Source organism: Pinus tabuliformis, chromosome X (assembly GCF_031772625.1).
Source record: "Pinus tabuliformis cultivar Carrire ecotype Pingquan chromosome X, CPIR1, whole genome shotgun sequence".
Taxonomy (NCBI): domain Eukaryota; kingdom Viridiplantae; phylum Streptophyta; class Pinopsida; order Pinales; family Pinaceae; genus Pinus; species Pinus tabuliformis.
In genome coordinates this window covers 1,598,044,046-1,598,188,224 of record NC_142308.1, presented here as the reverse complement: position 1 = coordinate 1,598,188,224, position 144,179 = coordinate 1,598,044,046, and the positions used below count along the sequence as shown (strand labels likewise).

General features: G+C 38.5%; 1 protein-coding gene across 1 annotated transcript; it reads left to right on the top strand.

Annotated features, from left to right (window-relative positions):
• The first annotated feature begins 50,515 nt into the window (after positions 1–50,515).
• Positions 50,516–139,340, top strand: LOC149146140 (GDSL esterase/lipase At5g45910-like). Its single transcript, XM_089452678.1, has 7 exons — positions 50,516–50,620; positions 135,098–135,287; positions 137,642–137,857; positions 137,960–138,178; positions 138,319–138,467; positions 138,656–138,932; positions 139,120–139,340. The coding sequence occupies exons 1-7, from the start codon at positions 50,516–50,518 to the stop codon at positions 139,338–139,340; spliced, it is 1,377 nt and encodes a 458-aa protein (XP_089308804.1).
• Positions 139,341–144,179: the final 4,839 nt, after the last annotated feature.

Below are 144,179 nucleotides of genomic sequence, written 5' to 3'. Positions count from 1 at the left end.
TGTGGAAGTTACATGTTGTATATGAGTCTAGACCTTGCTCTGTGATTATTACTTTGGCTAATAAGTTGTATAGGATACTGAAGGTAGCCTCGCCTACTGCCATCTCTTTGATCACTACAAGAAATGCAGTAAGATCATTACCCAGACCAAGAAATTTGCTTTCCTTATGATTCACCCCTAGGGAAAGAAGAAGGTTGTGGCCACGGCTTCCAGGCAGAGCTCCTCTACACAACAACAATAGATGGAGAAGGTCGTGGAGGAGTACCGGGATATTTTCACCTCACTCACAGGGGTACCTATGCAATATCAAGTCAAGCACTCCATCAATTCGACCTCGGGCATTCCACTGCCCAATGGACCGATTTATTGACGCTTTGTTCTGGAGAAAGATGAGATCAAGAAGCAGATTTAGGAACTATTGAATAAATGGCACATCATGCCAAGCTCATCACCGTGTGGAGGCTTTGTATTGACTATCAGTGCTAAACAAGATCATTGTCCGGAATAGGTAAGTAATCTCATGGATTGATGACATTTTGGACCAACTAAAAGGGGCCAAATATTTCAGCAAGATTGACTTGAAGTCAGGTTGTCACCAGGTGCCTATCAAACTCTTTGATGTGTGGAAGACTACCTTCAAATATAAGGAGGGCCTTTTCGAATGGTTGGTCATGCCGTTCTGGTTCACGAACACACATGCAACCTTCATGAGAGTGATGGATGACATCTTGGAACCCTTCACCAATGCATTTGTGGTGGTGTATTTAGATGACATATTGATCTTTAGCTAGATTTGGGAAGATCACCTCCACCATATTCGACAGGTCCTTCAAACCCCGTGATAATGCAAGTTGTGTGAAAACTTGGAGAAATGCACCTTTGGCCTAACTGAGGTTCAATATCTAGGATACATCATTGATCAGTAGGGTATACATGTGGATCCATCCAAGATATAAGTCATTCAGGATTTCCCAGCCCCAACCACTCTAATAGAGCTCCGCAGTTTTTTGGATCTTTCCAACTTCTACCATAGGTTCGTGTTGGGGTTCTCTAATATCACTTGGCCTTTAAGTCAAGTCACCAAGGGCAAAACGAAAGATAAGTTTTTTTGGTCGAAAACACACAAAAAAACATTCTCTGAGTTGAAGAATCTCCTCTGTTCTTCACTAGCGCTCACACTACTAGACCTGCAACAACCATTTGAGACTGAGATAGATGCCTCTGACTATGCTATTGGTGCGGTTCTTACACAGCATGGGAATCCGGTGGCTTACCACAGTGAGACACTTTCAGACACAATCCGAAAGTACCCCACTTATGAAAAAGAAATGTATTCATTGTGTAGGCATGTCCTCAATGGAAGCATTACATTATGGGGAAGGAAACGGTCATCTACACAGACCACCGACCTCTATAGCTCATACAGACACAAGGGAAGTTGTAGAATGATCACCATTAGAAATTGTCCACCTATCTGCAATAGTTGCATTTGAACATTAAGTATAAGAAGGGAAGCACCAATAGCATTGTTGATTTCCTCAGCCGACCACCAGTCATGGCACTGATCATTGTGCTCAACTCCTATGGGCACGAGACATTGAGGTGGCTGCATCTTTATAAGAGAGATCCAGAATTTGAGAGAATATACCAGACACTCCTGGAAGGGAAGCAAGTTCCAAGTTTTCACCTTCAGGATGCACAGTTATGCCACTTGGGACATATCTGTGTTCCTTCAAGTGAGTGTGCCAAGATGATTTTGGAGGTACACTACAGTCGGGTCGCTGGAAATTTTGGAGTAGAGAAAACAATGGCGGTATTGCAGAAGTATTTTTATTGGCCGAAACTTCGTCAAGGTGTTGGGAAGTACATTACATCCTGCACCATTTCTAAACCACTCATCAAGAAGAAAGGCCTCTATACTTCTTTACCTACTCCTAGCCGGATTTGGGAATCTATCTCCATGGATTACATGTCAGGCATTCCTTCTACTAAGTAAGGCAATGATTGCATCTTTGTGGTCATCAACAAATTCTCTAAGATGGCCATCATGGCTACTTGTAAGAAGAGTATCACAATAGAGGCCATTTCTAAGCTCTTCTTTGAGCGAGTGTGGGTAGAATTTGGGATCCCACGGTCCATTATCTCAGATCAGGACAACGGATTCCTGAGTGTAATTTTGTCAACTCTCTAGTCGATGTTGGATACAAAAATTACTAAGTCCATGAATTTCCATCCCCAAACTGATGGCCAAATAAAGGTTTTCAAAAAGATGATCGTACACATTCTACGCATGTACAACTCGAATCATCCATGAATGTGGGATGAAATTCTCCCATATGTCCAACACAGCTACAATAGAGCTCTCCATAGCTCAACAGGCCACAACCCCTTTCAGGTAGGGATGGGATTTCAGCCATTATGCCCCATTGATGTGGCCATACCATTTGCAGCCACTTAGATAGATTTGGCTCAAGTTCAGTCCAAAGATGAAAGGGCTAACGACTTCATTGAGTGCATTTAACACATCTGCCAATAGGTCCACGATATATTGGATAGAACCAATGCTAAGTACAAGCAGCGCCATGATCAACATCGCTTGCCACACAAGTTCTAGGTGGGCGACAAATTTTGGCTACATTTCCAGAAGGAGGGCCTTGTTAGACCCCACCGCAAGCTTCACCCACTCTGATATGGGCCATACATCATCACCAAGGTCATCAGTGAGAATGCCTTCGAGCTCAACATCCCACCATTCCTTGGTCTGCACCTAGTGTTTAATGTAGATCACCTTCGGCCATCCTTTCCACCATTGTTGGACACATCTGACGTTACATAACAACTCATACCAACAGATCTCAACCCGAACTGCATGGAACATGCCACAACTGATCAGACCATGGACACTTAGATCAAGAACACTTGTCAACGAAGGATACAGTTATATCGAGTTGTCAAAGCAGGCCAAATCCTTCACCAGGGAAATTGCTTCACCAGGGACTAGGTTCAACATAAATTTTCTCTCGTCATGGAGGCTCTCCATGCAATGGGGACCATTGCTTCCAAGTGGATATTGGTGGCCACTCGCCTATTCCACCTAGACCCACTAGTCAGTTTCATCTATTTCCTTGTTCATTTAAAAATTTACTATTTGATCCAGGTGGATATTGGTGTCTACCTGCCTATTCCACTTGGACTGCCACCATTGCTTCTTTTAGTTTTTCAGTTTCCTTATTTGTAGCAAAATTTACTATTTTTGGCAGTTTTTCGGGTCCTGAACTTTCAGAGCCATTTTGAGGCCCTAAACAGAGGTTTTTGGGAAAATTAAAGTCATCATGGGAGAATTCTTAATCTTTTGCATTCAAAGTTTGTAGTCCTTAGATAGATATTTCTAACAAGGTATTGTGCACATCAAACGGAGATTGTATGCCAAAGTTACGACCTCGAGAAGTTGATGTACCAATTTACGCAAACAAGGCCCATACTTTTGCACTTCATCTCCCAGGGTTAGGTTTTTGGATGTTTAGGGTTTTCCATTGTTTCTCAATAATAAATAGGCCTTTGAGCCTCATTGTAACATAGTTTAGAGGCATGTAGCTGCCACATCTCTTCTAAGAGATAACCTACCATCGCCTGAGCTAGTCTTATTTCCATTCTGATTGAAAGCATATCTCAATATTTGATATTAATGAAATGAAGTGTTATTTCTGTGCATCTCTATATTTATGGTTATATTTGTAATCTGTTGCATTCCTATTTAAATCTATTGAAAAGTGGTAACAAGAAATTGCTAAAAGTAGAAGTGCTAAAAATATCAGTTTGGGTACCAGTGCTGGATTGGGCAATAGGAAATGAAAAATGGAAGTGCTAAAAATAGAAATTCTATTTTTAGCAGTTCAGTGTGGATTCCTATTTTAGTCAGTCCCTTGACTAGACATAGGAAGTAAAATTTGAATTTGATATTAACAAGCAGTTTGTGAATTAATTAATTAATTCAGTTTGAGTTAATTAGTTAAGGAATTATGAACTTGAAGTTTATGTGAGGACATGCAACATTTTCTCCTTTGATTGAAGGATTTATCCATTAGTTAAAGGATGAGGATGAGTTGTAATTATGAGTTGTAATTAGTTGGCTCAGTTAACTGAGTCAAGTCCAGTTAGATTAATTTAACAAGTTGTTAAATTAATGAGTTTCAGTTTGTTAATGCTTGCATGCATGTAGCAACTAGTATTTTTAGATAATTGGATATTATAGCTTAAATAACTCATGCATGTCAGTTCAGACAAAGACCCAATTGAGATCAGAGAAGGGACAATGTACTATCAGTTGGATGAATATTTTTCCTATAAAGGAATCTCATTCATGATGAGGATTTATCTCCTTCAGGTTTGTGCAGTTAGATTAGAGGTTAGTGAGTGTGCGGAGAGGCCAATTCACAAAAGTGGCAGCACTAGACCCCAAGGTAACTGCACAAGGAAATAAGAGGCTTGGAGGGTAGAGGAGAAGGTTTGTGAGAAGCCTTTGGTTGTCTATGAGCAGTAGAGGGATTGTACTGAGAGCTGGATAGCTTCTGAGCTAATGCTTTGTGTAATCCAGACTATATTTCCACTTGTATGATAATACAGAGATGGGGTTTTAGGCAGGTTCTTTCCTCGGGTAAATTCTTCTGTGTTATGTGTGATTGTTTCCTTCTTATCAGTTATATGTGTTCTTATTGATGTTTCTCATGGTTGATTAAGCTTCCACTAAATTGGTTGTGGAAGTAGATCAAATGTTTTGCTTTAGTACATTGCATTACCAGGTGATCTACAGTTGGAAATTTCTACATGGAATCAGAGCTAGCTGATTTGTAGAAAAAGTTTGACATGGCATCAAAGCTAGCTGATTTGTAGAAAAAATCTACAAAATTCTACATGGTATTAGAGCTAGCTGATTTGTAGAAAAAATTTCTACAAGGTATCAGAGCTAGCTAATTTGTAGAAAAATTATACAAAATTCTACATGGTATCAGAGCGTAGGTGATCAAGGAGAGAACAATATACTGAGAGGAGATTTCAAATTTTTGAGTTTTGGGCCGAGAGTTTACAGAGCAGATCTGAAAATTTCTATACAAAATTTTTAGAAATAAATAGAAGATTTGGATTTCTTGTGGAAAAATACCCAAAATTTAAAAAAAAATCGGCTGAATCAGAGTTCTGATGAGGGAGATATCGTTGATTTAAAATCAGCTCTTTTCTAGAAAATTTCGTGACGGCGGGAAAGTGGAAATAGATTGGTGTGCTAGCCAAGAACCTGTATGCACTTGAGGTACAAGATGCATGCAAAGCCTTGAGGAGCAAGGCAAATGTTAGATACTTTGTGGTTGAAAGGGAGAGTAAATTACCTCTCAACATGAAGAGCTAGAAGAAGTCTCAGACAATTGTGGAGGAGCCACGATTGGTGTAGCAGCTTCAGGAGGTTATGGAGCAGTCACAATAGGGGAAGTTGAGAGGAGATCAGGTAGAGACATCTACTCATTTGGAGACCTCTAGTAGCGGGAAATTTCGAGCCAGGTGGGTAGAGGGATCACATGCATCCATACCTCTAGGTAGGAGGTGGGGTGATGTGGAGTGATCGTCCCAAGGAGGAGGGGCAGGATCCTTGAGGTACCCAAACTCTTTGATTTGACTTTGCTATGGGAGCCTCGATGAGGAGTAGTAGAACTGACTAATTGGGTAGAGATAGATGCAGATGGAACGACAGAGATAGCTACAATGCAAGGAATCCCAGGACAGCGCAGAGCATGTAGGCTGCAGCAATGCGAGAGGTACAAGTGTGTTGCACAGTGCATGATAGCATAGAGAGGTGTCAAACAATGCAAGATGCATGGAGATTTTGTAGTAGCGCAGAGGTCAGAGAGGGAGCACTTGTTAGCAGTAGGTAGAACTTCAGCATCAGAGTATGTTTCTAGCCGAACAGAGAGGTCAGCTGGGAGTTTTTTTTGTTCCAAGAGTTGTTGGAGCAACCACACTTGGTAGATGTGTTGCATGCAGAACATTCTGGAGGTATAGGATCGAGTTTGAAATGAAGCCTTTCTTGTTGAGAGGGAGTGTTGAAAAGTGGCAACAAGAAATTTCTAAAAATAGAAGTGCTAAAAATAACAATTTGGGACCAGTGCTGGATTGGGCGGATAGGGAATGAAAAATGGAAGTGCTAAAAATTTAAGTTCTATTTTTAGCAGTTTAGTGTGGATTCCTATTTTAGTCAGTCCCTCGACTAGAAATAGGAAGTAAAATTCGAATTTGATATTAACAACAGTTTGTAAATTAATTAATTAGTTCAGTTTGAGTTAATTAGTTAAGGAATTATGAACTTGAAGTCTATGTGAGTGTTGAAGCCCCAAAAATCGGGGCGACAACAAGGGGGGTACCCACCCGGTCCGGACATTGGTTGGCAACTCCTTATCCATTTGGTATAGCGGGTCTGACTGGGATAATGGGATCAGTTTCCCAATCTATGAGTGTGTGTGTGTAGAATTTGATGTTGTTGATCTAACAATTCCTATCTAAGATATTCTAATTCAAACTTGAATCTAATTTTATGCTATTGTAATCTAATAAACAACACATTTAAATCTATACTAACCCGGAATGTAATTCTTCTATTATGCGATCTAAAGAGATTTCAAATAACAACTGGTAATAAAGATCATTCAGCGATTATAAGAAAGGAAATCAATCAAGATGAACCACTTCGCATAAAAAGTTAGACGAAACAGTTGTGAAAAGCATATCACATAATGAGCTATTCATACATTAGGCATAAATAAATAGCTATCACCGTACAAAAGTGCCAAATGATAACTCAAGCATTCATGCAATAATACACAAACAACTAAAAATTGTATATCACTTTAACATATAAGCAGAAATGGTCAAGAGATAAAAGTACCATTTATGACTAGTCCTACTCATAAGCTTCCAACAACAATGATTTATCTCTCCTTGCTTTAACATCCACTAAGTACAGAAGTGAAACATCAGTAGCAGATATCAAATGCAAACATCAAGAAATCTTGATCCATTCATTCACCAAAACCTCCTCTGAGGGTGCAAAAGTGCATGTTCTGAGGAGAAGTTTTTGATAAATTTTTGGACCCTTCTCTAAATGCATGAGAAGGGTTTAAATACTACTAACTAAATAACTTAATTACACAGATTCAGTATACGGTTTAAATGACCACCCCTTTTCTAAGCAAAACTATTTCTAAAAATTAAATCTAATATCTAACTATTTCTGCATTTGCTCCTTAATGTTGCGAGCATTCAATATTAACCTGGGTAGAGTCGGCTGACTGTCTTCTGCCTTTGGTTGAGCTAAGCAAACAGAAATGGTAAGAGTTGGCACCATCTTTTCAGAAAAAACGATGATATACTCGAGAGTCATCCTCTGGCTATGTGGAATTACTGTATATGCCCAGTAATAATCCAAGTTCCACTTGGTTAATCCTAGAATTGCTTATGCCTTTTCTTTCAGCTTTATGTTTCCAGTTTGTTCTTTACCATTGCTTTCTTATGTTTTCCGGGCTTACAAGTGACTGAGCAGTTAGAGGCTTTGATTTTTGAGCAATTTTCTCAGCGATGCGCGATTAGCTAGGCCTCTGTTCTTTGATCCGGGCCTCTCTGATGCGTTTTTTTGCCTTTAGCACCTTTCCCTTCACCGGGTATAAGCTTCAAAATTTGTAAAAATACTGCTTTCGTGAGCTTCTGACCTTGAGCGTTAAACCGCCTGTTGATATTAGCATTGTTCAACTACTCATTCAACCATGGCTGTGAATGAAAGATCTGTAACGAATAGCTCAGCAGCGTTCTGTGAATCTGCGGCTCTGTTGCATGCGGTATCGATTTATGAGGGCATCTTTTCTCTGTCCCCGATCATTGGAGCTTTAGCCTTTTCCTTCATGGCTTCCTGCACATTGCTTTGTGTTACTTCTGTTTTTCGTTCCTGCAGTTCACACATGAGGAGATAGTAATGATAATAAAAATCGACAAGAAAGCTTTAAGCTCTACGGATGTACAAAAACATGCCACCTGACGTAACCTGACTCGTTGAAAAACAAAAAAACCATCTTTCATTAACAACTGACGTATAATTCATTAATTATCATTAAAGCGCGTATCCAGTTCTTGGTTTATGGAAATCTTTTCTTGAATGTTGAGCCGGGGAAAATTTGCGATGGAATGTTTTTGCGATTCGCATCGCAACATCGCAGTATCGCATTACCGCAAATTTCATTAAGATGTGTTATCGCAAGGTTGCTCGATCGCGTTATCGCAAGATCGTGGATCGTAGTATTGCATTATCGCAAAATCGCAGATCGTTACAATCGTTAAATGGTTATGTGTTTTTCATGCGAGATTGCGATATGCGATATGTGATATCGCATATCGGATATCGGCGATTTTTTTAAAGGTTTTCCAATGTGAGCGTTTCTTAATGCATGTGATGCAATGGAATTCGTGTCGCATTCTCGCAGTTTATCATTTTTACTCATAAGGAAATGTCCTATCATTCTTCGCGCGATGCGATGTTTCTTAAGGAGTAAAATATATGAGCCTTAATTGAATTTTTTGAATTTTTTACGAAGGGTCCCCACTTATTTAGTGTTATTTCTAATACTAAATAAGGAGGGGGGTTTTTTGTGTCCACAACAATTGGCGATTCACTTGGTAGAACCAGTTATCTCTGTTTTTCTATTGAATTTTTCATACTTCCAAAACAGAAAATTTTTCAGAAAATTAAACTTTAATAGGGAAAGATAAAGTAAATTATGCTCTAAACCGTCAATGATATTTTGTTTCAACCATTTTCTACTTTGATTATTTTCTTCCTCCAGCTAGTCCTTGTATTTACATCAGCCATTACTTGGTCTTGTAAAGATAAAACAAAGTCTCTTCTGTAAACCAGTTTTAAATATGCTCATTTGTCGTAGGTAGAGCCTCTACTGCAAGTAGGTGTTTATAGCCTCGACAGGGTTACCTGTTACCCAGCAATGATCCTGTATCCTACTTAAGCTGGCCTACAACTTTCAAAGAAAAATCCATATCCACACTTATTGCTTTAATTTTCTTTTTTATTCTTAAAGAAAAATGTCTTGGTTTGGTAGCCAAATTATGACACAGTCATTCACTTGATTTATAACTTTGCTGAACAAGCTGGCTCGTGATGAGACCCCTTGTCTTTTGATTGCAACAATCTTGAGTCATTGCCCTGTTGTGGTGTACATTACTGGCAAAGTCAGCAAGTTATAATATCTGTGATAATGATAAGCCGACTCGTCATGAGACCTCTCATTCTTCAAGATAAAGTGTATCCTTGGATCATTCCTCTGAAAGTTGTGATTTCCTTAGTAGGGAGGAAGTCATTGTTTCCTTAAGATAGCTCTGGACAACAATAATAGAGTTTTTGGAAACAGTTGTTCTACAGAGAATCTTTATTTTGTTATTGATACCTTTCATTGTACTGAGATAAAACAATTTCTTCACTAAAGGTTGCTTTCATCAAATTTTTTTGAAGTTGAAACTAGTATCATATCTAAGCTAAAGTTTTTAACTGTATCTGTCAATAATAAAGATCAGTTTTCCAAAAGATTTGCTATTTATACAAGCGAAAAGTTCAAAATCTGAAAGAGAATTGGTGTCTTTTTCGTAAATGCCTAATGTAACCACTCACAACTGGTCTTATTATGAAAAAAGAAAAAACAACTATTCTACAAAAATAGAAGAATAATCTTCTATGGAAAATATTTCTTGAGAATTTGTCCATTAACAGGCAAAGGATCCCTCTTACCTGCTAAATCATGTAACACAAACGTTGATGGACCTATGACTTCTACAATCTGAAAAGTACCAAGCCACATCCTTTGAAATTTTTTATGTTTTCCCTTTTCTTCATGAGCCTTGTCCCACTTTAAAACTAAATCTCCCATCTGAAAATCTTTTATGGTCATTATGTTTGAATCAAAAGGGGATTTTACTAGTGCTTGATGATGAGCATGTGTTTTCCTAGCTATTCTCGTTGTTCTTCTAATTTAATTATTTCCATTTGTATTAGCTGTAAGGAGGAAGTGGGTACTTCATCAATGTATTGTATTAAAGACAACGAGAGAATTTCTAAGTGAGTCGGAAGAACCACTTCTTTCCCATAAACTAAATTAAAGGGAGAAGTGCTGATAGAAGCTTTTTGCGTTATCCGATCTGCCCATAAAGCATATATCAAAGCCTTGTGCAAATTTTTATGATTTTGATCAATTGTTATTTTAGTAATCCTGATTAGGTTTTTATTTGTTGACTTAGCTAGCCCATTACCTTGTGGGTAGTAATTGGCTGAATATTTAAGTTTGAATCCTCTTTTAAGTGCAAATTCAGTCATTGCATTTCCAGAAAAGTATGATGCATTATCAAACATTAAAGCGGATGGCAATCCAAACCTGGTGATTATAAATTGATCTATGAACTCAATGATATTTTCAGAATTAACCGTCTTGAGTGGAACTGCTCCTACCCACTTAGTAAAATAATCTGTTGTTGTGAGGATGTATCTATGCTACTTAGAAGAGTGAGGAACGATCTCACCTATTATGTCCAAGCCCCACTGACTGAAAGGTTGCTCGATGTTTACCGGCTGTAATGGCAGGGACGGCTTCTTTTGTTTTCCAGTAGTGGTTTGGCAGACTTGACATCTTCTCACGTAACTGTGCGAGTCTTTAAACAACGTGGGTCAGTAATATCCTACGCGTAAGATTTTATGTGCAGTAGCATCTCCAGCATAGTGTCCGCCTGCTAGCCCATCGTGGAGTTCCTGCAAAACTTTTTCAACTTCAGCTTTCTCAAGACACCTAAGAAGAATAGAATCATAATTTTTTCTAAAAAGAATATCATTTATGAGTTGATATTGTTTAGCTTTCAACCTTAGAGCTCTTTTCTTCATATGATCAAGGTGTGAAGGAGCATACCCGTTCTTAAGATAATAACTGATATCAGCATATAATGATTTTGCATCGTTTAGGCTTACCTCACACATTTGTACCTCTTCAGATGGAATTTTAGAAATTTGCGATGCTCCCGCCAGCATTTTGCAGAAGCCTTGACCTCTTACAACGTTTGTTGGTTTGATCTCAATATCATATTCCTGTAAGGCAGTAACCCAATTGGCCCTTTTCTCACCCACATCCTTCTGTACTAGAAGATTCCTTACCACTGGAAATGGTACTATGATCTTAGTATGGGTTTTAAGTAAGAAAGGTCTGAAGTATTTGACCGCTTTGAAAACAGTGTAAGCCTGTTTCTCCACGTCTGAATAATTTAGTTCAGCACCCTGTAAATTTGAGCTAAAAAATGAAATTGGAGCTTCCGCTTTTTCTTGATTTGCTTGAGTTAGAATCGCAGCATATGACTTATCTGAGGAAAATGTGTATAAAATAAAAGACTCAAAATTCGAAGTTGCTAAGATGGAGCGTTAATAATAGCTTGTTTGATCAGGTTGAATGCTTCATGTTCATCTTGACCCGATTTAAAATTTGAATTCTTTTTAATCATGGTTTGCAAAGGAGACACGATTCGCGAAAAATCTGGAATGAATCTCTTTACAAAGTTGATTTGACCAAGGAAATATTGCATGGCTTTTTTGTTATGAGGTAGGGATATTTCCGAAATTTCTTTGATTCTGTCGGGATCAATGTGAATATCGGATTTTGACACTATGAATCCTAGAAGTTTCCCTTCACTTAGCGCGAAAAAATATTTCTTTGGGTTAAGTGAAATTCCATACCTTAAACACCGTTGAAAGATTTGTTTCAGGTCTTTGAGATGGTCGCTTCCCTTCTTCGAGTACATTGTTATATCATCCAAATAAATTACTATAGATTTATTGACTAAACCTTTGAATGAGATGTCCATGGCTCTCTGAAATGTGGCGCTAGCATTAATCAAACCAAATGGCATCTTTCGATATGTGTATGTGCCCCATTTAGTTCTGAATGTGGTTTTCAATTGATCATCGGGATGTACCAACACTTGATTGTATCCTGAAAATCCATCCAAGAAAGACATTAATTCTGAGCCCGCCACTGCCTGCAGTATCTGTTCCATAGGTGGTAGAGGAAAATTGTTTTTTGACAGGCTTTGTTAAGGTTTTGAAAGTCAATGCAAATCCTAATATCTTCGTTTTTCTTTCTAACAGGTCCCATATTGGAGACCCATTTGGAATGTCTGACGGGAAAGATTATTCTGGCTTTCAATAACTTATTGAGCTCAGTTTTTATCTGATTTTCTAAATTGGGGTGGATCTTTCTCATCTTTTGTTGGACAGGTGTTTCATTATCGATCATGGGAATAGTATGCTGGATGATGGAAGTGTCGTATTTTTTCAGCTCATCATAATTCCAGGCAAAAACATTTTTTTATTGTCTCAAAAGACGAATATATGCTAGTTTCTCTTCAGGGGCTAGGCCGAGGTCTAGATTAATGGTTTGTGGTTTAGCATCGGACCTAGGTTTACTAATTTGTAGTTCAAGGTTGAACTTTGGAGTTTTGAATTGGTAGACCTCTTAAACCGATCTTTCAAATCGTACAAGTCTTCCAACTTGACCACCGACTTAGGTATAACATTATTAGTGCTATTTTGTTGCAATTGTTGATCGTGCTGGTCTTCGTCAATTATATGATTGGAGTAGTATCCTTCATATGTGAGGAAATTTACGATATTAGGATTGTCATTGAATACTCTCCAATTTGTGATGTTGTCAGGAATGGATGGTCTAAATATTAATTCTATTGAGAATCTATCGAACTAAAATCTTCGGATGGAATAAGCTTAGAAGCTACATTAGCCAAAAGGTCTGCACTTGTGTTTTGGAGTCTGGGGATTGAAGAAATATTAAACGCTATGAAATGCTCAGTCAGATCTTGGACTAAGGATTGATAATGTTTTAAATGACCTGATAAGCAATGTATAGTGTTACGTACCTGTTTAACCACAATCTTAGAGTCTCCAAAAACTTGAAGATACTTGATGTCTAACCCGATTGCTTTGTATAGGCCTTGGACCAAAGCCTCATATTCTGTTGTATTGTTTGTGCAATCGAATTTGAGTCTGCATGTGAGAATGATTTTATCTCCTTCTAGACTAATCAGAACGCACCTTGCTCCTGCTCCTTCGTTAGATATAGAACCATCAAAAAATAATTTCCAAAACAAAGATTTATTTACAGGTTTATCTAAAAAATTGATACATTTCGAACTATCAGTTCGAGAAAAATTTTCGACTTGGGACAAAACGGAGTGTTCTAAATAGGGTGACGCATGAGCATTGAAATTGTTGAGGAAAGAATCTACCGAGTAACTGCCAATAATGCTACTGTTATACGCTACTGGTTCATTTTCTCCCTCTAACTCCGTTACTATGTACTTCTGGTGTAGCTCTCGTTCGACTTTTATTTGATTCGGTTTACCGTTGTAGGGCAGCCACATGTGCGACCAGTCAGTTGCGAAGTATCCATGGAGTTTTTTTGACCAATCCCTGCTAAGAATTAAGCCATAGAATTCTGGGATATCGACAACTAGAATGTCAATAACTTGACATACCTTCGGGTTGGATGACAATCTTATGGTTACTTGATTCAGTTCGCCAATCACTTTGACTTGAGATCGATCTAGCTGAACTATGCGCACTGCGGATTTCTATGGTTGAACATTTAACTTGGCACATATAGATTTGGGTAAAATATTGGATGAAGCACCAGAATCTACCAAACAATTGTGCACATTTTTATTGAAGATTTCATAAGTAAGGAGAAACGGGGGAGTGTGAGATCTTGATCTTCCTCCAATTAGAGCGATGTCATTTGGATCAATCTTATTGATCACATTAGTTGGAGGCCTTCCCATGTTATGGGAAGCTTGAGAAAGTACAACGGCAGGAAAAGGTGCAACTGGCACGGCATGTAATTCTTTCATCATTATCTTCTGTTGATGATTCAACTTGCTCAGTTCGTAAAGGGTGATGTTAGCCCTAGTCTTCTTCATGTCATCAATAATATTGTACTCCATTTCATCTGACACTATCAGTGTTTTAGATGGAGTCGTTTCATCTGTTTGGACTGGGCTGGTTTGAGTCACTTTAGATATCGTTTTCTTGTCGCGACTTTATCCTTTATTGCAGAGCTTGCGCTCTTCGGCTTAGGGGTATTTTGGGGAGGATCAAGCTGATTTTTGCTTCGTGTGCTAACGGGAAATACTTCTTGATCTTCTTCTTGTGGAAGGATGAAATCCCACATTCCTTGTAATTCCACAACTTCTTCGTCATCAGTCTGCCCTTCAGTGGAAATTTCCTCTTCCTCTTCCTCGGATTCAACATTTGAAATGGCATTGGGTGGCTTTGAATCTGTTGAAGGGCCTCTTTTAAAAGCTCTGTAGGGATTTTTTGAAGAAGTTTCTGCTACTTGCTTTTTTATGTCGACCATTTCATTGGACATGGTCTTTAGAACTTTCTACAATCCTTCCAAATCAAATGGATCTTTTGCTTGTTTCTTCTTGGATTCTTCCTTGAAGGTGACTTTTTTGGATTTACGTTCCTCTATCGCGGATTTCTTTTCCAGGGCTATTATTCGTTTATCTACTGCTATTGCTTCTTTCATGTTATCATCTAAGGTTGTTTTATTGGCCCTGTCCATGAAGATTGTTATGTTCGATGGTAAAGCGGTGATATACCATTCACATCGTACTTCTTCGCTGGGCTGGGAAGCAGTAGGAATTTTGTTGAAACGTAAATTGAAATCCTTGATAGGCTCTCTAGTTTCGGCTTTAAGATTGGATAGGCCATTGATTAACGTTGTCGTAGACCTGTCATAACCAAACTTGGTTAGGAATTGCTCCCGGAAGATGTCCCAACTTGTGATGGATCCGGAGGGTAATGAAAAGTACCATGACCCGGTTGTTCCTTGCAGTGTATAGGGAGAAAGCCAAACAATAGCATCTTCATTAGTAACCCCATTGAGATTAATGGAAAGCATGAAGTTGTTTATGTGATCTTCTGCTAGCATGCCTGCCTCGGGATTAAATTTAGGCAGCCATTTCTTAGGATGGGCCGGTATTTGACTCAAGGGTGCAGGCATTAAGACTGCCCCAGGGTTATTCCATGGAGACTGGGCCATTGTTGAACTGCTAACAGAGGAAAGTGCAGAAGATGATCCCTGCGGCTGGGAGGATGAGGATACTACGATTGTAGATGATTGAAGAGGGGTTGTGGGGGTTCTAGTGGACGGATGGACGATGATCTGGAGTGGAGGAGTGGATGGTTGACTTCGCGGTGAAGTAGTTGAGATGGACGATGTTGACGAAAGAGTCTCACTGTCAGACTCTTTAGGTGATTTCCTCGCTCTTTTCCTGGTGGGAAGAGGTAATTTGGTTGGCTGGACGCCAAACCTTTCACTCTTTAGCCTGGTTAGGGGATGAGCAGGGTTGTACTGCGAAGTCACGCTACCTTGAGATTTATCAGACCTCTGAGGAGAAATGGAAAATCGCTGAAGTTTGTGAATCAGGGATTCGACTTTAGGAAGTTCAATGGTAGATTTTGCTGAAATGTCAGGGTGTGTAGCAGCGGTTGATACTTGAGCGACTTCTGACTCTGGATTTAAATGTAATGGAGAAGTCGGGGGAGATGATGAGGGAAATTTACTCTCAAAACGGTATTCAGATTTGGATTTACTTGCCATTCAAATACCGACCCTCCTTCTAGCGCCAAATATGTTGAAGCCCCGAAAATCGGGTCGACAATAAGGGGGATACCCGCCCGGTCCGGACCTTGGTTGGCAGCTCCTTATATGTTTGGTATAGCGGGTCCGACTAGGGATAATGGGACCAGTTTTCCAATCTATGAGTGTGTGTGTGTGTAGAATTTGATGTTGCTGATCTAACAGTTCCTATCTAAGATATTCTAATTCAAACTTGAATCTAATTTTATGCTATTGTAATCTAATAAACAACACATCTAAATCTATACTAACCCGGGATGTAATTCTTCTATTATGAGATCTAAAGAGATTTCAAATAACAACTGGTAATAAAGATCATTCAACGATTATAAGAAAGGAAATCAATCAAAATGAACCACTTTGCATAAAAAGTTAGACGAAACAGTTGTGAAAAGCATATCGCATAATGAGCTATTCATACATTAGGCATAAATAAATAGCTATCATTGTACAAAAGTGCCAAATGATAACTCAAGCATTCATGCAATAATACACAAACAACTAAAAATTGTATATCACTTTAACATATAAGCAGAAATGGTCAAGAGATAAAAGTACCATTTATGACTAGTCCTACTCATATGCTTCAAGCAACAATGATTTATCTCTCCTTGCTTTAACATCCACTAAGAGTACAGAAGTGAAACATCACTAGCAGATATCAAATGCAAACATCAAGAAATCTTGATCCATTCATTCACCAAAACCTCCTCTGAGGGTGCAAAAGTGCATGTTCTGAGGATAAGTTTTTGATAAATTTCTGGACATTTCTCTAAATGCATGAGAAGGGTTTAAATACTACTAACTAAATAACTTAATTACACAGATTCAGGATACGGTTTAAATGACCACCCTTTTTCTAAGCAAAACTATTTCTAAAAATTAAATCTAATATCTAACTATTTCTACGTTTTCTCCTTAATGTTGCGAGCATTCAATATTAGCCTGGGTAGAGTCGGCTGACTGTCTTCCGCTTTTGGTTGAGCTAAGAAAACAGAAATGGTAAGAGCTGGCACCATCTTTTCAGCAAAATCAATGATATACTCGAGAGTCATCCTCTGGCTATGTGGATTAACTGTGTATGCCTAGTAATAATCCAAGTTCCACTTGGTTAATCCTCGAATTGCTTCTGCCTTTTCTTTCAGCTTTATGTTTCCAGTTTGTTCTTTACCATTGCTTTCTTGCGTTTTCCGGGCTTACAAGTGACTGAGCAGTTAGAGGCTTTACTTTTTGAGCAATTTTCTCAGCGATGCGCGATTAGCGCTAGGCCTCCGTTCTTTGATCCGGGCCTCTCTGATGCATTTTTTTGCCTTTAGTGCCTTTTCCTTCACCGAGTATAAGCTTCAAAATTTGTAAAAATACTACTTTCGTGAGCTTCTGACCTTGAGCGTTAAACCGCCTGTTGATATCAGCATTGTTCAACTACTCATTCAACCATGGATGTGAATGAAATATTTGTAACGGATAGCTCAGCAGTGTTCTGTGAATCTGTGGCTCTGTTGCATGCGGTATCCGTTTATGAGGGCATCTTTTCTCTCTCTCTGAGCATTGGAGCTTTACCCTTTTCCTTCATGGCTTCGAGCACATTGCTTTGTGTTACTTCTATTTTTCGTTCCTGCAGTTCACACATGAGGAGATAGTAATGATAATAAAAATCGACAAGAAAGCTTTAAGCTCTACGGATGTACAAAAACATGCCACCTGACATAACCTGACTCTTCGAAAAACACAAAAACCATCTTTCATTAACAACTGACGTATAATTCATTAATTATCATTAAAGCGCGTATCCAGTTCTTGGTTTATGGAAATCTTTTCTTGAATGTTGAGCCAGGGAAAATCTGCGATGGAATGTTTCTGCGATTCGCATCGCAGCATCGCAATATTGCATTACCGCAAATTTCATTAAGATGTGTTATCGCAAGGTTGCTCGATCGTGCTATCACAAGATCGCGGATCACAGTATCACACTATTGCAAAATCGCAGATCGTTACAATCGTTAAATGGTTATGTGTTTTTCATGCGACATTGCGATATGCGATATCGTATATCGGATATTGGCGATATTTTTTAAGGTTTTCCAATGTGAGTGTTTCTTAATGCATGCGATGCGATAGAATTTGCATCGCATTCTCACAATTCATCATTTTTACTCATAAGGAAATGTCCTATCATTCTTCGCGCGATGCGATGTTTCTTAAAGAGTAAAATATATGAGCCTTAATTGAATTTTTTGAATTTTTTACTAAGGGTCCCCACTTATCTAGTGTTATTGCTAATACTAAATAAGGAGGGAGGTTTTTGGTATCCACAATAGTGAGTAAATGCAACATTTTCTACTTTGATTGAGGTATTTATCCATTAGTTAAAGGATGAGGATGAGTTGTAATTAGTTGGCTTAGTTAACTGATTCAAGTCCAGTTAGATTAATTTAACAAGTTGTTAAGTTAATGAGATTCAGTTTGTTGATGCTTGCATGCATGTAACAATTGGTATTTTCAGATAACTGGATATTATAGCTTAAATAACTCATGCATGTCAGTTCAGATAGAGACCTAGTCGAGATCAAAGAAGGGACAATGTACTATCAGTTGGATGAATATTGTTCCTATAAAGGAAGTTCATCCATGATGAGGATTTATCTCCTTCAGGTTTGTGCAATTAGATCAGAGGTTAATGAGTGTGTGAAGAGGCCAATTCACACAGTGACCCTAAGGTAACTGCACAAGGAAATAAGAGGCATGGAGGGCAGAGGAGAAGGTTTGTGAGAAGCCTTTGACTGTCTATGAGCAGTAGAGGGATTGTACTGAGAACTAGATAGCTTCTGAGCTAAGGCTTTGTGTAATCCAGACTATATTTCCACTTGTATGATAATATAGAGACGAGGTTTTAGGCAGGTTCTTTCCCTGGGTAAATTCTTTTGTGTTATGTGTGATTGATTCCTTCTTATTAGTTATATGTGTTCTTATTGATGTTTCTCATGGTTGATTAAGCTTCCACTAAATTTGTTGTGGAAGTAGATCAAGTGTTTTGCTTTAGCACATTGTATTACCAGGTGATCTACAGGTGGGAATTTCTACATGGTATCGGAGCTAGCTGCTTTGTAGAAAAAGTTCTACATGGTATCAAAGCTAGTTGATTTGTAGAAAAATTCTACAAAGTTCTACAAAATCTAGGTCAGTGGTATTAGAGTGGTCTACTCTTTCTCTATTTTTCTTTGCATTTCCCCAACGAGGTTGGGATATAAGGAGTTAAGGCTCGATCTTGTTGAACCTTTGCAAGATCAACCTCACAAACCCCAACAGCTGCCCATGGGGGAAGAAAATAAAGATGATAGAGTAGGAGATCCTATTGAAATATTGCTTGAAGAGGCCCTCAAGAAACAAAGGAACGCGATGATGGATAAATTTTCCCAAATTCTTCAACAATTACCCACTAGTGGCACATCCATATCCAATAGCCACTCTGGAGGCTTCACTCCTTTTAAGGTACAAGTAAACTTTGACATTACCATATTTGAGGGTCAAATAGATGCAGACACTGTAGATAATATTTAAATATGCTAGAAGTATATTTTTCTGTTCATGATTTTTCTAGCCGGTAAAATATTACTTTTGCTCTTCTCAAATCTTCCCCCCACGTCAAGCACTGGTTGGAAACCAATTGTAAGCAAAAGGATGAAAGTATGACCTCACTATTTTTATCTTCCCCCACTTGGAATTTGTTCTGGGACTACCCTTTTGAAAGCTCTGAGGATAAATACATAAAGTGGACCACGCTGCCATAGGAAAGGGACCAAGATTTGCCACAGTTTACTAATGTTTTTCATACCCATCGTACGAATTTGGGTATCAAGTATTCAGAGAAAAAATTGGTACTCAAGTACCGTGGATGCTTACATAGGTACATCCAAGATGAGATGGGGTTCCTAGACATCTCCTTGCTCGACACGATGTATTGATACGCCATCAAGATCGAGCATAAGTATAAACAGAAGAAGAAAGACCTTGGATCTGTGAATCCGAGGCAAGGGAAAGGTGCCCCTAAACTGTAGAACAAATGAAAAAGCCAAGGAGGGGTGGCCCAGGACAACCCACCAAAGCTGCAAGAAAATAACAACGTCGCGAAGCCGAAGAAGGACACGTGAAAGTGGTGTGAGTTCCATAAGAGCTCGACTCACAAGACAAGTGAGTTTCGGGCCAAGTAGTCACTGGTGGCCAAGCTGAAGGCTTTGGAATCAGATGCATGTTCTGACTTTGAGTTAGAACCTAACAAGGGGAATGAAAAAGGGAAGTAAATTATCGATGCAAAGCCCAATTCCACCATTGCCACCACAAAGATCCAAAATGAGGAACCCAAATATCTAGAGGAGGAGGAGCACCTCTTCCACTCCCATATGTGGGTAAAGGGGTCACCGCTACAGTTCATTTTTGACAAAACCTCATTTTAGCAGAGGCCATAAAGCAGCTGGGATTACTGACCATAGCACACCCACAACTGTACACCCATCGAGTGGCTTCACCAAGGACCGGATCTTCGCGTGAGCCAGCAGTGCCACCTTCCATACAACATCAAGCCCTTCATGGATGAAGTATTATGCGGCATTTCTCCCCTTGATGTTTGTGATGTATTATTAGGCCAACCATACTTGTGGAAGCGACATGCTGTGTGAGTCAAGACCTCGCACTGTTAGTGTTACCTTGGGAAATAATTTGTACAACCTACCGGAGGTAGCACTACCTACTACCATCTCTTTGGATACTACAAAACAATGCAGTAAGCTCATTTCCAAAACCGGGAAATTTGTTTTCCTGATGATACAACCTTAGGGAAAGAAGAAGACGGTGGCCACGACCTCTAGATAGGGCTCCTCCGCATGAAAACAACATATGGATAAGGTCATGGAGGAGTATTATGACATCTTCACCTACCCTGCAAGGGTGCCTCTACACTGTGAAGTCAAGCACTCCATCGATCTGACCCCAGGTGCATCGTTTCCCAATGGACCAATCTATCGGCGCTCTGTTCTAAAGAATGATGATATCAAGAGGTAGATTTAGGAGCTGTGTAGAAATGTCACATCCAATCGAGTTCATCGCCTTGTGGGAGCCTAATCGTGTTGGTATAGAAGAAGGAGAGGACTTGGAGACTCTGTATTGATTATCGGGTGCTGAAAAAGATCAATGTCTAGAATAGGTACCTGATCCCAAGGATTGATGAATTTCTGGACCAACTCAAGGGGGAAAAATATTTCAGCAAGATCGACTTGAAGTCTAGATATCATCAGTTACCAATTGAACCCTCCGATGTGTGGAAGACTGCCTTCAAAGCCAAGGAGGGTCTTTTCAAATAGTTGGTTATGCCTTTTGGATTGACGAAGGTTCATACAACCTTCATGAGGCTGATGGATGACATCTTACGGCCATTCACGAACACATTTGTAGTGGTATACTTGGATGACATCCTAATCTTCAGCCAAAGTTGGGAAGAGCACCTCCACAACATCTAACAGGTTCTCCAAACTCTGCGACAACACAAGATGTGTGCCAATTTGGAGAAATGCACTTTTTGCATGACCCAGATTCAATATCTAGGATACATTATTGATGAAATGAGGGATCATGTGGATCTAGCAAGATCCAAGTCATTCGGGATTGGCCAGCCCCAACCACTCTAATAGAACTCTGCAACTTTCTAGGTCTTGCCAATTTCTACCACAGGTTCATGTTGGGGTTATCTCATATCACTTGGTCCTTGAGTCAAGTCACCAAGGGAGGAGCGAAAGAAAAACTATTTTGGTTTGAATCTCAATAGAAGGCATTCACAGAGTTGAAACATTGCCTCTGCTCTGCACCAGTGCTCACATTACCACACTTGTAACAACCATTTCAGATCAACATAGATGCCTCTAACTATGCTATTGGGGCAATCCTTACTCAATAGGGGCATCCAGTGGCATATCACAGTGAGACACTTTCAAACAAATTCTGGAAGTATCCCACTTATGACAAAGAGATGTATTCCGTTGTGCAGGATTGTCGACAACGGAAGCATTACATTTTGGGGAAGGAAATGATCATCCACACATACCACCGATCCTTGTAGTTCATACAGACGCAAGGGAAGTTGCAGAGTGATCGCCATTAGAAGTGGTCCACATACCTCCAAAAATTCCATTTTCATATCAAGTACCAGAAGAGAAGCACCAATAATTTTGCAGACTGGCTCCTTCGACCACCGATCATGGTGTTAACCACCATGATTAAATCTTGTAGAGTCTAAGAAATTCTTTACCTTGACACCTTTTTTGTCCATATTTCCTCCTTTTTCCTATTGCTATCATCCAAATAAATACAATAAATATAAGGTTTTGTTAAGGTAAGAACTCATATGACCTCTTTTTCATATTTTTTCAATATGCCTTATTGTTTTATTAAAGTTTACATGCATCTATAGAATTGACCTGATTCTGCAGCTAATCCACAAATCTGTAGCTACTTCCATTGTTGACATGGTACGAGTGCGGCAGCTTAGCAAAGGAGTATATGGGTAGATAGGGAATGATCCTCTCATGGATTTATTCCTGTTTACTTGAACTAATCCATCAAGATGATCGCACTACAACACGATTAACCATGATAGTCAACCGAAAGATAATGTGCTGGAACAGAGTCTAAGTTTCAAGAGATATTATCAATTTTCTTTTTCAATAGAAAATCGATGAATAAGCAATATGATTTGGTTTGATAAGGATTATAGCGAAGATCCGTAGGCTTGAATTTCTCGTGTTGTTAATTAAAAACTCTATAAAAACGATGGCCTTTCCATGTTAAGGGCACGCCACCGTATGTAATTTTGAAGCATCTTGTAGAAAGTGTTTTCCCATTAATGCAAAGATCTTGGTTCATACATTTTATGTGTCATTTCTTAAAGCTGTTGACTACCTCGTGGAGGTCCCCTCCATGTAGATTAGGTCTTTGATTTATTGCAATTATATTTTCTTTTATTTCGTAGATTTAATTTGTGGATGCTCTGTTTTTATATTTTTAGGATGGAGTTGGCGACTAGATTGATCTCTTCATTAGTAATATCATTTGCTTTCTACTTAGAATAATTCAATCATACCTAGCATAACTCAATCATCCTAGCATAACTCAGTGATTTCATTTGTTTTCTTTCTACCTAGCATAACTCAATCATCTCGTTTGTTTTCTACCTAGCATAACTTAGTGATTTCATTTCACTCATAGTTTAGTTATTTCATAGATTGATAATCTTATTTTCACTTTACTTTTGCATTGAATGAAGTTGTAGTAGTTAAAGAGTGCCACTATTTCTTTGCATCTAAATTCAAGCACCTTTCATTTTTCAAATTGATAAAATAGGATCCCCTTCATATTATTCCATGCTTTTGTAATTGGCTTTGTTTAGCTACAACGTAAAAATCCAAAAAAAACTGAAAAGTAGATTAACTTAGTAGATTCATTGAAAAGAGTTAATACCATTATTCAACCATCCTGCAAGATCAATTCAATTAGATTTAACTCTAGAGATATTGTTTAGAATGATTAATTAACAAATCTAAAATATAACACTCTAATATATATAGTAACATCATCTCCATACTAATTCCAGAACTTAACATTAAATTAGATAACAATAACATAATCACCTTAACGATATAAGTAACTTCTGGCACATACAGTGCACTTGTACTTCGTGAGTTTACTTGACTTGGAAGATAATTTATGCTTACAATTTAAGAACATTAAATTGACTAAATAAATCTTGTGTGCACGAGACTTCTGATTGGCCACTTCTCTACAAAAGTGACCCAGAATGTGGCAACACATACAATTCGTTTTTGGAGGGTCAGCAAGTTCCAAATTTTCACCTTCAGGATGCTTGTTATGACACTTGGGAAACTTTTGTTTTCTTTCAAGCAAACGTGCCAAGACGATTTGGGAAGTGCACTATAATTAGGAGGCTAGGAATTTTTGGGTTGATAAAACGGTGGTAGTACTGCAGAAGTATTTCTATTGGTCGAATCTTCGACAGGATGTCAGGAAGTACATCAGATCCTGCACTACCTGTGCCATTTCTAAACTGACCATCAAGAAGAAAAGCCTCTATACTTGGCTACCTACCCCTAGATGACCTTGGGAATCCATCTCCATGGATTACATGTCGGACCTTCCTTCTACTAAGCATGGCAATGGTTGTGTTTTTGTTGTCTTCAACATATTCTCAAAGATGGCCATTATGGTGGTCTGCAAGAAGAATATCACAACAGAAGCCACTACTTAACTCTTATTTGAACGAGTGTGGGTACACTTTGGGATCCCACAGTCTATCATCTTAGATCGGGACAACAGGTTCCTCAGTACATTTTGGTCCAGTCTCTGGTCGATGCTAGACACCAAGCTCACTAAGTCCACAACTTTCCATCCCCAAACTGATGGCCAGACAAAGGTCGTCAATATGATGATTGTACATATTCTGTGCATGTACAACTCAAAGCCTCCATGCACATGGGATGAGAGCCTCCCCTATGTCCAGTACAACTATAACTGGGCTCTCCATAGCTTGACTAACCACAACCCTTTTTAGGTGGGGTTGGGATTCCACCCACTATGTCCCATTGATGTGGCCATACCATTTGTAGCTACTCAGATAGATTCAGCTTATGTCCAGTCCGAAGACGATAAGGCAAACAAATTCATTGAGAAATCAAATGCCAAGTACAAGAAACGACATGATCAACATCGGGTGCCACACAAGTTTCAGGTGGGCGACAAAGTCTGGTTGAATTTGTAGAACGAATGCCTTACGGGAGCCTATTGGAAACTCAAAACACTCTGATATGGTCCTTACACCATTACCAAGGCTATGGGAGACAATGTATTTGAGCTCAACATTCCCCCATTGCTTGGCCTACACCCAGTGTTCAATGTGGACCGCCTTCGACCATACTTCCCATCATTGTTAGACACATTAGACATTGCAGAACAAATCACACCTACAAAGTGAGATCTAGAATACATGGAACAAGCCGCAACTAATCGGATCATGGACACACAAATCAAGAACACCGAACAACAAAGGATCCAACTATATCAAGTTGTCAAAGTAGGCCAACACCTTCACCAGGGCAACTGGCTCACCAAGGACCAAGTTAAGCAAAAGTTTCCTCATCTCATGGAGGAACTCAACGCAATGGGGACCTGTTGTGGCCAGCAACAACTCCCCTTCTTATTTACTGTTATTCCTAATACTAAATAAGTGGGGACCCTTAGCAAAAAATTTAAAAATCAAAGTAGTGTTTAAATTTTCTTTTTCAAATAAAATTACCATCATAAACTTAGGAAGCCCCCCTTGAAAATCCAAAAAATCTAAGTTTTATGATAAGGTAAGATGCAAATCTTTCCTTAGGAATATCGCATCGCAAAAAGATAGCGGGATGCCTCCTTACAAGCCGAAGTTCCAATATTGCGATATCGCGATACGCGATAATATCGCATCGCATCCAACAAATACAACTTACATGAAACACTTTAAAATTTTCCGATATGTGATATCACCGATCGCAAATCACATTTTGCAAAAAACAGGTTAACAAGGATTGTCATTCATAACATTCCTACGATCTACGATATTGCAATATTGCGATCTCACGATACAACAATAATGCGATAATGCGATATCATGAGCGACCAACTTTGTGATGTTACGATTTTGCGATATTATCATTTCGCAATGCTGCAGTCTGCAATATTGCGAAGCAAATCGCAAAATCGCTCCATCACAGATCTTTCGGGCACACTATTCAAGAAAAGTATTTTACATAAGCTAACACCTGGTTATGCGCTTTAATGCTAATAAATGAATTAGTTGCCAGTTATTAATGGAATGTGGGTGCATGCTTATCGAAAAAATCATCTCACGTAAGGTGGTATACTTGATGTGTCTGCGGCATTTAAAACTTTCCCATCACCCTTCCTTGTCATTCATTTTCACTTCACTTGTGAATTGCAGGAACGAAGAATAGAAGCCAATACAAAGCAATACGTAGGATAAAATGGGAAAGAAAAGCAAAGCCCTGAGCTCAGAAGAAAAAGAAATGGCGCCCTTGTATACAGACACGGCCTGTAACAGAGACGTGGGAATTGCTACGTGGGAAGGCATGTATAATCTATTTGAAGAGGAGAATCCCAGAGTAATGGACTTAGTTGCTACCGCGGGCTCAAATGGTTCTTCTGAAGCATCCCTCACTGAGCTAGCTTGCTCATTCTTGCACCGGATAGCAGCAAGGCCTAAAATTATCCCATACACAGACATGGTAAAGTGGATACTGGACAGCGCAAATATCAGAAACAGACAGTTTAAGACTCAAGGTCAAGAGTTCACGGAATTATCATTTTTACAAATTTTGAACTTTATATCCGCTAGAAGGAAAAACCAAAAAAGGCGAAAAACGCATCAAGGAAACCCGGATCAAGAAATGGAGGCAGTTTCCGATGCGCGATTAGTGAATCGTGCATCGCTGAGAATTTTTTTTCGAAAAGGCAAACTGCTAATTGCCCAGTCACCTGCAAGCTCCGAAAATTGCAAGAAAGCGATGAGACAGGCAGATTGGAAATAGAAAGCCCAAGAAAAGGCACAAGCAATCCAAGGGTTAACCAGGTTGAACTGGGATTATGACTGGGCATACTTGGTAAATCCACATAGCCAATGGATAACTGTTAAGTGTATCATCAATTTGGCCGAAAAATGGCACCAGCTCTCGTCGATTTTGTTTTCTCAGCTTAGCTAAAATTGGAAGTCAACCAGTCGACTCTTCTCAAACAGATGTTGCATGCGTGCGATTTCAAGGACCAAATACAGAAGTGGTTTAATTTTAGATTCAATTTTAGTTTTAATTTTGTTTTATTTTCCTGAAAAGAGGACGGCCATTTAAATCGCATCCTATATTTTTGTAATAATTTATTCTTAGATTTAAGTAGTAGTATTTAAACCCTTCTCATGCATTTAGAGAAGGGTCCTGAAATTTATCAAAAACGTATCCCTAGAACATGCACTTATGTACCCTCTGAGGAGGTTTTGATGAATGAATGGAACAGGATTTATTGATGTTTGCATTTGATATCTACTACTGATGTTGCACTTTTTTACTCTTAGTGGATATTTGATCAAGAAGAGATAAATCGTTATCACTTGAAGCTCATGAGTAGGATTAGGTACAAATAGTATTTCTATCTCTTAACTATTTCTGCCTTGTGTTAGAGTGATGTTCAATTCAATTATTTATATATTAATGTATGAATGCTTGAGTTATCATTTGGCACTTTTGGATGGTGATAGCTATTTATTTATGCTTAGTGTATGAATAGCTCATTATGCGATATGTTTTTCACAACTGTTTCATCTAACTTTTTATACAAAGTGGTTCATCTTTATTGAATTCTTTTCTCATAGTAGCTTAATGATCTTTATTACCGGTTGTTGTTTTAAATAATTTTAGATCGAATAGAAGAAAGATTACACCCCGGGTTAGTGTAGATTTACATATTTCTGTTTATTAGAATATAATTTCATTATTATTAGATTAGAATTAGAATATAAGTATTCCATTTAGAAACTGTTAGAAATAGAAATATCCATCTTTCTCTCACACACATATAAATTGGGAAACTGGTCCCATATCCCCAGTCGGACCCGCTATACCAAACAGAAAAGGAGCTTCCAACCAAGGTCCGGACCGTGCGGGTATCCCCATTGTTGTAGACCCGATTTTCGGGGCTTCAACATATTTGGCGCTAGAAGGAGGGCCACCGAACTGTGAATGGCAAGAAAATCCAAATCTAAATACCATTCTGAGAGTAAATCGCCCTCACCATCTCCTCTGACTTCTCCATTGCATTCAGAAACCTTAAATCCAGAGTTAGAAGTCACTGGAGCAACAACCGCTCCTACAAACCCTGATATTTCAGAACAATCTACTATTGAACCTCCTGAAGTTGAATCTTTGATTCACAAGCTTCAGCGATTTTCAATATCTCCTCAAAAGTATGATAAATCTCAAGGCAGCGTGACTTCGCAATATAATCCTGCTCATCCTCTCACCAGGTTAAAGAGCGAAAAGTTTGGTGTTCAGCCAACTGAATTACCTCTACCTACTAGGAAGAGAGCAAGGAAGTCTCCTAAAGGATCCGATAGCGAGACTCTTTCAACTTTATCATCCATCTCAACCTCTTCACCGTGAAGTCAACCATCCACTCCTCCACTTCAGATCATTGTTCATCAGCCTATTGCAACTTCCTCAACTCCATCTCAACCATCTGGAGTCATAATATCCTCATCTTCTCAACCACAAGGATCATCTTGTGCACTTTCATCTGTTAGTAGTTTAGCAATGGCCCAATCTCCATGGAATAACCCAGGGGTAGTCTTAATGCCTGCACCCTTGAGTAAGTTACGGGCCCATCTTGAAAAATGGCTGCCTAAGTTTAACCCTCAGGCAGGCATGCTAGCGGAAGAGCATATAAATAACTTTATGTTATCTATAAATCTTAATGCAGTTGTTAATGAGGATGTTGTTGTTTGACTTTTCCCCTATACTTTGCAAGGGATAGCTGGATCATGGTATTTCTCGTTACCTTCTGGATCTATAACTAGTTGGGACATCTTCTAAGAACAATTCCTGACCAAGTTTCGTGACGACAGGTCTACAGCGACACTGATCAATGACTTGTATAATATTAGGGCCAAGTCAAGAGAACCTATCAAAGATTTCAATTTATGTTTCAATAAAATTTTAAACAAAATTCCTACTGCTTCTCAGCCTAGTGAAGAAGTGCGAACTGAATGGTAGATTACTGCTTTACCATCAAACTTAGCAATCTTTGTTGATAGGGCTAACAAAACAACCTTAGTTGAAAACATGAAAGAAGTGATAGCGGTAGAGAAACGTATTACGGCCCTAGAAAAGAAAACTGCGATGGAAGAACAAAAATCTAAGAAGGTCTCGTTCAAAGGAGATCCTAAGAAGAAACAACCTAAAGATCCATTTGATTTAGAAGGATTATAGAAAGTTCTGAAGACCATGTCTAATGAAATGGTCGACATCAAGAAACAAGTGGCGGAAACTTCTTCTAAAAATCCATACAGGCCTTTTAAAAGAAATCCTTCAACTGATTCCAGACCCCCTAACGCTATATAAAATGCTGAGTCGAAAGAAGAAGAAGAAGAAAACACTACCGAAGAACATACCAATGAAGAAGAAGTTGTAGAGTTACAAGGTATGTGGGATTTCATCCTACCAAATGAAGAGGATCAAGAGGCATTCCCGGTTAGTACTCGTAGCAGAAATCAGCTTGATCCTCCTCAACCTACACCTAAGCCAAAGAGCGCAAGCTCAATGTCTAAGGATAAAGTCGCAGCCAAGAAAACATCACCTAAAGCGACTCAAACCAGCCCAGTCCAAACAGACACATCTACTCCATCTAAAACGCTAATCGTTTTGGATGAAATGGAGTATAACATCGTAGAAGATATGAAAAAGACTAGGGCCAATATTACTCTTTTTGAATTGAGCAAGTTAAAACACCAGCAGAAAGTACTTTTGAAAGAATTACATGTTGTACCAGTGGCACCTTTACCAACTACTGCAATCTCTCAAGCTTGTCATGATATGGGAATACCTCCAACTAGTACGATGAATAAAGTTGATCCAAATGATATCGCATTAATTGGAGGAAGATCGAGATCGCATACTCCCCCATTTCTCCTTACTTATGAAATTTTCAATAAAAATGTGCATAATTGCTTAGTTGATTCTGGAGCTTCATCAAATATTTTACCAAGATCAATTTGTGCAAAATTGAACGTTCAACCACATAATTCCACTGTATGCATAGTCCAATTAGATCGATTGCAAGTCGAAGTGATTGGCGAGTTAAATTAGGTTACCATAATGTTGTCATCCAACCCAAAGGTATGTCAAATTATTGACATTTTAGTTGCTGATATTCCTAAATTTTATGGCTTGATTCTTAGCAGAGATTGGTCAGAAAAACTTCATGGATACTTTGCAACTGACTGGTCACATATGTGGCTGCCTTATAATGGTAAACCCAATCAAATAAAAGTTGAATGTGAGCGACATCAGAAATACATAGTAACATAACTCGAGGGAGAAAACGAACCAGTAGCATATAATTCTAACATCATTGGCAACTATTCAGTAGATTCTTTCTTAGGAAATTTTAATTCTCACACTTCACCTTATTTAGAACATTCTGTTTTGTCTCAAGTAGAAATTTTTTCTCAAATAGATAGCTCTAAATGTATTAATTTTATAGATAGTCCTGTAAATAAATCTTTGTTTTGGAAATTATTTTTTGATGGTTCTAAGTCTAATGAAGGAGCAGGAGCAGGATGCATGTTAGTAAGCCCAGAGGGAGATAAAACCATGCTAACCTGCAGACTCGAATTCAAGTGCACCAACAATACCACAGAATACGAAGCTCTAATCCAAGGGTTATACAAAGCAATCGGGTTAAACGTCAAATACCTGCAAGTTTTCGGAGATTCTAAAATTGTAATTAGATAGGTACGTAATATTATACACTTTTTATCAGGTCATTTAAAGCATTATCAATCTTTAGTTCAAGATCTGACTGAACATTTTATAGCATTTAATATTTCCTCAATTCCCAGACTCCAGAATGCTAGCGCAGACCTCTTAGCCAACGTAGCCTCCAAGCTCATTCCTTCAGAAGATTTTAGCCCTGACCGATTTTCAATTGAGTTAATTTTTAGACCATATATCCCTGATAACATTACCAATTGGAGGATTTTCAATGATGATCCTGATATCATGAGTTTTCTCACATCTGAAGGATCCTACACCAATCAAATAATCGACGAAGGCCAACATGAGCAACAATTGAAACAGGATAGTACTAACAATGCTATACCTAAATGAGTAGTCAAATTAGAAGACCTTTATGATTTGAAAGAACGATTCAAAAGATCTACCAATTCAAAACTCCAAAGTTCAACTTTGAATTATGAATTAGTGAATCTAGGAACTGATGCCAAACCACAGAATATCAACCTAGGCCTTGGCCTAGCCCCTGAATAGAAATTAGCATATATCTGTCTATTGAAACAATAAAAAAGTGTCTTTGCCTGGAATTACGATGAAATCAAAACATACGACACCTCTATCATCCAACATACTATCCCAATGATTGATAATGAAAAACCTGTCCAACAAAAGTTGAGAAAGATACATCCAAATTTAGAAAATCAGATCAAAACTGAACTCAACAAGTTATTGAAAGCCAAAATAATCTTTCCCGTTAGACATTCTAAATGGGTCTCCAATATGGTACCTGTTAGAAATAAAAACAGAGATATCAGAATCTGCATTGACTTTCGAAACCTTAACAAGGCCTGCCAAAAGGATAATTTTCCTTTACCTCCCATGGAACAAATACTGCAGGCAGTTGTGGGCTCAGATATAATGTCATTCTTGGATGGATTCTCAAGATACAACCAAGTGCTGGTACATCCCGACGATCAATTGAAAATGACATTTAGAACTAAGTGGGGCACATACGCATATCAAAAGATGCCATTTGGTTTGATAAATGTGGGTGCCACATTTCAGAGAGCCATGGACATTGCATTCAAAGGGTTAGTTAATAAGTCCGTGGTAATATATTTGCATGATATTATTGTTTATTCCAAGAAACGAAACTACCATCTCAGGGATTTAAAACAAATTTTCCAACGTTGTTTAAGGTTGGAATTTTGCTTAACCTGAAAAAATCTTTTTTCGCATTAAGTGAAGGAAACCTTCTAGGATTCATAGTGTCAAAATCTAGAATTCACATCGATCTTGATAGAATCAAGGAAATTTCTGTAGTACCCCTACCTCACAATAAAAAAGCCATGCAATCTTTCCTTGGCTAGATCAACTTTGTAAAGAGATTCGTACCAGATTTTTCAAGAATCGTATCTCATTTACAAGCCATGATTAAAAAGAATGAAAACTTTAAATGGGGCCAAGATGAACATGAGGTATTCAGTCTGATCAAACAATCAATTATCAATGCTCCATCTTTAGCAACTCCAAATTTTTTCGATCCTTTTATTTTGTACACATTTGCCTCGGATAAATCATATGCTACGATACTCACTCAAGCAAATCAAGAAAAGGCGGAAGCCCCAATTGAATTTTTCAGTTCCAATTTACAAGTTGCTGAATTGAATTATTTGAATGTGGAAAAACAAGTTTATGTTGTTTTTAAAGAAATTAAATATTTTAGACCTTTTTTACTCAAAACACATACCAAGATCATAGTACCATTTCCAGCGGTAAGAAATCTTCTAGTATAGAAGGATGTGGGTGAGAAAAGGGCAAATTGGGTTACTGCCTTACAAGAATATGATGTAGAAATCAAACCAGCAAATATTGTAAAAGGTCAAGGCTTTTGCAAAATGCTGGCAGGAGCATCGCTAATGCCCGAAAATCCATCTGAAGAGGTACAAGTGTACGAGGTAAGCCTAAATGATGTTGAGTCATTATACACTGATATTATTTATTATCTGAAGAATGGATATGCCCCTTCAAACCTCGATCATACCAAGAAAAGAGCCCTAAGATTAAAAGCCAAACAATATCAGCGTGTGAATGACGTTCTTTTCAAGATAAATTATGATTCTGTTCTACTTAGATGTCTTGAGAAATCTGAAGCTGAAAAAGTCTTGCAGGAACTCCACGATGGGCCAGCAAGTGGACATTACGCTGGAGACACCACTGCTCATAAGATCTTACGTGTAGGCTATTATTGGCCCACATTATTCAAGGACGCACACAACTATGTAAGGAAATGCCAAGTCTGTCAAACTGCTGCTGGGAGACAAAAGAAACCATCCTTGCCACTGCAACCAGTTACCATTGAACAACCTTTCGATTATTGGGGATTGGACATAATAGGTAAGATCATTCCTCACTCATTTAAACAACATAAATACATCCTGACAGCGACAGATTACTTTACAAAATGGTAGAAGCAGTGCCACTCAAAATGGCTAATGCTAAAAATATCATTGAATTCATAGATCAATTCATAATTACCATGTTTGGATTACCTTCCGCTTTAATGTTTGATAATGCATCATACTTTTCTGGAAATGCAATGACTGAATTTGCACTCAAAAGGGGTTTCAATCTTAAATACTCGGCCAATTATTATCCACAAGGGAATGGGTTAGCTAAATCTACAAATAAGAACTTAATTAGAATCATTAAGAGAACCATTGACCAAAATCATAAAAATTGGCATAAGTCTTTAATATATGCTTTAGGGGCAGATCGAATAGCACAGAAAGCCTCTATCGGCACTTCTCCCTTTAATTTAGTTTATGGGAAAGAAGTGGTTCTTCCAACACATCTGGCAATTCCCTCTTTAGCCTTGGTTCAATATATTGATGAAGTACCAACTTCCTCTTTACAACTTAGGCAGCTGGAATTAATTAAATTAGAAGAACAACAAGAAAGGGCTAAGATAACTCATGCTCATCATCAAGCATTGGTAAAGGCCTCTTTTGATTCCAATATGATATCCAGAAAAGATTTTCAGATAGGAGATTTAGTTTTAAAATGGGACAAGGCACATGAGGAAAAGGGAAAACATACAAAATTTCAAAGAATGTGGCTTGGTCCTTTTCAGATCATAGAAGTCATAGGTCCATCTACCTTCATGTTACAAGATTTAGCAGGGAAAAGGGATTCTTTACCTGTTAATGGTCAGATTCTTAAGAAATATTTTCCATAGAAGAATATTCTTCTATTTTTGTAGAGTAGTTGTTTTTCTTTTCATAATAAAACCAGTTGTGAATGGTTACAATAGGAATTTACGAAAAAGACACCAATTCTCTTTCAAATTTTGATCTTTCGCTTGTATAAATAGCAAATATTGTGGAAAACTTATCTTTATTATTGAAAGATACAGTTAAAAACTCTAGCCTAGATATGATACTAGTTTCAACTTCATAAAATTTGATGAAAACAACCTTTAGTGATAAATTGTTTTATATCAGTGCAATGAAAGGTATCAATAACAAAATAAAGATTCTCTGTAGAACAACTATTTCCAAAAAACTCTACTATTTTCATCCAAAGCTATCTTAAGGAAACAATGACTTCCTCCCTACTAAGGAAATCACAACTTTCGGAGGAACAATCCAAGGATACACTTTATCTTAAAGAGTGAGAGGTCTCATCATGAGCCGGCTTATCATGATCATAGATATTATAACTTGCTGGCTTTGCCAATACTGCATACCACAACAAGGCAATGACTCAAGATTGTTGCAATCAAAAGATAAGGTGTCTCATCACGAGCCATCTTGTTCAACAAAGTTATAAATCAGTGAATGACTGTGTCATGAATTGGCTACCAAACCATGACATTGCTCTTTAATAATAAAAAATAAAAATTAAAGCAATAAGTGTGGATGTGGATTCTTCTTAGAGAATTGTAGGTTTCTTTAAGTAGGATACAAGATCATTGTTGGGTAACAGGTAAACCTGTCGAGGCTATAAATGCTTGCTGGCAGCAGAGGCTCTACTTGAAAAAAATGAGCATATTTAAAACTGGTTTACAGAGAAGACTTTGTTTTATCTTTACAAGCCAAATAATGACTGATGTAAATACAAGGACTAGCTTGAGGCAGCAAATAATCAAAGTTGAAAATAGTTGAAACAAAATGTCATTGACAGGTTAAAGTATAATGTACTTTATCTTTCTATAATAATTTTTAACTTTCTAGAAAATTTTATGTTTTGGAAGTTTTGAAAATTTAAAAAAACAACAGAGATAACTGGTTCTTCCAAGTGAATCGCCAATTGCTGTGGCCAGCAACAACCCCCCTTCTTATTTAGTGTTATTCCTAATACTAAATAAGTGGGGACCCTTAGAAAAAAATTTAAAAATCAAAGTAGTGTTTAAATTTTCTTTTTCAAATAAAATTACCATCATAAACTTAGGAAGCCCCCCTTGAAAATCCAAAAAATCTAAGTTTTATGATAAGGTAAAACACAAATATTTCCTTAGGAATATCGCATCGCAAAAAGATAGCGGGATGCCTCCTTACAAGCCGAAGTTCCAATATTTCGATATCACGATACGCGATAATATCGCATCACATCCAACAAATACAACTTACATGAAACACTTTAAAATTTTTCGATATGCGATATCGCCGATCGCAAATTGCATTTCGCAGAAAATAGGTTAACAAGGATTGTCATTCATAACATTCTTGCGATTTGCGATATTGCGATATTGCGATCTCACAATACAGTGACAATGCGATAATGTGATATCATGAGCGACCAACTTTGCGATGTTACGATTTTGCATATTATCATTTCGCGATGCTGCAATATGTGATATTGTGAAGCAAATCGCAAAATCGCTCCATCGCAGATCTTTCGAGCACGCTATTCAAGAAAAGTAATTTCCATAAGCTAACACCTAGTTATGCGCTTTAATGCTAATAAATGAATTAATTTCCAATTATTAATGGAATGTGGGTGCATGCTTATCGAAAAAATCATCTCATGTAAGGTGGTATACTTGATGTGTCTGCGGCATTTAAAACTTTCCCATCACCCTTCCTTGTCATTCATTTTCGCTTCACTTGTGAATTACAGGAACGTAGAACAGAAGCCAATACAAAGAAATACATAGGGTAAAATGGGAAACAAAAGCAAAGCCCTGAGCTCAGAAGAAAAAGAAATGGCACCCTTGTATACAGACACGGCCTGTAATAGAGACGTGGGAATTGCTACATGGGAAAGCATGTATAACCTGTTTGAAGAGGAGAATCCCAGAGTAATGGAAGTAGTTGCTACCGCGGGCTCAAATGGTTCTTCTGAAGCATCCCTCACAGAGCTAGCTTGCTCATTCTTGCACCGGATAGCAGCAAGGCCTAAAATTCTCCCATACACGGACATGGTAAAGTGGATACTGGACAGCGCAGATATCAGAAACAGACAGTTTAAGACTCAAGGTCAAGAGTTCACGGAATTATCATTTTTACAAATTTTGAACTTTATATCTTCTAGAAGGAAAAAGCGCAAAAGGCGAAAAATGCATCAAGGAAATCCAGATCAAGAAACGGAGGCAGATCAAGAAAAGGAACAAGCAATCCAAGGGTTAACCAAGTTGAACTGGGATTATTACTGGGCATACTTGGTAAAGCCACATAGCCAATGGATGACTGTTAAGTGTATCATCAATTCAGCTGAAAAAATGGCGCCAACTCTCGTCGATTCTGTTTTCTCAGCTCAGTTAAAATCGGAAGTCTGCCAGCTGACTCTTCTCAAACAGATGCTGCATGTGTGTGATTTCAAGGACCAAATACAGAAGTAGTTTAATTTTAGATTCAATTTTAGTTTTAATTTTGTTTTATTTTCCTGAAAAGAGGACGGTCATTTAAACCGCATCCTATATTTTTGTAATAATTTATTTTTAGATTTAAGTAGTAGTATTTAAACCCTTCTCATGCATTTAGAGAAGGGTCCTTAAATTTATCAAAAACTTATCCCTAGAACATGCACTTCTGTACCCTCTGAGGAGGTTTTGATGAATGAATGGAACAGGATTTATTGATGTTTGCATTCGATATCTGCTACTGATGTTGCATTTTTGTACTCTTAGTGGATATTTGATCAAGAAGAGATAAATCGTTATCACTTGAATCTAATCAGTAGGATTAGTTACAAATGGTATTTCTATCTCTTAACTATTTCTGCCTTGTGTTAGAGTGATGTTCATTTTAGTTATTTATATATTAATGTATGAATGCCTGAGTTATCATTTGGCACTTTTGTACGGTGATAGTTATTTATTTATTCTTAGTGTATGAATAGCTCATTATGCGATATGTTTTTCACAACTGTTTCGTCTAACTTTTTATATGAAGTGGTTCATCTTTATTGAATTCTTTTCTCATACCAGCTGAATGATCTTTATTACTGATTGTTGTTTGAAATCATTTTAGATTGCATAGAAGAAAGATTACACCCTGGGTTAGTGTAGATTTACATATTTCTGTTTATTAGAATATAATTTCATTATTATTAGATTAGAATTAGAGTAGAAGTATTCCATTTAGAAACTGTTAGAAACAGAAATATCCATCTTTCTCACACACATACATAAATTGGGAAACTGGTCCCATATCCCCAGTCGGACCCGCTATACCAAACGGAAAAGGAGCTGCCAACCAAGGTCCGGACCGGGCGGGTATCCCCCTCGTTGTAGACCCGATTTTCGGGGCTTCAACAGGACCATTGCTTCCTAAGGGGGGAGGAATGATCCATGTGGATATTGGTGGCTACCTGCCTATTCCACTTTGACCCCCACCATTGTTTCTTTCATTTTTTCAGTTTCCTTATTTGTAGCACAATTTACTATTTTTGGCAGTTTTTCGAGTCTTGAACTTCCAGAGCCGTTTAGAGGCCCTAAATGGTGTTTTTGGGGAAAACTAGTGCCAACAAGGGATTTTGTTCAGTGTTGGCCATTAAAAAGTTTTATTCCTCACATAGATATTTCTGACGAGGTATTGTTCATATCAAATGAATATCGTATGCCAAAGTTACGAACTCGGGAAGTCGATGTACTAATTTACCCAAATGGAGCCCATAGTTTGGCACTTCATCTCCTTAAGAGGCATGTAGCTGCCACATCTCTTCTTAGAGATAATCTACCATCGCTCGAGCTAGCCTTATTTCCATTCTATTTGTAAGCATATCTCTGTACTTGATATTAATGAAATGAAGTGTTATTTCTGTCGCATCTCTGTATTTCTGGTTATATCTATAATTTTTCGTGTTCTTGTTTAAATCTAGATCACTATTTTTAGAATCTTTTCGGGTCCTGAACTTCCAAAGCTATTTTGACCCCCTATACGACATTTTTTTGGGGTCCACAATAGACCCATAACTGTAGGTAGGGGCCTATAGCGAAACCTGTAGTACTCGGTGAGAAATTTCCAACAAGGTATCGTACGCACCAAATGGAGATAATATGACCAAGTTACGAGCCCAGAAAGTTGGCTGCCCAACTAACTATTAGCCCCCTAATTTTCTCCCTTTTTGACCATTTTTCCCTTCCTAAATCATGACCATTTACCGTTGTTTTACCTCTCTTATACACCCTCATCTTGCACTAGTCCAAGAACGATGACATATTTCGCATGAACTTTATATTTCATATTTTTAACTTAACTTAGCATTAATTAATTATTTATTATGTGATTTCTTGCTTATAACCACTCTTGTAACATATGGATATCTCCAATGTTGTTTGATAGTCAAGTTCTTATCGTGACTGTTGATCCTAGTGCAGGATCGGATCTCGCACCAATGCCAGCACAACGAATCTTTACAATAGATCTGGACCTCCTTGATCACCGCCTTGTTTTGTGCCGCCTCAACCATGACAGCAAGTTAGATTTGAAGGCAACCGAGCTCCAGCTACGACAGCAAGGCAATCCAAGGGTAGCTGAGATCGAATTTATGAAGAACGAACAGCTGGACATTGGCTATGGCTAGTTTTGTTAAAATGCCTAATTTTGAAGGCCAAAAGCTAAATTCTGCATATCAGTTATGTAATTGGTTAAATGATCCTTTTGGCCTTCGGCCAAGGATCTATATAATGAGGAATGTAAATAGGATGAGATAGTTCTTGATAAGTTTGTATAGAACAGAGATATAACCAGGAAGGCGGTAACAGGCTTGTATTCTTTTGTTATCGCCCAAATCTGGGTTGGACTATGTAATCATGCATGTATTTGCCTCTATGAATTAATAAGAAGGGAGCTTCGCCTTATGTTTTCATGAATCATATTTTTGTTTGAAAGTTGATGAATTGATAAAGTGTTGAGAAGCGTTTCTATTTAAAAGGGAAATGCACTGGTTGGCTAGGGCCTAGCCAACCCAACACGTTTACCCTATTTTATGTTCTTGTAATTTATGTTTATACTGCTAAGTGTGATTTAATGTACAACACATGAATTCCTATTTGAGTGAAAGCGGATCCGCAATGTGAAGTAGTTAGAATTTATTTTCCTGCATCTGATTTTGGATTGGTTTCCTCGCTTGGTCTAAGCAGGAGAAATAAACCTGCACCAGTGCATGTTGGTGTGTTATTCATTTCCTGCAGTTTTGTTTGATTTGGTTTTCCCCTCTTGGTCCAAGCAGGAGAAATAAACCTGCACCAGTGCACGTTGGTGTGCTATTCAATTTCTGCAGTTTTGTTTGATTTGGTTTTCCTGCCTGGTCCAAGTAGGAGAAATGAACCTGCACCAGTGCACATTGGTGTGATGCAGCAAGAATTTTTAGTTTAGTTCTACCATTTTTCCTGCTTTTATTAATGCTTCATGACATGATAAATTATAAGTATTTTTTCTTTATTTCTGCACTTTGTTAAAATCAGAAACATTCATTTTTATGTGTGTAATTTGATTTCACAACACTTGCAGTAGTTAAGCTCTTATTTCAAGAATTAAATACTAAGTGTAAGACTCTTTGATCTAGTGCAAGAACTAGTTTCTTGTCACGGGATTTGAGTGCTCTAAACTTGAGAAAGTTCAAGCCCTTGCATGAAGGAAAACACTTTTAGTACAGACACTATTTATACCCTCTGCATAAACTTTTGTTCTTGCACTAGTGCAAGCAGACTGCACTAGTGCAGGATAGATAGTGTAAGAAGGAAATATCTATATAAGTAGGTTTGAAGGGCCCATCTATTGAGACTGCTAAAGTGTCTCCACTAAAGAAAAACGCACACTCAGTAGTTAATCACTAGTTAGCTAGAGTGATTGCTCCTTTATTTTTAAATCTCTTTTGCCAATGCATTCTTCCTTATTCCAGTCTAGATTATTTTGATGGCTCAAGTTGCCTTTTTCTTTCTTTAGTTTGATTCTGCAATCTTTACTTTAAAGAAGGTAGGGATTGACATTAGAAATATGCATACTATCTTTGGCATTGCCTGTGCTTCGTCTCTAAGTTTACGAATCCCCTGGGTTGACATTTACGTGTTGAGGAGTTTGCTTAAGTACAATTCCTGCACCCAACATTTTGGTGCCACTATCAGGGAGGCGATTTGATTTGGTAAGAGTTTTTTTATTATACTATAGAGCTACTTTTTCCTTCATTTTTGTATTATTTTTTTGGAAAATTTTCTTTGAAGGAATTTTATTGGTGTTGATTGATTTCTGACAGCATTTTTATTGGAAATTGTTTTTCTTATTTTTATTTCTTTCTTGAAATGAATGCCTAGGAAAGGTAGAGGTTCAAAGCCTACTAAGGATCGAAGGAATTCTAAAAACCATTCTCATATTGGGTCTCCTTTTATGAGCAGGAAGCCCAATCTAATTAAAACCCATCACGCAGGAACAGTCCACCTGGATTCTGGTGACAACAACTCATGTGTGGTTTAGTCTGTTCGAAGCAAAATGGAAACAATGGTAGATCATGAATATCATGGGGAAAGGACTGATGAAAACCAAGTAAGTGGGGAACAATCCACTTTTGTGTTTCCAATTGTGGACCCCGATACTGTGGCACAAATGAAGAACATTCCACCATCATCTCTCCCTCATTTCCATGGTAATTTTCATGAAGATCCTGACTCTTTTCTATTCGAGTTTGATATTTTGTGTAGAAGTTATGATTATTCAACCGATGCTTAGAAGCTAAGATTATTTCCTATTACTCTTAAGGACTCAGCTTTGTGCTGGTTTATGGGGTTAGGAGGAAACACTATAGCTTCTTGGGATCAGATGAAGAGAGTGTTTTTATCTAAATATCAAGAATATTGCAAAACTTGGGACATGCAGGATGAGATTTGTATAGTCATACAGGATGATGATGAAACTCTTGAAGACTATCTAGAAATATTTTTGTATATTTTACAAAGGTCAAAACTTAAGCTTGATTCCAGTACTATTAGAACCTTGTTCTTAAGAGGACTTACTGATAATGCTAGAAATAATTTAAATCTATTAGGACAAGGTGATACTTCCCAGCAAACTTTCGAACAAATTTGTGAATTATGTAGGAAACTTTCCAAAAATCAGTATAGATCCGGTAGAGGAACTCAAAATAGAAATAGAAAAACTGAATCTACTGATGCAATGATTATTAGACTAGAAAATAAAATTGAAAATATGAAAATTGATATAATTAATATTGTTACCAAATAGTTGGACTCTTTTAAATTTCAACAAAAACTCATGAAGGAACAAGAGTCATTAAGTATTTTTTGTCCTAAATGTAGAGACAAGCATCCTCCTAAAGAATGTCCTCTTAATTTAAAAGAAGCTAATAAGTGTGCTATTTGTGCAGAAGACCATATCATAGAAAAATGTCCCTGTATACGAGGACTTAAAGCTGTATTTACAGGGGGATAGCCTGAAGTTGAATACTTGTATGCTATGTGAGCAAAAGGAAATTGGCCTTAGGTAGGTGCAGGTATGGCTCCTGAATTTTCTCCACACTATTTTGGTTATAATTCACATGCATATTCTTATCCTAACACTAATCAGCAGTGGCACTATGGAAACCAATATCAGCGTGGGAAACCTTCTCAACCATGGCAACAAGGTTGGAGAGGGCCAACTCATTCTCCATATTCCTACCAGCCACCCATGCAGTCATATCCATCTACACATGCACCTTATCCAATGCCTCAACCCTCGAGTCAGTCTACTCCACCATTACCCTTACCTCCACCTTTTGGACCTCCTTAGTTTCCTGCTCAGCCTATGCGCAATCCTAACAATAATAAATCAATGCAAATGATCTATGTAACAAACCCACCTTTATTCAAGTACCAGTCTATTCCAATGTGGGTTCATGATATTCAATTAAGATCGGGAAGGACTGTAACATTAGAAAATCAGAAGCAACCTAGAGTGATTGTTGAAGAGAAAGAAGAAGAGGAAACTCTTAATCATTCTCCGAAATCCATCACTAAGCAGCCCTTACCCTCTGAATCCTTGCCACCTTCTTCCAACCAACCTCCCTTCCTAGAGAGGCTAGTAATGGAAAGAAGTGAGCCTATTTCTGAGACTAGTTTGGAATTAGAGCTTCAGAATATTTTCATTAAGATACCTTTGCTCCAAGACATCAAGGAGATCCATATTTGCACTAAGATTATTAAAGAACTCTGTCTCAAGAAACCCAAGAGGAAGAGATTGGAACCTCAAACCATTCAATTTGTTGGTAGGGTAGCAGAGTTGATGATGGGATGTGTTTCTATGGAAAAATATACTAATCTTGGAAACCCTATTGTCTCAGTTCAAATTGGTAATGTCCTTTCTCTAATATTCTTATAGAGCTAGGGGTAGCCATTAATGTCATGACTAAGAAAACCATGGATCAACTTCAGTTATCTCATCTTCTCCCTACTCCCATTGTGCTTGAATTAGCAGATAGATCTAAAATTAAGCCAGAAGGAGTATTGGAAGATGTGATCATCTCATTATATTCTTGGGAATATCATGTTGATTTCATTGTGCTTCAACCAAAGAACCTAGTAGGAGGACATCTGTTGATCTTGGGTCGACCATGGCTTGCTATAGCTGATGCATATATTGGATGTCACTCCGGTGATATGTATATTTCACATGGGGAAGCTAGGTGAAAGTTACCTTATACCTCCCTGCCATATCCATTTAGAACCTTCGAGATACTTTATGGTTAGACCAGAGTAGTGATGAGGAGACTCAGCCCATTTACTTTATCCATCAGCATACTGGGTCTTCACAAGAAGATGAGATTCAAGATTTCTTCAATAATCTAGACATTATGCCTAATTTTGAGCTATTGAGCCAGATCTTCAGCCTAGATGTTCAAGATAACCATGATTCTCATTCTTCTGTGCAGCTGCATCCAGCCACCCCCTTGAGTACTCCTAATCCTAATACTACTCTTGTTGAGATTAGCCCAGGTAAATCCTTGTATATCAGTTCATATTTGGACTCATCTTAACAAGAGCAGCTTGTGAATTTGTTGCAAAACCATCCTAGTGCCTTTGCATGGGGCTATGAAGATGTGAAGGGCATCCCCCCTGAAAATTGTACACATCACATCTATATTTAGGAAGGAGCCTGACTTGTCCGACAAGCTCACATCTATATTCAGGAAGGAGCCTAACCTGTCCGACAACCCAAAGGTGAATGAATCTAGCTCTAAGAGATATTGTGAAGGAAGAAGTACAAAAACTCTTGGATGCTAGTTTTATCTATCTTATTTCCAACAATCAGTGGGTCTCTCCATTAGTGCTCGTACCTATGAAAGATGGAAGATGGCGTATTTGTATTGATTATCGAGAATTAAACGAATCCACTCTCAAAGATTACTTCCCTCTCCCCTTCATTGACTAGGTGCTTGATACCCTTGCAGGAAAGAAATACTTTTCCTTTTTGGATGGCTTCAGTGGTTATAACCAGATACAGATTGTACCTGAAGATCAGGGTAAAACTACTTTTACATGTCCATGGGGCACATTTTCTTATAGAGTGCTCCCCTTTGGTTTATGTAATTCCCCGGCTACCTTTCAAAGGGCAGTCCTGGACATTTTTGCTGATCTAAAATTTGTAGAAATTTTTATGGATGACTTTTCTGTGTTTGGTGATTCTTTTTAGGAAGCTCTCAGAAATATGGAAAAAGTACTTCTTCGTTGTCAGGAAGCCCATATTGCCTTGAGTGATAAGAAATGTAGATTAATGTGTAAAGCGAGAGTGGTACTTGGCCATTTGATTTCTGGTAAAGGTATCCAGGTTGATCCAGCAAAGATCGAAATCATTCTGCATCTTCCTGCACCCAAAACTCAAAGGGAAGTAAGAGGTTTTTTAGGACATGCTGGTTATTATAGGAGATTCATTAAAAAAAAATCTAAGATAGCTTCTCCTATTTTTCGACTTCTAGCTAAGGATAGTGAATCTTTTTGGACTACAGTTTGCCAACAGTCATTTGAAACATTGAAGGAAAAGTTAGTGCATGCACCAGTTTTAAGAGGTCCTAACTGGTCTCTGCCTTTTCATATTTCCTCTGATGCTTTAGATTTGGCTATTGGCGTAGCTTTAGGACAAGAGGAAAATAAACAATCCTATGCTATTTATTATATTAGTAAGAATTTGTCTTCCACTGAATTAAATTATACAATTACAGAGAAAGAGTTTTTCGCTGTAATTTTTGCAATTAATAAGTTCAGGCACTATATTATAGGATATGAAGTATTTGTACATACTAATCATTTTGCGATTAAATATTTGATGAATAAACCATTAACTAGTGGTAGAGTGACTAGGTGGTTACTATTGTTGTAGGAATTTAACATTACTATTGTTGATAGACCAGGAAAATCTAATGTTGTAGCAGATTTTCTTTATAGATTAGATAATCCTGGTGAATCAACTCATGTTAATGATGCTTTTCTAGATGAACATCTTTTTGCTATGTCAACAGATTCCCCGTGGTTTGCTGACATTGCTAATTATTTGGTTATTGGGAAAACAACATCCCACTTGTACGCTCATGAAAAGCAAAGTATTGTTCAAAAAAGTGTTCCATATTCCTAGATTCAAGGAGATCCCTTTTACATTGGTCCAGTTCTGATTATTTGTAGGTGTGTAAGGGAGGAGGAAGTGTTTGACATCTTGAAATCTGCTCACGATGAACCTTGTGGAGGCCACTTTGCTGATAAGCGAACTACATATAAGGTATTGTGTCTTTGAGGTTTCTGTGAGTCTCATGTTTGTGTAGATTTTCTTCCGGATCCATCGCATTCAATTTCTTTTTAGATCGACGTTTCGAACCAGCAACGGTGGTTCATCTTCAGGATGTGAGAGAATTAATTGAAAGACTGGTCTTATTTGTCAAATATATATAGGGATGCAAGAGATGCTTAGCCGACAGATCTTTAAGTTATTTTTAATTGTTCTATTTAATTGTATTATTGTTAATTTTATTAGTATTAATTATTTCATGTTTTAATTCTATCTATTTTAATTATATTTGCTTTACTTATTCTAATTATGTTTGTTTTTTTTTTTTTTTTAAATTAATTATTTCTTTTAATTATCCCAATTTTAGTTAATTTATTAATTAAAATAAAAATACATATTCCTGTTTATTTATTAATTCATTAACATTTAATATGTATATGTACATATACATATTAGTTTATTAATTAAAATTAAATATGCATATGTATTTTAATTAATTTATTAATTAAAATTAAAATACATATGTATGGGTTATGGCGGCCTGGAGTATGCCGTAAAACTGCTTCTGCTTGGCTAAGAGCTCGTCTTCCTCGGACGTAAGGAAACAGGTTAACGGCCCAAGACCCAGAGGCATCTGGCAGGAGTGAGAGCCTGCTCTCGATTACGGACCACCAGCAGGGTTATGCCAGGTGGCGTGGTTTTCCTATTTAACAGTGATGAGTCAAACCCAGCATTCGCGGATAGCAGCCAGAGATGGCTGTCCTCACTGTTGGTTTGACCCCTGAGTTGATAGGTTTTACCACCTTCGGAAAAGAAGAAAAAAACATATGTATGGGTTATGCTTATATTTCTTTCATTATATTTATTTAATTTATTATTTTACTCAATTATTAATTTTAATTGTTATGGTCCTTAATAGATTATGTTTTAATTTTTTATTGTAATATGTCCCTTGTCCTATTCTAATGAATTATTATTTTAATTATTTTAATTTCAATTAATTTATAAATTAAAATTAAAATACATATCCCTATTCTGGTTAACTAATTCTTTAGTTAATTCAACTTATTTTAATTTTAATTTTAATTAGTTTATTAATTAAAATTAAAATACATGTCCATGTTTATTTATTAATTTACCCTATAGTTATTATGTTTAATGAATTATTATTCAATTATTTTAATCTTAATTAATTTATTGATTAAAGTCATTATAGTTCTAATTATTTTATTAATTAAAATTAAAATACATATCTATGTTAATTTAATAATTAAAATTAAATATGTATATGTAGATATACATATTTATTTATTAATTAAAATTAAATATGTATATGTATTTTGGTTAATTTATTAATTAAAATTAAAATACATATGTAAGGGTTATATTTATTTCATTTTATTTATTTATTATATTATTTTAATTGATTATTCATTTTAATTGTTTATTAATTTTAATTGTTATGATAGTTATTATTGTAATTGTTTTTACTATGTTATATGTTAATTTTATTACTTTTAATTATGTGTTTTGATTGAATATTAAGGCTACACATATAATGTTCTAGGTTGCAGATTTATTAAGGTTAAGATATTTCCAATTGATGTTTATTGTAAAATTATATTTTAATAAGGTCATAGTGTGTTAATTTAGTTAGAATGGATTATATTTTTAGGTTAATTGGAGGGGGGTTATCGTTGGGTAGGGGTAGATTTGGATGCTAGGGTTGGAATCCAGTTTTTGCTTATGGTCCATCCATCGTCTCTATTGAGGTTATTAGGGTGTTTGCTAATTTCTATGGCTTCTCTGAATTTCCTTATGAAGTAGTGATCACTCCTAGCTAAGATTCGGGTATCTTCTATGCATATTTGGTGCTTAGTTTTTTCAGAATGTTCAGCAAGAGCTGAGGATTTGGATCGATTGTGTTTGATGTCAGCTGAGTGTTCTTGGATTCTTGTGTTAAAGGATCTCCCAGTCTCACCTACATAAGGTTTGCCACATGAACAAGGAATTAAGTAGACACCTTTATGGTATTTAGGATCAATTTTGTCTTTGACCGGATTAAGGCAGTTGCGGATAGTGTTTAGGGGTTTGAAGGTGGTTAGGATTCCATTATTTTTTAGGATGCGGGAAATTTTGTCTGTAGTCCCTAATATGTAAGGGAGGTTGACTTTTCCATTTATATTATCAAAGTTTTTATTTCTGTTTGGACAAGTGTTAGCCTTCTTTATGGCTTTGATCACTTGATGATTCTTGTATCCATTTTTTAGGAAAACTTCAGTGAGGTGTTCTATTTCTTTTTCTAGGTGTGCCTTGTCAGAGATTCTGAGGGCTCTGGTTGCTAATGTGTTAAGGACTCCTAGTTTTTGGGTAGGGTGATGATGTGAGGAGGCATGTAAATATTGTTCAGTGTGAGTCTTTTTTCTATATACCTGGTGGGATATAGAGCCATCATCATTCCTAGTGATGAGGATATCAAGGAAGGGGAGGCTTTTGTTGATCTCAACTTCCATAGTGAATTTTATGGAAGGGGATAAACTATTTAGGTGTTGTTTGAAAGTTTCTAGGGTTTCCCTTCCATGTGGCCATATGATGAATGTGTCATCCACATATCTTTTCCATAGTTTAGGTTTTAGGGGTGCAGTCATAAGGGCCTTGTTTTCAAAGTCCTCCATAAATAAATTGGCAATAATAGGGGACAGGGGCGACCCCATGGCAACTCCACATGTCTGTTCATAAATATCTTCCATGAAACTGAAAAAGGTTGACCTAAGGCAAATTTCTATGAGCTTAGATGTGTTAGGATCTGTTAGTTTGCTGATGACCTCCATGGCATCATTGATGGGGATATTGGTGTATAGAGAGGTGACATCAAAACTAACCAAAATGTCATTTTGATCAAGTTTGATGTTCTTGATTTCTTCAATGAATTGGGTTGAGTCTTTGACAAAAGAGTTTGTGTTTCCTACTAGTGGTTTTAGTTTCTTGGCTAGGTGTTTCGCTAGACAGTATGTAGGTCCATTAATCGTGTTTACGATAGGTCTAAGAGGGATGTATTCTTTATGAATCTTGGGGGCTCCATAGATTCTCGGTGTGTATGGATTGTTGACTATGAGATTTTTGTTGTCTTGTATCTTGCTAGTTTTTATTAGGTTGCATACTTTTTTGGAGATCTTGTTTAATGGGTTTTTGTTGAGTTTTCTGTAGCAGCCACTGTTATTCAGATGATCTAGCATTTTTGTTTTATAATCGCTTTTGTTCATGATTACTGTGGCTCCTCCTTTGTCTGCTTTCAACACTACAATATCAGGGTTTGAGTTTAAGGTTTTGAGAGCTAGGTATTCTTGTTTGCTGACATTGCTTTTGGGAAGTTTTGCTTTCCTAAGGGTGATGGAACAGTCTTGCCTGATTTGTTCTTTTATGTGATCAGGAAGGTTCATTATGCCATATTCAATATTGCATAGAATGTTTTCAATCGGATCCTGCATGGTGTGATGGAAAAATTTAATCCTTTTTTTAATAAGTTTATGATGTGTTCATTTAGTTGAAGGTTGGATAAATTTATGACCAGCTTATCTTTTTTTGACATAGGTTCACTATTATAGTTTTGTTGTGTTGCTGTTTTCACAGGTTGGGACAGCGCAGGTTGGACTATAGACGTGGTTTGGAGCGTGCCTAACAGCAGTTGGGATTGCGTGGGCTGGGGTATGGTTAAGTTCATGTGGGGGGTGTTATGAAGTGATATTTGGGGCTGCGTGGTAATATGGGCGTGCGTAGGAATATTTTGCTGCTGCGTGGAGGGGGCTAGGTTGTGAGTAGTGAGGTGTGAGTGTTGCTGTGAGGGGGCCCTAGTAGACAGCATGGGAGTGTGAAACGTCGATCTAAAATGAAATTGAATGCGATGGATCTAGAAGAAAATCTACATAAAGGTATTGTGTGCTGGTTACTTTTGGCCCTCCTTGTTTAAGGATGCCAAACAGTATGTCAAGCATTGTGATAGTTGTCAGCGAATGGGCTAGCCTAATCAAACCAATGAAATACCTTTATGCCCTCAAGTTATGATTAATCCATTTCAAAAATGGGCTATTGATTTTATAGGACCAATAAATCCAACATCATTAAGTAAAAAGCATATCTTGGTTTGTATAGATTTTGTTACAAAATGGGTAGAATCTAAAGTTGTTTCTTTTGCTACAGAAAAAGAAGTTGTTGATTTTATTTTTACTGAAACCTTTACTAGATTTGGTGTGCCTAGAGAAATTGTTTCTGATAATGGTCCGCAATTTATTTCTAATCTGGTATAGGGTATGATGGAGCAATATAAGATCCGGCACAGGAAATCTACGCCAAATCACCCGCGAGAAAATGGCCAAGTGGAATCTACAAACAAAGTGATCGAGTCCATTCTTACAAAGACAGTCAATATGCATCGGAAGGACTAGGCTGAACGATTATAGAGGCTTTGTGGGCATACAGAACCACTTGGAGAAATAGCACGGGACATACACCATACGACCTGGTATATGGAAAACAAGTTTTGTTACCAATTGAATTCTAGATCAAAACTTTCAGAACTGCAGTTCAGTTAGGACTAGATCTCTCTCAGGCACAACAATAGTGTCTTCTCCAATTAAATGAGTTAGATGAATTTTGTAGGGATGTTGTTTAGTAGAACATACTAATTCAGTAGCAACGTAAAAGATGGCATGACAAGTCTATTTAGAAAAAGCAGTTCCAACCAGGTGATTGGGTGCTCCTTTATGATTCTAGATTTAAAATCTTTAAAGGGAAATTCCATACACATTGGATGGGACCTTATGAAGTGATCCGAGTATTTGAGAATGGAACAGTAGAAGTTAAAACCATTGATGGAAAAAATTCAGTATTCTTGGTAAGTGGACACAGGCTAAAGAAGTATTTTCAGCCACCTACCAGGAAGGATTTTACACAACAAGGCCAACAACAATTTGGGATGGTAGTGGTGAATGGTAATACCAACCTTTTGAAAACATGAATTCCCTTTCTTCTCAAATATATATATATATATATATATATATATATATATATATATATATATATAAAATAAGAAAAAAGTAAAGAAAAAATATTTTCCTGTAATTATGAAAATCAGTTCGCTGACATGATTGCAAAAGGATCAACCTGAAATCCAGCTTGCTGGAAGGAAGATCAAAAATCTCTAATAAAAAGAAAATGTTTCTTGATCTTTAGATATGCTAGCTACCACCAAGTAAACGTAGGTTCAACAGAACCAACCTCTATGCAGTTGGGGTAATTAGCATGGATATTTTTACTCAAGTAACACTTAATTTTTGCTGCAACTATTTTTTCTTTCTCCAGTGCAAAAAGAAAGCGATATGAATAAGCAGAGACAGCCTCACCTTTAAATGAGAGGACGGCTAGAGAACAAGCTGAAGAGACCACTTCGACCCCCGAAAATGACAACCTGTCAGTCCTTGCAGACACAGCCAAGTTTGTAGAAGTCAACGACGATGCTCTATTGGTCGATTTTATCAAGAAGCCTCGGAAAAAGAGTAGAGTCTCTAATGAAGGCAAAGAACCACAGTCCCCACAGGGCATGGAATCCCCTCTTACACCAGTACAGGAAGAAGCACTAGTGCGAGAAGAAGAACCAGAGAAAGAAGAAGAGACAGAGGGAGAAGAACCAGACAACGAAGAATCCATAGAATAAGAAGAAGCAAAATCCGAAGAAGAAAGGGTGGAACCAGAAAAAGAAGAGGCAGACCCTACAGAAGATGAAGTAGAAGAAGAAGAAGAAGAAAAGGCGGAATCTAAAGAAGAAGCAGGAGAAGGAGAGGCAGGAGAGGAAGAATCAGAAGAACCGGAAGAAAAGGGACCAGAGGGAGAAGAGTTTCCTGATGTAACCATGGTGGATATGGAGGTCCCTGAGAAAGATTCAGCTCCTGACGAAACAGAAAAAGAGAAGGAATTGGTAACTCCCACTTCTCGGGTAGTTGAGTTAGAACTTCAAGTATAGAGTTTAGAGCAGCTTGTAGCCAAAGCACAGGAGGACAAAGAACAGAGCAGAGGAGAATTGATGGTAGAAATCCAGAAGAAGAAAAGGGAAGTTAAAGTCTGGAAGTACCGAGCTGCGTAATGTTTCAGGTGACTTAAAAAGGTGACTAAGAAGTTAAAGAGCACCAAAAAGAAGAAGTCTGAAACTTTGTAGGGTGATAACAGTATGCTAGAGTAGGATTGAGCTGGAGTGCTTAAAGTCTTGAAGTTTTCTGCAGAGGTAAATAGTTGTGTGAGTACACACAACAGTTTAGGGATGGGAGGATGTTAGCCCCCTAATTTTCTCCCTTTTTGACCATTTTTCCCTTCCTAAATCATGACCATTTACTGTTGTTTTACCTCTCTTATACACCCTCATCTTGCACTAGTCCAAGAATGATGACATATTTTGCATGAACTTTATATTTCATATTTTTAACTTAACTTAACATTAATTAATTATTTATTACGTGATTTCTTGCTTATAATCAGTCTTGTAACTTATCGATATCTCCAATGTTGTTTTATAGTCAAGTACTTATCGTGACCACTGATCTTAGTGCAGGATCGGATCTCGCATCGATGCTAGCACAACGAATCTTTGCAACAGATTCAGACCTCCTTCATCACCGCCTTTTTTTGCATCGCTTCAGCCAAGACAGTAGGTTAGATCTAAAGGCAGCCGAGCTCTAGCCACGATGACAAGGCAATCCAAAAGTAGCTGAGATCGGATTTATGAAGAACGAACAACTGGACATTGCCTACAGCCATTTTTGTTAAACTACCTAATTTTGAAGGCTGAAAGCTAAATTCTGCATATCCGTTATGTAATCGATTAAACGATCCTTTTGGCCTTGGGCCAAGGATCTATATAACGAGGAATGTAAATAGGACAAGATAGTTCTTGATAAGTTTGTACAGAATAGAGATATAACCAGGAAGGCGGTAACAGTCTTGTATTCTTTTCTTATCCCCCAAATCTGGGCTGGACTATGTAATCACGCATGTATTTGCCTCTATGAATTAATAAGAAGGGAGCTCCGCCTTATGTTTTCATGAATTGTATTTTTGTTTGAAATTTGATGAATTGATAAAGTGTTGAGCAGCGTTTCTATTTAAAAGGGAAACACACTGGTTGGCTAGGGCCCAACCAACCCAGCATGTTTACCCTATTTTATGTTCTTGTATTTTATGTTTATATTGCTAAGTGTGATTTAATGTACAACACATGAATTCATGTTTGAGTGAAACCGGATCCGCAGTGTGAAGTAGTTCGAATTTATTTTCCTGCATCTAATTTTGGATTGGTTTCCTCGCTTGGTTAAAGTAGGAGAAATAAACCTGCACTAGTGCATGTTGGTGTGCTATTCATTTCCTGCAGTTTTGTTTGATTTGGTTTTCCCCACCTAGTCCAAGCAAGAGAAATAAACCTACACCAGTGCATGTTGGTGTGCTATTCACTTTCTGCAGTTCTATTTGATTTGGTTTTCCCGCCTGGTCCAATCAGGAGAAATGAACCTACACCAGTGCACGTTAGTGTGATGTAGCAAGCCTTTTAGTTTACTTCCAACAGTTTTCTTGCTTTCATTAATGCTTCATGAAAGGATAAATTATAACTATTGTTTATTTATTTCTGCACTTTGTTAAAGTCAGAAACATTCATTTTTATGTGTGCAATTTGATTTCAACACATTTGCAGTAGTTAAGCTCTTATTTCAAGAATTAAATACTAAATGTAAGAAGCTCTGATCTGGTGTACGAGCTAGTTTCTTGAAGGGCCCATCTGTTGAGACTACTAAAGTGTCTTTGCTAAAGAAAAACACACATTCAGTAGTTAATCAATAGTTAGCTAGAATGATTTCTCCTTTATTTTTAAATCTATTTTGCAAATGCATTCTTCCTTGTTTTAGTCTAGATTATTTTGATTGTTCAAGTTGCCTTTTTCTTTCTTTAGTTTGATTCTGCAATCTTTCCTTTAAAGAAAGTAGATATTGACATTAGAAATATTCATACCATCTCTGGCGTTGCTTATGCTTCGTCTCTAAGTTTATGAATCCCCCGGGTTGACAATTAAGTGTTGAGGAGTTTGCTTAAGTGAAATTCCTGGACCCAACACTAACCCCAACGGGGCCCACAAACTCTTGGTGTTACATCTCCTAGGGTTATCGTTTTGGTTGTTTAGGGTTTCTCATGTTTTCCAATAATAAATAGACCCTTGAGCCTCATTGTAACACAATTCAGAGGCATGTATCCACCACATCTCTTCTCAGATATAAGCTACCATCACATGAGCTATCTTATTTACATTTTGTTTGTAAGCATAGTTCAATATTTTTCTATTAATGAAATGAAGTGCTTTTCTACTACATATTTGTGTTTATGATTTTATCTATAAGTTTTTGCGTTCCTCTTTAAGTTTGGATCAGTTGTTGCATGTTTTCGCCCATTAATGTAATTGCAACCCCTGATCATGCAACATGGCCCTTGCTTCTCCCACTATTCTCTTGTTCTTCCTCTCAACTACCCTATTTTTCCGTGGGTCATGAGGTGTTGTCATATCTCTTCAAATACCTTATTTCAAACATAAATACTTGAAGGAATGTGAAACAAATTCACCTCCATTTTCTCTCCTAAGATCTTTCGCGTTCTTCCCATTCTCCTCCTCAACTAATGCCTTGAACTCAACAAATTTGAGAAAACTTCATCCTTCTTCTGCATGAAGAAGATCCAACATTTCCTAGAGAAATCATCAGTAAAAATAACATAGTACTTATGTTTTGTTGTAAAGGCTGTAGAAAATGGTCCACAAACAATAGAGTGGACTCGCTCCAAGATTGCACCTGATCTGCTATCTCGGCCATTGAAAGTGGATTTAACATATTTCCCTAATGTGCAACCCGTGTAGACATCTTGCTGGTCAAGGGAGCCTTTAGGGAGATGAGTGATAATTTTATACATGATATTTATGTTACCATCATGTAAATGACCCAATCTTCTATTCCAGAGTTCTTTAACATCTCAACTCTGCACTTTTTCCACCTTCATTCTCAATGTAATGCAATCTCCCACCTTGAGTTTGTATACGTTCTTCACTCAAACCCATATCTTCTTCACTTCCCTGATAGCTATGTGTCTCAGAAAGGATTTCCATTTACTAAAAATAATATCATAGCCACGATCCTCCAACACTGCTACATAGATCAAGTTATTCTTCAACCCTTGTATAAACATAACATCTTAGAGGCGAAGAGGAGAGGCTTTCTCCCTCTCAAAGGTGACAGTACCAATTCCTGTAGTATGCATTTGGGGATCCTTCTCCTCCAAGATACTGAAAAACACCTTGCACCCTATCATATGGAATGAGGCAACAGAATAAAGGTACTAGACACTCCCCATAATCGTGTTGGCCATGCATGCTATTAGGGTGAAGTCTAATTTGAATTATGAAGCTAGTGAATCACCTGTTTCTCCTCCTGAAGGCTTCTTAGTAGAATTTTTGTGTGGAAATTTTGTTGCATAGTGGCCAAACTCATGGGAATGAAAGAATTTTATCTTTCTCATGTCTTTCTTCTTGCCACTATTTTGGCTAGACTCAAACTTTCTCTGGGTTTTCTTCCCTTTTCCCTTCTTCCCCTTCCCAACCAATGTAATCTTATCTTCATCCTCAACTTTGGATGATATTCCATCTCAATTATTTCTCCTAAACTCTTCTTGAACCAAACCGAACCACAACCTTTCTCAATTTGGTAATTTTTCCCTTCCATCATAGAATCTCGGTAGTTATGCCAGGATTTTGGAAGGTCTAGAAGAGATAGGATCATCGGGTCATCTTCTACAATATTCACCCCAAGCCCTCCAAGCTTATCCTGAACTTGTGTAAATCTTGAGAGATACTACAATGGTATCATTCTTCTCCATCTTAATGTTTTGAATTTTGTCTTTCAGGGAAAATTTTACATGGTCACCGCTATGCTTGAAAGGCTTACTTAGTTCCTTCCACATAGTAAATGGTGTCTCTTTGTCATGGATATTTGAGACCACATGGTCTCACACACCCTCTAGAAGAATTCTCTTAGTCTTTGCAACACCCTTCCTCCATTGGGCTAATTGTTGTGAATCTGACTATTTGGGTTTTGCAATGTCAGTTTTAACATATTCTAGCACACCATTGTCATTGAACATTGCTTCCATTCAATCATTATAGGCTTGAAATTCGAGCTACCCTCCAAGGAATACTCCAATATGAGTTTGTTGAAAGACATGATCTCGATCCTGAAGAAAAAATTTCTGCACTGAAGCTGCTACTTCGAAATTCGTAAGAGACAAGTTTGAAATAATGGTTCTAATGTGATTTCTGCTTCTCTGATACCATGTATAAATTTTATAGAATTGCAACTGCTCAAGAAATTTAATCTAAAATCAAGAGACACAATTCTACTCTACTGATCTACGGAATGAAATTCACAATTTAGAACAACATGCATAGACATGCAATAAGAAAAACCACAAATACACAATGATTTCTAGGGGATCCCAACTAGGAAAAACCCCTCAAGCCTCTTTGCATTAATCAATTGAATAAAGAACTATTACAATTTCTAGCTCCATCTTTGAGCTCAACCTACAAAAGAATAATCATTCTCTCCACTCAATGAACAAATTTGGACAACACTTAGCTAAATATCATCTCACCTATAATCCTCTTTCCTTACACAATTCCTTAGGAAATCAACCCCTATTTTTTAGAAATTTTCCTCAAATTTATTGCACGATTCCCAAGGATTGATTATTTGACTGCATGTTATAGTTGTATACTCAAATTAGTTTACAACTTCTTGTTACACTGCCTTGTAATTTCCACTTCAGCTGAGGAACTCGAATTCCCTATAGGAACTAACTATGTTGGGTTGATTGATTAGTTAACTAACATATCTTTGAGTTATACATCTATCTCACTGCACAACCGAACTTTAACTAACTCTCACAATATTTAGAGGTCAATTAACTGAATACAACTGAAAATAACTAAACTTGATTCCTAACTTTAGCAACCACGCATGAATAAATGAACTCCAAGCCCTCTATCTCGAATTTACTGAGCTAACTGAGTGACAAGATCCATGTTTGACTAGTTCATCACCTCCATGTTGTCCTACTGATGTGGAAATTCGATTTTACTCAATTTGACTAAGGCTAAATTAAAATTGAGCCTTTCTTGCTACATTTTTTTAACACTAGGATCTCCTTTCATGTTGTTTTAAGAATTTTTTGTTTTCTCTAATGTTTTTACTTTATATTTATCATTCCCTTGTTCTAGAAGCCAATAATTAACTTCCATGCATGAAAAATCTAAGGAAATATCTCCTCACTCATTCTAATCACTAGAAACATTTATCTTCCTCACACCATAACTCTAGAATCATCACTTCCTCATTTATGCATTGAGCATCTTGTTAGGTAGAGTGGAACTTCCTCTTGAAAATTCCACCATCTTGCATTTCCCTGAGTCATCATGCATCACAAATGCACTCTCTTGGCTATGATACAAAATTCATGCACAAAATCTATGTTGGAAGCCTTTGATAACTACTGAGGGGGAAGGGATGGTGGGGTGAATCAGTAGTGTGACTTATTACTAAATTTTTCCTTTCAATTACTTTACTGAATCAGACATATATTCACTAGCAACACATTAAATTATCTCATGAACATAAACCATATAAGAAGCTAAAACAAGATAATCATATGAGAAACTATAATCAACACATCAAGACATCCACAAAAGCCATCACACAAGAGACACAATATATTTGGTGGAAAACCCTTCACCACAAAAACAACCACCCTTGTTGTTGTTGCATTGCTCTGAACCTTCTATTAAGAAAAATGTGTCTTTTACATAGATTTTCTAACTACCATCAACATGGAGAGTCGACGTCATATACAATCAGTTTACTCTGATCAGCCTGGAAACTCGATTCTATTGATCAGCTTGGAAGACTATGTTCTCAAGGGATTGACAGACTATAATCTGCTAAAATCCACCATGATCAATCGATCCTTGCCCAACTCTGATTGGACTATCCAACTACCATTGGATTGATAAACTATTACTTTCGCTGAAACTTCATAATCAATACTCCAAATCCATGAAGTCACTACTCCTCTCCTCTATGTGGACCTCCTTTCATCTATTTTCAAATTGGATCCCAAGACTTTCTCCTCAAACATATTTATCTCTGCAATACGACCTCTAGCAGTAAGGCATCATCATATCAATAAAAAAAGTAAGAACCAAAAATATGTTCTCTCGTCACTAGAAAAATAGTGGCCACAATAAAACTGAATACTATCAAACAATCATGATATCAAACACTCACATACAAATATAATTGATGCATACTACAATTAGAAACATACAACACAATGGATATGTTCCAAATTCGATAGCATCTACTGAAAAAAAATGTGAGAATCATCTACAAAATATACTCCAGCAACATACAAATCTCTCCAACCAATCTCTACTCCAAATTCAAATTTAATATACTCTACAACATGCTTTAGAAAATATGCATCACAAAACCCTCACACAGCTTGCACACAATCCTCCAATCTCTTACTCACTCCATACACCAAGAGGATCAACCATATTATGATTGAGCTTCCTCCAATATATAGATGAATTGAGGTGCTCAACTCAATAATTACAAAGAACTACTGAGCTCCACAATCTCTATTCATATGCTTGACTTGATCTAGATTTAGCTCATTGACTTGATCAAGCTACTAACTCCACTTTCCTTTCGATATTTTCAATGTTAATCACTTTCTAGAATCTCTTTGACCTTTACATAAAAAGCTCCAAACAAAAAAAGCCAAAAAAACCATGAATTAACCTAAGTAGCACAAGGAATGCGGGGAAATTAATTCCCAGAATGTATACACTACTCTTGTGAGGGAAAAATGCATATGTACGCTATAAGGAAAGTAGCATATACCCTCAAAAACCAAGTTTTCCAACTCTTTTGGGCTCCAAACTTCCTGAAACTGATTCTCTTCTCTAAGCACATGTACAAGCCCCCATACCTCTGAAATAACTTTTGACACATCTGTAAGTGGATCAAACATATCTCCAAAGTGTCATTTTCCAATTTAACCTAAAAGTCCAACAAATAAGGTTGGCAAGAGTGCTAAGAAGTCCTCCACTTTACAACAATCATTTCCACAAGCCACAACACCTCCGTTAGACTCGCAATACTTTGTAGCGCATCTCCATAATCAAACACAAAGCCATCACACTGCAACAAGTCATCCTCATAAGCATAGACATGAATACGTAATGAATACCTAGTTTCCAAATCAACTAGTGTGCCATCAAACATCTCCATCACATGTAGATATGCATCATCCATCTGTAACAATATCATCATGAGTGTGCCATCAAGTGTGTCATCATCATGTGATTAACATCAATGGAAACACATACTGAAAAACACCAACTGCTCCATCAATATACATCATCATGAGGTTGACATACATTCATGACCTCATAAGGTTGACATCAATGCCAACACAGTCATCCCAATTCCAACACAAATAGATGGAACCATGCTACAATGACAGCAATTCCAACACAATCATCCCAATGACAACACAACTAGCTGAAACCAAAAAAAAATCAACTGCAAAGGAGAGTCCTTGAATTTTGCTTTCCCATTTCCCCAAAAAATATGGTTTAGGTCCTCGGAATGAATCCAAAAACTCAGGACCTCAAAAACTGCCAAAAATAGGAAACTATGCTGAAAATAGGAAACTAATAGGAAATAGTGTTGGGGGTCAAAGTGGGATAGGAAGGTGGCCACCAATATCCACCTAGATCAAGGAGGGCATTCAATTAGGCTCTAAATGTGAAAGGACCCAAATTCACCTCAAACTCCTTTAATCTATATGAACTCATTCGAGTAATTATTAACATCCCAAATTGTCTAAACACATACATAAAGGGTCCACATGACTCTAGAGTTTTTGAAACCTAAATTAGATCATGGTACACCAATTGTATCTTTGAGTGGATGGCACACCTCAACATTTAGCTTGGATTTTTCAAGGCATTATCTAAATCTTACACCTTAACTAAATCATCAATATCGATCACATAGCCTTACTTTGACTTTATGCCTTTATCTTACGGATTTGATCATCCGTAAAATGTAGAAAAATTTGAGTCATTGATAGTATAATGTATTCTCATATTCTTTATCTATTAGAATTGGAAAATCTAAGAAATTATTTAATATATGAGTGCTAGTTTTTTGGTTAGTGGATTAGCTAAATAAGGTGTCCCTATAATTTTTAATATTTTCGATGGACATGTCATTTTCAAATGAAATTACATTCATGATTACTATTTCAAAAAAAAAAATTAAGTAAATTTTGATGGAGTGAGTTAATAAGTTGACAAAGTGAACTTTTATAATGAGGTTATTTTTATTATATTATATTTTTCTGGCAAGGCAAAAATTTATCTTGATACACTATTTTTTTTCAAAATTTCGATGATATGGATCATAAATTAAAGTGGCTCGAAACCAATGATGTCGATTTTCTTGTTGAAGTTCTCATCGATTAGATGGAACTATAACTTCTAGAAAAATTCTTAGTGGATTTGGGTAAAAATCTTGCAAGAAAGAAGTTGAGTTTTGTCCACTTATTAACTTACTTCTATTTCAATGAGCTTTGTTACCAATCAAAATAGTAGGGGGTCCTAGAGGGGGCACTTACTAGGTAAAGAGTAACAATGAAGCTAAATCCAACTATCACCACAGCTAAAGCTTCCTACTCTTTACAAAATTTCACCGATGGGAGGAGACCCGATATATAAAGAATCGCTTATGAAGGATAGATCAACTAAGATGGATTTGAAGTGATCTCGATAACCCTTTCTTAGGAGAGACTTAAGAGTGGGACTTGCTTGCTTCTAAAGCATGGTACACGATTTTATAAGATAGGGAAGTAGGGATTTGAGGGCAGGGCTTTGGGAATGTGACCTCTGAAGGAGCTTCCTAAACCATAAAATCCTTTTGGAACTTGGTTTCCAAATCGGTTTTTTAAGACTTGACTTTGATCAAATATGTGACCACAAGGACCAGGTGGACTGGAGGTTATTTCAAGGAGGGGGGATCTAGCAACAAATGATATACTTAACCTAATTATGGAGGGGAAAAGGGATCAAGGAATGGATTTTCAATTTAAGGAAATGCAAGTATCCTAGTGAGGTTTCTAGCCTAAGGGAAACCAAGGGAAATAATTGGTCTTCAAGCTAGGGCTTGCGATATCTCAAGACCCCACTGTCATAATCTCATGAAATTTGGAGGGATTCTTGAGGACATACCAATGAAGTTGACCAAAAATCGAGGTATTTGGATGGCTATATTGTGATATATTCAATGCCCTAGGTGACCGAAGGGGCTAGACTTAGAAATAAGAGGAGAAAGTGAAGAAAAATAAGTTTTAGGGTGATCACCTATGGTAGACTAGTGCCTAATCCTTTGGGGAGATTGGAGTCAAGAATGATTATGAATTCAGATTTTATTTTCTTGGTCAAGGAGGCCTTAATGGCAGTTTGACTTGACACTAGGGCAAAGGAGAGAAACTTCAAACAATTTATACTTGTTTTTGCAAAATCGATGGCTTATCAATATAAATTTCAGCCATGAAATATCCCTAGTAATATTCACTCATCAAACATGGCCCATATATGAAGCATCACTATCTAGAAACAAGATTTCCACAACTTCGTAATAATAGATGCAACAAATTAGCCCTAGAATAGCGAAATCCTAGGAACAATGTATGTGAAAAAAACAGAGAAAATAATATCATTAAAATTGCACTTACATTTATTAGAGTATATCCAACCATAAAAAAAAAAATCCAAACCAAAAGCTCCAAGACGAGAGAAAATGATCCAATCATCAAAATCCATTCATGCTCCAAAATTTCATCCACAGAGAAGGATAATGAAGTTCTCTAAAGAGATACAAGTCCAACAAAGTGATGATGCTAAAATTAATTCACATAACTTCTATTTATACACTTCTAATGAGTTTTATTTAGCTAATTATGCCTACATTAGCTTGTACAATAAAATAATATGAAAAATAACTAACTTTTGGTGACAAGACCACCAAACTAGCTCATAAACAAAAGAATAAGCCTCTCAAGAGGTCGAATAATGAATAGTGCATGTCATTAGGCCTTGGAGGAGGTGTAATGGATTCCATATGTGCCATAATGTGTAGTTGAACTCCAAAAAGTAGTGGACAAGGGGTTGGCCCCTTGTAATAACCTGTGGTGCTCCAAATGACATGTGGGGACATACGAGTGTCCTCATGCGTCTCCAAACAAATTGAAGATGCCTCGAGGTTGCTTGCAAGAGCTAGGATGATGGTGTAGGTGATGCCACATCATCATGCAAGTCCTGGATCATCTATCAAGTGTATGGTACAACTCTTGGGTCAATTGGGCATGATGGATAAGGTGCATCTTCCTCATCCAATAAGTGAACTATGAGAAATCAATGAATGGTTGTGGGGATCCATGGAGTGTTGTCTGCTGCTGTGGAGGCCCATGGATCTCTACACACACCCTACATGTGCCAATGCATCCCTCTAGGGTTAGGACCATGTATAGGGGGAGACCAAACCAAAATGGAAACCATATAGAATCCTGCATAAGATCCAATGCATCCATGTGCCTTCTAGCACACGAAGTGATTAAAAAAATAAAGTAAAAGAGTTTATAAACCATGGATAACAAGTGAGCACTTCATAATGGCATGCCCTTCCATAGTGGGCTTTGGCATGTGTTAATGTCTCCCAACTCTAAATAGGGTTAAGCAGGCATCCTATTAGGTGGTTTCTACCTCTAAAGGGGGTGGTATGTCTGTGGTACATACTTCAAATGGTGGTGGCATGTGGCATAAAGATGGAATGGAGTAGAAAATGAAAGGGGAAAACTGGATCACATGCCATGGTATAAGGGTAGCTAATAAAAGGGAAGCCCGCACTTGGGTAAATAATTCGTAGGAGGGAGAAATTGTGGTGCATGTGTTACATCGGACTTGATTTTTCCACCCTCCTTCATATGATTTTTTTTCTTTTTATTATTTTCCTTGGTTAATTGCTTGGGTTCTAGGTAAGGTGAGCATTATACGTAAAGTATAACAATCGATACCCCCTTATAAGGTGGGGTAGTTCATTGCCCACTAGAGGTTGGGACACTCATGGGTTCCTGAATGAAAAAGGAGGTTCATCAAGGGCTATGTATGATTCGGATCTAAACAGGAACACCATAATCCGGAGATATGACCATAAATATAGAGATGCAACACAAATAATACTTCATTTCATTGATGTAAAATACTGAAATACTCTTACAAACAGAAATGGAAATAAACTAGCTCGGGTGATGGTAGCTTATCTCTGAGAAGAGATGTGGCGGCTACATGCCTCTGAACTGTCTTACAATGAGGCTCGAAGGCATATTTATTGTTGAGAAACAATGGAAAACCATAAACATCCAATAACCTAACCCTAGGAGGTGAAGCACCAAACTATGGGCCCCGTTTTGGGTAAATTGGTACATCAAGTTCTCGGGATCGTAACTTTGGCATACGATCTCTGTTTGACGAGCACAATACCTCGTTAGAAATATCTATTCGAGGAATACAACTTTGGGATGATCAACATAGGTCCATGGCCTCATGTTGCTCCCATTTTTCCCAAAAAACGTTGTTTAACGCCTCAAAATAGCTTCGGAAGTTTAGGACCTGAAAAACTACCAAAAATAGTAAATTGTGCTACAAATAAGGAAACTGAAAAATTGAAAGAAAAAATGGTGGAGGTCAAAGTGGAATAGGAAGGTGGACACCAATATCCACCTAGATCATTCTCCCCCCCTTAGGAAGCAATGGTCCCCATTGCATTGAGTTCCTCCATGAGATGAGGAAACTTCTGCTGAACTTGGTCCCTGGTGAGCCACTTGCCCTAGTGAAGGATTTGGCCTGCTTTGACAAATCAATATAGTTTGGTCCTTTGCTGTCACACGTTCTTACTCTGTATGCCCATGATCCGATCAGTTGTGGACTGTTCCATGCAATCTGGATTTAACTCTATATGTGTGAGTTGTTCTATAATGTCTAATGTGTCTAGCAATGGTGGGAAGTATGGTCGAAGGTGGTCCACATTGAACACTAGGTGCGGGCCAAGGAATGGGGGAATGTTGAGCTCAAATGCATTGTCTCCCACAACCTTGGTAATGGTGTACGGACCATATCAGAGTGGTCTGAGTTTCCGATAGGCTTCGGTAAGGCGTTCCTTTTGCAAATGCAACTAGACTTTTTTGCCCACCTGAAACTTGTGTGGCAGCTGATGTTGATCATCTCGCTGCTTGTATTTGGCATTTGATTTCTTTCAGAATGTCATGTACCCACTGGCATATGTGTTGGATGTGCTCAATGAAGTTGTTTTCCTTATCGGTTTCGGACTGGACATGAGCCTTATTTTCCCGAGTAGCTGCACATGGCATGGCCACATCAATGGGACATAGTGGCTGGAATCCCAAGCCCACCTAAAAGGGGATGTGGCCAGTTGAGCTGTGGAGAGCCTCGTTATAGTTGTGCTAGACATAGGGGAGGTTCTCATCCCATGTGCGTTGATGTTTTGAGTTGTACATGCACAGAATGTGTACGATCATCCTATTGACGACCTTTGTCTGGCCATCAGTTTGGGGATGGAAAGTTGTGGACATAGTGAGCTTGGTGTCCAGCATTGACTAGAGACTGGACCAAAATTCACTAAGGAACCTGTTGTCTCGATCTGAGATGATAGATTGTGGAATCCCAAAGTGTACCCACACTTGTTCAAAGAAGAGTTTAATAGTGGCTTCTGTTGTGATATTCTTCTTGCAAGCCACCATAATGGCCATCTCCGAGAACTTTTCAACAATCACAAAAACACAGTCGTTGCCATGCTTAGTAGAAGGAAGGCCCAACATGTAATCCATGGAGATGGATTTCCAAGGTTAACTAGGGGTAGGCAGTGGAGTATATAGGCCTTGCTTCTTGATGGTTGGTTTGGAAATGGTGCAGGAAATGCAGGATCTTATGTACTTCCTAAAATTATGTCGAAGATTTGGCCAATAGAAATACTCCTGCAGTACTGCCACCATTTTCTCGACCCCAAAATTCCCAACAACCCGACTATAGTGCGCTTCCAAAATCATCTTGGCATGCTCGCTTGAAGGAACACAAAGGTGACCTAGGTGGCATAACAGGGCTTCCTAGAGGTGAAAATATGGAACATGTTGACCCTCTAAGAGCATCTGGCATGTGTGGCCATATTCTGGGTCGCTTTTGTAGAGAAGTGGCCAATCAGAAGTCTCATGCCCACAAGAGTTGAGCACGGTGGTTAATGCCATGATCGGTGGTCGGCTGAGGAAATCTGAAACATTATTAGTGTTTCCCTTCTTATACTTTATATTCAAATGGAAGTATTGCAGGTATGTGGACCACTTCTGATGGCGATCATTCTGTAACTTTCCTTGCATCTATATGAACTGCAGGGGCTAGTGGTCTGTGTGGATGACTGTTTCCTTCCCCAAAATTTACTGCTTCCATTGTCGGTAGGCCTGCACAATGGAATACATCTCTTTGTCATAAGTGGGATACTTTTGGACTTTGTCTGAAAGTGTCTCACTATGATATGCCACTGGATGCCCATGTTGAGTAAGGACTGCCCCAATAGCATAGTCAGAGGCATCTTTCTCGACCTCAAATGGTTGTTGCAAGTCTAGTAATGTGAGCACTCGTGCTGAGCAGAGGCGATGTTTCAACTCTGCAAATGCCTTCTATTGAGATTTAGACCAAAATAAGTTTTCTTTTGCTCCTCCCTTGGTGACATGACTCAAGGGCCAAGTGATATGAGAGAATCCCAATGCAAACCTCTGGTAGAAATTGGCAAGACCCAGAAATATGCAGAGCTCTGTCATAGTGGTTGGCACTGGCCAATCCCGAATGACTTGGATCTTGGCTAGATCCACATGCACCCCCCGTTCATTAATAATGTATCCCAGATACTGAACTTGGGTCATGCCAAAAGTGCATTTCTCCAAATTGGCACATAGCTTGTGCTGTCGTAGCGTTTGGAGAACCTGTCAGATGTGATGGAGGTGCTCTTCCCAACTCTGGTTGAAGATCAGGATGTCATCCAAGTATACCACTACAAATGAGTTGGTGAATGGCTACAAGATGTCATCCATTAGCCTCATGAAGGTTTCAGGAGCATTCATCAACCCGAAAGGCATAACCAACCATTCGAAAAAGCCCCCCTTGGATTTTAAGGTAGTCTTCCACACATCAAAGCATTCGTTTGGTACCTAGTGATCTCCTGACTTCAAGTCGATCTTGTTGAAATATTTTCCCCCCTTCAGTTGGTCTAGAAGGTCATCAATTCGTGGGATCGGGTACCTATTCCATACAATGATCTTGTTCAGCACCCGATAGTCAATATAGAGTCTCCAAGTCCCATCCTTCTTCTATACCAACATGATCGAGTTCCCATAGGGTGATGAACGTGGTCGGATGTGACCTTTCTATAGCAGTTCCTGAATCTGCCTCTTGATTTCGTCATTCTCCAAAATAGAGTGCTGATAGATTGGTCCATTGGTTAGTGGTGCACCTGGTGTCAATTCGATGGAGTGCTTGACCTGGCAGTGTAGAGGCACCCCTGTGGGGGAGGTGAAGGTTTCCTCGTACTCCTCGATGACCTTGTTCATCTGTTGTTGTCGTGCAGAGGGGCCCTGTCTGGAGGTCATGGCCACTGTCTTCTTCTTTTCTTGAGGGCGTATCATCAGGAAAACAAATTTCCCGGTTTTGGAAATGATCTTACTGCATTGTTTTGCAGTAACCAAAGAGGTGGCAGTATGTGATGCTACCTGCAGTATCTTGCACAACTTATTTCCCAAAGTAACAATAACAACACGAGGCCTAGACTCATACACAACATGTCGCTTCCACAGGTATGGTTGGCCTAATAATACATCACAAATATTAAGAGGAGAAACATCACACAATACCTCATATGTGAAGGGCTTGATGTGGTATGGAAGGCGACACTGCTAGCTCACGCAAAGATCTTGTCCTTGGTGAAGCCACCCAATGGTGTATGGTTGTGGATGTGTTATGGTTGGTAAGCCCAGCTGCTTCACGACCTCTGCCGAGATTAGGTTCTTTTAGCTCCCGCTATTGAAAATGAATTGTAGTGGGGAACCCTTGTTGGGCCTCCAAAATGTCTTCAAAATGACATCCACTTTCACCTTTATTGCCACCATTTCACTCACATGTTGCAACTCTATAACCATATAACCTTTCATTAGCCACCATTTTCATAAATATATGGGTTAGGATCCTTATTTACCAAATTTATTTATTTTATGTGTTTAAAGTGAATTTATGATTAAAAACTAGGAAATTAACATGGTTTCATGTATCTATATATGTGGCTTGAGTTTCATGACATGTGTAGGTCATTTGGAAGCTTCCAAGGCACCCTTATGTGGCCTCCAGTGCTCAAATTCGAATTCCCTCCAAAGGAGATTTGGATAAAGGTCAACGAAGGATATGTGTCCTATTTGGATTATAACAATATGAGGTGTCTCATCATTTCCTATTTGGATTAGAACTCTATGAGACACCTAGGGGATATGTGTCTCATTATGAGCTATTTGGTTGTAACTATATGAGATTTTAGTGGATCCTCATTAAATAGAGTAGCTTCTTATGTTTTTGTATAAATAGGAGAGCCTTCTCTTTTGAAAGGCATGTGTAAAGTTGGAGAAATGCTCATGTTTTTAATAGAGAATTTGGAGCTTATACTTGGAGATCTGAAGATTTAGTTTTGCTTGCATATAGAGCTTCTTCACTTGCCATCCTCATACACCATTGGAATGGCCATCTAATGATTGTGAGATTTAATTTCTTTTATAGATTAAAGTTCATTTGCTTTCTTAGCATTAGTTTTAGAATGACTATGTAATCTTTGTTTTTCTAAAAACATTTCAATAGGGAAGATTTATGTATTTTCTAATTTGATTAAGTTTGAAGCAAAGGCTCATAGTTATTTAGTTTCCTTTCATGTTATATTATTTAAGCTCTTAGATCAACCATCAATTCATTGTATAATTGAATAAAGGACCAGGCCAAAAAAGTGACTTCAAATTGGGTGATTGAATATTCAACCTATGCAATCATTGAGCTTTAATTTTTCATGATTTTATGTTTTCTTTTAAGATCCTCATTTAATTGCATTAACTGATATTCCTAAAGATCATTTGAAGAAATTGATTTAATCATATTTCAAGATTGAATGATTGAATATTTAATACATGCAATTACTGAGCTATTTTCTACACACTTTAATTGTTTTTCTAGGACATTAGTGTTAGAAAAGTATATATTACGGAGCAATGGAACACATAAAATATTGCATAAATATAAACATAGAAAACACATAAAACAAGAGAGACATAGATATATGTGGTTCACCCAGTTTGGGCTACGTCCACGGAGAAATAACCAATCCTTTCTTTTATATTATCCAGCAAACTGAAGAGATACAACCTACAATAGATCTGTTGTAACACCCTCTTTGCTCTCAATCTCCTCTCTCTTCCTCACTCAGAATACAAATCTACATAGATGCAATACAATTCCCTCATATATAGTGAGGGGTTTCCTTCTAGGGCAAAAAACCCTAAATTAATCATAACTTCTACCATCAGATCATCCGCCTAATGAACGGCCCAGATTGACTAGAAATTACTAGACTTTTACAAGGCAATTTTACATCTATTTTTAGCCCGCCGGGGGACCGCTGGCCCCCAGACCCCCTAGCTGGGGGGATTAGGTCCCCTAGACCCTTGCATGGGTGGAGGGGTGTACAGTCTTCCTGGGGTATACATCCGGCTGAAACCTTTGAATACAAAAGATAATCAGGCTCCACACCCAACAATCTCCCACTTGGAGATTGATTATCGCAACTCCACCGCTGCTTCATTTGCTAGACAATAACTCCACTTTGGACCTGGCTATTTCTCATATTCTTCATCATGCTTGAAGACCAATTGAAACTGAGCAGATTCTCAGTTTCTCCCTGGTTACAACTTTTGTTAACATATTTGCAGGATTTTGGCTAGTTTGTATCTTTTCCAGCTTCAACTTCCCATCTTCCAATGTTGACCGTATGAAATGGTACTTGAGCTTTATATGTTTAGTATTGGAATGAAATTTAGATTTATTTGCAAGATGTATGGCACTCTAGTTGTCACTGTATAACTTGCCCAACTCCTGCTTCTTGCCCAATTCATCCAAAAACCTTTGTAACCAAATCATTTCTTTACTAGCCTCTGTAGCAACAACATACTTTGCTTCTGTTGTTGAAAGTGCAACAACACTTTGGATTTTTGAAACCCAACTGATAGTTGTTCCACCTATAGTAAACACATTCCCTCTAGTGCTCCTCCTATTATCTCTGTCACCTGCCATATCTGCATCAACATATCCCTTTAGAGCAATGTTTGAACCACCAAAGCATAATGCTTGATTTGTGGTACCTCTCAAATACCTGAGGATCCACTTCACTGCCATCCAATGTTCTTTTCCTGGATTGTTCATGTACCTATTTACAACTCCCATTGTATGTGCAATATCAAGCCTTGTGTAGACCATTGCATACATTAAGCTTCCAATTGCTGATGCATATGGAACTTTAGACGTATGAGCCATTTCTTCCTGAGTCTTGGGAAACGCCTCCTTACTTAATTTGAAATGGCTAGCCAAAGGTATACTGATTGGTTTTGCATTCTGCATATTAAACCCTTTTAACACCTTTTCTATGTACTCACTTTGAGACAATGTTAATTTGCGATTCTTCCTGTCTCTAGTTATTCTCGTACTAAGGATTTGTTTTGCAGCACCCAAATCCTTCATTGCAAATGAGTTTGCCAATTTCCTTTTGAGCACATTTATTTCCTGCATGTTAGAACCTGCAACAAGCATATCATCTACATACAATAATAATATAATATAGCTGCCATCATTTTTCCTTTTGAGATAAACACAATGATCAGAGCGACATCTAGTATAACCTAGTTCAGACATAAACCTGTCAAATTTTAGATACCACTGTCTTGGAGCCTGTTTTAAGCCATACAAGCTCTTCTTCAACCTGCACACTAGTTTCTCCTTCCCTTTTACCTCATATCCTTGTGGTTGCTGCATATATATCTCTTCCTCCAAATTCCCATGGAGAAAGGTTGTCTTTACATCTAACTACTCAAGATGCAAATCTTCAACTGCTACTAGACTTAAAATAGTTCTGATTGAAGTCATTTTAACAACAGGAGAAAATATTTCATCAAAATCAATACCTTTCTTCTGTGCAAACCCCTTCACCACAAGTCTAGCTTTGTACCTCTGTTTTCCTCTATCTTCTTCCTTCAACCTATAAACCCATTTATTCTGCAATGCTATTTTACCTGTAGGCAACCTAACTAAGTCCCAAGTCTGGTTATGTGCTAAGGAGTCCATCTCTTCTTTCATTCCTTGCTCCCACTTCTTCCTAGTTTCTACCTGCAATGCTTCTTCATAACATTCTGGTTCACCAGAATTAGTCAATAATACATAATATAATGAAGGAGAGTATCGTTCAGGGGGTCTACTTATCCCGGTAGATATTATAAGACCACTTTCAGGTGTTTGAAGTGCTTGTTGCTATTGTGGTTATTGTTCTGGCTATTGATCATTATGATTTTCAGGCACCATCACTTTTCCTGTGATATTGTCAAGCACTATGTATTCTCTGTTTTCTTTTTCTTGTTTCTTTTCCTGCAACTAATTCTTATACAAGACCTTTTCATTGAATATTACATCTTTTCTCCTAATGATTTTGTAATTTTCATAATCATATAAGCGATAACCAAAATCGTTAACACCATATCCAATAAAGGTAGATTTCTTTGATTTTTCCACAAGCTTTGCTCTATTTTCTTTGTTAATGTGGACAAAGGTTTCACAACCAAAAGTCTTTAAAAAAGAGTAGTTTACCTTTTTACCTGTCCATGCCTCCTCTGGAATACCACCATCCAAGGAACTTGAAGGCCCTTTGTTTATTAGATAAACAATAGTATCTACAACATCTGCCCAAAATTGTAAAGGCAATCCTGCATGTAATCTCATGCACCTTGCACGCTCCATGATTGTCTTGTTCATCCTTTTTGACACACCATTTTCTTGTGGTGTTCCTAGAACTGTCTTCTCTCTTCTAATACCATTCTCTAAACAGTACCTATCAAACTCTTTGCTGCAATATTCACCTCCATTATCTGATCTAAGACCCTTTAACCTTTTCCCTGACTCATTTTCAACCAAAGCTTTCCATTTCTTGAAAGTATCAAATACATCAGATTTATTTCGAATACAATAAATCCAGGTTTTTCTAGTTGCATCATCAATAAAAGTAACATAATAATGATAGCCACCAAGAGATGATACCTGAGCAGGTCCCCATACATCTGTATGCACAAGCTCTAATTTTTCGCTCTTCTTTTCTTTCCCAACTCTAAGGAATCTGACTCTCTTCTGTTTTCCATAAACACAATTCTCACAGAATTTTAAATCAACATGCTTCGAACCTGGAAACAAATTTCTTGAGTGAAGAATCTGCATCCCCTTCTCACTCATGTGCCCGAGCCTATGATGCCACAATGTTGTATCTTCTCTTGTAGAGGTTAAAGCATTAACATAATTAGAAATACGATTGCATAAATACAATGTACCAACCTTTTCGCCTTTTTCTATTACCAGGGCACCTTTGGTGACCTTCCAGGTTTTATCTGTGAAAGTAGTTATGCAATCTTCACCTCCCAACTGCCCTGTTGAAATCAGATTTTTCTTTAGATCTGGAACATGCCTTACATTCCTCAATAGCCACTGATTTCCATTTTGTTCTTTTATGAAAACTGTACCCATTCCAATGATTTTACAAGGTTTATCATCACCCAATCGAACTTGTCCAAAATCTCCTTGAACATAATCATGAAAATGTTTCTTATCAAGTGTGGCATGGAATGAGGTCCCTGAATCTACCACCCAAGCATCAATAATATTTTCTAATGAAAGAATCAAAGCATCTTGCAACACGTCACTTGTTACATTCGCTTCATGATTAGCTTCTTGCTACGCGTCTCCTTGTTTTCCCTTCCGAGACTTGCAGTCTTTCTTCAGGTGTCATTTCTTCCCGCATTTCCAGCACACTATCCCCGATCTAGACTTGGATCTGCCTTTTCTTGACTTACTACGATATCCTGCGCTCTTTCCTCTTTCCATTTTTCTTCCCCTAGTCTTTGCAGTCAAAGCATTACCTGATGTCTCACCGGAGCTTTTTCGTCGCATTTCTTCGCTAAGGATTGCACCGACAACATCATCAAGCTTTAAAGTACTAGATCCAGAGACAGAGTTACTAATAACCATAACTAAACCATTCCAACTTTCTCGCAATGAGCATAGAAATAACAGAGCCCTAACTTCATCATCAAAATTTACCCCTACAGAACTTAATTAACTTGTAACTGTATTAAAATCATTTAAATGATCTGCAATAGATCCACCTTCTGACATCTTCATATTAAATAAATGCTTCATAAGAAATACCTTATTTGAGGTCGAGGGTTTTTCATATAGTTTGGCCAACGCTGACATTAAACCCTGTGTTGTCGTTTCCTTTGAAAAATTAAATGCTACCGACGCCGCTAGGCACAACCGTATTGTTCCAAGTGCCTTTCTATCCAGAATATCCCATTTTGTGTCTGTCATACTTGTCGGCTTCTTTGTCTTTCCGCCCATTGGTAGGTATAGATCTCTCTGATATAGAAAATCTTCCATCTGCATCTTCCACAGCTGGTAGTTTTGGCTGTTGAATTTTTTGACCCTAAACCTACCATCTTCCACCATTGCTCCCACTCGAACCAGGAACCCTTCTCTCCTACAAGTTTATCAACCAAATAGACCTTCGGCTCTGATGCCAGTTGCTAGAAAATTATATATTATGGAGCAATGGAATGCATAAAATATTGCAGAAATATAAACATAGAAAACACATAAAACAAGAGAGACATAGATATACGTGGTTCACCCAGTTTGGGCTATGTTCACGGAGAAACAACCAGTCCTTCCTTCTATATTATCCAGCAAACTAAAGAGATACAACCTACAACAGATCTACTGTAACACCCTCTTTGCTCTCAATCTCCTCTTTCTTCCTCACTCAGAATACAGATCTACATAGATGCAATACAATTCCCTCATATATAGTGAGGGGTTGCCTTCTAGTGAAAAAAACCCTAAATTAAACATAATTTCTACCATTAGATCATCTACCTAATGAACAACCCAGATTGACTAGAAATTACTAGACTTTTACAAGGAAATTTTACATCTATTTTTAGCTAGGGGGACCGGTGGCCTCCGGACCCCCCAGCTGGGGGGGATTAGGCCCCTAGGACCCCCGTGAGGGGGACAAGTCCCCCTCGCACCCCCCCCCCCCCCCCACATGGAGGGGTGTACAGTCTTCCTGGGGTATACATCCGGCTGAAACCTTTGAATACGGAAGATAATCAGGTTCCACACCCAACAATTAGAAGTTAAAGTATAAATAGTTGCTTACATGTCATCTCAAGAAGGTAACACTTCATAATTGAATGTTGGAGTAACTAAATATATATTTTTTTTTTTTTATTTCACAGGTTAGTTGAATTTCATTTTCATTATTTGATTTCATAGATTAGATGAATTGGTTTTCATTATTTTGAAGTTAGATTGATCTAAACTGAAAGACAATTTTTAGCATATACAGTGCACACATGCTTCACAAGTTTACGAAATCCCCGCGTTGAGAAATTAAATGATAGGAAATCACTTTGCCTCAACAACCCTTTACCCACATCTTGGAGTGGCAGAGGTACTCCTCCTCCTCTAGATCTTTAGATTCCTCCTTCTGGATATTCATTGTGGCAACGGTGGCATTGGGCTCCACATCGATAATATGTTTCCCTATATCATTCCCCTTATCAGGTTTTGACTTAGAGTCAAAATATGCATATGATTCTAAAGACTTTAGCTCGGCCACCAGTCACTGCTTGGCCCGACACTCACTTGTGTTGTGAGTGGAGCTCTTATGGAAGTCACACCACTTTCCCGTGCCATTCTTCAGCTTCGCGATGTCGTTCTTTGCTTGCAGCTTTGGTGGGTTGTCCTGGGCCACCCCGCCTTGGCTTTGTCCTTTGTTCAGTGGTTTGGGGGCACCTTTCCCTTGATTTGGATTCATAGATCCAAAGTATTGCTTCTTCTGTTTAAACTTCTGCTCGATCTTGACAGTGTATCAGTATGTCATGTCGAGTGAGGAGATGTCCAAGAACTCCATCTTGTCCTGGATGTACCTGTGTAGGAAGACACAGTATTTGAGTACAAAATGTAGCTCATAATATTTAATACCCAACTTTGTGCAAAGGGTATGAAAAATATTGGTAAAATCAAGCACATCTTGGTCCCTTCCCTGCCGTAGTGTGGTCCACTTTATGTATTTATCCTCATAGCTTTTCTCAGGGTATATTGCTCCTTTATGGCATTCCAGAATGAATTCCAAGTGGATGTGTCTGAAAACAATGATGTTGTACTTTCATCCTTTTTCTCGGAGTAGGTTTCCCACCAGTTCTTGATGTGGGGGGTGGCTTTGAGAAGAGCGAAAGTAATCTTTTCCCGACCAGAAAAATCATGGATAGAAAAATACCCTTCTAGTAGATTTGATCATTTATCTATAGTGTCTGCATCTATCTGACTCTCAAATATGGGAATGTTAAAGTTAACTTGTACCTTAAAGGGTGTGGCACTTCCAAAGTAGCTGTTGGAATTAGAAGTTTCGCCCCTGGGTAGCCGCTAAAGGATTTGGGCAAAGTTGTCCATCATCGCATTCCTTTATCGCTAAAGGGCCTCTTTGAGCAAGATTTTGATAGGATCTCCTGCTTGCTCATCTTTCTTTTCATCTGTCATGGGAGGCCATCGGGATTTGCAAGGCTAGTCTTGCAAAGGTTTGACCAATTCAAGCCCTAACTCCTTATACCCCAAACTCATTGGGGACATGCAAAGAAAAACAGAGAAAGAGCAGACTGCTCTGATACCACTGATTTGAATCTAAATAGGAACAAAAAAAATTACAAATATGACAATAAATATAGAGATGCGACAGAAATAATACTTCATTACATTGATGTAAAATACTGAAATACACTTACAAACAGAAATGGAAATAAACTAGCTCAGGCGATGGTAGCTTATCTCTGAGAAGAGATGTGGTTCATACATGCCTCTGAACTATCTTACAATGAGGCTTGAAGGCTTATTTATTACCGAGGAACAATGGAAAACCCTAAACATCCAAAAACCTAACCCTAGTAGGTGAAGCGTCAAACTATGGGTCCCGTTTTGGGTAAATTGGTACATAAAGTTCCCGGGGTCGTAACTTTTCCATACGATCTTTGTTTGATGTGCACAATACCTTGTTAGAAAGATCTATCTGAGGACTACAACTTTGGGATGAAAAAAATTAATGCATGGACCCATGTTGCTCCCATTTTTCCTAAAAAAAACATCATTTAGGGCCTCAAAACGTCTCCGAAAGTTCAGGACTCAAAAAACTACCAAAAATAGTAAATTGTGCTACAAATAAGGAAACTAAAAAATTGAAAGACAAAATGGTGGAGGTCCGAGTGGAATAGGTGGGTGGCCACAAATATCCACCTAGATCAATGTAGGAACCAGGGTGATGGTCATGGAATGGGGTAGAGCTCATGTCATGTCTTTTTCCCACATGCTAAATTCTTTTGTCCCGACCATATTTAGCATTTTGTGGTACATTTCTTGTTGAATGTGGCAAATTATGCTTTTTCTTTCTCTTTTAGCTGCATCAATATTTGGGCATCATTCCAAGCTTGACCCAAGGTGTAGGGAAAGGGGAGGGGGTGGCTGACCCTATGTGGACCCAATGTAGGAATGTGGACCCAGGTGGGAGGAGAGGGTATTGGGGTGTAACAAGCGGAAGGGAAGTAATATATGTGAATTAGGGAGTGGGACCACACAACCAAAATTAGGGTTTCCCATGTAATACCATCCCTAAAACCAATAGGTTAGTGAAAGAGATCCCACGAGACTAGGGTGCAAGGATAATATCCCAAAGGATACCTAATGGATAAGAGCACAAACATAAAACACTCTTTTTTCCGAATCCCCCCATTAATCCATGCCCAAAATTTCCATGATTAATAAACTAGAATACTCAATTACCAAATAAAATGGCATACCTTTAGGTTTGGGAGGCCCAGCTTCAAACATAAGATCACGATAGAAGGGTGAGAAACCACATGGATAGCTCAAGTGGCAAAGAAATGACACATCGATCTAGTTTGTGGCTGTGAGGGGTTGTTCGCTACTGGCTGAGGACCATCATGGAGAAAAATTCTCTCTTAGGGATATCACCCACAAAATGGTGGGTAACAGCTGGCTCCAACTGGGACATGATCTCTTGTAAAATTGGGCAAAGATACTCGAACAGGAGGTCATAAGAACACCAACAATCTCTTGGTTACCATGGAACTACTTCCTACATGTATCAAAGACTAAACCCACATGGAAACATGTTTTTATGGTGTCTTATGATCACACATGCTTAGTGTTAGGCCGTAAAATCAATAAAAAAATAAAAATATGTAAATTTTAATCTCAATACAACTAATATACCATGAGAAATATCATATTTAATTAGTTCTAATGTGAAAATCAATATCCAATGCATCCTACCCTAACATGCATATGGTACAAAACTAATACTAAGTGTAATCATAAAGCCAGTGTAACCATCATATCATCAAATCAATATAAATATGACATCCTATATGATTACTCATGTAGCAAATGCCAAAGTGAATGTGGACATAATCACATGGATGATAAGGCCAGTGGGAGGTAGGAAAACAAAATCCCCACACATGGATGATCACATGAGAAGAGGAAAGAAAAGGATGTAATCTAGTCTAGTCCACAAGATCCTCTCTTCTAGCCAAAATATAGAGATGTCAATGATTAGAATCATAAAATTTTGATAGATGGAAACCTTGGGCATATTATTTCCACTATGGTCCTTATCATTTATTTTGTATTTTATGGCCTCTATAGGATTATGATTAGTAGTAAATGGATATTAATGAGATGGAAAAACATAAGTAGGTCACCCATGATGATCATACTGAAAAGGGGGGATTATAAATTGATCATCATCTTGAGGGTTCGTCAAAGGAGATAAAGTATAGTCAATGAGGGGTTCTTCCTTGACACCATACTCAGAAGGGAGGAGATCATGGTCAATCAGGATCATTTGAAAACGGGCAAGGGAATCACTTTAGGAAGACTTGAATTGATGAACGAAAGGATAAGGAAAATGTGAGGGTGAAGTATTACATTCAACGAGTTTTTCCTCCTCAAAATCATCCTTTTCATGCAAGGGAAAATAATGACCCTTCTTATCAAGGGTATCGATGGATATTTATCATAAATAATGCCTAAGAGAAATGAGAGACCACTCTCAACCTTATCTTCCTTGCCAGTGTCATAAATGGGAGCACACTCAAATTGAATACCAACAATTTCCAATTTCTCCTTTTCAATACGGAAGTAATCTCCAATATCATCTTCTAAGGGGAAAATGAGTTCACCTTCCTCAAGGTTCTCAAAAATAAATTCAGGAGGAGCAATATCCTTGATAATGGTAAGATTAGTCTCAACTTCATCCTTCCCAACATACACGTTCTCAAAATCCTCTTTTTCGTCATGTAGACGTGAGGAGGACTTGTCTTCTTGCTCATTACTTAGATTCTCAATGTCTTGATGATGGTCAATGAAGGCTTCCTCTTGGATGCTTAATGCAAGGTATACTTGAAAATGCCTATGAAATCGACCAACGAACTCCTAAATAGATGAGATGCTACTAGGTTTTTTATTTTTCAACCATGAGTTATGACCATAGAGAGAAATAAATAATAACAACATAAGGACATCATGGTTGACCACCTTCTGCTTTGAAGTATGTGCATTAAATCTTTCCACATGGTTAATTACAGAGCTTGGGTCACCATCAAACACGGGTACCCCATGTACCATCCTTCTTGTGATGTGATTGGGGTTCCCAGGGACGCTAGCGATGTCCAAAGTGGGAAAATCGTCAAAGAAAGACACCCTACTTCAGGTATACATGTAAAGTTTGTAGTAGTCGCCAGGGTGATTTTAAAGATGCCTATAAAAATTCTTGTTTCACCCTACAAGTGTCGAACTTAAATTTAAATGAAGAACTAGGGCTTCGTTCTTCCAATGGATTTGCCAATAATGTTATGTTAATATGTTGTATGGGGAACAAAACACATGTTTCGTGTCCCCGACAACGGTGCCAAAATCTTACCACTCAAACTAGCAAGTGGTCCTAGAGGAACACTTGCTAGGTCAAGAGTAACAATGAAGATAATGCCCACTGTCACCACAACTAAAGCTTCCTACTCTTTAAGGACTTTCACCGATGGGAGGAGACCCAATATATAGAGTATCACTTATGAAGGATAGATCAACTAAGATAGATGTGAAGTGATCTTGATAACCCTTTCCCTAGGAGAGACTCAAGAGTGGGGCTTGCTTTCTTCTAAAGAAAGGTACACGATTCTCTAGGATAGGGGAGTAGGGATTTGAGGGCATGGCTTAGGGAACATGACTTGTAAAGGATATTCATAAACCCTAAAATCCTTATGGAACTTGGTTTCCCAAGTTGTTTTTGAAGAGTTGAATTTCATAAGATATGTGACCACATAGGACTAGGTGGACCCAAGGTTAGGTCAATGGGGGAGGAGCTCGAAAAAAATGATATAATTTACCTAATTAGGGATGGGAAAAGGGAACAAGGAATGGATTTTCAATGAAATACATTGCAAGGATCCCAATGAGGTTTCTAGCCTAAGGGAAACCAAGGGCAAGACTTGGTCTTCGAGCTAGGGTTGCGATATATCAAGATCCCACCGTTGGAATCTCATGAAATTTGGAGGGCTTCTTGAGGACACACCAACGTAGTTGTGGAAAAAATATCGAGGTATTTGGATTTCTAGATTGTGAGAATATCGATTCCCTAGGTGAACTATGGGGATAGACCTAGAAAGAAGAGGAGAAGGTGAAGAAAAATATGTTTTAGGGTGATCACCTATGCTAGACTAGTGCCTAATCCTTTAGGGAGATTGGATTCAAGAATGATTATGAATTCGTGTTAGGTTCGAACCCTAACCCCTTTTTTTATGTAATAATCCCAATGGGCCAAGTCATAGTCATAGTTAGTTAGAGAGTCAATAAAGCCCGCATTAATAATTGTAAGTGGTTGACCCACATTATAGAAAAGGGACCACAATTAATTGTATACGGGCCATTGTTAATAAATAAAGTGGTTAACCCGTGTTATGCAAGGGACCACTAGTAGTTAGGATTTTGGATGTGTTTTAGCTTTAAATAGTCTTAGTTAGTAAAGGAAAGATCATTGAGTCTTATTGTAATCGAGCTTTTCTCTTATGGAGGTTGCCCCCTCGAAGAGGCAAGTGAACATTTAATCTATTTCTGAATAATAAGATAGTTTTTTTTTTTCTCATTTTATTTTGTGTTCTGGGCTATATTTCTTCGCATTTATGGTATTCTGGAATTTCTCGTAGATCAAGAGCATAACAAGTGGTATTAGAGCACTTTCTAGGGCTAGTTGTACCTCCAATTTTCGTAGATTTTTTTTAGGCTAGAGATGTGTTCCGACGTCTTTAAATCATGGGATTTGTCGTTGAGCGCATAAACCTACGGAGTTGGGGAGGCATGCATGTAGGAACTACAAGATTTGGTCACACTTGTGGGAATCCCCTGTAACCCCTGTGGGTAACCCTTCTAGTAGTAGTGCATTAAACAGAGTTGCAAACATACTACACTTCCACGTACCCCTGGGTATATCGAAATCCCCCTAGGCTCACCTAAAACATAGCCTTAGATAATTCGTCGGTCGTCTTGATGCTACAGTGCACTGAGAATAGAACGCAGGTAGATTAATCATGCGTATGATAGGGTATTCGGATAGTACAGCTAAGGGTAAGGTTGATCTTCCTTAGCGCCCTGAAATATTAGTCTAAGTACTATTGTTGGACCCCTGTGTATATTGTGATCTATAGCACCTAACACTCCTTTGTGACCATAGTTCCCTCTACTATCTGAAAATCACCCTCTACTTTATCTTCCAGATCAAATCCAACAGTTGGGGTTCTACTGTAGTCGTGCAAATAAAATCCAACGATTGGTGTTCTGCCGCTACCGTGCAAATTAGATCTAATATTTGGGGTTCTGCCGCCACTGTGCAACTCACATTCAGTAGTTGGGGTTTTCACAATGCCGATCTGACTCTTTTAATAGTGAGGTTTGCTGCTATTATAGTCCAGGCCCTATTTTCACAGGACATTGGGTAGGATCAAGTTTTCAGGAATTCAGCCACTACAGTATTGATCAGTGGGCAGTAAAACTCCTTTTGAAGTAAAATTAAAATAAAAAATTAGAGACCATCATGGGGCACCTGCAAGAGACTTATAGCTCATAATATTGAGGATGACAAGCTAGTCACAGTGGTACCATTCAATTTTAAGCCCCAAATTTTTTGGCGGTCCCAATTTTTTTTCCTGACGTAGCCTCAAGTGATCCATGTCATTAGAATATCGAGCTTGCCCTCTTTCCAAGCGGAATACTCTTAAGTAAGCTCAAAACAATTGTCCAGGATTGGTGTATGCAGGGCACCTCATCTCAAGTTATGGTTGCAGAAAATGCACTCGAGAGGGTCACTAGCTGTTATAGACATATTTGGGCATTGCAACCCCAAACTCATATATCCATAAACTAAGGACTCCTTAAGTCCCTAAAAGTGTTGCTTCATACCCTAAAGGATCATGGTCAACTGAATACATCATTTCCCAGAAGTTCCACTTGAAAAACTACTCAGAACTGGCCAAAACTAGACCATACATGCTGCTCCATGGACAAGGTGTGATGCATACTGACTACCTAACTGGCCAAGTGCGATGCATACTCAAATGGCCTTCTGTGGGGTGCAATGAGTGAGACTAGACAAATGGCAAAGACAATTTGCGAGGTGGATGATCATGGAATCTTCCAGAAACTTATCCTCTGACACTTGCCTCTATGAATTCGCCCAGGGATGAGTAAGAGATCATGAAATCTCCAAGTGGAACCAAGAAATATCAATGGAATGACACTAATCAAAAACCCAAAGTTGACTCACACCCTTGCAAGATATCTATAAATGGATCACTCATCTAAGAGATCTGGAGGCTGAAATTTTGTATTTTGTAAGGAAGTGTTGTTGGTTTGTTGAGAAGAGACATTGCATTGTTGGGTGATTTTCTTGTTCATGAGGTGAAGAGGGCTTTTACAACTGGGAGGATGATGCTGGATCAGACAGCTGGGTTGTAATCCTCTCTTGCATTACTATTAATAAATTTCTTTGAGTTTTCCTCCATATGATCTTGTATTTGTGAATCTTATTGTTTATGAATGCAGTTGTATGGTCAATGTGTTTCTGATTCCATATTGGTTATGATGTTTTAGATAGATATGATTTGATAGTTTACTATTACTTTGACTCTACAGGTACTCTTTGAAGGAGGACAAGTGGGAGAGGAGTGGCAAATTCTATCAAAGAAAGGAGAAATCAAGCTAGGATCAAAGCAAAGGATCCAGGTTGGTCCTCTATTCTTCTCTTCCATCTATCACATTTAAAGGAACTCTTGAAAAGCTTTCATTGTTTGTTTCTAAGATAGCTACCCGTCTTAATGGGACTAGCAGTTTGAATCGACACTAGTTTTCCCTGAAACACTAGCCTTGAAGAAAAAATCGAGGCATTTGAGGACAAAGTTCTCAAACAACTCTCACAGATATCATCCATTATAAGTCTGCCTCATATGGAGGAGCCTAGTGTTGATGCACACCTAGAAGGAGAATCCAACCTTCACATTCACTTCCATGGAAATAACCACTCTTCCAACCACTGGACATCCAAGCTAGACATGTACAAATATGAGGGCTCTAACCCTATAGTATGGGTAGCAAAAATGGAACATTATTTCTCCCTTAATGGTATCTGGGAAGATAAAACTAAACTACATGTGGGAGCCCTTTACTTGGATCAAGAGAGATGGAAATTGTGGAAGTGGCATTGTAAATTTTATCAAGGGAAATTAACTTGGCACATGTTCTCAAAAGACATATGTGATCACTCTGACCATGAATCTAATTTTCTGTGTCGTCTCACTATGCTCTGACAAACTGGAATAGTAAAGGACTACATTGCAACCTTTGAGCAATTGGCCATCAGAACTGACAGTCTAGGAGATGACTTCTACTCAGAGTGTTTCATCATTGGCCTAAAAGAATCCATCCAAGCCCATGTCCAAATGCACCACCAAGCTACTTGGATGGATGCTTGCAAAAAGGTCTTAGAAGTGGAAATAGCCTTAACCGCCCAGTCTAATCGTCCAAATTTTTCGACCAAGGCACATCCCACCCAGGCTCAAGGCCCCACCCAAACACTTAAGGTTCAAAAGGTGTCACCAATAGAAATGGCTAAAAGACGAAAACAAGGGTTGTGCTACTACTATCATGACAAGTACTCTCCTAGACATAAATGCAAGAAACAAAAATTCTTTCAAATTGATGCTACTGATAACTGTTCACGCGAGGAAGCTCCATCCCTTGAGGTCCCCGAGGAAAACGTTGCGGAAACCCAAATTGACCATGACCTCACAACTACACCAAATGAGCTATTTATCTCACTACATGCTTTCGTTGGCATTTCTTCACCTCAAATTCTCAAAATTCGAGGCTTTATGAAAAATCGATCGATCGTGGTATTGATTGAAGGTAGCATGACTCATAACTTTATCCAGAAGTGAGTCGCAGAAGATGTTCATTTCTTTGTGCGGGTAGTAGCTAATTTTCGAGCCCTTATTGCTTATGTGGGGACCATGAAATTTGAGGGCCAATGTGAAAATATTAAGCTTTAGATGGGAGACTACTAGCTAAAGGCCCACATGTTTGCTATTGAAATGGGTGGTTGTGACATTGTCTTGGGTGTTGAATGGCTTCACACACTCGGCTCGATCACAAAGGATTTCCAGTATTTATATATGAGATCTAAGCATAACAACCACATTCATACATCAAGAGGACTCCAGGAAGGTGCTCCTACTATCATCATATCGTATCGAATGGAAAATATTTTGAAAAAGGGCCATCACAAAGTCATCGCCCAATTTAATGCCATCCAGGCCATTGAATGCACTACTCCTTATATTCATCCTAAGATGCAACATGTCTTAGATTTCCACCAATAGGTATTTGAAAAACCTAAAGAGCTTCCACCCTCGAGGGGTGAACATGATCATAGCATCCCTTTGGTCCAGGTGGCCTAGCCGCCTAATGTGTGCCCATACTAATATCCTTTCACCCAAAAGAATGAATTTGAAAAAACAATCAAGGAACTCCTCGAAGCTAGTGTTATTCGTCCCAACATTAGTGCTTATTCATCACTAGTGGTCATGGTGCTAAAGAAAGATGGAGAATGACGTATGTGTCTAGACTTTCGGGCCCTCAAAAAGCTCATTGTCAAGGATAAATTTTCTATTCTTGTTTTTGATGAACTGCATGATGCTCAATTTTTTATCAAGCTAGATCTTCGCTCAGGCTATCACCAAATACACATGAAGGAAGTAGACATTCCCAAGGCTTCCTTCCGAACTCATGAAGGCCATTATGAATTCTTGGTCATGCCATTTGGTCTCTGTAATGCTCCATCTACTTTTTAAAGCCTCATGAACCACCTGATGAAACCATATCTCTGAAAATTTGACCTTGTCTTCTTTGATGACATTCTCATCTACAACCTAACCTAGGAAAAACATCTTCAATGTGTATACATGATCTTACAACTACTCCTAAATCACAAATTATTTGTCAAATTTTCCAAGTGATATTTTGGCGTGGAAGAAGTCAAGTATTTGGGACACATTTTGGGTCATGAAGGAGTGAGGGTTGATCCAAAAAATATATAGGCAATGCAAGATTTATCCCAACCAAAAACCTTGAAGACTTTTAGGGGATTCTTGGGTCTCTCTGGCTATTATGGAAAATTTGTCCACAATTATGGTCGCATTGCTAGACCCCTCACTAATATTCTCAAGAAAAAATCATTTCTATGGACTGATGCAGCTCAGCAGGCCTTTGTGGCTCTCAAACAGGCCATGTGATCTACTCCCGTATTGGCCCTACTAGACTTCACCAAATCTTTTGTGGTTGAATGTGATGCTTATGGTACTAGTATTGGCATTGTATTAATGCAGGAAGGTAGACCATTGACCTTCACTAGCCAAAAACTGAGTGGAAAACATCTAGTTCAATCTACCTATGAGAAAGAAATGATGGCCATCTTACATGTAATAGGCACATGGTGACCATACTTATTGGGGTGATGTTTCCAAATCTGCACGGACCATCAAAGCCTAAAATATTTTTTAGAGCAACGTCTATCATCGCCACATAAAAATAAACAGTTAGCTAAAATGTTGGGATATGATTATGAGATAATTTACAAGAAAGGGCATGAAGATGTAGTAGTTGATGCTTTATCGTGCCAATTTGAGGATAAAAGCACCTTGTTATCAATCTCTCTGTCCATACCAGATTGGATTGAAGAGGCCCACAAGGAATGGTTGTCACGCCCCTCTCTCCTAACTTATTAATAACTTGAGATAAGATCCTAATTCCTCAGTCGACAACTCTTGGAAGGATTATATTCTTCACTATAAGGATTGAGTAGTTATATCACCGGTATCCATCCTCAAAACCCGCATTTTGGAAGAGTTGCACTCATCTCCAACTGTAGGGCATTTAGGATTTTAGAAGACTTATGCTCATGCTCATCGTTCTTTCTTTTGGATTGGCATGAAAAGCAACATTCTTACTTTTGTAGATGAATTTGATGTGTGTTAATGCAACAAAGGAGAAACAGTCAAGTTACCGGGAACCTTACAACAATTGCCACTCCCTGCCTCTGTCTGGACAGATGTTTCCATGGATTTCATCATTGGCATCCCAAAGTATGGAAACAAATCCATCATCATGGTGGTTGTGGACATACTTTCTAAATACGCTTTTTTTTATGCTCTACCCCACCCATTTACCCCAACTTTGGTGGCTCAATATTTCATGGACCAAATCTTCAAACTGCATGACATGCTGACTTCCGTTGTATCTAATCACGACCCCACTTTCACCAACAAATTTTGGCAATAAATTTTTAAGATACAAGACACGCAACTCCAACTAAGTATTTCCTATCATCCCCAAACCAATGGTCAAACAAAAGCAGTCAACAAATGTTTGGAGACGTTTCTAAGGTGCTTCACTTAAGAAAAGCATCATCAATGGGTACAATTGCTACCTTTAGCTGAATGGTTATATAATACCAACTATCATGAAGCCACCAAGATAACTCCATAAGAGGCAGTGTATGGCTAACTCCCATCTTCACCTATTTCCTGTATCCCTAGATGTTCTAAGGTGTAGGCACTTGATCAACTCCTACAGAAATGTGCTTCCATGATAGCTCATCTCAAAGATAATCTACATCAAGCTCGAAATCGAATGAAGAAATAGGTAGACCAACATCGTTCTGAGTGCACATTTCAAGAAGGGGATTAGGTATTCTTGCGACTGCAACCATATAAGCAAACATCTCTCAAAGAAAAGGGTCACCAGAAACTAGCACCAAAATTCTATGGACCTTATTAGATACTTCAACGCATTTGAGCAGTTGCCTACAATTTGGCCTTGCCACCAACTTCAAAATCCCATTTGGTCTTCCATGTATCATGCCTCAAGAAAGTGGTGGGGAACAATTGCATAATTCAAACTAGTCTACCCGAATTGGATGAGGAAGGCTCACTCTGTCTCCAACTGGAACAGACCCTCGATACCCGTGAAAAACATCTCTGCAGCTACACAATCAAGGAAGTCATTGTCAAGTGGAAAGACACCTCTCCAGAAGATGTGACTTGGGAACCAACCACTATTCTTTAGTAGTTCCGTAGCTTCAGCCTTGAGGACAAGGCTGCTTTTGATGGGGGAGGGCATGTTAGGGTCCAACCCTAACCCCTTTATTTATGTAATAAGCCCAGTGGGCTGAGTAATAGTCATAGCTAGTTAGAGAGTCAATAAAGCCCGCATTAATAATTGTAAGTGGTTGACCCACATTAGAGAAAAGGGACCATAGTTAGTTGTAAATGGGCCATAGTTAATAAATAAAGTGGTTAACCCGTGTTATGCAAGGGACCACTAGTAGTTAGGGTTTTGGATTTCATTTATCTATAAATAATATTAGTTAGTAAAGGAAATATCATCGAGTCTTATTGTAATCAAGCTCTGCTTTGCTGGAGGTTGCCTTCTCAAAGAGGCAAGTGAACATTGAATATATTTCTGAATAATAAAATACTTGTTGTTTTTCTCATTTTATTCTGTGTTCTAGTTTATATTTATTCACATTTCTCATATTCTAAAATTTCTCGTAGGTCAGGAGCATAACAATTCAGATTTGATTTCTTGGTCAAGGAGGCCTTAAAGGAAGCTTCACTTAGCACTAGGGCAAAGGATAGCAACTTCAAAGGATTTATACTTCGTTTTGCAAAATAGATGGCTTATCAAGGTAAATTTCAATAATGAAATATCACTATGAATATTCATTCATCATACATGGCCCATACATGAAGCACCACTATCTAGAAAAAATTCCCACAACTTCGCAATAATAGATGCAACAAATTGGCCCTAGAATAGCAAAATTCCAACAATGTGTGTGACAAAAATAGAGAAAAGAATAGTTTTAAAATTTCACTTACATGTATTATAGTATATCCAACCATAAAAAAATTTCCAAACAAGAAGCTCCAAGACAAGAGAAAATTATCCAAACATCAAAATTCATTCCTTGTTCCAAAATTTTGTCCACCAAGAAGGATAGCGAAGTTCTCTAAAGAGATACAATTCCAACCAATTGATGATGCTAAAATAAATTCACATCATTAATGTATTTATACACTTCTAATGATTTTTATTTAGCTAATTAGGATTAGCCCCTATAATAAAATAATGTGCAAAATAACTAACTTTTAGTGACAAGCCAATCAAACTAGCTCATAAACAAAATAATAAGCCTCTTAAGAGGTCGAATAATGAATAATGCATGTCGTTGGGCATTGGAGTAGGCCTAATGGAGTCCATATGTGCCATAATGTGTAGTTGAACTCCCAAAAGCAGTAAACAAGGGGTTAGCCCCTTGTAATAACCTGTGGTGCTCCAAATGACATGTGGGGGCACATGAGTTGCCTCATGGGTCTCCAAACAAATCAAATATGCATGTATATCATATGCAAGGGATACGGTGATGGTGTAGGTGATGCCACATCATTAGGAAATTCTTGGATCATCTGCCAAGTGTATGGTTCAACTCTGGGGCCAACTAGGCATGATGGATCAGGTGCATCTTCCTCATCCAATAATTGAACCACGAGAAATATATGAATTATTGTGGGGATTCATGGAGTGTTTTCTACTACTGTGGAGGTCCATGTCTCTCTACAAACACCCTACATGTGCCAATATAGCCCTCTGGGGTCAGGACCCCGTATAGGGAGACCAAACCAAAAGGGAAACCACCTGCAATCATGCATAAGATCCAATGCATCTGTGTGCATTCCATCACACCAAGTCACTAAATAAATCAAGTAAAAGAGTTTATAAACCATGGATAACAAGTGAGCACTTCATAATGGCATGCCCCTCCATATTGGGCTTTGGCATGTGCTATTGTATCCCAACTCCAAATAGGGTTAACCAGACATGCTATTATGTGGTTTATACCTCTAAATGGGGTTGTATATCCATGGTACATCCTTGAAATGGTGGTGGCACATGGAATAATTATGGATTGGAGTAGGGAATGTAAGGTGGAAACCTGGATCACATGCCATGGTACAAGGGTAGCTAATAAAACGGATTCCCACACTTGGGTAAATAATGTGTAGGAGGGAGAAATAGTGGTTCATGAGTTACCTCAACCTTGATTTTTCCACCCTTCTTCATATTCCTTTTGCTTTTTTATGATTTTCTTTGGTTAACTGCTTGGGCTCTAGGTAATGTGAGCATGATGCGTAAATTATAGCAGTGGATACCCCCTTATAAGGTGAGACAATTTATCACTGACAGGGGGTTGGGACAATCATGGGTTCCTGAATGATAAAGGAGGCTCATCAAGGGCCATGTAGGAACTAGTATGATGGTCGTGGAATGGGGTAGAGCTCATGCCATGGCTTTTTCCCACGTGTTAAATGCTTTTGTCCCGACCATCTTTTGCATTTTGTTGTACAATTTCCTGTTGAATGTGGCCAATTATGCTTTTTCTTTTTCTTTTAGCTGCATCAACCTCCGGGCATCATTCCATGCCCGACCCAAGATGTGGGGCAAGGGGAGCGGGTGGATGACCCTATGTGGACCTAGTGGAGGAATGTGGGCCTAGGTGAGAGGAGAGGGTATTGGGGGTGTAATGAGAAGAAGGGGAGTAATACATGCAAATCGGGGAGCAGGACCACACAACCAAAATTAGTATTTCCCATGTAGTACCATCCCTAAAACCAGTAAAAGAGATCCCACAGGACTAGGGTGCAAGGTTAATATCCCAAAAGAGACTTAGGGGACAAGAGCACAAATCTAGACCACTTTTTCTGCTGAAACCCCCCATTAATCCATGCCCAAAGTTTCCATGACAAATAAACTAGAATACTCAATTACCAAATAACATGGCATACCTTTAGGTTTGGGAGGCCCACCTTCAAACATACAATCATGATAGATAGGTGAGGGATCACATGGTTGGTTCATGTGGCGGAGAAATGGCACATCGATCTAGTTGGTGGTTGTGAGGGGCTGCTGGCTGCCAACTAAGGACCATCATGGATGAATTTTTTCTCTTAGGGATATCACCCACAAAATGGTGGGTAACAAGCTTAATAAACCTAGGAAATGGAGATAGAAGAGAGATCAAGAAAATAATGGCAAAAAGTTTTCTCTCTATCACATATATTATTATGTAATTAGTCAAGATGTAATTATTCATTATTTGAAATGGATTTGAACAAATATTGGTATCGATTTTGAGGACAAATATCTTTACATCAAACATAAAACATATGCCAAATCTCAATTTCACAAAGCGTTTATGTTGGTGGAGAATGTGAACTATAAGCCCCACGTTTTCAAATCATAGAAATAAATAACAAAGAAACAACTTAGAGTCCTCTATATTGGTGTAGCATGTCAGTAGTAAGCCCCACATTAGCAGATAATAGAGATAAACAATAGATAAATAGCTTAGAGTCCTACATTATTAACATTATTAGCTAGTTATTATGTGTCAGCTACACCAAGGAGACAAAACTTTGTACAACACTAAGAATAAAAGTTAGATATTTAATATTCGTAGAGGATCCATTGATAGTTGAGTGAGTTGGCTATAAATCCCTTGTTTTACAAATCAAATAACTATATGAATGACAAGTATTCTATTTTTCTTTCCTTCCCTTTAATGCACATCCCAAAGAAATCCATAGGGAACTTACCTTCATTTTGAAGGTAGTACCGATGGTAAATTGAATCAATAAAAGTTTAAGGATATGTCAACATATATCTCTAAGCTATTATAATATTATACTCATTGGGAATTCAACATGTCACTTGCAAGAATTGCACTAGGATGGAGAGGATAACACTCCTCTTAACTACTTAGAGTAGACTAAATTTAACATATAAATAAGAGGCACCCTACTTATATTATTACTCTTATATACCAAGTAATACTCAAGATGGTATTTAATGGAGTAATTTAATAAGTGGATAAGCTGAATCCCCTTTCCATGGAAATTCTTTCCTAAATGTAATAGTAATTTTGCTAAAGTTATAGTCTCACTTTAAAGATGGAAACCTTGTGTATGAATTTTTATTCTCAAGGATTTTGGTCTATTTCAAAATAACTAAAATGACCATAATTTGAAAAAACAATTTATTTAAGGTGAAACTTTGTTATATATGTATATTTCATAATAGATGTAACATGTTTTATATTATAGAACACTCATTCATGTCTTTTTCATTTTTCTTTGGGGAATTGAGTTTAAATATATACCTACCAAAATCCTCTTTTTTCCTAGTTAGATAGATATCTTACATCGTCTCCTCATGGGATGATTGAGTGGTTGCCACAATGAGATGTTATCCCTTCCACATGGTTTCAAATCCCATGAGGGGACATCTTTGTCTTGTTGTGTTAAGGCTCCCCTACACTCGTGGAGCCTTGGATCTTGCTAAATCATAAGCTCCTAGTGGTATATCTAGCTTATGAGCTATTAAATATACTCTTGGTGTTATTTCTTGGTGGTATATATGGCTTACAGGGTGTTGGGTATATTCTTGGTGTTTTTTTTCTACGTGGTTCATAGACCTTAGAGATCGGTAACTGCTATGTCCACAAAATATTTATACCAGTTTTGTTGGTCACTTTAATTTCTTATTAATTTAAACAACCAAGTGATACATGAATTGTCAACCCAGGGAAGTCTGTTGTTTCAAAGACAATCACACATTGTATATGCTCAATCCCAAAAGCAATGAAAAATTGTAGTAACAATTACTCTAATCACACCTTGCTTTAAACAAACTGAAGTTCTACTTTGAGTTACAGTAGGAACAATCTCTCTATTGCCAACAATTATCAAAAGAATCCTGGATTACATTAAAAAGAACAATCTAGGAAAGGAAATCAATCTGCAAAGGAAAAGACTAGTTGTGCTCTAACAGAGAACAGGACCCTATTCCCCAAGCAAGAATCTTCAGCACCTGTTTCTGATTAGCATGCTTCACAAACTCACTATGGAAAACAATTAAAATAATCATTGATCACCTATGAATGAATTTATGGAAACAATGCAATAATCAAATAGAAACGGAGTTCAAAAATAAACACAGAGTTCCAATAACACATAAGTACTTTAAGCAAACAGAGTTAACAATGTATGAATGCAAAACAATACTTAACACACTACAGGAATTAATGGGTGAATCTTGTGATGAAGGTGGGCCCTTTCCTTCTCACAAGATTCCCCAGAAAAAGGAACTAAGAAGGAATGCTCAAAACAATATTTTATTCATCTGTAAAAGTATCATATTACAAAAAGATTCAAGTTCCTTTTCTCCCAACTAGACCTTCCTGTAGTCTGTCTATCCCCCTCTAATGCTGATGTCTCCTCTATTTAAAGAGGAGACATCTATTATACATTTGATTACATTATAAATCCTATTCTTAAACTGATATGCTAAAATAGGATAATTGGTTCTTCCATTAACAAAATGTTGTTACAATGGTTGTGACAATGTTGACATTGGAATGTAGTTGTTACGGCCAGTGTAACAGCTCCTTCGTTGATCTCCTCTTGTTGCTGCCGAATATAAAATGCAAATCATAGGTTGTTTCAGCAACAGGATTTGCGCACTGTTCTAACATCCAACCACGTAGACCGCAATGATAAATCTGCAGCCTTCAAACTATTTCAGCAACTATCCGATCAACGATTAATTATGAAGGTAATGTAAAATTATATGTAAAAAAAATTAAACATATAGTAATGAGAAGAAATGTTATATACCTTTGGAAAATGGATTAAAGTAATAACCTGGACTTTAAATATGGATTGAAAAAAGGTGGAATGATAGCAAAATATGTGAACAAAAAGGTACAATGTAGGGTCCTAACAAGGTTGATCCACTCGAAGGGATCACTTCTTATTGGCTCAACCATGGAGCTTGACCTCGAGGGTGTCGAGAGAATTGAACCTGTGACCTCTCAATAGCAAAGGAGTTTTAACAACGGGAACTTAACCAATTGATCTAACCCTTGGGGTTGATATACTCTTGGTGTTATAGTGGCAACCATTAGGTTTGAACTTGCATGGACTCTTGCTAAGTCATAAATTCTTGGTGGTATATTTGGCTTATTCATTGTTGGATATATGCTCTTGGTGTTATAATGAAGACCACTAGGCTTGATCTTGGTGGTATATCTAGCTTACAGGTTTTTGGAAATATTCTTGGTGTTATAGTGGCAATCGCTAGGTTTGATCATGGGCCAACTCTTGCTAAGTCATAAATTTCTGGTGGTATATCCAGTTTATGAGATGGTGGATATAGTCTTGGTGTTACAGTGGTAGCCACTAGGTTTGATCTTGGGCTGGCCAATATTACTCCAACGAGTTATCAATTCATCATGGTAAAAAAATAGAAAAATAAATATCTTACACCAATAATAAGCACTTCACTATAAAGCATTAAATGCTTTATACATCAAGATGTGTATAGTTGGATTGAAAGTTATTTTAATTCTAACATTACATACCCCACCATACAAAGTATTTGAACCTCTAAAAACAAATACTCTATGTTGACTGAAATAGGGTATAATGATTTTTTTTAATTAAATAAATACTAGTGTAGTCATATAAATTGAATAAGTAATAAATGCAATTAGATATCAAAATTTCACACCAAAATTAAAAAAAAAAACATAAATTTTAACTAAATTATATATATATATATATATATATATATATATATATATATATATATATATATAATTTAGTCACTTTGGTTATCTTATATGGATGTGAGGTTTGGGGTTGTAGCATCTATAGAGAATCCTGGAGAAAGATTGAGCAAATCCAGAAGCATCTTATAACGTATAACCTCAAAATTAAAAGCAACACACCCTATCCTATTCTCCTTATAGAAGTGGGTCTTTCCCCTATCGAGAGCCTAGCTATGACTAGGCTTCTGTTATACAAGCACAAACTCAATAACACAGGAGACCATAAACTTCCTAAGCTAGCTTTAAATTCCAACCAAAATCACCTAAGGCTCAAACGAGGTTGGTATAAAGACACCAGGGCCTGGTTAAATCATTGGGAGATCGATGAGAATGTTGCATTGTAAAACGTTAATAACGTTAAAAATTTTGTTACCTCTAAGTTCAAAGAAAAAATGTGGTGTGAGAAAGATTTAGAAACTAAAAGAAAATTAAGATATTATAAGGAGGTCATCAACCCAGCCCTAGAAGATCAAAAGTATCTATCTGTTTTAACTAGCTCAAAGAAGAAAATTAATATAGCCAAGATTAGAACGAACTATCATGAGCTCCATAGTGAAAAGGGTCATTTGGCAGTTCCTAAAACACCATGGATGGAAAGGCTCTGCCATCTCTATGAGAATATGAACATCGAGGATGAAAATCACTTCCTCTTAGAGTGCCCCGCGTACAACCACATTAGATCTCAGTTTCAAAATATTTGTTGCAATACTGACCTTCCTAGCCTTTTATGTTGTCAAAATTACAGTGAGCTTGAGAGGCTTCTCTGCAAGCTTTTTGAGCATAGGAATAAAATCTTAAATCAAACTAAATAATTCATTTCTTTAGGTCCGATACACCAAAATTTGGTCTCAGTGGACATTAACCATCATCATCATCATCATCATCATCTAAAAGAGTTATTATATGAGTTTAGTGTATATATATTTAAAAAAACATGTAACACATTCTTAACCACAAGAGTCACCCCATTTTACCATGCAAATTTTTAACTTGTAAATAAGCTTCTTTATACCCATACCATGGCTTATCAATGCTACATGCCTAATTCATTTTTTATTCAAAATATTATTTATTTTAATTTAATTTTAAATATTTTTTAATTAAATTGATAACAAATAATATAATTATCTTTACAATAAATTTGAATTCTTTATCTTCATTATGATTAAAAATATTTTATAAATACCATGGCTTATCAATACTCCCTACCCAATTCATTTTTCATTCAAAATATTTTTTATTATTATTTATTTTAATTTAATTTTAAATATTTTTTAATTAAATTGATAACCAATAACATAATTATCTTTAAAATAAATTTGAATTCTTTATCTTCATTATGATTAAAAATATTTTATAGAATTGGATAGTATAGTTGTGAGTTGGAAGGCGGTAGTTGCAGAGACAGTGAAAAAATAGCTAGGGTTTCAGGTTTCTAAGCTCCATGGAGGCACGTAAAGGGGGGAGCTCCAATCCCTCCTACAAGCAGGCTGTGGCCAGTCGCGGCAAGAAACCTTTGGAGTCTGTCAGAGGGGCTGCTGAAGAAAGGAAAAAGAATCTGGAAGAGGATCAGGAGTTTACAAAACCAAGAGAGGTCAGTAGCATGAAAGACAATGAGGAAGAAGACAAAAAATAGGGAGCAGAAAACAAGGCACAGAAGGGGCCATGTAAACCCAAGACTATCGTCACTCCTAGAGTAGTTTTAAATTATCCTGCTCTATAGGCACATAGGGAACACATGTGGACCTATGCTATCATTTGTAAATTCATGGGATTATGGCTCACTGAGAAGGCATTACAAACACAGATCAAATACCATTGGAAACCGAAAGTAAGTATATACCTACACCTTGGGTCAAAGGGATTCTTCACAGTGGTATTTACAAATATTGAAGACAAAGACAGAGTGTTTGAAGGAGGACCCTATTTCTATGCAGCAGCAGGCCTCTACATGTGGCCATGGATGATGAATTTTGTCCCAGAGTGAGAAACGTTTACTTCAGTCCTGGTCTGGGTAAGACTCTACTCCTTACCTCTTGATTACTGGCAAATAGAATGGTTAGCAGCCATAGGTAATAAACGAGAGCATTTTGTTAAAGCCTTTGAGGCCACCAGAAGGGGAAAATATACTTCCTTTGCAAGAATATGTATAGAGATGGACCTATCGGGAGCCCTACCAGATGAGGTTATCTTGGAAGTTTTGATGAAGAATGGGTGCAAATAGTAGATTACGAACATATACCTTTCAGATGTCGCAGATTCCATGAGCATGGATACTTATTTAGAGACTGCCCTCTCAGCAAGACAAAGAACAGAGGAAAAACAACAACAATGAAATATGCTGATATCTTTCACTAAGTGGGTCATAGAGGAAAAGGGGGAAAAAGGGGGCCAAAGTAACAGAAAATAGAAGGGAAACAGGCCAGTCTGAACAGGTACCAAGTTCTCAAAGAAGAGGAAGAAATACTAAAAGAAGATCAGGTAATGGAAGGAAGCTCAGGGGAGAAGGAGAAAGAAGATGACAGGGAAATAGCACAAAGTGTTTCTAAATAGAAGGAAACAGTGATGAGCGATGGGGAACTTGAGATGGATCAAGAAATGACTCAGAGTGAGATGGAAACAGAGGATAATTAACTACAAGAGATTCTAGAAAGAGAAAACCTAGATCTGGAAGGATTCTTGAAACAGGGCACCATTGGAGGGGTAGACTCAGTAGCTCAAGAAGAGTTCAACCAAGTACAGCAGCTGTATCTATGGAAAACTCAGGCAAGAGAATAGGAAAGGAAAAATAACAATGAAAGACAAGGCAACGAAGGAGTGAAAACTATGAAAACCACACCAGGATTAGCTCTCAGAAACCCAGGAAAGAAACGAGGCAGGAAAAAGCAGAATGAGCTACTAATGTAATGTGGAAAGCTAATGATAGATTCAGGTAAAATGAAAGATCTATCTAGTTACTCTTTCACAAATCTTTAATAATGAAGTTCACAACTTGGAATATTAGAGGCTTAGGTAGTAAAAGAAAACAGAGAATATTTAGCAATAGAATGAAACAAGAAGCTCCAGATATGATCTTTATCTAGGAAACTAAATGTTCCATTCAAAAAATCAAAGAAATTCATAGTAAATGGCTCAATAGATTTGAGTTTCTAGAAGTTAAAGCAGATAACACAACAAGAGGAATACTCACTCTTTGGAATCCCCAAAAGATTCGTATAATAGATGTTGAGGCAACTAGGAATTATTATTAGTGATTATTCAGCCTGTAGGAGACAGCGATACTTATCTGGTCACGAATGTTTATGGCCCACAAAGAATGGTTGACAAACTCAGATTTCTAGATTCTCTTGTAGAACTAAGAAATAGGCACTCAGGAGTTCCATGGATCATGCATGGGGACTTCAACATGATCCAATCACTAATGCAGAAAAAGGGGGAACAAGAACTTTAAGCAAAGACTCTACATCTTTTCAAACTTTCATAGATAATATGAAGCTAGTTGACACTAAAATGAATAATGGCCTCTTTACTTGGAACAACAAGAGAGGAGGGGAGTCTCAGGTAGCTTCAGAGTTAGACATATTCATTATTTCAGAGGACTTATGCTCACAGACAAGGAAATGATAGTGAGAATTCTCCCCTTTGGAGGCTCGGACCATTGGCCTGTGCAAATGGAGGTACAGGGTATTGGAACCCAAAAGAATAGACCTTTCAGATTTGAGAATATATGGCTTACACACCCAGATTTTATTAGCAACATAGCAAGATGGTGGAAAGAAGATCTGAATATTCAGGGTGTTAGCCTCCTATTACAACAGGTGTTCATCTTTCATGATTGACATTTTTTCATGCCAAATATGTCATACTTTGCATACTGCAATGCTCCATATTTCCTAAAGAGGCCAAAGAAGAGACCATGAGAGTGTGCCAGTCTAAATGCCACTGTTGTATTCCAATTTTGATGACTTAACCATTTTTGAAGAATGTTCTGTAAAAGGGAAGGCCAAACAGCTTAATCTTGGTTTCCCTAGGTTTCAATTTCTTGCTTTAGAAATAGAGAATGAATATTTATCCAAACAGCTTAATCTTGGTAGATTTGTAGATAGGTAGAGAATCAAAGGAGCCCAACTGCTTAATCTGGGCCCTTGGCAGAAATAAGTGTAGATTTAGATAGGAGGGCAGTCAAAAGAAAAATTGTAAATCAGGGTCTACAAGTCTAAGTGCACCCAAGAAGAAAAAATGCTAGGTAGGTAGGCTGGGTAGGTAGTTTTGAGGTTGCAGAATGTTGATTTGTGATCAAATTTGTGTTTCAAAGTGATATTTTACTTCAGATCACAATGTAAGGTAGTTTTTATTTGGAGGAGCTCAAGCTGGATACCTCTAACTCCCCTTCTTCTTATTTCCCAAATCACTCACTAGTTTCCCTAAAGAGGTCAAGATCTGCTTGATTCCTCTTAGTTTCATCATTTTCCATATCATTTGCCTAGTGAGGATCTGATTCACTCAAGGATTTCCATTCTTCCTCTATGAGTCACTTTTCCCCCTTTGATAGCCTAAGATCCACATACTTAGCGCTTTCTTGTCATTTCCATATTAACTACTAACTCTATTATTTAGCTCCCTCAATCATTTCCCTTTCCCCTACTATGTAAAAATATATAAATCCCAAAAAAATTAAATAAATCCTCCCCATGGCACTATAGCCATATTCTTCTAAGTCTGGGAGGCAGTAGTCCATCTGGGGCTCCTACTAACCCATCCGTGTCCTAACTGGAGTTAGCCTGGCACCTGGTCATGCTAACAACCATTCCTTTTTAATCCTGACCCTATAAAACCCACTTTCTGCCCTTATCCTAAAGCTATGTTCATCAAACCTTTAACCCCCGCCGGCGCATAACCTGTTCACCCACAAAACCAAAGTTCAAACCCCCCGCCGCGCTATATTAAGATTCGAATATTCGCGCGGGCCCCCGGCTTTAACCTTCCGCCGCCCTGTCCGTCCCGCCAACCGTCCGATTCGCCCGCGCCACAGATCTACGGTGGGCGGGTCTTCTCATCTCCGAAGCCGCCGAGGGTTAACGCCCAGGAGATCGGCGGTTTTCCCGTCGTACTCCCGCCATTCGTCGCCCTCCTGGCTGTGGCGGAGCCCCCTCCTCTGAAACCACTTTTGCTCTAAGGCAGTGCGCCCGAAACTGTAAATTGCCTTCCCCCCTCCTACATCAGCACCACATCACCGCTGACATCACCATCCCACGTCGGCCCCCTGCCATCGTGTCCTTGCCACGTAGCTGCCACCATACTACCACGTCCCCTCCTCCGCCGTACTGCCACGTCACCCGGTCGTATTGCTGTCGTCACCCCACTAACGTCACCCTGTGTCACACGGAATCAGTCAAGGGTGCGGACACAGCTGACCTTCCTAGAAGTCTAAGACATTCTAATGACAAACAAGACAAAATGGAGTGATCTTTCTCTAAATATACCTTTTAAAACATGAAAACTACAAGTGTTTAGGCTTACCTTATTCCAAAACGCTGTTGTTGTAGTCCGTCCTCGCCGATCCGGATGAGCTCCTCCTTGACATCAATTCCTGCAACCACAAACAATCAAACAATTACCAAGCACTTGCATTTCATATAATAAAACATATATTCAGCATGCAGACCAAGGAACACATGAAATAACTCATTAACACAAGCTATTGAGAAAAATAAACCAGTTTGTATTAATAACGAAACAAAGAAACTCTTACAACCTGGCCTTGGTGTTGTGCAAGTTCCTCCCAGGGTCCATCAAGGGTTTTCCTCTACTTTGACAAAGCTCACCCACTTCCAAGTAGAATCAAGCAAAGACAATCTCTCCTCACAAGGTTCTAAATGGGAGTCCTAAATCCTGCAGCATTTACCCAAAGAAATCTATAGCTTTCAACCTCTCCTCCCTCTGGCTCAATGTCTTTATTTATAGTGCTGTAAAGAGGTTATTCAGGTCCACCATCAATGGGATAATCCCCCTCTTTGGGTGGGATAGCTCCCTTATTGATGGGATAAGTTCCCTCTTAATAGAGATACATGAACCAACTGGAGGCGCATCCATTTCATCAAACCGACCTCTAGAAGGTTCTAGAAGTAACCACAAGTAACTTTTTTAAGATGAAACTCGCGCATTTTGCCTTTTACAGAAGGACGCACCTGTCCCTTAACATACAGAGCGTCCATGGACGCAACTTTTGTGAACATGGTGAGCGTCCCCGCAGGTAAGGCTAGAGAGAACCTGCGACCCCAGAGATAAACACATTTTTTACAAGAATTTCTCTCTTCTTTGAGTTTGAGATGGATAGCAGAGGCATAAGACTTGCCTAAGAGGGTAGCATGACTGTTGATTTGAGCCATACTAACTGTAAGTAGTCATGGTGACATTTTTTAGTGTAACAGATTGCCCCCTAAAGTGCGAAGCCTGGAATAGATTAGGGTTTTGTAATTCTAGGAAGGGTGAAGCGCTTTATCATTTCAAGGATTGTCTTGTGGATGACCTGGTTGGAACCTACAATTTTCAACACAAAATACATGTATAAGATTATATCATCACTGAGGTAGGAATTCCCATACTCAGATTCAAAACTTTAACTAAAGGACTAACTACTCTGATACAGGAATGATCTTGCAGTACATCATTTTTATAGACTTTTGTAGACACAGTATGGACGCAGCCATCTGTTTATGATTAGTTTACATAGATAATGAATACAAAATTCCTCGCAGCCTGGATGGTAGAAACTAGATCCAGGGTCTTCACTTCTACTTCCCAAATTGGTACGATTCTAGCCATGTGATTAAATGATTTGATGTTGAACATGTTAGAAACCACTTGATTACCAGTCGATGATGTAAACTGTTAACAAGCGTGAGAGAGACCACTAGTAATGTCAATGGTTCTCAAAGTACCAAGCACAACCCGTGAAATGTGAATAGATGTTTTGATGTCGAACACTTCACGGAATCCTTTGACCGAAAGTCAATGATGTGAACTGACGTCAAAGGCGAGAAACCTGCCATTGATGCATGCAGACTTCAAGGTACTGTCGATTCCTAAGTCATCTTTCTAGATAATGTGTCGATGTCGATAGAAAGCGACCCGTTGCAGGCAAGCCCGCAACACGAAATCATTGTTCAAGTTGAAGAAATGTTGCTGTAAGGACTGACTCAGGGATGGTCAAATGGATGACAAGTATTTTGCAGATGAAAGTTTTGCTTGCAGACCTCTTGAACACATAACGACACGACAGATGGCTTGGTGACGAATAACTCAAAGTTAATCCCTGGAACCCGGTTAAAGACTTTTCAAAGTGGTTTGATCAACTGTGAGGTAAAAGATTTCCCAACCCAGGTGAATGAAACAGTGTCGTGTTCAAGAGTGGTAATAAAGTTTCTTCTGAGACAAAAGGTGACAAATAGGTTCATTTTTCTCTCTTTTCCCCCACCATTTCTGGCAAGTACCTCTTTATTTTTAACAAGCTTGAGGAGGATAACATATGCTTGATTATAAGCTCATCCTTCGGACGAGTCCAACCTAGTTTAAATTCGAACCCTAGGAAGGAGTGGTTCGTTCCTGTTTGTAATTGAACAGGTCCTCTACTGTAAAAGTTTAACAAGCCCAGTATAGGAGAAACTCGGCGTTTTTCAATTTTAGAGAGTCTGAAAAAACTAAAGGAGACTCCACGTTGAACTTTTTCGTAAATTTGTGTCCCTCAAGCCCGAAAAAGTATAAAATAATACATGGGGGAACCGCTTGATCTTGCGACCAAGGAGTACTTTCATAATAGTGTCGTCGACCTGAAAAGTAAAAAGCGATCAAGGACACGCTGTTTTATTTCCTTATCGAGTTTGAAACGACAAAAACCCGGCAATCTTTTCTTGATTTTACGGTCAGAAAAGAGCTAAAAGGGGACCGTCTTTCAATTCCGTTTTAATGAGTGTAAAAGAAACGCTCGGCAATCTTTTCATGTTTTAGGAGTCAGAAAAGGGCTTAAAAGATGACTCTGCGGTTTCACTTTTTCGTAAGTTTTAACGAGTTCGAAAAAATGATAAAAATGTACTCATGGTTTTCAATTTTTCGTAAATTTTAATGAGTTCGAAAAAGGGATTAAAATGTACTCATGTGGCAGACTTTCAATTTAATTTACGAGCAGGAAAAGACGGAAAGAATTTGACATTTTCATTTGTTTTACGAGAATGAAAAATAGCAAAATAATCTCGGGATTTTCATGAGTTTAACGAGTCTTGAAAATAACTGAAATTGACTCGAAATAGGTTTCATTTTTACAAAAGCTTGAAACAGAGAAAAACTATGCTTCAAAGTAGTTTCATTTTTTCACAAGCTTGAAACAGAGGGAAAACTGTGCTTGATGCCCCCTAAGCGTAACTGCTAGAGCGCATGCCCCCCAACTTCATTTCATTCAACCAGTTGGATGAAATGAAGGTTTGAGTTACGAGATCATTTGAAAGACTCGACCTAAAACTGTAAGAAACTTATGCAAAAACTGAAATAACTAACCTAAATACTTAACATCTATGAGGTCTAGTCAATCTCTCGACTCAAGTAGAGGAGGATTTGTTTCATTTTTTAACGAGCTTGACACAGGAAAAGAACTATGCTCGGATTTGGTTTCATGTTTACGCAAGCTTGAAACGAAAAACTATGCTTGTTACAGTCCACATGCCCCCAGCATAATGACGCAAAACGAGGTACATGCCCCCCAAGCTTCATTGCATTCAATGAGGTGGATGGAATGAAGCTTTACTTTCAAGATCTTGGAAAGATTTGTGGGAGTTGTTTCATTTTTTAGTGAGCTTGACACAAGACAAAGAACTATGCTCATAACTACTCTCTACAATCTATCTAACAAAAACTTTACTCTAAAAACCTTGATTCATTTTTTAACGAGCTTGACACAAGACAAGGAATTATGCTCTAAACTCCTTGATTCATTTTTTAATGAGCTTGACACAAGACAAGGAACTATGCTCATGACTACACTCTACAATCTACCTACTTAACCTACCCTTGTTTCATTTTTTAACGAGCTTGACACAAGACAAGGAACTATGCTCAAAAAGTTCGCATGCCCCCAGCATAATGACGCAAAGAGAGGTACATGCCCCCCAGGCTTCATTGCATTCAACCGGCTGGATGAAATGAAGGTTTACTTTCAATATTTAACTTGAAAAGGGAGTTGTTTCATTTTTAAGGAGGTTGACACAAGAAAAGAACTATCCTTATACCTGATTCATTTTTTAACGAGGTTGACTCAGTAACAGGAACTGTCCTCATAATCCTATTTTCTACAATCTACCTACATATCCTAAAATCTACCTGATTCATTTTTTAATGAGGTTGACTCAGTAAAAGAACTATCCTCATGCACACTATTTCGTTTTTTAACGAGGTCGACACAGTAAAAGGAATTTTCCTCGAACAGCCTATTTCATTTTTTAACGAGGTTGAGATAGGAAAAACCATCCTCGTACTAGCCTATTTCATTTTTTAACGAGGTTGATATAGGAAAAAACTTTCCTCGTACTCACTGATTCATTTTTTAACGAGGTCGACACAGTAAAAGGAACCTTCCTCGTACCATCCAATTTCATTTTTTAACGAGGTTGAGAGAGGAACAAACTATCCTCGTACACACTGATTCATTTTTTTAACGAGGTTGACACAGTAAAAGGAACTTTCCTCACTACAGCCTATTTCATTTTTTAACGAGGTTGATACAGGAAAAACTATCCTCGTATACACTGATTCATTTTTTTAACGAGGTTGACACAGTAAAAGGAACTTTCCTCACTACATCCAGTTTCATTTTTTAATGAGGTTGAGACGGGAACAAACTATCCTCATGGACACCTGTTTCATTTTTTAACGAGGTTGGCACAGGAAAAGGAACCGTCCTCGCAACCCTTGTTTCATTTTTTAATGAGCTTGACACAAGACAAGGAACTATGCTCATGACTCTCCTATTTCATTTTTTAACGAGGTTGATACAGGAAAACTATCCTCGCTATCACTGATCATGGCTTCCAACTGGAAGAAAGACATGTCAATGGACACACCTTGATCATGGCTTCCAAGAGGTCCTCATCAGAAGGAAGAATAGTTTTTTGGAAGGAACACACGTCAAGGGACTCAAAAGGGATAAGAACATCGTGTTCAAATAATCCCGTAGAGTTTTCCATGTCAATTACCGGATCTAAATCAACAGTGAGAGGCTCACTTACATCGGTAACTGAAAACATGGGACCAGTTGCCACATAATTAACCCGTGGCAGGGTAGATACCACTTTAGAATCAGGAACATTTAGAGGTGTCATATTATTGGTAGTCGAAACAAGACTAGGGAATGAAAGCTAGTCTACAGTCACAATACTGCCATTGTGAGGGAAAGACATCACGCGAAAGAGTGTCGATACGACAGCTTTCATAGCATAAACATAGTCTCGCCCAAGGAGTAAATTGAAATCTAAGGGACCTCGAACTACCATAAGATCAATACAGACAGTTTTACCTTCCAAGGTAATAGAAAACTTAGGAAGGATCCCTAAAGGTTCACTAATGGTTCTGTTAAAAGCTTTCAGATTCTGCGTAATAGGCGCAAGCTGAGGGGAACCCAAAGCTTTCCAAACAGTTGAGGATAAAATACTAACAGAAGCACCTTCATCTACCTGAGTACGATGTATGTCCCTACCACCAGCCTTGACAATGATTTGGAAAGGGATGGAGGAAGGAAGACGAGGTTCTGTCAATCTATTCCAATCAAAGGAAAAGACCTCAGTGCTTGGAGGGGGTTCTGTAGAAACAGGTGAAATGCCCCCCGGCATAGAAGAATCTGATGTAACAAGAAGAACCTGAGCGGTAGGAAGTTCACTCTCTAAAGAGAAAGTGGGATCGACCGAATGTGAAATTGAATCGACCACTTGATCAACTAATGGATCATCAACCTTAGTGACATGAGTTTCACTCTCCAATGGGAGAGTGTGATCGACTGTACTTGAATTTAGATCAATCACTCCGTCAGTTGACGGTAGGTTGGGAGAAAGTTTACGGTAACCAGTTGGAAATTCTTGCTGTGGAACAGTAAGTTTTTCCAACAATGTTGAGGCTTCATTCATGTGAGGGCAAATGTGAGTTTGATGACTCCCTTTGCATAACTTACAAGGAAACCTAACTTTACCCTTTTTCCCAGGAACCTGACTATCACTGGTTGATGGATCAATGAAAAGTTGATGAGATTTTTCTGACCATACTTCCAAGACCTTTGGAATACTAGGACAATTGACAAGGAAGTGGTCACCCTTACAAAGCCTGCAAGGGTATTTTGGTTTGCGTTGCATGTTGGAATTTTCCTCAACACAACTAACACTTACAGCCATGGTTGGTTGGTTGACTTCTTTCTTATCTTTCTTCTTCTTCTTCTTCTTCTTCTTCCCTTTCTTCTTCTTCTTAGCCTCCTGGTTACTAACATCAAGGCTTTTACCAGGCGAAGAGGAAGAAATGGAGGAAGAAAAATTAGGCGAAGAAGGTAAAGGGTCAACAGAAGGTTGGTGATGTTGAGATGGTGAACTCTATTGAGGTGAAGCATCCGGTTGAGATGGAACAATTGGAGTATTTTGGGCCAACGAAGTTGAAAATAACCATATCGGTAATCCTATTGTAAATCCAGGTAATGACAAAGTAGCCATATAAGGAGGACCAACATTTCCAAAGTAAGGAAAAGTACTAGGATTCTCATTAGGAGGGGTTCCTAGGTTGATAAATTCTGGAACATTTGCCATTATATTCAACTTCAGTGAATTTTATTAACAATTTAAAACTAAAATTAACAAGTCACAATTCACACCTAACAATTAATATTCACAATTCACACCTATGGTCTCTAAAAGTAAAAACAAACAAATTAACATGCGCTATCAAATCTAGGAGTCAAACCACACACAAACAGTAAGCTCTCCGGACCGAAAACACTAGTTGGTGATTAAGCCCAACCTCGCAGAATCCAGTACAGAAATAGTGGGTGGAACAGTTACCCCGACAACCTGCTTAATGAATAGACTGGACCAAGTTCCTCCACTTTAACCGTCTCGAGTGAAGTGAACCCCCCAGAAAATCCAAGTGAGTATAGCCGACGTCTGCTCCAGGTACAGTGGGACCTTCCCTCCACTGTCACCTTGGGTAGAATCCTAAAGATTATGGTCACTAAAGTTACCAACGGCAACAAGTACACCTGGGGGAACAGTCTAAACTCCGACAGCACGCAAGGGCAGAGTAGCAAGCTCAATCCCCTTACCGGCTCCTTGACAGTAATCCAAGGTTTACCGATAAGTGACCCCTGGCTCCTCGACAATGGTTAATCCGAGGTTTACCGTTTGTAATACGTACTGTCTGGTGTCGTTCCCAACGAGGGAGGATGGATCCCCTCACTGGTTCGGACACGAGCTCGTGCTTCTCCTTTAAGAGGAGCTTTCCCAGAGTGTAAATGTAACAATTGGATTTGATTCTATCACAAGATCAGCTACTTGTTTGGTTTTACTGTCTTGGAGAGTTAAGTACTCACCTACTCCAAGAAACTAGCCTAAGCTATGTTGGTGTTTCAGAGCCCTAGAAATGTAAAAATTACTAGATGAATTTTAATTAAGCGCTGTGTTATTAAGGTTGTTATTACTCAAAGGGGTAAATGGAGATGAAACCAATGGTGTTATGACCCGACTCAACTGAATGCAATCGAATATGATAATGTAATCTTTTCAATTCGATGAATCCTAACTAAAGTAAGGAGAGAGTTTCCATTCACTTCCAACAATGCAAAAAATTGATCACTAAGAGAAAATACAACAAATTCTCTAATGCACTAATTTCATCAAGAAAAACTAATGCAAATCAATTCCAAACCATTTATTTTATTTTTGTGTGTAAATTCAAATCAAAGAAAACTGATCTAAATCTACGATTGATTTTTCAGAATGTAAACTATGCAATGGTAATCTAAGCACAATTCACTTGAAAAGTATGCAAATGTAATCTATGCACATTTTTCATTCATATTCTGAAAATGAGAATTCTAATTATGCAAATGTGATCTATGCAAGAGAATTCTCAAACACAAGATGATTCTAATGTAATCTAAGAACCAATCAAGTGCAAGTCGAGAAAATTGGGTGAGAGTTCCAAAGATCAAAACATAAAAACACTCAAAGGCGATTAACACTCAAAGGCGATTAACACTGAGAGAAACCTCCAAGTAATGATCAAAGGAAAACAAATCAAGAATTTCTCAAAAAAGAGACTCAAAACACCCAATTGATGAAAGCTAAAGCAGGAATGCCAATGAAACAAGCTTAGGTGAAGATTTATGGCAAGAGACTAATGAATCTGGGCAGAAAAAACTAAGAAAAAACAAAATCTAAGAGCAAAAAATGCAAAAAATGGAGTTTTCCTAAATTTTTACAGGAAGACGCAGGCAACCCGTTAGAACAGGCGCGGGCCCGCTCTGTGCAAACGGCAACAGCGCGTCGAAAGACGCACTGTGCAGTACTCAGAGGGTGCGTCCTTCTGGAAAAGTTAAGAAAAACTAAATCTAACTAAATCTAAAGCTAAGCCACCCAAATACTAATTCTCACAGTCAAAAACCAGAAAATAAAAATGATTTTCTCAGAGCAAAGTTCACACAAAGGAAAAGACTTTCTCATTAATGGAGTCCCCAGTGGAGTCGCCAATTTGTCACACGGAATCAGTCAAGGGTGCGGACACAGCTGACCTTCCTAGAAGTCTAAGACATTCTAATGACAAACAAGACAAAATGGAGTGATATTTCTCTAAATATACCTTTTAAAACATGAAAACTACAAGTGTTTAGGCTTACCTTATTCGAAAACGCTGTTGTTGTAGTCCGTCCTTGCCGATCCGGATGAGCTCCTCCTTCACATCAATTCCTGCAACCACAAACAATCAAACAATTACCAAGCACTTGCATTTCATATAATAAAACATATATTCAACATGCAGACCAAGGAACACATGAAATAACTCATTAACACAAGCTATTGAGAAAAATAAACCAGTTTGTATTAATAACGAAACAAAGAAACTCTTACAACCTGGCCTTGGTGTTGTGCAAGTTCCTCCCAGGGTCCATCAAGGGTTTTCCTCTACTTTGACAAAGCTCACCCACTTCCAAGTAGAATCAAGCAAAGACAATCTCTCCTCACAAGGTTCTAAATGGGAGTCCTAAATCCTGCAGCATTTACCCAAAGAAATCTATAGCTTTCAACCTCCCCTCCCTCTGGCTCAATGTCTTTATTTATAGTGTTGTAAAGAGGTTATTCAGGTCCACCATCAATGGGATAATCCCCCTCTTTGGGTGGGATAGCTCCCTTATTGATGGGATAAGTTCCCTCTTAAAAGAGATACATGAACCAACTGGAGGCGCATCCATTTCATCAAACCGACCTCTAGAAGGTTCTAGAAGTAACCACAAGTAACTTTTTTAAGATGAAACTCGCGCATTTTGCCTTTTACAGAAGGACGCACCTGTCCCTTAACATACAGAGCGTCCATGGACGCAACTTTTGTGAGCATGGTGAGCGTCCCCGCAGGTAAGGCTAGAGAGAACCTGCGACCCCAGAGATAAACACATTTTTTACAAGACTTTCTCTCTTCTTTGAGTTTGAGATGGATAGCAGAGGCATAAGACTTGCCTAAGAGGGTAGCATGACTGTTGATTTGAGCCATACTAACTGTAAGTAGTCATGGTGACATTTTTTAGTGTAACACCCTGCCATGTCACCATCGTATTGGGACCCGCCTGCTGACGTCATGCTGACATCACCGTCAAAAAGTGCGAAAGGCGAAAATTGCAGCCTAGGAAGCCCAGAATCAGAATCTGAGGCAGTTTTTCAAGCACAATTAGCACCTAGCGCCAATCGCGCATGGCTACGGGAAATAGGCCAAAATGGAAAGCCCCTTCGTGACTCAGCCTCCAGGATGCCTGAAAGGCGCAAAATGACCAGATTTTCTTCGCGAAGCGTTCAGAAAGGGGCGAACACAGTTTTTAAAGCAACAGAGGGCCGAACAACTGTCATAAAGGTCGATGGGATAGTCTAAAGCACTCAAAATACATAAAGAGGCCAGGTTCAGCGCCAAAGAGTATCAGGAAGCAGCAAAGAGTATCAGTTCAGCAACATCAAAGCAGGTGAAAATTGAAAACTTTCATCGAAGTCAGCAAAGCAATTAAGGCCATTTAAAAACTTATCTGGTCGGGATTAGTGCACAGTAATGCCACCAGAGAACAGCAGAACCAAGTTAGAGGTAGAGGTAAAAGACAAATCATAGTTATTACAGAAAGACTGCACCAAGCCACCCAGGACAAACATTAACTCAGTTTGATACAACTGCCCTCAGCACAGCTCAAAGATATTTTCATGCATTTATTTCTGGATAAGATTAGGTTAAAGTAATCATTTTCTTTTGGACCTGTTTAGGTCGGCTATAATAGATTAATTCTGGATAATTTTCCCTATTTATACGACCCTCTACATTGTTAAGGGGGTTGGTTGGTTGATAATCTTCATTAGAGACTCGCACTGTATCTGAGATGTTTTACTTAATCAAAGATTGCTGAAAAGCTTTGGAGGACAGACTGTCTGCTCTGTGTCTAATGGTTTGAAGAAGTGAATGTGGAATTCTTGTGTTGCAGTATGAATCAATAAGTGTTCCTTACCTCTGTTATTTCAATTTCACATATGCTCAAGTCACTGAACAAAGGATTGGTTTAGAATTTGCTTAGTTGCACTCTATGCTCAGTTTCTGTGGCTTCTTAATGTTTTCCTCCTGATTTAGGCATAAATATGAATTCTGTTATGGCTCATGTTTGATCTATTTCACATATAAATGACTGTTATCTAGGAATTCTTAACTGCTCCTAGATAGGGCTCATTTATCCTCTTTCTGCTAACCTTAATGAGAGATTCTTAATTGCCCCTCATTCCTTAGCCGTTAATCCATCTCTTTTACCTTGAATGATTGTTTCATATGCAGTTGTATTGCTCCATAATTCCCTCTTGTGACCAAGAAAACGCACCAGCAGTCCTACTCCTTGACTCCATGCCCAATGGTTCTAAAACTTTCATGCTATCCCTGCCTCTTAACTTGAAAGCATCATCCTTCCCACCAAAATCAAAACAAAACCCCTTGAGTTCAATAACTAGCCTAAAACCATATCAACAAAGCTAAATCAGAAAGAGAGAGCCCTCTCTGATTGCAGGTGGGCTAGAACCTGCAGTCCAAATATTGGTCTGTGGTTACCTCGGCCGTATCCTTTTGAGCTGACCAGAAGGACAACCTGAGTGATAACATAATGGCGACTCCACTAGGGACCATCCTCAGTTAATTTCACAAATCAAGTTGGAAAACTCCATAGAAACAAAAATTAGTTGTTCAAGTGCTGTCTATTCCCTAAAACTACAGAAGAAGTCTGAATGTCGGCCAGGAAGCCTTTGAAATTGTTCTTGCTTTTCATTTACAAGAGTAAATAAATGTTGCTTCAATCAATCTTCATGCTAGTTTTAAACTACAGATAGTTGTTCCAAAAATTTGATCAGTTCCTTGCTAATTTAAAAACATTCACAGAAAATACCAAAACAAATTTAGAATCTGGCTCCCAAAAAGAATTCTCGTTATACTAGGTCAAATCTAGACCCAGATTCCCCAGCTGCTTTTGAAAATCTGAACTTAATCCCAAAGATCCTTAGGAAGCAAGAACAAAGAGAAGATTTTTCCGATAATAGTCCTGAAGCAGTTCACCTAAGCAGTGTTCCAACCCTTGTCAAAGTTTTATTTCGTTCAACCCCTGCTTCCCCTTGTTCATCTTCCACCTCTCAAAGCACTCCTTACACACCTCCATTCACTGCACAGACTCCCATTACCACTATTGTTGTTCCAGTTGTCCCTGTTGTTCCTGTTGTTCCACTTATTCCTTTGAATATGGCTAATAGATATGCACCCCTGCAATTACCTGCAAACCCTGGGGCTATGCCTCAGGATTATCAAACTAAAATCACATATTTTGATGGGACTGGTACTTTCACAGCCCTTCAGCATACCAAGAAGATGCAAGATTACTTTGAGAACTACGAAATAGATGATGATAGCGTGAGAATGAAAATTTTTGTCCAAAGTTTAACAGGTGATGTAAGAACTTGGTTCAGATCACTTGCTGCAAATTCTATAACCACTCCCGATGAGCATTACCAATCCTTTACCAATAGATGGGAGAAAAAGAAAGACCCCTTGCACATACTAGCTAAATATGATACAATAAAAAGAGGCCCTCAAGAATCTGTCCTAGATTACTGTGCAAGATTCAATAATGTCTATAATGCAATACCACAGAACCTAAGACCTCCACCTGACCTTGCCTTGTATAAATTCCCTGATGGATTCAATCCAGATATGGCCTACCAGTTAAAAGAAAGAGCCCCTCAAACCCTTGCAGACATGCAAAATGTTGCTGTTAGCGTAGAGGCCAACCTAATTGCCAAAAGAAACAGAGCTAGAATGGAGAGAAGAACCACCTTTAAGGAAGAAACCTCAGCCTTAGATCAGAAACTTGATGCTATTATCAGTGGCATGCAAAGGCTGGGAGACAGAGTAGAAAGTGTTGAGAGGAAGTCTTCATGGGAAGCACAACAGCCCAATACCATAAGGAACCCAAATTTTAGGAAAACGCAGAACGCAAATGCTGGCAGGTCTAGCCCAGACCATGACATAAGGCCCCCTTTTCATGAAAATTATGCGGAAGCCTCTACATCTAGTGAAACCCCAGAGGAAACTCACATAAACTTGGTGGATTCAAGGGTTGAGCAACAAATTTTCCTAACTCAACAAGACCAAGATGAGCATGACTTTAATCAATTTCAGACTAAGTCTGGTGAGTCTTTTGATTTTAAACAAGGCTATGATACTGCTGTGTATGAGGTCCACAAACAGTATAAACTGAGAACTAGGACCATTGATATTTCTGAACCTAGCAAACCAAAGGATGGCAAACAGCCCAACAAGACTAAAGGCAAGGCCGTCATAACAGAACCAGCTGATATACCTGTCCCAAACCCGCATCAAGTGAGTGTAGAGGACATAACAGAAATGCAGCCTTCTATTGACCAGCCTCTGCCACCTCTTTCCTCGGAAAAGAACTCGAGCAGTGTTCCAAAAATCCCTCCTAAAGCTGAAAAACTGCAAGCAGCCACTTCCCATAACACTGATAAACAAGACCAAATTGCTGATACTCCAATGAAAAAAGGGAAACCTGCCTCTCACAATACTAAAACCCAATCTGAAAAATCATTTGACTTAGAGGTAGAAATAGGTAAATTGAAGATATCCATCCCCTTGTCCGAACTTGCAAAAACATAATGTGTATAGGCAACAAATTTAAAGATCACTTCAAATGCCAGAAGTCAAGGATGATGTAAATGTTCTTGATGATCAGCCTGAGCTGTTGTTTAGTCCAGAAGTTAATGGAAAATCAACATATGGATCTGTCTTACCCTTTTATGTCAATTTACATATACATGACAAAGTCCTGCACAATGCCATGTTTGACTCAGGTGCCTCACACAACCTTATGCCCAAAGATGTAATGGAAAAGCTAAACCTTGATGTTACAAGACCCTACAAATATCTATTCTCCTTTGACTCAAGTCAAGTCAAGTGTTTAGGCCTCATCAAAAACCTGTGTGTCTCCTTAGTCCAATTTCCTAACAAGACAATCCTCATGGATGTGGTGGTTGCTGACATTCCACCAAAGTACGACATGTTGTTGTCAAGATCTTTGGGAGCAAAACTCCAAGCGTCCCTCCAATTAAACCTCTCTTATGCCACTATATCTGTCTTTGGGCAACCAAAGAGACTATATAGAGAAACATTGATGAAGTTTGTGGTAACTAGTGAGAGCAACCCTGAAAATTTTCCCATTTACTCAATCCATTCTGATATGGATTCTTTTATTTTATTTAATGATGAAACAAATCCTCTTATGGATGTTAAGCCATTGGCTTTAGAACTGAACACACACACCAATGAAGAATAGGTTGCTCATACTGATGAAACTATCAAAACCACAGACGCAACCAGCATACAAGAAGAACTTCCCCAAACAGTAAGTTCAAATCTGTCCATTGCAAGAATGACTGGAACTCTTGATATTTACCACAAGCAAGAAATCACATGGTATTTAGAGTTTGATGGCTCTGTTAACAAGCTAGGAGCGGGGGCAGGTATTTGGATTGACAATACACATAACAATCATGCAGAAGGCCATGCCTACGGACTGAACTTTAAATGCACCAATAACATGGCAGAGTATGAGGCTCTCCTCCTAAGCCTTAAACTGCTCAAAGCTCTGGGAGCTGCAAAAGTGTCCATTTTAGGTGACTCTGATTTAATCATACAACAGATGAAAGGTAATTTTGTTACCAATGACAATAGAATGAGGGCCTATAGGACTGTTGCCATTAGTATACTCAATACATTCACTGAATCCAAGCTTGCCAAGATTTCAAGAGAGCATAACATTCATGCACACAGCCTAGCCACGTTTGCTAGTACATGCAAGCTTCCCTTTGAGCCAAATCACCATTTTACTGCTGAGATAAAACTTAGGCCTGCTGTCCAAAATAATGTTAAAGATTGGCAAGTGTTCGAAAATGATGCCCAGATTAACAATTTCCTCACTCTTGAGCATGAGTTTTCAAATATTAACATTGACATGGATGCTATGATGGATAAACAACAGCAAAAAAATGAAAATCAGCAGGCTGTAACACCTGTAACAGCCAAACGAATGTTGGACCCAAATGTTTTTGACAAAACAAACATAGAAGAGCTTAAACAAATGCATTTGGAGGAAATAGCAGAAACAGAGGCCGAGATCGTTGATATGAATGATAAATTTCTCCCTGTCGGCCTCACTCCATTGGAAGACATGTTTGATGCCAATGATGTTCCCAAAAAACCAAAAATGCAACCATTGAACACTGCTATAGAAGAACACAACATTGGAACAGCAGAGCAGCCCAAAATGATCAAATTATCCAAAAATCTGCCACCTGATCAGAAGCCCAAATATGTTGATTTGTTCAAAGAATTCCAAGATGTATTTGCTTGGAGCTATGAGGACTTGAAGTCCTATGACACCTCAGTAATCCAACACACCATTCCCTTAAAACCAAACCAAAATCCCTTCAAACAAAAACTGAGGAGAATCAATCCTATGCTTCTTCCTTTGATTGAAAAGGAAGTGAAAAGAATGTTTGAAGCAGGTATCATAGCACCCATCAGATTTTCTGAATGGGTGTCCAATCTTGTTCCCACAAGAAAAAAGCTAGGTGAGATTAGGCTATGTGTAGACCTAAGAAATTTAAACCAAGTCTCCCTAAAAGACCACTACCCATTGCCCAAAATGGATCATATTCTGGAGAGAGTAGTGGGGTCATCTAGAATCTCTTTGCTAGATGGCTTTTCAGGTTTCAATCAAATACTGGTTCACCCGGATGACTAAGACAAGACAGCCTTTACCACACCGTGGGGAACATTTAAGTATGTGAAGATGCCTTTCGGACTTAAAAACGCCGGTGCTACCTTTCAAAGAGCAATGGACATTGCATTTGCCAAAGAAATACATGAGTTCCTAGTTGTCTACCTTGATGACTTAACCCCCTTCTCCAAATCTGATCAAGAGCACCTAAAACATTTGAAGCAAATATTCATGACATGTAGGAAATATGGCATTTCCTTGAACCCCAAGAAGTCCCTCTTCGGCCTTGAATAAGGAAAACTTCTTGGCTATATCATATCAAAAGATGGGATTAGAATTGATCCTGAAAGAATCCAAGCTATCCTCCAAATCCCATATCCAAGGAACATAAAAGAGTTGCAAGAATTCCTTGGGAAGATCAACTTCCTGAGGAGATTTATTCCAAATCTAGCTGAGTTGATAAGACTGCTAAGAAACATGTTAAAAAAGGATGCCAAAGTAAAACGGTCTCTCGAGACCAAGCAAGCCTTTGAGAGTATCAAATCTGCCTTAACCCAAGCCCCTGTCCTCACAAGTCCACAATTTGACAAAGATTTTATCATAATTTCTTTTGCATCTGATCACACCATAGCTGCCATCCTTTTGCAAAAGGATGATCAGGGAAATGAAAAGCCAATTGCATTTTTCAGCCGAGCCTTAAGAGATGCCCCTTTGAACTACCAAATCATGGAAAAGCAGGCCTATGCCCTTGTTAAGGCCATCAAGGATTTCCTGATTTACATTTTATATTCACATGTGATTGCTTATGTCCCAAATGCTATTGTAAAGGACATATTAACCCAAGAGGGGTTAGAGGGCAAAAGAGGCAAGCGGATTTCCAATATCCTTGAGTATGACATAGAAATAAAACCAACTAAGCTGATAAAGGGACAAGGTTTAGCCAAACTGATGTCCGAAACAAACTTTCAAGCCTTAGACATTAACCAATTGGACAATGAACAGGAGCTGGCGACTCCAGAGATCAGTGAAACCTTTTTGCAATCCCCATGGTATGTGTCGCGTGGAATGAGTCAATCTTGTGGACAAGATAGAACTTCCTAGAATCTAAAGAATACCTAACGACAAGCAAACCAACCAGACATTATCTTTCTCTAAATATGCTTCAATTAACGATAGCAAACAAAGGTTTTTAGGGCCTACCTTTGGTCCAATGCAAGCTTGTGGATGCCCTCGCTCCTTTGATCCAAATGAACTCCTTTTCGCGAATCTGCAAACACAAACAAGGCAAACACATTAAATAGCACCTGAAAAAACCAATTGCATAAAACATATTTAACATGAAAGTCAAGGAGTCCATGAAACAAATAACATAAGATACTTGTTGAGAAAAATGAGTTTGATTGTATTAATTCGAAAGAAGAAGAACCTTACAACCTTTGCCTTGACGCTATACAAGCTCCTCCCAGGGTCCAACAATATGTCTCCTCTACTTTGACAAGTTTCACTCACTCTCCAATGGAACCAAGAGGTATGTGATCTCTCATCTCAAGCTCAACCAAAGAGTCTCAATTTCACCAGCATTTACCCTCAAAATGTTCAACTTCTAACCTCCCTAGTCCTCACCCCAATGCCTGTATTTATAGTGCAATGGAGGGAAGTTACTAGGTCCTCCTTCAAAGGGATAAAGCCCTCCTTCAAAGGGATAGCTCCTTTAGTCAATGGATTAGCTCCTTCTCTTTTGGGATGCATGAACCACCTCAGAGCGAACAATCCACGTCAAAACTCCTTCTAGAAAACTCTAGAATTAACCCAAAGTGAGTTTTTTAAGATAAAAATTGCGCCTTTTGACTTTCACAGGGGTCCGCACCTGCAGCGTTAGGAATAGAGCGGGTAGGTACGCAGCTTTTGTACACAGAAGGTGTGGGACCGCAGGTGACCATGAGAGAAAGTGCGGAACCAGAGTTACATTGAATTTTAATGTCTTTCTCCCACTTTCAAAGCTTGATTTGAAGAGCTGAGGTCCTAGACTTGCTTAGGAGGACAGTACAAGTGATGATAGACTCATACTGACTGCAAATAATCATGGTGACGATATTTTTGTGTAACAGATTGCCCCCTAAAGTGCGAAGTCTGTAGTAGATGAGGATTTCATTTATCATATAGGAAGAGTGAAGTACTTTATCATTTCGAGGATTATCTTGTGGAGAGCCCGGTCGGAACCTGTAAAAACATTCAATGCAAGATATATATATATGAGATCATATCATCGCGGAGGTAGGCATTCCCATACTCAGATCAAAACTAACTAGAAAACCTATCTACTGTCTGATACATGAATGATCTTGTAAAACATCATAAGTATAGACTCGTGTGAACACAGTATGGACGCAACCATCTGTTTATGAATAGTCCATTACATAATGAATACAAAATTCCTCGCAGCCTGGATGGTGGAAACTAGATCCAGGGTCTTCATTTCTATATCCCGAAATAGTACGATTCTATCCATGCGAATAAATGTGTCGATGTCGAACATGGTAGAAACCACTTGATTACCAGTCAATGATGTAAACTGTTAACAAGTGTGAGAGAAACCACCAGTGATGTCAATGGCTCTCAAAGTACCTAGTACAATCCACGAGATGTGAATAGATGTGTTGATGTCGAACATGTCACGGAATCCTTCGATCGAAAGTCAATGATGTAAACTGTCGTCAAAAGCGAGAAACCTGCCATTGAGGCATGCAGATTTCAAGGTACTGATGATTCCTAGATCATCTTTCTAGATAATGTGCTGATGTCGATAGAAAGTGATCCGTCGTAGGCAAGCCCACAACACGAAATCATAGATCAAGTTGAAGAAATTTAGTTGCAAGGACTGACTCAGGGAAGGTCAAGATGGATGACAGATATTTTGCAGATGAATGGCTTATTGGCAGTGACCTCTTGAACACATAATGACACAAAAGATGGCTTGGTGACAATTGAGCCAAAGTTAATACCTAGAAACCGGCTGAAGACTTTCAATGTGGTTTGATCAACTGTTAGGCAAAGGATTTCTCAACCCAGGTGAATAAAAGTGTCGTGTTCAAGAGGGGTTACAAAGTATGACAAACATACTCATTTTCCTCTCCTTTCCCCCACCATTTCTGGCAAGTACCTCTTTATTTTTGACAAGCTTGAGGAGGATAAAATTTGCTTGATTATAAGCTCATCCTTCGGATGAGTCCAACTTAGTTTAGATTCGAACCCTAAGAAGGAGTGGTTCGTTCTTGTTTGTAATTGAACAGGTCCTTTACTGTGAAATTTTAACGAGTCCAGTATAGGAGTAACTCAGTGTTTTTCAATTTTAGAGAGTCTGAAAAAACTTAAGAAGACTCCAGGGTTGACCTTTTTCGTAAATTTGTGTCTCCCAAGCCCGAAAAAAGTATAAAATAATACTTGAGAGAACCGCTTGATCTTTTACGACCAAGGAGTACTTTTCATTATTAGTGTCACTGATCCGAAAAAGTAAAAAAGCGATCAACGACACGTCGTTTTATAACCAATATCAAATTTGAAACGACAAAAATCCGGCAATCTTTTCATGTTTTTTACGGTCGAAAAAGAGCTGTAAGTGGATCGTCTTTTAATTCCATTTTAATGAGTGTAAAAGAAACGCTCGGCAATCTTTTCATGTTTTAGGAGTCAGAAAAGGGCTTAAAGATGACTCTACTTGTTTTTTCGTTGAAAATGATAGATTTCGCCTGAATAATCCTGTATTCTGCACAAAGACACAAACATTACTCATACCTGTTTGAAATGGATAAAAGTGTTGCAAAATACCTTTTCAAAGTGAAACATAAACAAATTTGTGATTTATTTACTCAAAAAACTTATAAAAAGGGCCTTTGTCAATTCATTTTTGCCGTTCGAGTTTGGGTGAGAAAATAGTGCTTTTGCTTAGAAAACTTCCCGTGAAGATTGTGGAAAATCCAACTGTCGGAATCGAGCGTTGTCTTCTCCAGGTAATCCACATCACCTTACTCTTCATTTTCAACCCTTTAGTTTTTTTATTTAGCCCCTCATTTCTTTTTTTGGGAGATTTTTTAGGCACAAAACCTGCGCGTGGGGGTCCGCAAGTTTACCATTGCGGACCCGCGGACCCCGACTTTTTCTCCATTGGGAAAAATCTCGGGGTCCACACCTTCCGTGAAGACAAAGTGCGGACCCACGCACTGTGTCTAACGTGGAGGGTGCATACCCAGCCGCAAGGGTTTTGAACCCAAAATTTCTCAAAAATTGACCAATCAAAAAGTTTTCTAACAATCTAATTAATCTTTATTCTTGATGCAGAGAATATATCATGCTAGATTGGTGCGAACGGGAGCATGAGGACGTGGATACCGCCGCATGGAATCATGAGCCTTCACTTGATGCTTTGAGGGCATGCGGACCGTACAAGTTCTGGACCATTCCTGGCATGAGGGCTCAGGTAGATTTCTTACAGTGGCTGGTTGACCGATGGAGTGTACAGGACCAGTGTTTCTTCATTGGCGGGCACCGGCTCGAAATCGAGCCGGAGGACATTTATTTCTTGACTGGTTTGCCTAAGAGAGGTGAGGACTTGACTCTATACGGGACTAGGCCAGGTGGCCAGTCTGTCGATAGCCTCCGGCTAGAGTACTGCAACAGCCAGGCTAAAGACTTTGCTCATGGTGATTGCGTTTACTGTCACCAGAATTTGCAGAGCTGCCGCATTACATGTTGCCACCGGATCCCAGATGCGTATGGCAGTTGATTGCTTTCAAGGCACCATCTTCAACTGGTGCAATGCTGTGCTGGCCAATGTGAAAGGCCAACTGACCAGGGCCAAGAGCAGACGACTAAAGACCTTTGGTTATGGGGCTTTGGTCATGAGTTTTGGCCTGGAGAGGGTTCCTATGCTGATCCCACAGCATCTTACTGTTGGAGTTGGGCTTCCTTGAAAGCCCAAATTGATGCGATGGGTCGCAGTCATGGCCCGTCACCCGGACGAGAGGACAGAGGTTGCTCGGTTCAAACCTGAGTATTTCCAATGGTAGGAAAACCAGGTTTTTTCCATTCAGGACTTCCCTTACGCTGGGATAGATTTCCGTGGTGACCCAGACATGGCTCTTCCACCAGGAGAGCAGTGGGACGAGTCAAGTAAAATCCTTTTCAATTTTTCTATTTAAAATTTTTTTATTTTTGCATCGTCTCAAAACTGATAGTAAAAATTTTAAATGTAGATGTGGGTCCACAGTGACCAGCCTCTCTCCGACCTTTCGAGAGGAAAAAACCAGTTGCACCCTTGCCAGCCCCACAGGACGAATCAGCAGAGGTTTTGGCCGAGTTGGAGGGCCATCTTGAGCGCTTGACAGGGGATATTCCTGAGACCACTATAGATGACATTCCTCGTCGACTTCAGTGCTATGTGATTGGAGTCCCGGGACCTTTTAGGAGGTTCCTTTGCAAGGTGGCCCGAGCAGTGGTTTCTTATAGAGATCATCACCAGTGATAGGATGATCGCTTTTTGTGGGCACATGTGACATTTTGTTTTTTGTACTTATCATTTTTGCCGATCATAAGGTGTTTTTCAACCTATGATCGAGGACGATGTATTTTTTGACACACTCCTATATATATATATATATATATATATATATATATATATATATATCACTCTTACCGGCTTATCTTGTAAATCATGTTATGGAATGGTTTTAAATTTACATGTATGATTATTGCAAATGTCTATTTAACATTCGAGAAGCAATTGCATCTGCTAATGTATTTAAAGACCTTGGAATATGCTGATATTCAATGTAAACAAACTCACGTTCCAAGAGACGCACTCTCAAAAATAATCTTAATAACACTGGATTTCTAATGGCTTACACTCTATTAAGCTGTAATACAACGAGTTCAGAATCTAACCTCACTATCAAACTCCGAATCCCAAATGAAATAGATTCAGACAATAACTCAATCACTGCACTGTATTCTGCAATGTTGTTTTTTGTTTGACCGAGGCTTACCCCATGCATAGAAACTAACTTGTCAGAGGGCGAATAGATAACCCAAGCTGCGGAAGAAATGTTCAGTGTACTATGACAAGCACCATCAGCAAATCCAATGTATGTTTGGAGAGGCATCGACATCTGCAATATCAAGAGTAAAACCAAGATAAGCAGGAATAATGACGAAAAACACTCTCTAAGCTAAGCACACCTTTTCAACTAAAACACACTTGCTAGAAAGAAAAACTAACCTAACTAAAAATCTCCATACCCATTCTTTTAATCATAGTACCTCTTCAAGTAAAGGCCATTTCTGGGTTTACCTAAAGAGTCCCTGTCAAAGTCTACCAACTCATAGGCCCCTTTTGCTAGCTTTTTCTTGACAATATAGTGCCCATGCCACATAGGAACGAATTTTCCAGCACCTAATTTATCATTAGCTTGATCATACAATAACACTAGGTCTCCTTCTGAAAAATTTCGAGGGGTCACATTCCGATCATACTGAGCTTTCATACGTTTTGCGTGAGTTTCGATCGCCAATGCAGCATCATGTCGATTCTCATCTAATTGAGCTAAGTATAACAAACGCTTTTCTTCTTCGGAAGTAGCTGGAAGTAACTCGATTGCCATTTGCAGTGACGGGATTTCATACTCAATGGGTAACACGGCTTCCAAACCATAAACTAGTTGGAAAGGAGTGAACCCTGTTGATGTTTTTACTGAAGTTCGGTACCCCCAAAGCGCTGAAAATAGCATGTTGTGCCAATTCGACCAATGAATCCCAATGATTCGTCGGATTATGATAACTAAAACTTTGTTGATGGACTCAACCAGACCATTCGCTTGTGGATAATAAGGAGTTGAACTATCGTGACGTAAACCAAGCTGGCCTGTAAGTTCGGTCATCATAACGTTTCGAAAATGACATCCATGATCAGTGATTATCGCTTGTGGGACACCAAACCTAGCAAATATATGATTGAACATGAAAATTGTAGCTGTCTTGTCGTCTGCCTCGAATGTAGGCATCGCCTCGGCCCACTTAGTAAAATAATCTACCGCAAGGATGATATACGCATGCCCCCCAGCCGAGTGAGGGTTACAAGTAATAAAATCGATACCCCATTTGGAAAAAGGACCAACGGCAAATATAGGGTGGAGAGGAGCGGGTGGAGCGTGCATCTTACGATCAAAAATATGGCATTTGTGGCATTTTCGGACCGCCGTAATACAATCTTTAAATAAAGACGGCCAGAAGTAGCCAGTGCACAATATCTTTTGGGCTGTAGCATACCCAGACATATGACCGCCACATGCTCCAGAGTGACAGTCATTTAGAACCCTTTCAGCCTCTTCGTGAGTTAAGCAACGTCGAAAAATAGAATCCGCCCCACGGCGATAAAGAGTATCTCCAATAATTTTGAATTGTTGGGACTAGAAGCAAATTTTCCGACGTTCCGACTTTGAAATTTCTGACCAAAAGGATTGGGTCTGGAGATAGACGATGATATCCCCATACTACAGATCTAAAGTTCTGATTAGAAACAAAGATTTGTCTGCAATGGGCTCCTCTGCCACAGTTTCCGTGTCAGCACGCGGGAAGTCACACATTAACTCTGCAAAAGCTAAATATTTCTTAGACTTAGATTTCTCAAATTCCAAGTCGAACTCCTGTAGGATAACGATCCATTTATAGTACTTGACCCCTAGCAATTTTTTGGTCAAAATGTAGATCATAGGGTTGCAATCCGAAATGACTGTAGTTTTGCGTAGTAAAATGTAGTGACGAAAACGTTGGACAGCTTGAATGGATGCCAATGCCAATTTCTCCACATGTGAGTATTTTAGCTCAGTTGGATTTAACGTTCGACTAAGGTAATATATCACATGTTCCGTTCCAAATTCATCTTCCTGAACTAAGACCATTCCAATGGTGGAATGGGAGGTGGCAAGGTACAAAAAGTAATCCTGGTTGTAGTTGGGAGGACGCAACAACGGTGCATGGGTCAACGCGTGTTTGAGTGCAGCAAAAGATTTCTGAGCTCTCTCATCCCAAGAAAATTGAGTATTTTGTTTCATCAACCATGTAAAACCCTTTGTAACCTCGGCGTAGTTAGGAATGAATCGTCGTAAAAAGTTTGTTTTCCCCTGCAAACTTTGGAGTTGGCGAAGACTCGAAGGAGGAGGCAAATTGATAATAGCTTCGACCTTCGAGGGATCAACATGAATGCCGACTTTCGAAACTAAAAATCCCAGCAATCGACCCGTTTCTATACAGAAGACACATTTGTGTGGGTTTAACCGAATATGATAATGCGTACACCTCATAAAGATTGCGCGTAAGTGGATGAGGTGATCAGCTCGATGTAATGAATGAGCAGGCAAGTCATCGAGATAGGGTTGCACAATGTGCTTGATGTCATGAAACGCATAAGACATCGCCCTTTGAAAAGTTGCTCCGGCATTCTTAAGCCCAAAAGGTAATTTGCAATAAGCAAATGTCCCCCATGGACAAATGAAAGCCATTTTTGGTTGATCGGCAGGTAGAATGTTGCTTTGATTGTATCCGGAAAAACCGTCCATAAAGGAAAATATTTCACTGCCGGCACAATCATCAATGATTTGATCCATATAAGGAGTTGGGTAGTTGTCCTTTGGACAAGCTCGATTAATGTCCTTATAGTCGATGCATATTCTTATTGTTCCCTGTTTTTTGTTAACCGGAACAATATTCGATACCCAATCCGTTAACGGGATCGGATAAATGAAACCTGCTTTCAACAGTTTTTCAACTTCTGCTTTAATTGCAGCAGCTTTTCGTGGGTGAATTTGACGCAAATGTTGCTGGACGGGTTTAGCATCCGGGTAAGTCTTGATCTCATGAACAACAATCGCGTGATCAATTCCTGGCATTTCCTCATAGGACCAGGCAAACACGTCGCGGAATTCTTGAAATAGGGCCTTATATAATTGGATTTCGTTATCTGTACACGAGGCACCTATATGAATGTTCTCAACAATTTCGGGCTTAACCGAAATGTCAATGGGAATAGTTCAAGAGATGTTTCCCAAATTTAACTCTGAATCGAGATGTTTCATTGGATTCTGAGGTTCCTTGACATAGTCAGTCGTAAATATTGATGAGAAATCATTTTCAACACGATCATCCTCAGGTAAAAACGAAGATCTGTGATGGAGATCTTCCCATGGTAAATCATCTACACATAGGATTTCACGAATTTGCTCATCAGAGTGAACAAGTTCAGAAAACGTAGTTAAATCCGAGGTTGATGTGAAAAGTGATTCCTCACGGACCACATTCATTAAGTCATTTTCGGTTGAACACGTGTTGGCAAAATACTGCACGGCTTCATAGGCAATTTCATATGGGCTCAAAGGCATGGAATTACCAAATGAGTCTATTTCAAATTCTGAAGGAACGATCCAAGGATCGTCATAAAAAATAGTGTCTGATGTAATCATATGAATGGTTGCAAATGAAGATGATGCGTTGATTGGAGGAAAAGGAAAAGTTCCCAGTAAACCGGCATCTTTAACTAATCCTACTCCAACATCCTTGTATGGGATAGTCGTTTTACCGACATGCTGAATACTCTCCGAAGAGGCTGGGTCGGATGAAAAGTAAGCCAGCTGGTTTATTGTTACGATCTTTCCATTATGTGGAAACTTTATGACTCTAAAGACCGACGAAACGACCGCTGTCATAGTGTAAGACCAACTTCGACCCAAGAGAAGGTTGTAGTCTAGAGGGGCATCAACCACCTCCACATCTAGACTAATGGTTTTTCCTTCAACCCCTATAGGAAAATCCTGTAAAATTCCAAAAGGATGAAACCCACGGCCATCAAAGGCCTTAAGAATTGTCGGGGATTGATTTAGTGAAGGAGAACCAAGCGATCTCCAACACTGTATCGACATAATACACGTTGAGGCTCCCTCATCAATTACAGTCCGATGAATAGGCCTGTTTTTTACTATCACTAGGATCTGGGAACCCATATTAATGATGTCCCACGTAAGGATTGCGACTTGATAGCAAGATTATGGTAGTAAAATTCCTGTTGATGGCAAAGAAGCAGAATCTTCTCATTCTAATCCATCAACCTCAGCTCCCGGTTCCGATCCACTATAGATCGAGAAACCTAATCCAGACTTAGTAATCAAACTGCCCGCCAAGGGTATACTTCGAAAGTCAGCTTTCAATCCACATGCGAGAGCGGCTCAGAATTATAACATTGTTGAGGATTTAGCTGTTTCACCCTCAGCAATGTCGGCTTTGGAAGTGCTGCAATCATGCCCAGCACAGCGTAAATTACTTTTGTCGGCTATAGGAGTTGTTGATGTTCAAGACCCGAACCTAATAATCTTTGATCTAGAAAATAGTACACCGCGGTTGCCTTTGTTGCGTGGAATGAGTCGATCTTGTGGACAAGATAGACCTTCCTAGAATCTAAAGAAGACGTAATGACAAGCAAACCAACCAGACACTATCTTTCTCTAAATATGCTTCAATTAACAATAGCAAACAAAGGTTTTTAGGGCCTACCTTTGGTCCAACGCAAGCTTGTGGATGACCTCGCTCCTTTGATCCAAATGAACTCCTTTTCACAAATCTAAAAACACAAACAAGGCAAACACATTAAATAGCACTTGAAAAAACCAATTGCATAAAACATATTTAACATGAATGTCAAGGAGTCCATGGAACAAATAACATAAGATACTTGTTGAGAAAAATGAGTTTGATTGTATTAATTCGAAAGAAGAAGAACCTTACAACCTTTTCCTTGACGTTGTACAAGCTCCTCCCAGGGTCCAAGAGGATGTCTCCTCTACTTTGACAAGTTTCACTCACTCTCCAATGGAACCAAGAGGTATGTGATCTCTCCTCTCAAGCTCAACCAAAGAGTCTCAATTTCACCAGCATTTACCCTCAAAATGTTCAGCTTCTAACCTCCCTAGTCCTCACCCCAATGCCTATATTTATAGTGCAATGGAGGGAAGTTACTAGGTCCTCCTTCAAAGGGATAAAGCCCTCCTTCAAAGGGATAGCTCCTTTAGTCAAGGGATTAGCTCCTTCTCTTTTGGGATGCATGAACCACCTCAGAGCGAACAATCCACGTCAAAACTCCTTCTAGAAAACTCTAGAATTAACCCAAAGTGAGTTTTTTAAGATAAAAATTGTGCCTTTTGACTTTCACAGGGGTCCACACCTGCACCGTTAGGAACAGAGCAGGTAGGTACGCAGCTTTTGTACACAGAAGGTGCGGGACCGCAGGTGACCATGAGAGAAAGTGCGGAACCAGAGTTACATTGAATTTTAATGTCTTTCTCCCACTTTCAAAGCTTGATTTGAAGAGCTGAGGTCCTAGACTTGCTTAGGAGGACAGTACAAGTGATGATAGACTCATACTGACTGCAAATAATCATGGTGATGATATTTTTGTGTAACAGTATGCCGATATATGTTTTGTATTGTTAAACCTGTTTGCTCCCCCAGGATTGTCTAGAACCAAGAAAAGATTTTTGAAAATGAAGGCTTTAAAGTTTTGTGTCGTAGATGGTGCATTATTTTGGAGAAATCACGAAGGCATATTGCTTAACTATTTAACCATGAATGAAACTAACAATGTCATGAAAGAATTCCATGCAGGTGACTGTGGAGGAAATCTATATTGGAAGTCCACTACTGATAAAATTTTAAGGCTTGGTTTCTATTGGCCCTCTCTTTTGCAGATGTAAAGAAATTTTCTATTTCATGTCACAAATGCCAAATCTTTGAGGGCAAAAGAAAGTTGTTGCCCCTGCCCCTTAAACCCATCTCAACCGAAAAACCTTTTCAACAATGGGGTCTTGACTTCATTGGAGAAATCCATCCCTCCTCCTCAGGCCAGCACAAGTGGATTCTAACAGCCATCGACTATTTCACTAAGTGGGTTGAAGCCATCCCATGCAGGCAAGCCAATGACACCATCATTATCCAATTCCTTGAGTGCAATATCCTTTCTAGATTTGGCTGCCCTGAGAAGATCATTACTGACAACGCTGCTGCTTTCAAATCCAAAAAGATGATCAAATTTTGCCATAAATTACATATTACCTTGGGCCACTCTACGGCCTATTACCCTCAAGGTAATGGCTTGGCTGAATCCTCAAATAAAAGTATCATTAATATTATCAAGAAGATCTTAGAAGAAAACAAGAAGAACTGGCATAAAAACCTCACAAATGCCCTATGGGCAGACAGACTTTCAACCGGCAGACAGACTTTCAACCAAGAAATCCATTGGGATGAGCTCTTATGAGCTAGTATATGGCATGGAGGCTAGATTTCCTTCATCTTTGGGCATCCCTACTACCAAACTGTTACAGGAGATTCACGCTGAACCGAATGACATTCAACGAAGAATCAATCAGACCATCCATCTTCAGTAAACCAGAGAGCAAGTCTATGACAGAGCTCAAATATTGTAAGAAAAGCTCAAAAATATGTTTGATAAGAGAGCTAAGGCTGAGGATTTCTACATTGGCAACAAAGTTCTAAGGTGGGATTCACGAAGAGAGGACAAGGGAAAACATGCAAAGTTTGATTTTTTATGGAAAGGGCCATTCGTTATTTCTGTTGTTCAGGGGAATAACACATATTTTCTCAAATCTGTAGAGGGCAGCACTGCTGAAGAAGGCCCTGTTAATGGCCGAATGTTAAAACATTACCATGATCCCTTTTAAAGGGATACAATGCAGCTCTGTACATATTTCTTTGTAGATTGATATGTGTATATATCAACACTTTGTTTTTATTTTTTGTATAAGCAGTCTGAGGGTTAGAGAAGCAGCAACAAAGTTTGCGAAGACATAGTTAATGCAAGAATTCCTTTTTTTAAGACTCTATCTCTGCATTAATCTCAGCAAAATAGCAAGAGTAGCACTGTCATATCACAGAAATTCATGGTAAAAGCAAAACAGTGTGCAGCTTACAGTCTTTAGTCAAACAGTATCAATAGGAGAGGAGCAATCTTTTAGCAACTGTTTCTAGACCAGAGCCAAAAGAAACACATCAGTTTTGATCTACATTTTTCAAAGGCACAATGCTCAAGCAATATTGTACATAACATTAAGCTCGCAGAAGAAAGCAGGCGATGCTATACAGTTCACAGTAATTCAGTTGAGGAGAGAGCTGTTCATATTTCAAAGTTTCACACTCTTAACAGCCAGCACAAAGAAGTTTTTCAGTCTACAGCAACAATAGAAGATCAAGGCAGTCTGACCTGCTATTCTTGGCTTTTCACAAGGAAAAAGCCATCCCCAAGTGGAGCCACTATTAGCCTCCTGTTGCAACAGGTGTTCATCTTTCATGATTGACATTTTTTCATGCCAAATATGTCATACTTTGCATACTGCAATGCTCCATATTTCCTAAAGAGGCCAAAGAAGAGGCCATGAGAGTGTGCCAGTCTAAATGCCACTACTGTATTCCAATTTTGATGACTTAACCATTTTTGAAGAATGTTCTGTAAAAGGGAAGGCCAAACAGCTTAATCTTGGTTTCCCTAGGTTTCAATTTCTTGCTTTAGAAATAGAGAATGAATATCTATCCAAACAGCTTAATCTTGGCAGATTTGTAGATAGGTAGAGAATCAAAGGAGCCCAACTGCTTAATCTGGGCCCTTGGCAGAAATAAGTGTAGATTTAGATAGGAGGGCAGTCAAAAGAAAAATTGTAAATTAGGGTCTACAAGTCTAAGTGCACCCAAGAAGAAAAAATGCTAGGTAGGTAGGCTCGGTAGGTAGTTTTGAGGTTGCAGAATGTTGATTTTTGATCAATTTTGTGTTTCAAAGTGATATTTTACTTCATATAACAATGTAAGGCAGTTTTTATTTGGAGGAGCTCAAGCTGGATAACTCTAACTGCCCTTCTTCTTATTTCCCAAATCACTCACTAATTTCCCTAAAGAGGTCAAGATCTGCTTGATTCCTCTTAGTTTCATCATTTTCCTTATCATTTTCCTGGTGAGGATCTGCTTCACTCAAGGATTTCCATTCTTCCTCTATGAGTCACTTTTCCCCCTTTGATAGTCTAAGATCCACATACTTAGCGCTTTCTTGTCATTTCCATATTAACTACTAACTCTATTATTTAGCTCCCTCAATCATTTCCCTTTCCCCTACTATGTAAAAATATATAAACCCCCAAAAAATTAAATAAATCCTCCCCATGGCACTATAGCCATATTCTTCTAAGTCCGGGAGGCAGTAGTCTATCTGGGGCTCCTACTAACCCATCTGTGTCCTAACTGGAGTTAGCCTGGCACCTGGTCATGCTAACAACCATTCCTTCTTAATCCTGACCCTATAAAACCCACTTTCCACCCTTATCCTAAAGCTATGTTCATCAAACCTTTAACCCCCGCCAGCGCATAACCTGTTCACCCGCAAAACCAAAGTTCAAACCCCCCCGTCGCGCTATATTAAGATTCGAATATTCGCGCGAGCCCCCGGCTTTAACCTTTCGCCTCCCTGTCCGTCCTGCCAACCGTCGGATTCGCCCACGCCACAGATCTACGGTGGGCGAGTCTTCTCATCTCTGAAGCCGCCGAGGGTTAATGCTCGGGAGATCGGCGGTTTTCCCGTCGTACTCCTGCCACGCGTCGCCCTCCCGGCTGTGGCGGAGCCCCCTCCTCCGAAACCACTTTTTCTCTAAGGCGGTGCGCCCGAAACCGTAAACCGCCTTCCCCCCTCCTGCGTCAGCACCACGTCACCGCTAACATCACCATCCCGCGTTGGCCCCCTACCATCGTGTCCTTGCCACGTAGCTGCCACCGTACTACCACGTCCCCTCCTCCGCCGTATTGCCACGTCACCCGGCCGTACTTCTGTCGTCACCCCGCTGACATCACCCAGCCACTTCACCGTTGTATTGGGACCCGCCTACTGACGTCATGCTGACGTCACCGTCAAAAAGTGCAAAAGGCGCAAATCGCAGCCTAGGAAGCCCGGAATCAGAATCTGAGGCAGTTTTTCATGCATGATTAGCGCCTAGCGCTAATCGCGCATGGCTACGGGAAATAGGCCAAAATGGAAAGCCCCTTCGTGACTCGGCCTCCAGCATGCCCGAAAGGCGCAAAATGACCAGATTTTCTTCGCGAAGCGTTCAGAAAGGGGCGAACACAGTTTTTAAAGCAACAGAGGGCCGAACAACTACCATAAAGGTCGATGGGACAGTCTAAAGCACTTAGAAGACATTAAAGAGGCCAGGTTTAGTGCCAAAGAGTATCAGGAAGTGGCAAAGAGTATCAGTTCAGCAACATCAAAGCAGGTGAAAATTAAAAACCTTCATCGAAGTCAGCAAAGCAATTAAGGCCATTTAAAAACTTATCTGGTCAGGATTAGTGCACATTAATGCCACCAAACAGCAGCAGAACCAAGTTAGAGGTAGAGGTAAAAGACAAATCATAGTTATTACAGAAAGACTGCACCAAGCCACCCAGGACAAACATTAACTCAGTTTGATACAGCTGCCCTCAGCACAGCTCAAAGATATTTTCATGCATTTATTTTTGGATAAGATTAGGTTAAAGTAATCATTTTCTTTTGGACCTGTTTAGGTCGGCTGTAATAGATTAATTCTGGATAATTTTCCCTATTTATACGACCCTCTGCATTGTTAAGGGGGTTGGTTGGTTGATAATCTTCATTAGAGACTCGCACTGTATCTGAGATGTTTTACTTAATCAAATATTGCTGAAAATCTTTGGAGGACAGACTATCTGCTCTGTGTCTAATGGTTTGAAGAAGTGAATGTGGAATTCTTATGCTGCAGTATGAATCAATAAGTGTTCCTTACCTCTGTTATTTCAATTTCACATATGCTCAAGTCACTGAACAAAGGATTGGTTTAGAATTTGCTTAGCTGCACTCTATGCTCAGTTTATGTGGCTTCTTAATGTTTTCCTCCTGATTTAGGCATAAATATGAATTCTGTTATGGCTCATGTTTGATCTATTTCACATATAAATGACTGTTACCTAGGAATTCTTAACTTCTCCTAGATAGGGCTCATTTATCCTCTTTCTGCTAACCTTAATGAGAGATTCTTAATTGCCCCTCATTCCTTAGCTATTAATCCATCTCTTTTACCTTGAATGATTGTTTCATATGCAGTTGTCTTGCTCCATAATTCCCTCTTGTGACCAAGAAAACGCACCAGCAGTCCTACTCCTTGACTCCACGCCCAATGGTTCTAAAACTTTCATGTTATCCCTGCCTCTTTACTTGAAAGCATCATCCTTCCCACCAAAATCAAAACAAAACCCCTTGAGTTCAATAACTAGCCTAAAACCATATCAACAAAGCTAAATCAGAAAGAGAGAGCCCTCTCTGATTGCAGGTGGGCTAGAACCTGCAGTCCAAAGATTGGTCTGTGGTTACCTCGGCCGTATCCTTTTGAGCTGACTAGAAGGACAACCTGAGTGATAACACAGGGAACAAGAATGTTTCTGCTCCACAAAAGACTAAAACACATCAAGCTCAAACCCAAAGACTGGAACAAGAATGAATTTGGTAACATTTTTGCAGCAAAAGAAGAGGTTGAAGGTAAAATGCAGACACTCAATCAAACTCTTATTACAAATGGTTTCGATAGCGGCATAAATGAACAAGTTACCAAACTTCATCAAGACTGGGAGCACTTATGTAAACAAGAGGAAATATATTGGAGACAAAAATCTAGAGTGCAATGGCTAAAAGAAGGGGAACGAAACACCGTTTTTTCCATAGATCCACCATGGCAAATAGATCCCACAATAGGATCTCTTCAACCAAGGACGAGGAAGGTCATTTTCGTACTTACCATGAAGAGATTGAAATTGTGTTAGTACAACACTTTCAAGGTGTAGCGAAGGAAACCAATGCAGACAGAGGTCAATTTATCCCAGACTTAACTAGGCATATACCTAGACTAGTCTAGAGAGGATAATTTCAATCTTAACAAGCCAGTGACTGAAGAGGAGGTAAGTGAGGCAGTTAAGGAGATGCAGAATGGCGAAGCGCCAGGCCTTGATGGTTTTGATGTGGATTTCTTTAAAGCCTATTGGAACATTGTTAAACAAGATATTATGAAATTTGTGGAGGATTCTAGATTGGATAAAACCATTTTGAAGGCGCTCAATACTTCTTTCATCTCCTTGATCCCCAAACAGGATAATGCTCTGACTCTAGATAGATTCAGACCCATAGCTTTGTGCAATGTGGTGTATAAAATAATATCCAAAGTGGTTGCCAATAGACTAAAACCCCTTCTTCCTACTCTCATTTCTGTGGAGCAGTCGGGATATGTGGAGGGTAGAAAAATTCTCAACAACATCATTCAAGCGCATGAAGTGGTTCATTCATTGTTAAGCAATAGGAAGGTAGGAATATCATGCAATTGGACCTTGCCAGACCGTATGATAAACTGAATTGGACCTATATTAGGAAGGTCCTTCTAGCCTTTGTCTTCGATCATAACTGGGTGAGATGGTGTTAGGCCCCTATACTACTAGTGTAACCCCTTATTGTTATTAGTATAACCCACTTATTATATTGATGTACCCATGTAGTGCCCATATTGTTACTATTATGCCACATAGAAGCCCACCATTGTTACTGTTGTGCCCTACAATATTATTGTTATGTAGGCTTTGATTGTATTGGGACCACTTAGACTCCTATATATAGAAAGGAGGTATTTTCATTTGTATCATCCAAGAATTGTTCATTTATGTAATGTAAAGGAGGTTGCCCCCTTGAAGAGGCTGAATTCTAAGGCGTGGATCTCTCTTTTCTATCTTTTTGTGAGCTGGTTTCATAACATTTGGTATCAGAGCTTTGGATTCTAGGGTTTCGCTGCTCCAAACAGGGCATCGTGGCATTTTCGCTATAACTTTTTTTCTGTGACGTTTCAGAAGTCGCAAAAAAAACCCATTTGAGAAGAATTGGCGCTGAACCTTGGGTCCGAATTTCAGATCTTTTCGCGTGATATGTTCGGAGATATGATCTGCGGAAGTTGGTCTTTTTGCAGACTTCTGAATTACACTAAAAAACGGTGACCTGGGGAAAATCGTCATAACTTTCTTTCTGAGCATCAGATTGAAATTTCGTAAGAAGGTACAGAAAGAGGACGGACTTTAGTTTCTGTTTATATATTTTTCAGAGTCAAAGGTTGAAACAGTGACACGTGGCACTTCATACAAGTTCGCTCTACTGAACTAGTCTATAATCAGGTCACTGCGGGAGAGTGTGCATAACTTTTTCTTGGAGAATTCAATTTGGATCAGACTTGTGGCATTGGAAAGACGACACAGAGGGCTACTACAGGTCACAATTTCAGAACTTAAAGATCTGAAAGTACAGAGTTACAGTCGTTTCAAGGTAGAGCTCCTAAAATCAAGAAAAAGCAAGATGAGGAAGTTTGATGGCAAGGATCCGGTAAATTGGATACTTCAGATGGAGCAATATTTTGATATACATGGTGTACAACTGTTACAAAAGGTATGTATTGCATCTTCATATTTAGAACCAGATCAATTTTTATGGTACAAAGGGCTTTGTTCTCGTAAAAAACTTGTTACGTGGTCAATTTTCACGGAGGAAATGATAGCACATTATGAGGATATAAAGAGCAACACCTTCTTTAGAGCAACACCACAACAATTGGAAAGAGTAAAAGGGCTTTGTGACATAATGGAAAGCAAAATTATGGAAACCAGGAAGCATACCCCTCACAACTATAAAGATGGAAGTGTTGTTTCTCCCAGCCTTCCACAACCTACAAGGGTTACACCACAACAATTGGAAGAAAAAAGAGAAAAAGGGCTTTGTTACAATTGTGATAGAAAATGCACTAAAGGTCATAGGTGTGCTGAGAAGAAATTATTTTACATAGAATATGAAGAGGAGGAAGAAAAGGATCAAGAAACATCAAAAGAAGAGGATATACGTCAGGACACCACCCCAGAGAAAGAAGAAATGAATCAGACCATATCTTGTAAAGCATTGGCAAGAATTACTCCTCCTCAAACTCTCAAGATAGAAGGACATATCAAGAAGAAAAAGGTGCAAGAAGTGAAAGATCACATCGAGAAAGAAGAAATGAATCCAACCATATCTTGTAATTCAATGGATGAAATTACCACTCCTCAAACTATCAAGATAGAAGGACACATCAAGAAGAAAAATGTTCAAGAAGTGAAAGATCACATCGAGCATCAAGAAATGAATCCGACCATATCTTGTAAAGGACTGGAAGAAATTACCACTCCTCAAAAGATAGAAGGACATATCAAGAAGAAAAAGGTTCAAGTAGAGAAAGATCATATCGAGCATCAACAGCAAGTTCTCCAACTTTTAAAGGATAACGCCACTTCGGTGCAAAATCAAATGAAACAACAGGTAGATCAACATCGTAGTGAAAAATGTTTTGATGTGAGTGATTGGGTATTTTTACTGCTACATCTCAAGCAAGCTATTTATGAGAAGGAAATGTTGGCAATACTACATGCACTTAAAAAATGGCGACCTTATCAAATGGGAAGACGCTTCAAGGATGAGGATGTGGAAGCATTGTTTTGTGCTATTTATATTATCCAACCAAATTGGATAAACGAAGCAACGGATGAATGGAAGAAGAACGAAGAAGTATGGCCACTTATTCAAAAGTTGCAAAAGATCCCAATTCAAGCAATATTGCCAGAAATTGAAGAGGAAGGAAAAATCACATTGGAACCTGGAGCAGTCACAGAAACAAGAACCCGACAGCTACGAAATCGATCAATTTCAGAGTATCTCATCAAGTGGAAGAACTTACCCGCTGAATATTCCACATGGGAGGACAAGAATTTTATATAGAAGCATCAAGAACTACTCAAGCGTTGAGGACAACGCTTTTTGAAGGAGAGGGGCATGTTAGGCCCCTATACTACTAGTGTAACCCCTTATTGTTATTAGTATAACCCACTTATTATATTGATGTACCCATGTAGTGCCCATATTGTTACTATTATGCCACATAGAAGCCCACCATTGTTACTGTTGTGCCCTACAATATTATTGTTATGTAGGCTTTGATTGTATTGGGACCACTTAGACTCCTATATATAGAAAGGAGGTATTTTCATTTGTATCATCCAAGAATTGTTCATTTATGTAATGTAAAGGAGGTTGCCCCCTCGAAGAGGCTGAATTCTAAGGTGTGGATCTCTCTTTTCTATCTTTTTGTGAGCTGGTTTCATAACAGATGGATCATGGCTTTGGTCACTTCCTCTAGCTTTTAAATTTTGGTCAATGGCTCTCCTTCCAATACCTTTACTCCTTCAAGAGGTCTTAGACAGGGAGATCTGCTCTCTCCCTTTCTCTTTATCCTCATGATGGAAGGACTTGGGCAATCCATTGAGCATGCTAAAGAAGGGGGTAATATCAAGGGTATCCAACTTTATGAATCTGGTAAAGCTTTGTCCCATTAACAATTTGTTGATGACACTATGCTGCAGGGAATCCCCACGGTGAAAGAAGCTCTTTCTTATAAACAAATCCTGTGAGACTTTGCCTTGGCCATAGGTATGGAGGTAAATCTATCCAAATCTAAGATTTTTTTCTTTAATAGTAATATCACTATTCAGAGAAATATCTCTAAAATTTTAGGTTTTCAAAGGGAGGTCCTTCCATCCAAGTACATGGGAGTCCCTCTAACTGATAAACCCTTGCACAAAAGCATCTGGGAGCTGGTCATTAATAAGATGCAGGACAAAATCAGAAAATGGACTATCAGATCTTTAAATTTGGTGGGTCGGTTGGTGCTTACAAAAGCAGTTTTGCAATCAATCCCCATCTTTATGCTTTCAGCTCTTCCAGCTCCAAAGGGAGTGTTACATCAATTCAGAACCATTCAAAGAGACTTTCTTTGGGGGAAGGGGGAGGAGAGAAAGAAATGGGCCTTAGTAGCATGGGATAAGATCTGCAAACCAAAAACCCACGGAGGTCTTGGACTGGATGATCCAGATGTTCTCAGCAAGGCTCTAGGAGAAAAATTATGGTGGTGCTAGGTGAAAGAACCAAAGGCTTAGTGGGCTAGTGTTTGGAAGAAAAAATATGCCAGCACTTGTCAAGATAATGATCACATAAGGATGACGGGTAACATAAAAGGATCCCACATATGGAATAAGGCATAGGAGAACAGAGACCTAGTGCAGAAAAACAGTTTCTAGGAGATCAGAGAAGGAGACCTGGCTTTGTTTTGGGAAGATAAACGGAAACAAGAACCTACACTGTTAAGAGAGGAATTTCTAGACCTTAAGAGAGAAACTGACACCAAAGGGCTTTTAAGGGTTAGAGATTTATGGGAACAGACCAGTACAGAAGACAAATGAAGAATCTGGAAGAATTTAGAATTAAGGAATTATAACCCCTTGAAAGGAAAAGCAGAAGAACTACTGGTTGTTTTGGAACAAAGGAAGATTCTGGTATCAGAAGGGAATGACCAACTTAGATGGGCATGACCAACTTAGATGGGGCAACAACAAAGGAGACACCTTCAATATTAAGGAGGCCAAAAAGTTATTGCTTGAGCGAGACTCCAATACACCGGACAAAGTGTGGCAGAACCTATGGAGGCAGCAAGGTTGGATGAAAATCAAACTCTTCATGTGGTTGGTGCATCATAAAAAAATTCTGACTTGGGACAATATTAGAAAGAGAGGTGTGCTGGGACCTTCTAGATGCCAGCTCTGTGAAGCTCAAGAGGAGACAATGGAGCACCTTCTCAATGATTGCATCTTTACCTCTAGCTTGTGGGACACCTTTGCCACAATTTTTCAATAGACGGACAGGGACAGAGCAAGCATCAGAAATACCCTAAATAACTGGAGACGAAACTTCTCTGAGTATGAGTTTCTCAGCCTAGCTTGGGTTTTAACTCCAGGCTTCATAATTTGGAATGTTTGGAAAGAAAGGAACAATAGAATTTTCAAAAATGTTCACAGCACCACCCATCTCATTTTTGAGAGGATCTTAAGACAGCTCAAAGAGACGGTGGGCACTTTTGTGAAAAACTCCCCAAAAAACCCTCCTTCTGTAACAGAGAGGTATATTCTGTGTCGGCTGGGGATGCAGGGGCTTATTCCGTAGGGGATGGTCAAGAAGGTTATGAATCTTGCTAATAAGCTAGATTATTGGCATCCTCCCCCTCAGGGTTTTCTGAAATTCAACATTGATGGGGCCTCAAAGGGCAACCCAGGTCTTGCTAGTTGTGGAGGGGTGCTACGTGATGATAATTGATATATTCTTTTTATCTTCCATTGCCATATGGGAAAAGCTACAAATAATATGGCTGAATTAATGGCTCTTGACCAGAGTTTAGATTTCTTGAAGTAGGATAATCTCCAGAACACTATTATTGAAGTCGATTATGAGTTGATCATTAACTCAGTTAAAAGAATTTGTTGTGGAACAGAGCCGGAAAAAGTCTCAAGTCATTGGAGGCTAATACAGTTCTTTCAAAGGATACAAATTCACCTCCAAGATCTTCGCACAGTGAGTTTTACTCATGTCTGAAGGACGGCCAATAAACTGGTAGACATTATGGCCAATCAAGGAGTAGTTTGTACTAAAAACAGGGTCAAATTAATAATGTCAGAGATGTCTCAGAATAGATTAAAGGAGCAGTGTTGTGGTCAGGCAGAAGAGGACAACAAGATTTTCCGTAACAGGGCCATGGAAATGGGATTGGATTGACTTTTTTGCACTTGTAAGAATGCTTTTGGCGTGCAGGTTTTGGAATGGCAACAGCGTACCAAAAATGTCAGGGAGACGGCCGGAAAAAGGGAGCTTCATCTTCCTTTGGTTGGGCACCAGATTCCAGTCCTCTGCGGCAGCCGCAAAACCACATTTTATTTCGGCGGTGACTTTACCACCCTTGAAGCGGTTTCCGTTATATCGCACTGCTTTCACGATGGAAGCGGTATTTTTCATTTTGGTGCGATTCCACTCAACGCGCAACACATGGCGGAGAGTGGGGAGGAAAAACCGCCCCTCATCGCGCAGTAAACTTCGGGGGGTTAAGGGTGCGCGATATGATTTGCAATTGTTGGATCATTTGCGATCAACCTACAGCTAGGATTGATTGTGCTAGTTGGTGGGTCCGTTTTGGGGGTTATTGTTCGAGTTGTTTGCGTGCACCATCTGGAATCGCACGCGCTCAATGGATTTCAGGAGGAAAAAATACATGATGGTTAAGTGAAAAATGGACCCGATGTATTTATCAATTAAGATCTATTGAATCCATTGGGTCCGTTTTACCGGCTAAACAGTGTGCTTGTTAGCCACCCGATTTGTTTCTCGGCTGCTCGATCTTTTGATCTAGGACTTATGTGGGCTTGTGCCTTTTGTATACTATTTCTCTTTTATAATTTTGAATAGAAGGATCCGCTCTTGCCTCATCAAAAAACAAATTAAATGGATTTGTTTTTAGTGAGGTTTTTTGGAAGTTTTTCCGGTCTAATTTCTCTAAAATCTTGCCCGAATTTATTGAAATCACAAGTTTGATGGGTAACTCTGCACAATAGAAGTGCCTTAAGGATTTTTCGTTGAATCCATATATACAATAAAAAAAACAAGTTTAAATAACACAAATCAAAATTTCACCTCCAATTTTTCCACACAATTCAGTAACATCTATATATTAATTTTTCTAACAATATGTATCATCATTTAATAATAATAATAATAATAATTTTTCCTAACAATATGTATCATCATTTACTAATAATAATAATAATAATAATAATAATTATTATTATTATTATTATTATTATTATTATTATTAATAAATTACATTACACCCTTACCATCACCATCAAGCTATTAATTTTTTTAACGGTTTCTATCATCATCCGAAGATCGACTCGGTAAACGGCGTAAAAACTTAGCGCTGTGATTGATGTCTCCAACGGCGCTTGACACGTGTCTTTAGTGAAGCGACAATTCAAGGGAAAAGAGGCGCCAATTGTACTCTCAGCAACAAATTAGTTAGTTAACCCAAATCATGGCTGCTCAACGAACTTCGTTATCAGCTGTTGATCAAGTCAACTAATACTTGAGGAGTCATAGAGAAGCTTACTACATAAAACCATAGTTACCAAATTCGCCCGAATCAAAAAAAATACGATAATTCGTGGATTCGGTACGAATACCGTATTATTCGTCCAAATTCGATTCGTTTCTCAGGTTTAATTGATAAAGGTTATCTAGTTTACCCAGACGGACAATGGTTCATTCAATAAGAACTATCAGCGGGTTGAGATCATGGATGCGAAGAACCATCAGCAGGTTGACATCATGGATGCACGGAGGAGCTGTCTGAGATACTGCATGGCTTTCACCTCAGATCTGGGATTTCCTGGAGAAATGTTTTTGGAGAGATTCAGAAAAAAAGTGGACCAGTGCAGTGCTTTCTCCCATTCTGTCACTCAACGTACCAAGCCCAATAGGGAAATGCGAGGTGAATAGGTCAGTTAAGCAATGCTCAAGACCTCCTAGATCAATGCTCAGAGGCTGTGGTCCGTGTAGCACAATCTCAACATCAAACAATCTTCCAGCACTTCTGCCCAGACTCTGCATCATTACTTGTTTTTCGAAGGCTGTGGCATCCGATTTAATTTATGAAGTTGGGGACTTGTATGGCGTCCACCCATAAGGAAAGAACATTAAAAATCATCTTGAAATGGGAAATTTACAAGTTTAAAAATCAATCAGGGATGGGAAAATTTAGAAATTATGGTAAGATGTGAAAGTTTACCAATTTACCACTTAAAAGTCTAGAAAATAGGTAAAGAAAGAATTTGTTATACTGTGAAGAAAAACAGTGATAAATTTGGTAGGTTATTATATATTTGTTAAATGTATTTGTATTTATTATTATGAATATTTTAGATAAATAACTGTTCAAATTAGGAATATATTTTAAAGGTAAGTTTTGAAAGATATAGAAGTTTTGTTTGATTTTTAATTTAAAATAAATTTAGAAAATAATAAATAAAAATATTGTTTTTATTTAAAAATAAATAATAAGATGTGTATTGTCGAATTTTTTTCGAATTTAATATTTTGATTCGAATTTTTAACGTATCGAATCGAATTCGAATCCGAATCCGAATTCGAACTTGGTAACTATGCATAAAACTATATAAACCTTACAATTGTTGTGCAAGGAACCCTGAAACTTCGTCTTGAATTTTGCTGATTTTATTTTTCACAGAATTACTGCCCGAGCTGCAGTAATGGAGTTCTTTAATATTAATATTGTGATTTTTGCAGCGATGACATTGTGGTTGCAGCTTTCCTGGACAGCTTATGCTGCTTGTTACAGTGCCATTTACAGTTTTGGAGATTCTCTGGCTGATACAGGGAATTTCTTAGCGTCAACAGCGGCTGGTTCTAAACCACCATTCGGCAATCTGCCCTATGGCAAAACATATTTTCACAAGCCAACGGGCCGGTTTTCGGACGGACGGCTTATAATCGATTATATCGGTATGTTTTTAAAACCTTCCGAATGAATATTTTCGATGCTTTACATATTCTTGAATGTCTGACTTACATTATTTCTTTCGTTTTACCTTTGTATTTGTACAGCACAAGCCTCAGGCATGCCGCTTTTAGCTCCATATCTCAGTAACAATAATTCAGTATTCAGGAGCGGTGCTAACTTCGCAGTTGCCGGAGCCACGGCTTTGGACCCTTCTTTCTTCGCATCCAGGAAGATCGGACCGCTTATGACTCCATTTTCTTTGGACGCGCAGATCCAGTGGTTTTTAGCACAAAGACACAAATTTTGCTCAACCTACAGAGGAGGTGCGTCTTCTGCTTTTTAATAAATTTGTTATGAATTGTTTCATTCACTTCTTTGGATTTCTTATGAACTTCTGACCCCACTTCTTTGGCATTCTTATGAATTTCTGGCTTTTTCTTTGATCTCGTCTTTAAATGTGCAGACTGTAATAAGCATTTTGCAAATGCGTTGTTTCTGATGGGAGAGATCGGTGGAAACGACTACAATGATGCATTCTTTCAACGACGGCCGATGCAAGAAGTCGAAACCTTTGTTCCTTTAGTTGTTGATAAGATCGTAAACACGCTCAAGGTAAGCGAGTTTTTATTTCCATTCCATGAAAGCTAGGTTAAATTAACTTAAAGCAACATTAGTTACTAATTATTTTAAATCTTAGGTTTTCTTCACGATACTTTGTGAAAGCTAAGCTAAATTAAGTTAAAGAAATTAATCATTTTAACTTCTGGCTTAGGTAATCTTCTTGCTTGGCTTTTCTGCAGACATTGATTACCGTAGGCGGTGCCAGGAAGATTTTAGTTCAGAACAACTTGCCCATCGGCTGTTCTACGGCGTATTTAACAGAATATGCAACAGGCCGCGGAGAACCAGTGGACAAAATGGGGTGTATGCCGAGGTTTAATAATTTCGCTCGAAAGGCAAACGATCATCTGAAGGCGCGAGTGGCAAAATTGCAAGCTCAACATCGAGACGTTAAGTTCGTGTTTGCGGACACATTCAAAGCAGCTCTCAGAGTCCTACAGTCTCCTCAGTCCTTCGGTAAGCAAGGAGAAAGGGAAAATAACTTTCGATGTTCTTTTCGACTTTTCAAAAATAATATAGTTTTGTGACTTTTGTCACGCTTCTACTTCTATTGTCGTCTTTTTCATAAGTGGAAGTGAACTGTGCAGGCCTGCAGAAGAATGTCTATTGTCGTCTTTTTCACAAGTGGAAGTGAACTGTGCAGGTCTGCAGAAGAATGTTTTACAGGCATGTTGTGGAATAGGTGGGCCCTACAATTACGATAGACGTACACCGTGTGGCGTGGGAGGAGCGGTTTCGTGTGCGAATCCTCAACGGTATTTCAACTGGGATGGGGTTCATCTCACGGACGCCGCTTACGGCAACATAGCCAATTTATTTTTGAACGGCACCTTCGCTAGTCCACCCCTGAAAACGTTATGCTGAAGGCCAGAAACGCCACCTAAACTAACCAGACCAAATATAGTCCGCCAAAACTACGCTATACTGGCTCTTTTTATCCACCGGAGCTTTGATGGTGCCCTTCTTTGTTATATTTTGTCACACTGTGCGCTCTGAGAGGATCTTTGATGGTCGCTCTTTTTTATTTTATTTTATTACAATGAAGGCCGAAAGGAACACTCACGATGAATGGAAAATTTTGTTAAATAAAAATAAGTTATGTTTTATAATTAAGTTTTAGTTATTTGTATTAATGGTTAAGTTATTTTGTTAAATAAAAATAAGTTATGTTTTATAATTAAGCTTTAGTTATTTGTATTAATGGTTAAGTTAAATATTTTAGTGTAGACTTTATATAAGAGAAAATTTTGGTATGTTTTGAACTGATTTTAATTCATTATAAATATTTTATATGCTATTATTTTTTTGTATTATAAGTGATTGTCAATTTTAAATCTTCTCCACATAAATCTAAATAATGATAATATTCCCATTATGTGGAATATAATGATAATATTCCCATTATGTGGAATAATTATGGTTAAGAAATCAAAATATAATACATACAAAGTAAAAAGCCATGGCGACCATAAATGATCGTTATTCTCTTAATGATTAATCTATGATAATGGGCCATTGTTCCTAAGCTCAATAAAAAATGAATTATAAATATATTATCTTAATTTTATAATTTTGTATCTTTTTAATCACGTTTTATATGAATTACAATTTAAAATGTATATATTTTCAATAGTTTGCAAAAAAGTGTTTACATATAATAAGAAAGAAGATTAACAACAAAGGAAACAAAGGAAATATTAAGATTTGTCTACAGTCAAATATAAGAGGTTATGAATTAAATAGGGTTAAGAGGTTCGAAACAAAGAGTTCTGCTAAGCTTTTTTTTGTTGTCTGCCGGATCTGCAGGATCGTCGCTATTGAGGGTGGATCCGATCATGGGATTCACAATTTTTTGCCTGGTTCAAAGCTATGCAAATGGAAAGCTAAGGAATGGGGTTTCGCAAAGCTCATTTCTCTCGGCAGAAATAGATCTAGTGGGTTGGTTTGAGGAATGTTGATGCACTTGCTATCTAATGGACTGATCGCGCTTCTGACAGAGTGGGTCTATGAATAACATTATCTTTCTTTGTTGGATCCAGTCATTTTTTGTCGACTGCAGGCTCGAAGGCTTTGCGGTGGATGTTTTCCTTTCCATCTCATGTGGATCTAGGGTCAGCGGCCAGGATCTGGAGTCTCTGTCACCCACGGATCTGCGAGATCGATGTGGTTGTGCGTGTGACTATTTACGAAGGATTTGACAACAATATCCTATGAGGTAATACATGGTTTTAACAAATCAACTGGCGAGCTTGGCAGTTGCTGGGAGCAATGGCTTGGTTTCAAGTGGGCCCTGATCGAAGTCGAGGGAGAATGGCTTTGAGAAACCTTAGTCGCAAAATTTAGATCAACCTCCCATTAAGGATCACATCTAGTCAAAAGCACATGGGTTTATTTCAAATCTGTTGGGTTTGGGAATCAAATGGATTGGAGTTTTAATGCTTTTGGTGGCAGGGAGGCGCTCAATTCTCTTTTCTTCCAGTACCAGATCTTTATGCATGATCATATGCCGACTCTTGTTGGAAATTTTCCGTCAGAGCTGAATGGAGAGGTGGTCTTATCAACAGATCTGAGAATGTCTTTCTGGATCCCCATTCCACCCTTGAATTTTCAGGTCATGGAAAAAAAGGATGGATCCCGGATGCTGAACCTGAGATCTATTTGAGGGAATAACTCTCCAAATTTTTGTAAAAACCTTGGAAGGGGAATATATATTCATGAGGGTCTGGATCTGGGATTAGGTTCGATCTCTTAAGAAAAATATTCAAGAACAATTGGGTATTCCAGAGGGTCTCCAAAATCTGTTTTATGCGGGGAAATCATTGCAAGAGGACTACAAGTTGTTGGACTAGGGAAATCATTGCAAGAGGACTACAAGTTGTTGGACTATGGCATTAAACCTGAATCAACCATTATCCTTAACACGAGACCTCTTGGAGAATTTCTTGGATCTAGCTCCAAAGGCAGAGTGCCTTTCAAGGATGCATTAAAGGAAGGACTAATTCACACAAAAATTCATAACAATTCCCCTAATCTTCCTCATCGCTAAATTGTGGAACAAATGAACTAGGTATCAAATTTGATAGTAAACTTTCCAAAGGTCAATGATCTCTACTCCAAATTCCACACAGTAATAGTCATATACAGCTTTAATGGTTTATGTCCCAAGTTGGAGAATTTACATCAATGGATTTTCTCTACTTGGACTGAAAACTATGACATCCACCTATGTTCTAGGGGATTTTTTATTATGAAATTTGACACAACAAAAGATATGGATTATGTATTAAAAGAGGGACCATGGTTATGGGGAAATGCTCGTCTATTTATGATACCATGGTTTCCTGGCTTTGATGGAAATACCATGGTGGTCTCCAAAATGTTGGTATGGGTCAGGTTACATAATCTACTGTTGCATTTTTTGCATCACAAAGTATTAAAAGGGATAGGGAATTATTTGGGGAAGTTCCTAAAAGTGGATGCAAATAGAGTCTCAAAAGTAATTTTCACTTTTGCTAGGATCTGAGTAGAGGTAGACCTTTGTAAGGGTTTACCTAATCACATTATTCTAATCCATAACAACCTGCAATGGTCCCAACCTCTAGACTATGAGAATACAACATTTAGATATTGTATGTCTTTGAATTGGTCATCTTCAAAACTCGTGTCCTCAAGCAAAGAAAGACCCTAAAAGAAAATAGAGACAAACCCAAAATCCAAAGGGTTGGAAGTTTTCATAATCAAAGGAAGTAGAAGTAGAGGAAGAAGAAATCCCAGAGAACATTTCAAACATTGTTGAACAAAATTCCCAGGATATCATAAAGAAGAATGAGGTTGAGAAGAATACTTCGTTAGTTCCAATTCTTCCCAAAGTAACAAATCCTTCAGTTCAACAACAACATATTGAGAAGATTCCATTTGAAAAAGAAGCAAGCGACAACAAACAAATTCATGCATCAAAAAGTTTGGATTCTGATAAAGAAATTTTTGGAAGTGTAGAAGAGAATCAAATGACTATTATATCTTCCACTCCCAACTTAAACAAGCAAGTTGACATTGTGAGGCATACGACCTCAATGTATATAAGGTGCTTTCACGACAAGGAAAGAGAGAGTGGGCCTCTATAGGAAGAGTAATAGTACTATCCCAAAGGAGACACACAAGAACATGAGAGGATTATTAGTTAACCTGCAAAGTAGTTCACAAGAAAATGACAATCATAAAAACAAGTAACAATGCAGATTCAACAAGATACATACCAAAGCCAATGAAATATTTCATTTTCATTAGTATGTGTTAACATCAACATACATTGAAAACAACAAAATAATAGTCTCACAATCATTCATAATATATGCATGAAAGTGCACCAGATCTTAGAGCTTCATATATTAAGTGAAAATCCTAAGATACATAATTACAATGCTACCACACTAGCCCCAATAGTGGAACATTAATTCATTGCTTTCTCATCCAAAGAAATATCTTCTCTCTTATACCAAGCTAGAGAAGTCAAGGTGAAAATTCCAAAGTCCCCTTTGCTTGAGCTATGAGGGTGTATTTATAACAAATGAGGTGACTCTCCAGCTCCCATGTAACTCTTGACCTCCCTCATGACTCTTGAGGCTCCTACTATGACTTTTCAAATTCCTATGTGACCTTTGAGCTTCTTCACTACTTTTGAACTTTGTTGTGACTTTTCACATTCCACGTGGGACCCTTAGGGCTTCCACATATCTTACATTTTCTCATGTTTCAAAAATTACATAATTACATTCCACAAATGATGTGGCAACACATTGACAAATCTAAATTTTTAATGACACTTTGAGGAAGCATGACTTGGTGATGGTGACATGAGACTTCATTTCATCAATGTTAATATCTTCTACTCGATGCTATGAATTTGATTTCTTTATGTTGTATATTTTCTTGTCCTGCATCTTCATCCTCCAAAGGATCTAGATAAGTACAAAAACCTTCCAAGTCAGCATGAGATGCCACCATTCTATCATGGTCCAACATTTCTTCCTATTCTTCATGATGGTTCTTCCTTTTGATCCTTCTTTGCATGTGTTCCCTTGTAGCATCTTCTGATGACCTCCCTTGAGCATCACCTTGCCATGTTGAGATGATATACCTACAAATAAAGTCCACTCATGAAAAGACAACAGCAGTCCGAAGACCATCTATTCTACCTCTGATTGCTCATGGAAGATGTTGATTGTGATGGATTTGTACAAGGGATGAAAGGGAGAGGCTTCCTTGGATAATTGCATAATTATATGAGGTAAGATTTGGAAGACTATGTTGATTTATGGTAGCAATGGATGTGCTCCAAGCCTCAAAATTTGCAAGGAGGCTTGGACACATGTATTCCACAATACTCAGAAAACATTTCAGTAAATTCCACCCGGAATCAGTTTTATGAAAATAATTAATTACTTTTAATGGGTGTGTAAGTCTAAACTTAGGAAATTAAAATAATTAAAGGGTATTAATTTAATTGTGGGTGAAACTTCTAGAAGAAGACGAGGAACAAGCTAAAATGATCTGAGCCATTGATTAGAATATAATTTGGGTTGTTCATTCTCAACTAGAGGATTATAAGAGGAGGCTTGACGGTCATTTGGAAAGAACATTGCGTGGAGATCAAAAGATCGAATTTTTGAAGCACCGTAGTTGCCGGAAGAGGAATTCGAAGTG

What these genes read in the sequence shown, in the direction of transcription:
- LOC149146140 (XM_089452678.1), top strand. Translation starts at nt 50,516, where the DNA reads ATGGTGGATATGGAGGTCCCTGAGAAAGATTCAGCTCCTGACGAAACA. An exon ending in CTGCTTTCACGATGGAAGCG is followed by an intron (nt 135,288 to 137,641) that starts GTATTTTTCATT and finishes TGATTTTTGCAG; the next exon opens with CGATGACATTGTGGTTGCAG. An exon ending in ACAGTCTCCTCAGTCCTTCG is followed by an intron (nt 138,933 to 139,119) that starts GTAAGCAAGGAG and finishes TGAACTGTGCAG; the next exon opens with GTCTGCAGAAGAATGTTTTA.